General features: G+C 35.9%; 5 protein-coding genes across 6 annotated transcripts; all 5 read left to right on the top strand.

Annotated features, from left to right (window-relative positions):
* Positions 1-9,993: 9,993 nt before the first annotated feature.
* Positions 9,994-24,569, top strand: LOC130216155 (uncharacterized). The gene is made up of 5 exons (XM_056448042.1): positions 9,994-10,393; positions 15,197-15,532; positions 15,980-16,066; positions 18,068-18,205; positions 23,790-24,569. The coding sequence occupies exons 1-5, from the start codon at positions 10,351-10,353 to the stop codon at positions 23,951-23,953; spliced, it is 768 nt and encodes a 255-aa protein (XP_056304017.1). The 5' UTR covers positions 9,994-10,350; the 3' UTR covers positions 23,954-24,569.
* Positions 24,570-35,666: 11,097 nt separating this feature from the next.
* wdr47b (WD repeat domain 47b) lies at positions 35,667-60,555 on the top strand. Its single transcript, XM_056448582.1, has 14 exons — positions 35,667-35,807; positions 38,764-38,933; positions 41,976-42,059; positions 42,149-42,233; positions 44,907-45,688; positions 48,552-48,663; positions 51,853-52,022; positions 53,588-53,815; positions 53,892-54,059; positions 54,298-54,467; positions 54,595-54,765; positions 56,837-56,968; positions 57,434-57,652; positions 59,716-60,555. The coding sequence occupies exons 2-14, from the start codon at positions 38,776-38,778 to the stop codon at positions 59,856-59,858; spliced, it is 2,622 nt and encodes an 873-aa protein (XP_056304557.1). The 5' UTR covers positions 35,667-35,807; positions 38,764-38,775; the 3' UTR covers positions 59,859-60,555.
* A 3,299-nt stretch (positions 60,556-63,854) lies between these two features.
* On the top strand, positions 63,855-78,297 carry clcc1 (chloride channel CLIC-like 1). The gene is made up of 10 exons (XM_056448200.1): positions 63,855-64,345; positions 68,704-68,823; positions 70,211-70,321; positions 70,401-70,625; positions 70,703-70,843; positions 71,957-72,056; positions 72,917-73,014; positions 73,895-74,041; positions 74,233-74,793; positions 77,404-78,297. The coding sequence occupies exons 1-10, from the start codon at positions 64,169-64,171 to the stop codon at positions 77,476-77,478; spliced, it is 1,755 nt and encodes a 584-aa protein (XP_056304175.1). The 5' UTR covers positions 63,855-64,168; the 3' UTR covers positions 77,479-78,297.
* A 2,516-nt stretch (positions 78,298-80,813) lies between these two features.
* mcoln2 (mucolipin TRP cation channel 2) lies at positions 80,814-99,540 on the top strand. Its single transcript, XM_056448597.1, has 14 exons — positions 80,814-80,907; positions 82,549-82,708; positions 83,074-83,247; positions 84,781-84,934; positions 85,015-85,093; positions 85,172-85,268; positions 86,491-86,590; positions 86,667-86,779; positions 87,136-87,285; positions 87,845-87,946; positions 88,088-88,210; positions 91,342-91,548; positions 96,658-96,797; positions 99,171-99,540. Exons 1-14 carry the CDS (start codon positions 80,858-80,860, stop codon positions 99,205-99,207), a joined length of 1,686 nt encoding a protein of 561 aa, XP_056304572.1. The 5' UTR covers positions 80,814-80,857; the 3' UTR covers positions 99,208-99,540.
* An 8,723-nt stretch (positions 99,541-108,263) lies between these two features.
* lpar3 (lysophosphatidic acid receptor 3) lies at positions 108,264-138,772 on the top strand. 2 transcript variants are annotated; one of them, XM_056447818.1, is made up of 3 exons: positions 108,264-108,403; positions 109,837-110,600; positions 128,738-129,212. In XM_056447818.1, the coding sequence occupies exons 2-3, from the start codon at positions 109,859-109,861 to the stop codon at positions 128,920-128,922; spliced, it is 927 nt and encodes a 308-aa protein (XP_056303793.1). In that variant the 5' UTR covers positions 108,264-108,403; positions 109,837-109,858; the 3' UTR covers positions 128,923-129,212. The 2 variants fall into 2 exon arrangements, with proteins under 2 accessions (XP_056303793.1, XP_056303792.1); XM_056447817.1 differs by lacking the exon at positions 128,738-129,212 and adding an exon at positions 135,425-138,772 and having other exon boundaries at positions 108,266-108,403.
* The last annotated feature ends 5,407 nt before the right edge of the window (positions 138,773-144,179 follow it).

Raw genomic sequence — 144,179 nt, 5'->3', positions numbered from 1 at the left:
ACCCGATAGAGGACTCGAGATGAACACGGCTGTGTCGACAGTGGAGTCAGAGAACATAAACCACTCGGTCTTAATGTCTCCAACCTCCCTCGGGATCTGATCAAAGCTCTTCCAGAGGTGAAAGTTGAAAATCCCTTTGACTTGAAGTTCAGCCAGTCATTCCCATAGGACCCTTGTTTGGGCCTGCCAGGTCTGGCAAGCTTTCCCCCCTAACAGCGAATCCAACTCACCACCAGCTTGTGATCAGTTGACAGCTCTGCTCCTCTCTTTACCCGAGTGTCCTAGACATACAGTACGGTCGGAGATCAGATGATACAACCACAAAGTCTATCACTGACCTCCGTCCTAGGGTGTCCTGGTGCCATGTGCACTTATGGACAAACTGTGATTAGCACAGAAGTCTTAAAACAGAACACCACTCGCATTCAGATCAGGGAGGCCGTTCCTCCCAATTACGCCTCTCCAGTTATCACTGTATTTACCCATGTGGGCATTAAAGTCCCCCACTAGAACAACAATGTTCTTTATTAGAATTTTTTAAAGAATGCATTTAAGCCTGGAGACAAACTTCTCTTGTGCCGCTCAGCCAGCTTTTGCGACTGGTAGTGCTGATAGGAGGCCATTGCATGCAAGGTGGATGTGGCCTGGTCCACAGCAGTGTAGGCTCTAGCAGTGAGAGAATCAGATAACCTACATGCCTTGGATGGGAGTCTAGGTTGACCCCAGGTAACATCCCCTAGGCTGTCTGGTGGTGAAACTGGGGGACAAGCCATGTCCAGTCCCACCACTGAAGCAGCCCAGGATAGCAGGGCTAACATGCTCGATTCCGGGCTGAGACCTCATTCACAACCCTGGAGGGCAGGAGCAGGTCTGGACTGTGATCAAAGCATGTTAGAACAACCTCAGCTATGGATATCTGGTTCCCAGGGTCATCAAGTGAGAGCACGGCCATTCTGGGGTATGCCACACTCCCTTGTATGTGCTGTATGCTTTGTCGCCTGTACAGGATGGAATACTGTTTTCATGTATGAAGACAGCTCAGCAGAGGGTTCTCTTCAGTCTCGTGTTATCAGAGGGATTGGTTGTGAACACCCAAAGTTTCAGTAGACACACGTCATATAGTCCTCACTGAATAGGAACCCTGATTTTCAACCACAGCAAGTGAAAACATCTGTTATTGTGGAATTTGTGTTATTGTCATTTTCTGGACAAAAATACAACACAATGCACATGTACAAAATACAGTTGAGAAATAGTTAAAATAAATAAATAAATAAATACAGTATTTGGTGGAATGACCCTGATTTTCAACCACAGCAAGTGAAAACATCTGTTATTGTGGTAAACTGTCATTTTCTGGACATAAATACTCTGAATGACAGCATCTTTATTTGAAAAATGAAAGACATGTTACAGAATAAAACAAATATTATCATTTTGCACAACCCCAAACCTCATAAATTCAGTAAATTATATATTTTGGTCATATATCAGACAAGTAATTGTTCATATTTTCTTCTTTTTCTGAACGCAACAGCAGATTTGTTCAGTGATACTTTTCAAGAACTGATCATCCATGTAGACCCCAAACATATTGAGGTTTGTGAAGGAGCGTCAGTCAATATCAACTGCAATTTTGAGATGCGCAAAAACTACGAAGTGAGCTGGCATTACAGCAAGACACCAACTTCAGACTGTAGCTCTCTTACTGACAGGATAAATGAAGACCAGAATAAAGAAAACATGTACACTTGGCCAATACTCAAGATTAATTCTACAAAGACCAATGACAGTGGATGGTACTACTGCAAGATTACACAAGATATTCCTGTTCTAAAACAAAAATGCAGTGATGGAGCAGAAGTATTTGTCGGTAAGTCGAGAGACGATTCATGCTATCATGTAAATTTAGGTGACTAGATATGAAGAAGTATTTTTGACACAGATCATGTGAACACATACATAAAATATTGAGATGAGTGGTCTCAAACCATCAAACCATTTTATCAGGGAATTATAAAGTTGCTGAATATACAAATTTACTATAATAACTATAGTTTGTAATATTCAGTAACTTTCTTTTGTCGTAAGCCATTAAGAGTTCAAAATATTTCATCTTCTCAAATTCAAAAAGGGATTAAATATAATGAAAGAAGATTCACCATTTTAACAGCTTTCACTGCATTATTTTCTCTACAGAAGCCAACAGTATCAGAACACCAGGAACAATTAATGAGACGCTGAATCAGACACAAAGTCCAACTACAGTCAATTCCTTTACAGCTTGCACACGTGGTGAATATTTAATACTTTCCTTTCTCATTTAAACTTTGAAATGCTCTTTATTACAAATTTTTAAAAGTTTAATTTATTTGTTAGACATGTGACTGTCTTAAGTAGTCTCAAAATAATAGATTTACTGCATAACAACTGCTTTTGCTACATCTATTTGTCTACCAGAAAAAAAATGAAATCTAACTGTGACTGTCCTGAAGTGTTGGTGTCATTTCATTTGATTTTTATTTTTAATTTCTTTTAATTCTAAATCTTTCGATACAATTCTAAAAGAAGTCAAAGAAGTCTTTAAATCTTATATTTTCAGTGTTCTGTTTGACCAGATTGGATGTGACTATATGTACTGTACGACACTACCATGTTGGAGTTTTGTCATTTAAATTGAAGCAAAAAATAAATAGTAATAACATGTTCAGGCATTTTAAGGTGGTCAATTTTGCATTCCTTTCAGCTTTCAAACATTTATATATCAATAACATTTGATTCAATATTACCACTGTAACAATAAGACCATGATCAATCCATCAGAACAATCTTTATGTGTTGTTTGTGTTTGTAAATAGAATATACATTTATACATTTCTTCATGTGATAACACGTAAGTTGTTTGATTGTGTGTGTTACAGTTCCAGCAACATCTACAACACCAGCACTGGAATCCTTCATCTTTCATCAGTGGTGGATCTGGTTTGCATTAGCCGTTGGAATGGGCTCTATGCATAGCTAGAGTTTTAAAGCCAACGATAAACTTCCGATGAAAGCTTAATGCGACAATATTCAATTTCACAAGGTTGTTTTTACAGCATTTAAGTTGTATTGAAATTACAATAAATTCAGTTAAATAGATTCAAACAAAACAAGTTAAATAGATTGTTTCAGTTAAATAGATTTTTTTTTTTTAATAAATTTACAAGTTGTTCAAACGTAAAACGAGATGAAAGACTGTTGTAAACACTGGCGCTGTCAGTAGCAACAGGCTAGCGCAGAAATTCCATTGAAAATAGTGGGGTAAAATAAACTGTCATATATTAATGGCAGGGGGAAATGGATATTAATACAGTGCTTCCTATCCGCTCTGAGACCCACTTCATATAATATATCTAACAGGCAGTGAAGATCTTGTGACAATTTTGTAATGGAAAAACAGCTCACCGGAAGCCTATGGGCTGCCTGACTGAAAATAAAAGTCTGTGTGCATATAGCCTATAGCAGTCGTTGTGTCAATTGAAGCCATGTGCATCTTAACTCACAATACTAAAGGTACATCCAATAACTCGTTTAAAAGGGTATTTTGGCTTTTTGGAAATTTTCATTTGAGCTTTTCAAATCAAAAAGAAGCCCAAAACTAGACCGGTTATGAAAAACACAGATTAGATAGATTTCATAACCCAGCAGGTACGTAGATGTGAAATTGATGTTGTTTTGACATCAAACATTGGTGTTAGGGCTGGAAAAATATGCAATATTGTTGTCAAGTATTGCGATAATGATATTTCTTATGATTTCCTAAGTAGACAAAATGCTATTTTTATTAACTATGTTTTAGATCATTTATTTATTTAATCACATTAAAATAAATAGATAAAATATATTTTTCAGATCTAATTCATTCTAATTTACATCAATTTACAATCATACAGTACACCCGGCACAATAAGGCCCAAGATGTGCCCAAGATGATTTATTGCTATTTTCAGAACAGCACAACTGGAATTTTTAAGTTTTGCGCACATTGTCTAAGCAGCAAATTCATTTGTGCCACTTTATGGACTCATAGGTGAAAAAGGAGGTGTGGTAAGGCGCATTGTTGATGCGTTGCTATTTTGATCAACTGAAATAGACTGTGCCATTGATCAACTAAAAGCTGGTCTAAAGTCCAGCACAGTGCACGTTAGTCCATCTTTTTAATAAAAGCTGATATTTGTTTCTGTTTCAAGGAATTTGAAATGTGGCTTATATGAATTGTCATTTCCTTTCAAATTCATTGACTCGTGTGTTACGTATCTCTCTGGTTGCCTCAGATCCTGTTGAATTTGAACAAGAGGCATGACGGCCACTTTTATTCACTGATGTCTTAGCAAATGAGTATTTAAGTCTGATTTTACTGTCTGTAATGCACATGATGATTGTGATGTGTATTTGAAATTAAAAACTGATCTGTCCTTAATTGCTTTCATGGGGTTCTTAATTTATTTTGGTAATGTTTTAATACTTTGCTTTTAAACTAGATAAAAAAAAAAGGTTAAATATAAATGGAATTAAATTTTATTGGTCATGAGTTTCAGTAGAACTTCAACCTTGTGACATTTTAGCAGAGCTTAGTAGTTGTTGTTTTTTTCATTATTATCACCAAACTAATTTCACACAAGGATTAGTTATTCTACATGGTTTCAATGTTTGTCCAGACGAAAGCACAGTGTCAGGTGACGGAAAGCGAAACATTCTGAAAACTCCGGCCAAGGTTAAGATTTTCTAAAACTCGAGATGCAGTGTGGTCGGGTGGACGATACAACTGGAGTTTTTGCCACATGACTTCAGAGTGCACGCTGTACATACATAAGAAAGAAAAAAGATTACTACAACAATGACTGCTACTACAACATCTACTACTTCTGATATTACTACACCAATGATGACTATTACTACCACTACTGCTACAACTACTACTACAATCACTACTACTATACAACAACAACAACAGCAACCTGAATAGTAACAATGGTAGAAATACTTATAGTAATATTAAGAAGAGGATAATACGAGTCTAAACATTAATAATAATAATAATAATCTTAACAAAAGTAGAAGTAATAATATGATAATAGTGAGGAGGTGAGGGGAGGTTGGAAAATCAGGAAGAGGACAAATAATGATGATAATAATAATAATAGTAATTAATAATAATAGTAATAATAATAATAAGTAGGAGAAGAGGAAAGAGAAGAAATAGAAAAAGAAAAGAAAAAGAAAAAAATAGAAAAGGAAAGGAATAGAAGTAGAAGAAGAAAAGTAAAAAAATATTGTGCAGCAGACAAAACAATACGAATAATAAGAAAACTAAGAAAAAAAACATGACATTAATAATGATAATATACAAATAATAAGCACATAAGGGTTTTCTGCTTTCTGATTGGCCAACACGGCTGGGTTTACACCAAACATGGAAGAGGCAAATGCGGCAAACTTCCACACATTAACGTCAAACACAACGCAAATGACTTTGTGTCATTCACCTGTGGAATGATATTCAGCGTCTGTTCTTACAGTTGCACTGATGTGTATAAAATTTACTTGTGCAAATACTTAGGCTGCGTCCAAAACCGCATACCTCCATACTACATAGTATGCTAAAATCAGTATACGAGCCAAGTAGTAGATCCAAATTCATATTTGGAAATCAGTATGTGAGAAGTACCCGGATGACCTACTACTTTCGGTGAGATTCTGAAGTGCGCATCCCATGCATGCTGCACTATCCCATGATGCCCCGCGAAAGAATTCATGATGGAAGTGAAGCAACGCAACTGATGCAGGTAGGTCACGTGACCATGACAAAATGGCGGATGTTGTATGTCTGAATTCCATTAATATTTCTCTCGTTCATACTGTATAAAATGTACTTTTCTAATAGCCGAGTAGTAGATTTACATTCAAATGCAGTACCTACTGAGCAGTAGGTGGTTTCGGACGCAGCCTTAATTACCTGTTTGGTGTAAACCCAATATAAAAACGTCATTATCGCCGCCAGTTGGTTCGGGTGTGCGCTTAACATGCAACAGAGTCCATTTTTGCATTTTCATGTGGACTGAGATTTTGAAAAATGAAAGCGGGGAAAAGCCTGTTTATAAAAATACCCATGTATGTGTGGAAGTCATAGAACAGCACTGCTGCGTTGAAAATATAGTGGTATAGTGGATTTTGAGGATTACAATTACTGAGTTCACATCAATGTGTTCAACTCTGCATGAAATGGAAGTTGCTGAGATTTTTATTGTTGCAGCAAGCTGATTTATTCCAACTGAAACAGAATATTGAGCAGGAGCAGGGCTTTCTTATTGCACATCATCGCCTTGTATCAAACTAATGATAAACTTAAGAATATTGTAGCTAAAGCCATCAGATTACTAAAACAAACTTTCTTCCCCCAGTGGATTAACTTGCTCTGATTATTTGTTCAACTAAAGAATACCAGAAAAGTGCAACAGAAAAGTAAACATTGTAAATTTTAATTTCACAGTAACTTTGAAAAAAAAACAAGATTCTCATCGTGTTCAGCAAGAAAACCAGCTAAGAAAATCAACAGGAAGCTTGCATTAGAAACTATTAATATAACACACCTATTCGTGACCACACAGACATCTTTTTATACATCTCTGCTAGAGTTCAAAATCTTTAACCACCATGAGTAAAAAAGAAATCACTCCCCTGGTGCTGTTTTAATTTGATTAAAAAAAAAAAAAAAAAAAATATATATATATATATATATATAATAAAATAAAAGAAGATCTTGTCTGCTGTATTATTCAGTCTCAGGGTGATTATTATTTTGAACCGGCTTGTCAAAACATAGGCATGGATTGGCTGTTCAGTACAATCTGTCTCATACTAGGAGGTAAATAAGATTCATGACATTTTTCTAAAAATGTTATTCAATCTAATAATGAATTTTAAAATGATGCATAAATTGGGTCTAGTTGTCACAGAGGAAGCAAAGATGTAGTTTTATATGTTTTTTAAAAAGCTCTCAAATTACAACTCAGTGAATTCTGCCATTTCAAACCACCACTATGGCCATTCCTCAGCGATACTTACATTTTGCATTTATTTCTGCTTTTACAGAATGATGTTTGTGATATGGGGGCACGGTGGCTCAGTGGTTAGCACTGTGGCCTCACAGCAAGAAGGTCGCTGGTTCGAGTCCCAGCTAGCATTTCTGTTTGGAGTTTGCATGTTTGTGTGGGTTTCCCCCACAGTATAGGTGAATTAAATAAACTAAATTGGCCAGAGTGTATGAGTGTGTGTGTGTGAAGTGTGTATGGGTGTTTCCCAGTACTGGGTTGCAGCTAGAAAAGCATCCGCTGCGTAAAACATATGCCAGAATTGTAGGCCGTTCATTCCGCCTGATAAAAAAGGGACTATGCTTCTTTCAGCTAAAGAGTGAGGTATACTTTTCAGTGCTTCTTTGTGACTCACAGTATACACACTACTAACATACAAAACAAAACCGCTAATATTACCTACACTGTTTCACTTTGATATTCATACACTTTGACTTGTTTGGACTTAGGTTTAATATCGAAACCACAACCAACCCGTGTCAGAGTTCTCAGCAAATTGCGTGCCACTTAAAGTATGTGATGTCAAAACAAAACTCCTTCAATGCCTCAAAAGCTAGAGTGAGAAAAATAAGTATTGACCAGGTCATGTTTTTTCCTGGGAATAATATTTCTAAAGGAGCTGTTGACATGGAATTGAAACAGAATTTTAGCTCAAACAATACAAACATCAAAACAAAACAAAAAATGACTTATGTGCAGGGCAGAAGTGGGACTCCTTTTCATCCCTGGAGTTTCAAGCCTTACACCGGCCCACTTCAGTTCATGACTGACTAAATTAAAATAACATCCTTTCCAATTCAATACTTCACAGTGAAGATTTATTTGAACAGTTAACACAAAGTAATGTTTAACAGTATCAGAATCTATTTTCTGTAAGATATAGTGCTCATAAATATCCAAACCTTGAAATGAAAAAATATCAAATAATACAAATATATATTAAGCTATTTATAAAAAATAAAGATTCAAATGAAATGTATTGAATTTTCTAATGACACTATAATGTCTATTTCAAGGAAACAGCTGCTTTATAACTTCAAATATTTTTTATAAATATGAGAACATTAAAGGGTAGCTAAGTCTCCAACACTATTCTTTAAAGCATCACAATGTCCTTTTCTGCAATATCTGAATATATATTCTGCGCAAAATTGTCTACAGATTTCCAGTCCTTTTTCTGCATTTTAACCACAGTATTACTTTCTAATGATGGCTTCATGTTTTTTTCCCTTTTTTAGCTTTCTGATCAGACTTATTAAAGTAGTGAATCATCTGATTTGATTGATTGTCTCGGGGCATTTTTCATTGAGCAGGTGTGATATTCATTTATATTAATTATTCAAATTCTTATATTCACTCAGTGACAATCCTACCTGCCCATTCTAGTGTGTTGGGCTCATGACTGGTGCTTGGCAATGTTACAGGGCCTCGCTCTTCACTGTTAACAACAAACTGGACAAGAGGCTGCTGCTGCTGAAGAGCTACAGTACACGTTCAGTACATAAACCGTTGTTTGCAGACATCGTTGTTTTGCACTGCTCCTTACTAGCTTAATGTTAACTTACCGGCCATTTCATCGTCTTCACGTTGTACTTACGCTGCCGCTGGTTTTAATGAAAAATGTACTCAGCTTTTTTAAAATTCTGGCCTTTTCAGTGCCACCTTTGCGCTTTTTATTATCTAATTTCATCTCTTAATAAATGATTTTGCTGATGAGCAGGGTGCCGCTGTTGGGGAGTCCAATGAATTTTGTCATCATTAACCTGCAGGCTGCATTCTGCTTATGGGGCTGTGACAAAATAAATACAAAGAGTGGAGCAGCGGTAAAATAATGGATAAAAAGAGTGAGGTAATGGTCAAATAAATTAACAAATAAATGAATGAAAAAAGGGAAACTGTTGAGAGTGCAGACAGCTAGGGACACAGGCCCTCATGGCCAAAAAATGGACCGACCTACCAGGAAAACTCCCGGTCATCCCAATACGGGTCTGCGTAAGTGTAATAACAATGAAATAACACAAGGAGAAATACTGAACTACTGAAATGTATTTATTTATGTTTGGGGATTGTAGATGTAGGACTGAAGCAGTTAATATTAATAATATTAATAATATTTTACAATGGTGAAGGGCAGAGGGTTGCTGAATAACTACTGAAAGATTTCAGCTGCTGTCTGGGCGTTCACTGCCTTTCTACACCTCCCTTTCTTCATGTGTTCAATACTTTTCTCATAACTTAATTTGTAAACTAATTAAATTCGTTTTCTTTGCATATATGGATTTCTTTGGTTGTTACCAACATCTGGGGAACATTTCAAGTCAACAGCACCTTTAGAAATATGTTTTTGGATGGAAGTATTAAATAAAACATACAGTTTCAAGACAAAATGTCAACGATTTTTATATCATATACTTTTCAGGTAACAATAGATTTGTTAGACTTGAAAAAAACAACAACTTTATATTCATAAGTATCTGCTAATTAAAAGTCATTGCAACAAATGACTCGAAAAGTGAAACAAATTTTAAGATATAACTCTAACTAAATAAATATAACCATATAAAGCACTGATAGTGTTAAAAACTATTCTAAAGCCATGATCTTCTGAGCGATGCTGCTTTTGCGTGTGAACAGAAACTGATTCTGATTACTTGATGTCATTTGTGTGTGTGTGTGTGTGTGTGTGTGTGTGTGTGTGTGTGTGTGTGTGTGTGTGTGTGTGTGTGTGTGTGTGTGTGTGTGTGTGTGTGTGTGTGTGTGTGTTGTGCTGTGTCTCATTTCTTGTTCTTGTGGCTGACCTGCTTTCAGGCTTCATGTTACATCTCTCATTTGTTTCCCACATTATAAGCGGTAAGCGTGCTGTTTAAATGGCTGCTATTTTCCAGTTGTAGATCTTGTTTGTCACATAATGCGTTTGATGTAAGCCATTTATAAAATCATTCGGTTTGCTTGAATAAGGTACAGAAAACATTAGCTTTTACAGGAAGACAACGGCAAATTTATTTTTTAAAGCTATTAAGAAATATCTATTCAAAAGCAAACGTGTGACCACACAGGAACCTGTCTAGATATCAGTACTATCAGCGCTTCAAGAGTTGCACTCGAAGACCCCAGCTGCAGTTTCGGTTGATTTTATCATTTAATACTTTTTTTCCTAGTTTAACAATTACTCTGAGTGGGTTTATTGTTTAATGCCCTCTTTAAACACGACTTAGGCATGGATCAATTGTTCGCTAGAATCCTTCTCCTTTTTGTCACAGGTAAGTGATATATGAAAGTCTTGTTTGTTAGGAAGTGTTTTTGATTTAATCTTTTGCTTAAAATTGGCGAGCTATTTGTTTTGTAAGTGAGTTTTGTTTGTGTTCAGATCTTTTTATTAACATTTTACTCAATAAAACAACAATTTCAAAAAGATTTGAATAACAGAGATAAATTATTTTGCTCCAACAAACAAAAAAACATGTTAAATGAGAATCTGAAATATTTTTTTGGCATACTTCAATAAATAAAGGTGATCTAGTATTCAAAAATGATTTATTTTGAATATTTTTTAAATAAATTGGTCTTACACTTCAAATTTAAGATTTTTTATAGTATATGTATTAATTCCGGTACTTTTACCATAAACTGACAATTCTACCATTTAGAATTTATGGGATGTGTTGAAAAAAAAATGCATTAAATGTGTAAACTAGCGACATCAGGAGTTAAAAAATGCTACTCAAAGTTTTTGTTTTTTTTTTGGTGGGGTATTTAAAGTGATATATATATATATATATATATATATATATATATATATATATATATATATATATATATATATATATATATATATATATATATATATACACACACAATGAATCACAGTAGGCTTAGCAAATACAAAATAAAGAAATAAAATAATCTAGATATGAAATAAAATAAATTAAAATATAGGGAAGAAAAAGATGCGAGAAACAAATAAACAACGGTCAAACTACAAATATTTTACTACAAAAGTTTGGATTCATTTGTTCTATATATGTTAGCACTGGCTGTCAAATAGGATCTAATTTTTGACTGCATGCTTTGGTGGAGTACTGAATCTTCTCCATTGTAAGATGGTACATAAGATCCCTTTTCCAGTAATTAAAAGTTTCATTCTTCCATTTAAGCAGTATAAGACATCTAGCAATGTTGAAAAATAAATCATACTTTTGGTATTACTGTCTAGACTGGGATCTTTAATTAAACCAAATATTCCTACAATAGGCCAAGGCTCAATTGATACATGCAAAATATTTAAGTAATTAAGTAATAATTGCCAGAACTTGATAAGTTTAGAACATGTCCAAGTAATTTATATTTGGTGAAAACTTTGCTAATCTGTCAAATGTAAGATTTTTTTAATAGTATATGTATTAATTCCGGTACTTTTACCATAAACCGACATATCTACCATTTGGTAGAGGTTGATAATTTAGAAAAAAATGCATTGAGTGTGTAAACTAGCGACATTTGGAGTTAAGAAATGCTACTCAAAGTTTTAGTTTTTTTTTGGGTGGGGTATTTAAAGGGATATATATATATACACAATGAATCACAGTAGGCTTTGCAAATACAAAATAAAAAAAAATAAAATAATCTAGATATAAAATAAATTAAAATATAGGGAAGAAAAAGATGCGAGAAACAAATAAACAACGGTCAAACTACAAATATTTTACTACAAAAGTTTGGATTCATTTGTTCTATATATGTTAGCACTGGCTGCCAAATAGGATCTAATTTTTGACTGCATCCTTTGGTGGAGTACTGAATCTTCTCTATTGTAAGATGGTACATAAGATCCCTTTTCCAGTAATTAAAAGTTTAATTCCTCCATTTAAGCAGTAAAAGACATCTAGCAATGTTGAAAAAGAAATCATACTTTTGGTATTACTGTCTAGACTGGGATCTTTAATTAAACCAAATATTCCTACAATAGGCCAAGGCTCAATTGATACATGCAAAATATTTAAGTAATTAAGTAATAATTGCCAGAACTTGATAAGTTTAGAACATGTCCAAGTAATTTATATTTGGTGAAAACTTTGCTAATCTGTCAAATGTAAGATTTTTTTAATAGTATATGTATTAATTCCGGTACTTTTACCATAAACCGACATATCTACCATTTGGTAGAGGTTGATAATTTAGAAAAAAATGCATTGAGTGTGTAAACTAGCGACATTTGGAGTTAAGAAATGCTACTCAAAGTTTTAGTTTTTTTTTGGGTGGGGTATTTAAAGGGATATATATATATACACAATGAATCACAGTAGGCTTTGCAAATACAAAATAAAAAAAAATAAAATAATCTAGATATAAAATAAATTAAAATATAGGGAAGAAAAAGATGCGAGAAACAAATAAACAACGGTCAAACTACAAATATTTTACTACAAAAGTTTGGATTCATTTGTTCTATATATGTTAGCACTGGCTGCCAAATAGGATCTAATTTTTGACTGCATCCTTTGGTGGAGTACTGAATCTTCTCTATTGTAAGATGGTACATAAGATCCCTTTTCCAGTAATTAAAAGTTTAATTCCTCCATTTAAGCAGTAAAAGACATCTAGCAATGTTGAAAAAGAAATCATACTTTTGGTATTACTGTCTAGACTGGGATCTTTAATTAAACCAAATATTCCTACAATAGGCCAAGGCTCAATTGATACATGCAAAATATTTAAGTAATTAAGTAATAATTGCCAGAACTTGATAAGTTTAGAACATGTCCAAGTAATTTATATTTGGTGAAAACTTTGCTAATCTGTCAAATGTAAGATTTTTTTAATAGTATATGTATTAATTCCGGTACTTTTACCATAAACCGACATATCTACCATTTGGTAGAGGTTGATAATTTAGAAAAAAATGCATTGAGTGTGTAAACTAGCGACATTTGGAGTTAAGAAATGCTACTCAAAGTTTTAGTTTTTTTTTGGGTGGGGTATTTAAAGGGATATATATATATACACAATGAATCACAGTAGGCTTTGCAAATACAAAATAAAAAAAAATAAAATAATCTAGATATAAAATAAATTAAAATATAGGGAAGAAAAAGATGCGAGAAACAAATAAACAACGGTCAAACTACAAATATTTTACTACAAAAGTTTGGATTCATTTGTTCTATATATGTTAGCACTGGCTGCCAAATAGGATCTAATTTTTGACTGCATCCTTTGGTGGAGTACTGAATCTTCTCTATTGTAAGATGGTACATAAGATCCCTTTTCCAGTAATTAAAAGTTTAATTCCTCCATTTAAGCAGTAAAAGACATCTAGCAATGTTGAAAAAGAAATCATACTTTTGGTATTACTGTCTAGACTGGGATCTTTAATTAAACCAAATATTCCTACAATAGGCCAAGGCTCAATTGATACATGCAAAATATTTAAGTAATTAAGTAATAATTGCCAGAACTTGATAAGTTTAGAACATGTCCAAGTAATTTATATTTGGTTAAAACTTTGCTAATCTGTCAAATGTAAGCGATGAGCCACTTTAAACTGAATAATTGTATGTCGCAGACAAAAGGAAGTTGAGTGAATCTTGTTTATAATGTCTTGCCAAATTTCCTCTGAGAAAATGAACTCAAGTTCACTTTCCCCTTGTTGTTTTGACTTTGTGAATGGCGTTAGATTGTGTGAGGAGAATAAAGAGTAAATCACACCTTTGTTACTTTTGAGAACTGGGTTGATTTTTTAAAATGGTGTCAAGTAATGTTTCTGTAGGTAGAGTTGGAAAGTCTACTGTGTTAGAAATCATAAAACTGCGGATCTGTAAATATCTTAACTGAGATTTTTTTTGACACTTTTTGGCCAAAATCTAACAGAACTCTAAACTTTTAATGTTTAATAATATGTAAATGAATAAATAATCAGCTTACAGTAATTTCTTATGTTAGTTTCAAGCCTGTTGTTCTTAAAACATCATAACTTGCTCAAGTCTTTCAACTTAAGTTTTGCCAACTGTTACAAATTTACGCTTTCTATTTTCTCTATTTATTTAATGAATCATTTTGTACTTCATAACAGTTCATACAAGTTGTACTAAAGTAATTTAAGAGTAAATTTTGACATGTCTTGTTTTAATTTTTTAATAAATGTTCGTTATGTTCTAATAAGTGGCTTTGAAGTTATTCCTTTTTTCAAAGTCAATATTTCACCAAGAAACTTCTAAAATACAAAGACCTATAATAGTACCTTTTAATATTGTATGCTAAAAGGTTTTGCTGATTATGATTTGGATGATTAAAGTCTTCTTGTGAATAAATAGACAAATTATGAGTAAAACATACAAGTAAACTAAATTGTTGATAACTTACAGAGTTGCTTGTTAGATCTTTTGCCTTTAGTTACTAATGGAAATTCTCAGTTTTACTTGATTTATAATAGTTATACACTAAAAAAATGACTTGCGGCTTGTTCAAACTACTTATTTAAAAAGAAGGTTTTTTTTTGGGGGGGGGGGGGACAACTTAATTGTTTCATGTTCAATCCACTTCAATTTGTAATAATGTAATAACGATTCATTTAGGACAACATGAAGAATGTGTGCAACCCAACATTGTTTACAGTATAGTTAAGAGTAAAACATAATCTTTGTTTTATAAGCTTCTAATTACATCACTTCCAAATTTAAAATAAATAAATGTTGTCATTTTGAGCTCTTTTTCTGCATAAAGTAACAAGTGCCATGTTTCCAGACCATATGATATTACTTTTTAGACAACACGATACAAATGTGCAAAATACAGAGAAGTTAAGGACTCAATTCTTGGTGGAATGACTCTGATTTTCAATCACAGCAAATGAAAACATCTGTTATGGTGGTAAACTGTCATTTTCTGGACATATTCATTCTGAAATAGAAGCATTTTTAATTAAAAAAATGAAAGAAATGTTACAGAATAAAACAAATATTAACATTTACACAACCCCAAAGCTCATAAATTCAGTAAATTATATATTCTGGTCGTTTATCACATGATTTATTGTTCTTATTTTCTTCTTTTTCTGAATGCAACAGGAGATTTGTTCAGTGATACTTTTCAAGAACTGATCATCCATGTAAACCCCAAACAAATTAAGCTTTGTGAAGGAGCGTCAGTCAATATCAACTGCAATTTTGAGCTGCGTGAAAACTACAAAGTGAGCTGGCATTACAGCAAGACACCAACTTCAGACTGTAGCTCTCTTACTGACAAGATACATGAAGACCAGAATAAAGAAAAAGTGTACACTTGGCCAATACTCAAGATTAATTCTATAAAGACCAATGACAGTGGATGGTACTACTGCAAGATTACACAAGATATTCCTGTTCTTAAAGAAGAATGCAGTGATGGAGCAGAAGTAATAGTCGGTAAGTAGAGATGCTATCATGTAAATTTAGATGACCAGATATGAATAAGTATTTTTGACATTGATCATGAACTCCCTTGTTCAGGCAATCTGGTTTTATTGCTTCCGTTGATGCACAAGATACTCTTTTAGATCACGATGGAGGAAAAAAAAGATCATCAGGTCATATATAAATACTTAAGAAAATAAACAATAAAGCATATAAATTACATTTATTTAGATGAGTGGATCCAAACAACCTAACCTTAATCTACAAATACAAATGGTTACAATAATAGCTTTAATCTGATCACATTTGATCAGGAAATGATAAAGCTTCTATATATACTTCTGTCGTAAGCCATTAAGAGTTCAAAATATTTCATCTTCTCAAATTCAAAAAGGGAATAAATATAATGAAAGAAGATTCACCATTTTAACAGCTTTCACTGCATTATTTTCTCTACAGAAGCCAACAGTATCAGAACACCAGGAACAAGTAATGAGACACTGAATCAGACACAAAATCCAACGACAGTCCCTCCTTGCACACGTGGTGAATATTTAATACTTTGCTTTCTCATTTAAACTTTGAAATGCTCTTTATTCAAAATAATTTTAGAAGTTTACATTATTTGTCTCAAGTAGTCGTAAAATAATAGATTTACTCCATAATAACTCCTTCTCCTACATCTATTTGTCTTGTCTCAAATATCAGGGAACTTGCTCTCAAACTAGCTTTTAGAAAATTAAGCATACTAGAAAAAAAATTTAATCTGTGTCAGTGGTGTCCAGAGGTTTCAATGTCATTTTATTTGATTTCATAACATTTTTCATTTTAGATTTCTTTTAATTCTAAATTCTAAAACAAAAAGTGCCATGTTTCCAGACCATATGATAATACGTTTTAGGCAACACAATCCAAATATGAAAATACAGAGAAGTTAAGAAATCAATATTTGGTGGAATAACTCTGATTTTAATTACAGCAAATGAAAATATCTGTTAGCATCTGTCAGCAATAGCATCAGCTGCGGCAGATTGATTTTATAGCACCAGGTTTAACTTTCTGACACCTTTATGGCAATCAAATACACTACCGGTTAAAAGTTTGGGGTCGGTTTTTTTTTTCAAGTTTTTTTTAATAAAATTTTTCTGTTCATCTAAGTGACATTTATTAAATGTTAAACGGTTAAATACTTATTTATTAAATATTTGTTTATTACTTATTGTATAGTTTCAAATGTAATTATTACTTCGGTCATTATTGCTTTTAATACTATTACAATTAATAATAATAATAATAATAATAATAATAATAAAACTAATAATAATAACAATAGTAATAATAATAATAATAAAACTAATAATAATAATAATAATAAAAAACTAATAATAATAATAATAATAATAATAATAATAGAAATAAAACTAATAATAATAATAATAAAAAAAACTAATAATAATAATAATAATAATAATAATAATAATAATAATAATAAAACTAATAATAATAATAACAATAATAATAATAACAATAATAATAATAATAATAATAATAATAACAATAATAATAACAACTAATATTAGAGTGATTTCTGAAGGATCATGTGACTGAAGACTGGAGTAATTAAGCTGGAAATTTATCTTTAAAATCACTGGAATAAATTATTAAATTAAATGATGAACTACATTTAAACTGTTATTTTATAGTGCAAAAACATTTCACAATTTAACTATTTGTACTGTATTATTGATGAAATAAATGCAGCTTTGGTCAGCAGGAGAAGCTTATTTTAAAACATTTAAAAATTGCACTGACCCCAAACCTTTGACCAGTAGTGTATGTTTAAAACAAATACAGGCCACAACTGAACATTGAGAATGATTCTGCGAGTGGAGGCCTCCAAAATTAAATCAAGAATAGACTTGTGCTGAAAACATTGTGTCCAGCAGTCTCTTTAGTTGAGGTTAATATTAAATTAAACAAATTAATAAATGACTATTAAAATGATATGATTTTTAGACTGTTGCACATTTGTGTGTTGTCAATATGCTCGTGTTTATTCAGGCCTATTGTTGTGTGCGCAACATTTGTATATTTATAACCGCCAAGAAATGTGCGGGTCACGAGTCACCGGCAATGTTATTGTCGGGGTCGCGGGCTGAAAAGTTTGGGAAGCCCTGCTCTATATGACGCTACCATTTTGGAGTTTTGTCATTTAAATAAAAGCAAAACAGAAAATAAATAAAAATACCTAATAAAAATAACTAAGTGATAAAATGTTCAGAAAGGCATTTCAATGATTTGCATTACTTTCAACTTTCAAGAATATTATGAATCAGTGATATTTGATTCAATATTCATTCAATATTTGATTCAATCTCCAAAAGCAAATTTGCCAATGCATTCTTTATAATTTTACATCTAACACTAAAGCTGTAACATGCATCTGAATGACCTTTGTGTTATCTATGTATGTAGTATACACACTCACATTTCTTTATGCGATAATCCAAATGCTATTTTTAAGGGGTTTTTTTGTGTGTGTTACAGCTCCAGCAATCTCCACAACACCACCACTGGAATCCTTCATCTTTCATGAGTGGTGGATCTGGTTTGCGGTAGCCGTTGGAATTGCAGTAGTAGTCGTGTCAATTGTTGCCATATACATCTTAACTCACGATAGTAAAGGTACATCTAATAACTCACTTAAAAAAAATTTGTTTGATCTTAAACATTTTTAAATCAAAAAGAAACACAAAACTAGACCACTTATTAAATAAACAGATGAGACAGACGTAAGTACGTTTACATGGACACCAATAATTAGATTTTAATACGATTAAGACAATACTCTGACCAAGAGTCTACCATGTAAACAGCAATTTTTGATTACCTTAATCTGACTAAAGTCATAATCGAACTAAACAGAAATCGAATTGGAGTATGCCGATTTTAGTGGCATTATTGAAGTGCAGTACAGACATTTTAATCTTAATCAAACTATCACTTTCATGTAGGATTTTGGATGCATCTTGGGACAGGATAGTCCATACACACGGCTGAGTGACACTATTCTCTGCACCTACCGAGGCAGTGAAGGACCACAGACACCTGCATCGTAAAATGCAGAGCTTTTTTTCCCATACGGAGTGCAGTATCAAATTCCATTAAAACTACACCCTTCTAGCGGGTCATACTCGCATCCAATTGCTCGTTTGTCACGGGGGCATGCATGAAATGTTCCTTAATGAAAGTGAAAGTGCCAAACTGCAGTTAAAGTTGACAAATTAAAAGTGAAACACTTGAAATTACATGAAACTCTGGAGGAAATGTGGATAGCGTGGTGACACAATGACGTTAATTGGGATCAAGAAAGGAACGTTCAAAAAGTAACTCATGTAAACACCTTAATCATATTATTGTCTTACTCAGATTAAGGCAAATAATTTGAGTACTGATGTCCATGTAAACGTAATCAGTGATGTCAAAACAACATCAATTTGACATTAAACATTGGTGTTAGGGCTACACGATACTGGATAAGTGTGCAACATTGCTGTTGAGCCTTGCGATAACAATATTTCTTACAATTTGTTAGCTATGTTTTAGATCATTTATTTATTTAATCATTTTAAAATAATCAGGAAAAATATGTTTTTCAGATCTAATTAATTAATTCGAATTTAGACTAAAAACATTTATCATTATGCAAAAATCATTGAAGTACATCATTGGATTTGTTTGATTCGTAGGCTATTTCATAAATGGATATTTAATAATAACTGTAATTCTCCAAATGAAAATAGGTTGGTTTGTTGGTTGTTCTCTAAATCAGTGGTTTCCAAAGTGGTGGTTGGGAGGCAGTGGGGGGGGGGGGGGGGGGGGGGGGGTTGTTGGGATTGCTTAGTGATTTTCAAAAATACCATATACAGTTGAAGTCAGAATTATTAGCCCCCTTGAATTATTAGCCCCCCTGTTCATTTTTTTCCCAATTTCTGTTTAACGGAGAGATTTATTTATAATTAATAATTTATTTTTTCTTTGCCATGATGACAGTAAATAATATTTGACTAGATATTTTTCAAGACACTCCTATACAGCTTAAAGTGACATTTAAAGGCTAAACTAGGTTAAATAGGCAGGTTAGGGCAATTGGGCAAGTTATTGTATAACGATGGTTTGTTCTGTAGACTCGGGAAAAAATATGCTTAAAGGGGCTAATAATTTTGTCCTTAAAATGGTGTTTAAAAAATGTATAACTTCTTTTATTCTAGCCGAAATAAATCAAATAAGACTTTCTCCAGAAGAAAAAATATTATCAGACATACTGTATTGCTCTGTTAAACATCATTTGGGAAATATTTAAAAAGCTGAAAATAAAATTCAAAGGGGGGCTAATAATTCTGACTTCAATTGTATGTTAATAAACTATTAGAATTACAATCTTTTATCCATAACCTACAGAAAATCTAAATACTATTTAATGGTTACATTAAAAAAAACATCCAAATAAACAGCCATCAGACTTTCAATTCTTTTTCCATTGGATTGCAACCCCTGGGGTTGTTAGAGACTCCCCGAACAAAGAGCTGTTAAAAGAGCATATAAGCTAAAACTAGAAGTAAGGAGACATCCTGGTAGGCCACGGAAAAGGTGGTTAGATGACGTAGAAGATGATCCACGTACTGTCAGAGTGCATGCTTGGAGAAAGCAGGCTTTAGATAGGGAAGACTGGAGAGAAGTGGTGGAAGAAGCCAGGGCTCTACACGGGCCGAAACGCCACCAGAAGAAGAAGAAGAAGAAGGGGTTGTTACTCTAGATCAGGGGTGCCCAAACTCAGTCCTGGGGGGCCAGTGTCCTGCATATTTTAGTTCCAACCCCAAACACACCTAAACCAGCTAATCAAGCTCTTTCAAGGTATTCAAAAACTTCCAGGCAGGTGTGTTGAAGGAAGTTGGAGCTAAACTATGCAGGACACCGGCCCTCCAGGACCGAGTTTGGGAGTTTGGTCTAGATTAACAACACAGCAATAGTATTAGTTGCAGCAGATTAATTTTACGGCACAATGTTAAACTTTGAAACCTTTACGGCACTCACATACATTAATAATAAAGGCCACGACTGAACATAGAGGCTCCAAGAGGCGATCTCCAAAATTAAACCAAGAATAGTCTTGTGCTGTAAACATTGTGCCCACCATTCTCATTAAGTGAGGTTAATATTAAATGAAACAAATAATAATGATTTAAAAATTATATGGTAGTTTAATCTTGGGTGTCACGGTGGCTCAGTGGTTAGCACATTCTCCTCACAGCAAGAATGTCACTAATTCACGCCCCGGCTGGTTCAGTTGGCATTTCTGTGTGGAGTTTGCATGTTCTCCCCGTGTTCGCATGAATTTTCTCCGGGTGCTCGGGTTTCCCCCACAGTCCAAAGACATGCGGTACAGGTGAATAGAATTAGCTAAATTGGTCAAAGTGCATGTGTGTGTGAAAGAGATACCCACTCTTTCACACACACATGCACTTTGACCAATTTAGTGTTTCCCAGTGTTGGGTTGTGGCTGGAAGGGCATCCGCTGCATAAAACCAAGGCACTAAGCTGAAAAGAAAATAAATGAATGAATGTTTAAGCTTGTTTATAAGGTTCCTCTTGGTGTGTGTGCACTGTTGTGTGTAATGGTTGTTTGTTTATAACCTCCTCTGAGGATAGTGGGGGTCCCGAGTCAAAGGAATCGTTTTTTTAGGGGTCATGAGCTAAAAATTATTAGAACCCCCGCTCTAAATCATCAAAACTATAGGCTATCTGTCGTGTTTAGGATGAGCGGTGCCAGAGCGCGCTTGGAGCGATAGAAAACCCAATGCTCCGACTTGTGGCCATTTCAGAATGTTTTGGTTTTGCGGCCTCTTCCTCCACTTGTCCAAAATATGTCAGGGATGTCTGGTTGCACATGTTAACGTCCCGTGAGTTAACACATGCTATGTGCTGCATATATATGCAGAAAAACTTTTAAAAAGTACAAAACAATATAATAATAATTTTAACCATTCAACTGTTACCATTGATAAGTAAAAAATGCACAGTTAACGGTCAACATAAGCATCCTTATTTTAACATCAAAATGATTTGTAGTCTTAACGTGTTTTTCAATGTCGTTTTGACATCAAGGTGCCTGCTGGATATTTTCCGTATTCGAATTTAACTGACACCCCAAATCTACTCTGGTTTTAGCCAAGACATCAGTTTAGACATCTATTAAACACAACCTTGCTTGTTGGTAACGGTAAAAGGTTATGTAACTTTTGCTGACTTGTCCATGATTACCATAACATCACAAAGATGTTTCAAGCGGGCAATTATGTACTTTCATAGTAACTCTATCAACATTTAAATAAATCTGTGCCGCCGGTCACATGGAACAAGTCGAAGCTTTTTTTCACATTTTCTTCATAACTTGTTATAATTACAAGTTCTACAAGAACACAAATTACATGGTGTAAGTATTCATTCTGACTTAACATATACTAACGCATTGTGGTTACAGTTTATAACCATAATTAATGAACAAACTGAGGCAAGATAACTCAAATTATCTCTAGCTGTAATCTAAATAACGCTTATATAAGACATCAGCGCATCTTCAAGAGTCTTTAAGGTCAGACTTTAGCTGGCTCTCTGACTGAGTGTGGGTGGAATGCGGTTTAGCGCTGTGAGACTTGAGTTTCAGTTGATGACGATTAAAATGCATCTTCTGTGGTTAAACAGTGCAGCGTGAGCGTGCACAGCAAGAACGCTTTTCTTCCAGACCCTCAGTGTAGCCTGTGTTGTGCACTGTTAACCATTTGATGAACTCTACTGTACAGTGCATCCGGAAAGTATTCATAGTATTTTTCAGTTTTTATATTTAGAGCCTTATTTCTATTTTTTTTTTTTTTTTTTTTAATTTATTAAAAAGAAAAAAGCTGAAAAATCACATGCATTCATTGCTCAACACTTTATTGATGCACCTTTGGCAGCAATTACAGCCTTTCTTTTTGAATATGATGCCACAAGCTTGGCACACCTGTCTTTGGGAAATTTTGCCCATTCCTCTTTGCAGTACCGCTCAAGCTCTATCAGGTTAGATGGGAAGCGACTGTGTACAGCCATCTTCAGATCACTCCAGAGATGTTTAATAGGATTTAGGTCTGGGCTCTGGCTGGGCCACTCAAGGACATTCACCGAACCATCATCCCAGTCTGAGGTCAAGAGCACTCTGAAGCAGGTTTTCATTCAGGATGTCTCTGTACATTGCTGCACTTATCTTTCCCTCAATCCTGACTAGTCTTCCAGTTCCTGCTGCTGAAAAACATCCCCACAGCATGTGCTGCCACCACCATGCTTCACTGTAGGGATGGTATTATCCTGGTGATGAGCGGTGCCTGGTTTTCTCCAAACGTAACGCCTGGCATTCACTCCAAAGAATTGAATTTTAGTCTCATTAGACCAGAGAATTTTATTTCTTATGGTCTGAGAGTCCTTCAGATGCCTTTTAGCAAATTCCAGGCAGGGAGTGGCTTCTATCTGGCCACTCTACCATACAGGCCTGATTGGTGGATTGCTGCACAAATGGTTGTCCTTCTGTAAGGTTCTCCTTTCTGCACAGAAGAACGCTGGAGCTCAGGCAGAGTGACCATCGGGTTATTGATCACCTTTCTGTCTAAGGCCCTCCTCCCCAGATCACTCAGTTTAGATGGCCAGCCAGCTCTTAAAAGAGTCCTGGTGTTTCCAAACATCTTCCACTTACTGATGACGGAGGCCAATGTGCTCATTGAAACTTTCAGAACAGCAGTATTTTTTTCTGTAACATTCCCCAGCCTTGTTCCTCAAGACAATCCTGTCTCGGAGGTCTACAGACAATTCCTTTGTCTTCATGCTTGGTTTGTGCTTAGACATGCACTGTCAACCTCAAGCTGCTAAAACATCTCAAGAATGATCAGTGGAAACAGAATGTACCTGAGCTCAATTTAGAGCTTCATGGTAAAGGCTGTGAATACTTTTGTACACGTGATTTTTCAGGTTTTTTTATTTTTAATAAATTTGCAACAATTTCAAAAAATCTTTTTTCACATTGTCATTATGGGGTATTGTGTGCAGCATTTTGAGAAAAATAAATGAATTTAATCCATTTTGGAGTAAAGCTGTAACAAAAAAAAGTGGAAAAAGTGAAGCGCTATGAATACTTTTCCGGATGCACTGTATGCTAACTCTACTGTATGGTACTTTTTTTTAGAGATCATCTATGAAAACACCCAACCAGCATCAGAGTCGGGCCGCTGGACGAAGAAGAAGACAAAGATGGACATCTGCAACATGCCACCATCCAAAAAGTTTGATACCATTAAACCACTGAGGAAGTATGATACTTATTCAAACAACAGAACCCAAAAGCTATAAAGATTAAACATGAAGAAATGTCCTCTTAAAGCCAATTCACGCTGCATCCTCATGGATTATCCTCAGATTGCAGTATGACACCTGACTAGCGCCTATTAAACATGTTCAGTCAGCAAAAACTACTGTTGGTCAACACATTCAACTGACAAAACATGTTTCTTGTTATTCGTCAGCTTCTGCTAATGCTTGTGAACTGGACTTTTCAACACAAATGTAATATTAAAGACTGTAGACATATATTAAATTATATAATGTAGCACTGTAGCTAATGTTGAGCTGTAAATATTAAGTGTTTCTTGTTTGACAAATGTCATTATGAACTGCAGAATACACAAATATTATAATATTTTTAGTTTACTTTTAGTTGTACCATAGTAAAACATTCTGTGGTTATAAATAAATGTAAGAATCTAGCATATTTAGCCTACACTGTACAATCTAATGGACTCACTATCATGTTTTTAGCTGGCTTTATTGTACAACAATTTGAAGATTCAACCCTAGTCAAACCCTAGTAATGTGTACTGTTTGTGTAAATTGTGTTACTTAAGGGCTGTGGTGTGCACATCGAGATGATTGTCACTCATGTTTAAGAGAGCTAATGTGAGTGTGCACACCAATGCTCAAAATCCTAATTAAAAAAAATTTGATCTTGTTTTTTTGTTTGACACTCCTGGTTGGCCAATGAAATCGGTGCTTTTGTTCACATGCCTTGAACTGCTAAGTTTAGAGTAAACTCCACCAAATGCTCTAGCTAGCCAAATGCACAGAAATTGCATATCAAATAGGACTTAATGGTGAGTTTCATTTCACATCTTTTTCTTTCATGGCTTGTAACATTTCTTATTACCTCTTACAAGGTAATTGTGTGCTAAAGTAAAGGAGGTTGGCTTATGCAAGGCAAGGCAAGTTTATTTATAAAGCACATTTCATACACAGTGGCAATTCAAAGTGCTTTACATAAACAGGAATAAAAGAAACAAGTATAAGAGAAATAAAAACAAATACTAAAAATGCTAAAAAAATAAAAACAAAATAAAATAAATAAGCATAAAAGCAGATAAAATGTGTTATAAAAGAATTAAAAAGAAGAGAAAACATAGTAGTTCGATCTGTCGGACGTAGCACAGTGCTCATTCAGTAAAGGCACAGCTAAACAGATGTGTTTTCAGTCTTGATTTGAATGTGCCTAATGTTGGAGCACATCTGATTATTTCTGGAAGCTGATTCCAGCAGCGAGGGGCATAGTAGCTGAAAGCCGATTCACCCTGCTTTGACTGAACTCTTGAAATTTCTAATTTACTTGATCCTAAAGATCTGAGTGATCTGTTAGGTTTGTATTCAGTGAGCATATCTATAATGTATTGAGGTCCTAGGCCATTTAGTGATTTATAGAGCAGTAATAATACTTTCAAATCTATTCTGAATGTAACTGGGAGCTAGTGTAAAGACCTGAGGACAGGTGTGATGTGCTCTGATTTCCTGGTTCTGGTCAGAATTCTGGCCGCAGCGTTCTGGATGAGCTGCAATTGTCTGACTGTCTTTTTGGGAAGGCCAGTGAGGAGGCCGTTACAGTAATCCACCCTGCTGCTGATAAAAGCATGAACAAGTTTCTCTAAGTCTTCACTGGAAACAAAGCATCTAATTCTTGCAATGTTTTTGAGATGATAGTATGCTGATTTGCTAACTGCTTTGACATGACTATTGAAACTCAGATCTGACTCCAGAGTCACACCAAGATTCTTGACCTTATTTTTTGTTGTTTGACCCTTAGAGCCAAGGTACGCATTCACCATCTCTGTTCCCAAACGCAATCACTTCAGTTTTCTCTTTGTTTAACTGGAGAAAATTTTGGCACATCCAATTGTTAATTTCATCAATGCATTGGCAGAGGGTGTCAATGGGGCTGTACTCATTAGGCAGTAAGGCTAGGTAGATCTGAGTGTCATCAGCATAGCTGTGGTAGGAGATTTGGTTTTTTCTCATTATTTGGCTCAGAGGGAGCATATAAAGGTTGAACAGGAGAGGTGCCAGAATCGAGCCTTGTGGGACTCCACATGTCATGTGATGAATACACAAGAGCTGTGTCCAAAATAACACACTTCCCTACTACATAGTATGTGAAAAACAGTTTTCGAAAAAACAGTAGGCGAGAAGTATCCGGATGACGTACATCTCAATTCCATTCATAATGCTGATTTTCATACTATATAGAATGTACTTTTCTAAAGTTTTTGTGAATTCAAATTCAAATGGAGCACATACGAGAGTATAGAAATTTTGGACGCAGCCATAGAAAAAGCATGAGGGTGACGACTACTAAGCAACAAGCCAGTGTCAGAAGTGTAATGTTGAGCAACACCACCTTGTATAACAGTGTATTTCTGTTTTTCATTAAGTGTCGTCAGGGAGTGATTTTGCTCTTGTAGGGCTCTATTTTAACGATCTAGGCGCAGAGTCTAAAGCATATGGTGCAAAATCCAATGTGTCTAAATCCAGTTTTGCTATTTTAAAGATGGAAAAATACAGTTTGCGCCTTGACAGATGGTCTTACAGGGTCGTGCTTATTCTCTTAATGAGTTATGCATGTGTTTTGAGCATAACATGCATTAAACCAATCAGAGTCTGATCTCACATTCCCTTTAAAGGGCACCTATGATGAAAGTCATCTTTTGCAAGCTGTTTGGACAGAACTGTGTGTAGGTATAGTGTGTCCATAGTCATATTGGGGAGATATAAAGACAGTAACCTTTTTTTTTTTATTTCCTGACGGTAAAATAGGATCCATATCCCTCTCATTTTGAGACTGACCACAACTTGACGTAGGAGTGCTGTTTCCCCAACCACCGTATTTATTGACAGCCGCATATTAACATGTCTCCGTAGTAACACGTATCATCATATCAACAAGACAGGACATGGGCAAAGCAAGCGTGATTAAAAGATCAGTTAGCTCGCTTTGCTCGCTGCGCCATTAAATGTGATCAAGAATGAGTTTTACAACTTTAAAACGTTTTTAAAACACTGCATGTTTGAAATAAAGACAGTGAAATTGCTACATAATTCATCACCACAGCCACATAGCGTCAATATAATTATGAAAGAAGATGCTTCAATAACGAATCAGGTTTATTTTGTACATGAATATAACGATATCCATACAGCAGTGGATATTTACATGTATCCTGTTACATTTACTGTGCAAAAACAGTACAAAGCTAACTGTGTGTGTGTGTGTGTGTGTAGTTTACAGTTCCTTGGATGCTTTGCTACTTGATCTGGAAATTAATATTGAAAATTTATATTGTTGATTTTGCACAAAATTATAAGGAGAGATCTCTCAGTGTCTATTCTTCCATATATCCTAAAATGATGTGTGTGCTTGTTTAAACTACTTAGTGAAGTTTATTTATAAACTAAGTTCGAGAGGATCATGTGCTTATGATTGCTTGCAGCCGGCCCTGCATTATTCAATTTATGATTCACCAATCAGACGATTCCTGAACTATTATAAATACCCTAAGTTCCAAATAACAGCCATTTTCGTTTTGAAGAATCCCCCCTTCCACCACTACTCCTCCTCCTTTTCTAGATGGGTGACACGGTGGCCCAGTGGTTAGCACTTTTGCCTCACAGCAAGAATGTCACTTATTCTAAGCCTTACCAAGCCAGCTAATTTTTCTGTTCGGAGTTTACAGGTTCTCCCCGTGCTCACGTGGGTTTCCCCCGGGTTCCCTGGTTTCCTCTCACCGTCCCAAAACATGCAACCTAAGTTAATTGAACCAATCCAAATCAGCACCATAGACATGCTCCTATAGTAAGTAGTTATCTTTTAAGAGCAATCGCTATCTGTTTATTTCTTACTACAGCAGGGGAGTTCTCAAGATCTAGCTGAGCTCAAACTCCCCTCTTGCCTTTCGAACGAGATGGAGACCTGGGCTCGAGGATCTTATGAGCTCAGGGCTCTCTCCCGGGACAGCATGCCAAACAAGCTTTATAATCAATCATCAAGCGTTAACTCTTGAATTTAAAAAAAAAAAAAACTTAAACAACACATTTCTTAAGGGTTGTTTGGGGGACAACTTAGTTGTTTTATGTTCAATTCACTTAAATTTGTAAAAACTAATAAGTTAACTTAAGTCCTTCATGTTGTCCCAACACAAGTCGATTGTGTGAAAGCATTTTTTACAGTGTATGATTAGTCTTAAAGGAGTTTCTGCATTTTTGTGGGGGGTTACTCTAGTGCTGAAGACTAATGTGTGTGCTTAAGCTGAGGATTGGTCTACAAATATCAAGATTATACTCTAAAAAAATACTGGGTTACGGACAATTCCTACATGTTGTCCCAACACGAATCGATCAAGTTTACTTAAGTAATTTAAATTGAAGTGTATTGAACATAAAACAATTCATTTGTCCACCCCAAAAACTTAAGAATTGTGTCGTTTCAACTTATATTAAATAAGTAGTTTGAACAAGCAGCAAAAGTGCTTTGTTGAGTAGTCTTTCTTTGTTGGTTATGTCAAAATGTGCATGTTTTAAAGTAGGTTACCTATTTAGATTGAAGATAGATGAAGATGATGGGCTATTTTGAAAGCACAGCAATGATCTTTTATTTCAAACCTTACATAACTAACCATGATTAGATAACAAACCACATTCTGTGATGGTTGTCAAACGAGGTACAAAAATGAGGATTTGAGCTGTTTCATGAGAATCATTCATTTACACACTTTATTCACCAAAAGGAACTGAAAACTTCCTTCTAATATAAACTGTCCATAACCTAATCAATTATAGCATACAACACTGTTTTCTCTTATTAGCTAAAAATGTGTGTTTTATTTATTCTTTTGCATAAAAGAAGCATGGTTTGCAAATATTTTTTGTAGAAATGAGGTTCATAGAGGAAGTTTTGAAAATGATACTGTTATCATTCCGGTACATTAAAAAAAAAAAAAAAAAACTGGAGTTTGTAAAACATTTCAAAGTAAAAGCTTTTTCTGTTTTTATGCACACAGGTGCCGGAATGATTTTTTCCCTAAGAGTTTCACTATTGAATGACTCAGTAGTTGTAAACAGCAGAATACATGAGAAAAAAAAAATTTCTTACTTTTGTAAGTTATATCATATAGTGAAACATTTTGTGGTAACAACTGAATGTGAAAAACCTCCGCGACAATTTAGTAAAACATCCAATCACCTACTTTGACAACACTTCATGTTGCTGTTCAGTCTGTGATTACAAATAAATGTGAAAAAACTCAACTTTTTTCTCTCACTTTTGACATTGTATATAATAAGCAGCACCAGTGTACATTATTTCAGACCCCACAGAACTATGGTTAGATTATCAACCGTGCAATTACTTAATTAGCATAATTGACAACATAATTTAGCAATTGAGGGTCTAAAATGAGGACCATTTCCTACAAATTAATAGTCACTAAATGAACCAACCCTTCTTTTGAGCATCTATTTTTTTGTGATTTTACATAGGTGCAATGAACTTTTCTCAGATATTAAAAGTGAGTTTCAGATAACATTACTGTAAACATGTGGTTTCAAATAAATGTAAAAACTACCAACTTGACGGCGGAAATAACCTAGTGGTCAAGTGCACCAACATATAGCGCCTTGGTGCTCACGACGACCAGAGCTTCATTCTCGGCTTGAGGTCCTATGCGGATCCTTACCCTCTCTCTGCTCCCAACGCTTTCCTGTCTGTCCTCCACTGTACTATCCCAATACAAGTTGAAAATCCCCTAAAAAATAATTATATAAAAAAATCTACTTAAAAAAATTCTATTTACATTAATATATATAGTCAACTATTTTGACAGTATAATAATGGTCAAACCCATACAATATGAGATTATGATAACATAACAAACATAATAGTGGACAATTTAATGATATGAATCATTATTCTTAATCTCTGAAAAATGTTTCTATTGTCATGATCTATAACCAAATTATGAAATTAGCCGAAATTATTGTCAAATTATGCCAAAATCTATAATAATAATAATAATAATAATAATAATAATAATAATAATAATTAAAAGTCCCCATGAACCAGAAGCTGCGACCGTAATTTTTTTCCGTATTGTGACACAATTCCGAGAGAAACGGAATATTAAATGAAAAGAGGTTTAGAAGAGTTATCACAAACTAACAGACTCCTCCTGCTCACCATTTCTGTTTGTTGTCAAAACTGACAGTTGAAGCAGGTGGATAAATATGTTGCATATACTCAATTTCTGAAATTTAACTGAAAAAAAAACAGGAAGAGCATTTTCAGATTTCAATTAAAGATCAGAAACTAGCAAAATTTAGTTAACAAAATCATATGACTAGTTCTGATTTCTTGGGTACTTTAAATGAGAACTCTATGAATCATATAAATTCCATATTCCAAAATCATGAAACTTCCCAAACAATGGGAAACTGGAAATAGAGATTTTTATTTTTTTATTTTTTTATTTTTGAATAGCTAACTAAAGTCATTGTAAACTGTAGAATACATTAGGGGAAATATATTGTTTGGATGATGAAATTTTTTTAAAAAACTCACATTTTCCTCCTCACAATCAGTAAGAATTAGGAGTATGTAACGTTACATTTTGTACTATTTCCAAAGCATCCATTGATCATCACAATATGACAATAAACCACATAATATAACATCAGGAAATGAGTGTCGAAATTGAGGAATCGAGCTGTTTCCAATTAGTGACTATTAATTCAATTGTAGTCATTAAAGGAACTGAAAACCTATGTTCAGCTTCTGTCTTAAACCACTCACAGCAGAGATAAGTTTACTAGCCGCAGAGGGCGATCATTTTACTTCAGATGTTGATATGCATTTAAGTAAACAAAGAACATGCACAAGTGTGACCTCCCTCCAAACAAACACGAGTTATCCTTAACAGATCGATAAGTTTATACAAATAATGATATATTTGTTGTTTTTGTTAAATAATTTGATAATATAGCCTATAAGTACCTCGTTCAGTGTTGCTAGACATGCGTTACTGAAAGTAAGCCCCGCCCACACGATTCTCTGATTGGCTGTAATTTCTGATTTATTGTGGGGCGTTACTACTTTTAAACAACAATTATTTGTACAACTATTCAACAATGATGCTGTAAATGTATTGAAAGGGACCAAATATTTTCACATTTTTACCAAATCTGGTATCTGGATTGTTTGTAAAGAATGATATGATCAGCGATGGCTGTTAAAGTTTCTTCTTTGACAAAAATTATCATTTAAATACATTAAAACAGTTATTTTAATTTAAAATAAGTTATAATATTGCTGTTTCTATTGTGTTTTGATCATAAAAAAATGCCCTTTTGGAGAACATACGAGATTTCTTCAGGCAACCAGTCCCAAACCTTATGCAAATGAAAGGTCATATGGTCATAAGCTACTTTTTATAAATGCAGACGTATAAAGTTAGTACCTCAATATGTGAACTCTCAAAGCAGTTTCAGACTTGTGAAAGGAAGTGGAGCACAGTCCTCAAGTGAACAAGTTGCAGGTGCATTTAAAAAAGAACGAAAGCCTTTGCCTAACAGGGTCACATATAGACTACTGACAGCATTCAGCGGACATTTGGATGCTACAAAAGTGCAGCTTCAGAACGAATCAGTTCATGCAGCTCTACTGTGACCTAGATTCAACAAAAACTGAACAGAGGAAGATCTACAAAGCTAGCCTAGAACACATTTTAGATGCTAATGAATTCAATAAGCCCATTCTACCAATAGTCTACATTATTTTTTATTCAACAAATGTTTAGTGAAGGAGGTGCTTCACTTTCGGAAAATGAAGAAGTCAATCTCATAAGGACAAACAAGCCTGTTTTTTAAAATAAACTTTTAGACTGGTAAAACGCCTACAATATATTAATTTACATTTAGTCATTTAGCAGATGCTTTTGTCCAAATCGACTACAATTGAGGAGGCATTCAGTGATTCCACAAAAAGAGACAATACCAACACAATCTCACGGCAATTCGTAACTTTTTTTTGTGGCTAATTCGTACGAATTCGTATGATCTAATTCGTACAATTTAGTAAGATTTGCTCATCCTCCAATGATGGTTGGGTTTAGGGGCGGGGTTAGGTGCCACGCCTCCTTTTTAAAATCGTACCATTTCATACAACTGAACTCGTACGAATTCGTACGAATTAGCCACTAAACTGTCAAAACGTAAAATACTTACGTTTTCTCGTGAGATCAGGCTGACAATACATACAAGAAGTGCTAGTTATTCAAAGTAACTTTGTTCTGCTCAGAGAATTTTATACTAGAGTAGGAGTGTTTTTTGTTTTTAGAGAGAGAATGGGAGAGAGAAAGTGCTTCAGGTGGTCTTGTTTTTATACATCGGGGTTCAGGTGCTCACTGAAGAGATGGGATTTTAGTTGTCATTTGAAGGATACAAGTGTATCTGCAGTGCATGTGGGAATGGGAAGATCCTTCCACCAGCTTGGAACATTGAATGTAAAGGTTTTGGAAAGGGCCTTCTGGACTCTCTGCGAGGGCACCACAAGGCGATGTTCACTTCCCGACCGGAGGTTCCTGGAGGGTATGTAGACCTTCAGGAACAGCTGGACATAAGAGGGAGCAGTCTCAATGGCTGTCCTGTATCAGTGATCAGTTATTTAAACTAGATCCGAGTAACCAATGTGTAACCAACTATTACCGGTAACCAATGCAGAGAGATAAAGAGAGCTGTTACACCAACACAATCTCACGGCATTTTGTAACTTTTTGATTTAGTGACTAATTCGTATGAATTTGTACGATCTAATTCGTACAATTCAGTACGATTTGCTCATCCCCCAATGACGGTTGGGTTTAGGGGTGGGGTTGGGTGCCACGCCTCCTTTTTAAAATCATACAATTTCGTACGACTGAACTCATACGAATTCGTGCGAATTAGTCACTAAACTGACAAAAGGTAAAATACTTACGTTTTCTCCTGAGATCAGGCTGGTTACACTGGCTCTCTTTGACTCATTGAAGACTAGATGAGCTGCAGCATACTGGATCATCTGTAGAGGCTTAAGGCTGCAATATGAGAGACCAGCTAGAAAAATGTTGCAGTAGTCCAGCCTTGAAATGACAAAAGCTTGGACTAAAAATTTGGAAACATCATCTGTAAACAAGGGTCTAATTTTTTGGATGTTGAAGTATTCACTGATATATTTGGTTTCATAAACATCAGGTTAATTAAAGTAGGCTAAATGTTTAATATTAAAAAATATCAGGTATTAGTGTATCAATTAGGCTTATTTATTAAGATAAACCCAATATTTCGGATTGTTTATAGCCTTTGATGTGTCAGCTTGGCTCAACAATATTGTCATATGTTTTCCCTGCCGCTGAACTAAAAACAGCCCGAATTGTTTTTGGAGTGTGGCTAATAATGCTGATTAATTCAATTAAACTAAATTCATGTATTTATATAGCAAAAGCAGCTTAGCATAGAAGTTCTAGTAAATTGAAACTGCATCAGTCCAGTTTTCAGAGTTGAAGTTCAGTTCAGTTTAGTTCAGTGTGGTTTCATTTTCACTGCTGAAAGTCTAAACACTGAAGAGCAAATCCATCAATGCGCAGCTCCACATGTCCCAAACCAAACAAGCCAGTGGTAACAGTGGCGAGGAACAAAACTTCACCGATTGACAAAAGTGAAAGCAAAACCCTTGAGAGAAACCAGGCACAGTTGGGCACGACCATTTCTCCTCTGGCCAAGCTTCTTGTGCTGGGAGTTCTGCTGGTAAGTTTGTATTCCTGAAATAACAAGTATATGATGGGCTGTATGATGTTACAGTAGGTGCAGCATTTGTCCGATCAACAAAGTGCTGCATTTTTCCTTAATTCTAACAATCAATAATCTACAGATGTGGCATTCACTGTGTCATTTCAGTCCCTCACAATTAATGAACTCAATTAAATGAACTCATAAGTACTCATAAATACTCATCTTTCTGATGTGACTTGACTTTACCATTACTACATTCACACTCATTCATGCTTCATTTTTTTAGCATTTGCAATTGCAATAACAGTTGGATTTAAGTTAAAACTATTTTTTTTTTTTCTAGAGGCTGATTTTTTTAGCTGAGGTTTTTAACTAACTGTATTTTCTGCAGCCATTTGTTGGCTTTATATATTTTTTAAAAGAGTTTAATACCTACTAATAGTAAAAATAATAAAACAGTTTAATTAATTTAAGTTTAATACCATATCATAAAGGATGCAATATGGGATAGCCCTCAACCACTGCTTTTAATGGCATAGTGCCATCGAGTGGTCACACAGCGAAACACCAGGTCTTTTCCCTTTCTGGGGAAATGAATAGAAAAATGTATTCATTTGAACCAAAACTGAATTTATATGAATAGATACACTAAAAAAAATGATTCATTGGATTTACAGTTTTTAAGGTAAGTGGTTGCAAACAGTTTCTATGTGGTTGAATTTAACCAAACAAATTAAGTTGAACATTACTAAATTATTTGTTTGTTTACAGTTTTTCTCAGTAGCTTTGGTGCATTTCTCACAACACTATTATAAAATTGCAAAAGCTTTCGGACATGCATTAATTGCTTTCATACAACTCCCTGCTGTTTTATAACATTATCATTTGCTTATGTCATGTCAGTCAAAATTAGCTAAACTTGTGAATGCTGAATAGTCATTCCATATAAAACTTTTTTAAAATTACTTGAGTCATTACATACAAAAATGTTGAGCTAGTTGTCAAAATCTGTCCTGCAAATTTTATAAAACATTTAAAATCTTTTTTTCCTCTGAAAATGTCGTCTAAATTTATCAATTTCACGAATGATTTGCAGGTCTGTGTATGTTGTAGGCCCAGTTTCAACATGTACTGAAAAATTGTATACAGTTGTGCACAGTTCTACCCAAAGGAAGTTTATGTTTGTTGTAAATAAGGGTGTGTTTATTCTTTTGCTTAATGCAGTGAATAAATAAGAATTGCAAAGAGCATCTGAAGTTAAAATATGAAACACACATATCCAGTGTCTTGTACTCAGATACCTCACTAAATGCAGTGATGTCTAACTTTACTGTAGTTTTCACAGATTTTGTTTGTACCAGTACAGACAGACAGACAGACAGACAGACAGACAGACAGACAGACAGACAGACAGACAGACAGACAGACAGACAGACAGACAGACAGACAGATAGATAGATAGATAGATAGATAGATAGATAGATAGATAGATAGATAGATAGATAGATAGATAGATAGATAGATAGATAGATAGATAGATAGATAGATAGTCTAATTTTCATGGACAACCCCGACTGTTGGTTTAAAATTGTATGACATTTTCAGCAAAGTGGGTTATTTGTCTATACTTCACCCAAAATGGGTTAAATCAAATATAACCCAGCATTTAACCCAAATCAACCCAGCATTTAAGCCTTAGAGACAAATTAATAAATAAATATTATGCAAAACATCTGTAATAAGGAAAAAACATATTTATCCTTTGTAATATAATAACTTCCAGAAGTCACCATTAATCTTGAATTGAGCAGTGCAGCGGAGCTCGTTATGGGTGTGACCGGAGCAGCACGTCTGTCCGCCGGTAACGGGCGCTGCCGCCGCCGCTGGTGATGGAGAGAGAAAGAGAGAGAGAGAAAGAGAGACGGAAGGAGGGTGGAGACGTCGAGCCATTGACGGGATAAACGCACCTCACGCTCGGCCGCAGGAACGCTGAGCTCGCGCTAATCCGCGTTGGAAGAGACGCGCTGGGGAAGATTGAGTAAACAATTGGGGTTTGGCCGGAGCTGTATTTCAGGTGAGGTTTTGCAGATGATACACGCGAGCATCTTTTAATGGTGTCCTGCAAACACGTCTCTGAGTTCAGCTTCACTGCCTGCGTTGCTTCGGGGGGCCAGACATGCTGCTTTTAGCTATAGGTGAATGAGCGAATTGGCAGATTTGAGGTTGCATGCAATTTAATGGGTCAGTAAATGAAAATGGGGATATCAGGAGGTGTAGCCTAATATCTAGCGTTGTTCCTATTGTACGCTGAAATGCCACGGTCTGACAGCACTGCATGGCACAAGTTGTCGCAGTACTTGTATGCAACTGTTTGCATGCAGAATAAATCAGGATTTTAAAAGGTTTCATTTTCTGTGGGTCACATGGTTTATTTATTGGATGGTGGATGGTTGGTGAGGGATTAATTGTGGTGTGCTGTGCAGCCTGTATTTAATGCTTATGCAGGTGTGGGTGTGTAAATTGTCATTCACTCTTCATGTTTACCTTCTGATTTTAATCATAGTTTAGAAGTAATGCAAGCTGAGCAGCTGACTCCTAAATCAAAACGTTTAATTATGCATTTATTTTGATTAAGTGTGTGTGTGTGTGTGTGTCATATTTACCTCAGATATTTATAGCCTAGTTTATTTGTTTCCTTTACAGCACTGAGCTAATGATAACTTCCTGGAACCGTCTACACTCAAACTTAGTTTTAACTAGGATAAATTTTTAAGACATGGATGTAAATTTACTTCCAGATTATTTGTTTTGTTTAATATTCTGAGCTAATGATAATGTTGTTTAGTTATTGATTTTGTAGTTAGTGTAATACTAGCAAATAATGTGTCTTTATAGCTTAAACAAGATTCAGACTAAGCGTAACTATATTTATTTGTTTGATTGTAAATTCCACATTTATTATTTATTTGCTTCAATACATAAATATATATTTAAAAAAGCGTTCGTTTTACTTTAAATTTGATTTATTTGTGTGTGATTAAATTATTAAATATAATAATTAAATATAATAATAATAATAATAATAATAATAATAATAACTATAATAATAATAATTAAAGATAATTATTTATTTAGCATTAAATCACATTTTGTCTTTATATATATATATATATATATATATATATATATATATATATATATAGCATATTTGCTTTAATGTACTTGTATACTTAAACATTTAATAACATTGAATTATTTGTTAGTTTGGCTTATTTTTTGTTTGCTTGTTTTAGCAGGGTGTCTGCGGGGTCTTAAAAAGTCTTAAAATGACTTAAATTTCAAAAACTAAATTTTAGACCTTTAAAATTCTTAAATTCACTGAAAAATTGTTTAATTGTTTTGTAGGTCTTAAATCATTTTAAACAGGTCTTCATTTTCCCTTGTAAAGTAAAGTAAAGCTACCCAATCGGGCCGACATCAATCCAATCACCAACAATTTTCTTAATAAACCCTTCTTTCAAATATAATTAAGTTTATATTTAGGTTTTTTTATATTGCAAAGAGATACAATTCACAATAGCTGTCAGACATTTTTACAGCAATTTCTCCAAGTAAAATTCCTTAATCAGGGAAAGAAACTAAAATTACACAGTTTCTCATGGTAATAACAGAGCAATAGATCTCTTTACATTGTCTTCCATTCATAGAAAAACTCCTTACAGACATAGGGGGAGTAGACATAATATTTATAAATATGCAAGAAACTTAAGGATTTATAACAGATATGCATGTTGAACGGAAGTTATACTCCAAAAGACAACAAATATATATGTTTTTGATTATTTTTGTACTTTTAACAATGTTAAACTTGTCATTTAAAAAGAAATATCATGTTAAAAAAGTGTAAACAACTAGAGTTTCCTTTTGACACGTAAAAGTATGTCGCTAAGAAATAATAACTTTTTTTTTTCAAACATTAGAAATATTCATTAGTGTTTGCCCTGTATAAATCTAAAATTTCACTCATAATGGTCTTAAAAGGGTCTTAAAAAGTCTTAAATTTGACTTGATAAAACCTGCAAAAACCCTGTTTATACACTGATATAGTTTTCTATTTTCTTAAACCTTATTTTGTCATTTATTTATTTAGGAATGCAGTATAAAATATAAAAGCAAATACATTGAGTTATTTATTTTTGATTGTTGAAATAAATGTATTTAAAAAATATATATATTTATAGTAATTGGTGAACTGTAAAACCCAAAAAGTTAAGGTAACTCGAGCCGTTTGAGGAAACCGATTGCAACAAACCATTTAAGTTTAAAAAACTAATCTATATGAGTACTGTGAACTTACTCCCTTTAGGTAAATAAAGCAATTTGAGCACAGTAAAACCCGATAAATGAAGAAAACTCAAACCAACTGGGTTCTGTAAAACTCAATAAGTTAAGGCAACTCAAACCGTTTGGGGAAACCGATTGCTACAAACCATTTGAGTTAAAAAAAAACTAATCTATATGAGTACTGTGAACTTAATCCATTTAGGTTAAAGTAATGAGGTATTTAATTAACCTATTGCCTTTAACAAGGAGTTCAAAACTCTTTTCAAATCAGTAGAATTAACTTTCAGTCCATTTTGAGTTAACTACACTCATTTCATTTGATAAAGTTGACTGCTGGGTTTTACAGTGTGTACTGAGAAACTATTTACCCAATCACTTTATTATTTATGTATTCATATATTTATTTAGTCAGGGAGATTGTTAATAAGTACATCCTGAGCTGTTCCCTTCAATTTAACCACCACAAAATGACATACAACTATTAGTTTGGGTTTTATTTAGTCACTTTATATATTTATGAAGAGCTCTGTCTGGTCCCATGGTGTAGAAGATTTATTAGTGTGGGGATATTTTGTTCCCACACTGCAGGCAAAAGCTTACACACACACACACACACACACACACACACACACATGCAGCTCTGGCTGTCCTTGCTTACAGATCACCTTCTCTCTGTGTCGCGTCAGGAATCTGACACCATGACTGCAGAGGAGATTATAAACATTAAAGAAGCTGAGATAATCAAGCTGATCCTGGACTTCCTCAACTCCAGAAAGCTGCACATCAGTATGCTGGCATTAGAGAAGGAGAGCGGCATCATTAATGGACTTTATTCAGATGACATGCTTTTCCTGAGGTGAGGACTGAACTGAAAACCCCAAACAACAAATGCTTTCATAATGAATCTGTGCATTTTAATGTCAAATCAAATTAAAAATAGATATTCATTTGCTGCTTTTCAATCAGAATGTTTAAGTTATACAGTGAACAAAAGCTTAATGAGATTTGATCTTCATTCAATTTCTTTAGCTTTAGCTTTTAATTTTATTAGATTTAACTGTTTGCTAATGTATTTGCAGCTTTTTAAAAAGTATACTACATTATCCTGAACATAAAACATATTACTGACTTGGGGGGTGTATTATCACATCCTAATGTTGGCAGGTATGGTTTTGGTCTTCCGTCTACACTGAGGCAGCATTTTTAGGCAGCGATAATGTATCTTTTTGAAAACGCTCTCCTAAGTAGATACATGCTGTTTTCATGTCACAGTGTGGAAAAGGAATGGCGAAAACGATGATACATTTTTAGTCATGTGACTTGTACAGCTAAAATGGTAGATAAAATTGTATAAGTTGTTTTGAATGCTCTCCGTTTTGACAACATTGATTTGAAGATTAATGTTGCTTTTCTACAAATGACCCAAATGTTTAATCTAAGCTGTTTAGTGGCAGAATTGGATGGCAGTTGTGTTTTAGCAGGATATTGTTCTTCAAAGCCAATATTTTAGCTCAATTGTGTTGATACGTTACGCACTCTGTATTCTTGCTCACTTTGGTAACTTTGTACTCCTGTGTTAAGGCTGATTTATATTTCTGACGCGCACCTTTTAAAAAAATGTAACGTGTACGCGTAGCGCAAGCTCTGTGATTGGTCAACTTGGTAGCACTGACGAGTGTGGGTGGAAGTGAGAGCCACGCAAGAGTGATGCAGCGGGTGTTTACAAGTGTGGAGTCCCGTAAAGGAGCTCCGGATGGAGACTGCAGTTTTGTGTTTACCTTATGATTAAAGTTGTTGCGCGTTCGCCGATTCCCACTTGTACTTTAAGGAAGCATTCAGAAAAAACAAAACGCCAGCGAAGGAACTCGACACAGAGAAACATAGACACCTACTGCCAGCTAGCGTTTCGTTAGTGTATTGCAGAGCAACAGAAACAGTGCGCAGAAGTATAAATGCACAGCTATGCGCAGGGCTTGCGCCGTAGGTCACACCGATCACTTGACGCAGAAGTATAAACCAGGCTTTACTCGCAACAACAACTATAAGCTTATTCATACTTCTGCGTCAAGCGCACGCAATGGCGTGGCCTACGCGTGGACGCATACCCCCCGCCGTGGCCGTCGCTGACACGCACCTCTCAAAAAATGTAACTACACGTCGCAACGACGCGTAGCGCAAGCTCAGTGATTGGTCGGCTTGGTAGTACTGATGAGTGTGGGCGGGACCGAGAGCCAGATGGAGCGATTGTTTAGAAGTGTGGAGTGCTGTAAAGGAGCTCCGGTTGGAAAATTTTGTTTTGTATTTACCTTATAGTTAAAGTTGTTGCACGTCCGCCGGTTCCTGCCTTAAAATGAGCGAGTTTGAGCCACTTGTACATTAAGGAAGCGTTCAGAAAAAACAAAACACCAGCGAAGAAACTCGACACGGGAACATAAACACCTCACTGCCAACTAGCGTTTTGGAAGTGTTGTTGCAGAACAAATGAAACAGCGCGCAGAAGTATAAATGCACAGCTACACGCGTTGCATGCGCCGTGGGTCACGCCGATCTCTTGACGCAGAAGTATAAACCAGGCTTTAATCTTACTATCAGTACTTAAATAAACAAGAAAAAAAACTGTACTTTGTTTCAACATATTGCTGTGATGTTTCAAAGAGCTGGAAAGTAAATAAACTCATTGACACATTCACAGTACAGGGGCGAATGCATTTTCAATCATTTCAATGTGGATGAACAACTTTTTGGGAAATGATTAAAAAAGGATAGTGTGGACATGGAGCATTTTTTTTAGATGAACACTGTTTAATTTTTTTAACCATAACCCTTTTTGGATTAGTGTAGACCAGGGGTGTCAAATACAATTCCTGGAGGGCCACAACCCTGCAGAGTTTAGTTCCAGCCCTGCTTTAACACACCTATCTGTAGGTATCAAACAAATCTAAAGCTCTCAATTAGTTTGATCAGGTGTGTTGCATTAGGGTTAAAGCTAAACCGTGCAGAGCTGCGGCCCTCCAGGAACTGAGTTTGACACGTGGTATAGACATTTTTGGTTCTACGAAGAGTTTTAGGTCACATGAAGTAAATTAATTGGCCTGTGCAAGAAGAAATTAAACATTATTTATAACATTATTACCTTTAATACACAGCCAGTCTGTACAGGAGCCACAGATATTAATTTTGTGATGCCTTTATTTAATTTTTTTTTACTCAAAGTCAGCTTGAACCAGAAGTTGCTGAGACTTTTATTTCAGTATATTGATGTACATCCAACTGAAACGGAATATTGAGTAGGGGCAGGGCTTTCTTTTGCGCATCATTCACTCATAGCAAACTAACGGTAAAAGAGGCTATTAATATACAGTTGCTATGGAAGCCCTCAGGTGGACGTCAACAGAAGAACCGCCACTCCAGACGCAGAAGCAGATGGTCAGACTTTAAGTAAAGATTACCAAAACAAACATTTTTTTTTTTGTCAGTGGATTAACTAGCATGGATTAATAATTCACTTTAAGAATAACAATGTGAGCTAGCAAAACAAACATTGTAAATTTGGATTTCAAGCAGACTTTAAATTCGCAGTAGCTGTTTACTTGCATTGTATGGCTCAGCAAACACCAGTTTCAGCTAAAAGTCTTCCGTTAAAAACAGTCGAGGGTGAGCAAATTAACAGCAAACATAAATATATTTTTTGTTGAACTATTCCTTTAAGAAACCACTGTGTCTTCCTAAAGTAATTGTTGTTCTGGTTAATGAGGTGTGGAAATGGCAAAACACTGTATTTTTCAGTTAACGAAGTACTGAGTAGACTTGCAATTCTTGCACTTCTTCCATCTTTAACTTAATGTCAATGTTTTGGGGTGAGGTGAACTGATTTCAGTTCTTTTTCTGTTGTTCTAAGGCAACTTGTGTTGGACGGGCAGTGGGAGGAAGTTTTGCAGTTCATCCAGCCTTTGGAGGGTCTGGATAAATTTGACAGAAAGAGGTGAGCAATGTGAATTTTTAGTGCCTTTTCTCAGTGTTCAGTGGTATATTGCGTGTTTCGTACTAGTAACACGCTTCATTTTTTTTTAGGTTTCGATATATCATCCTAAAACAGAAATTTTTGGAAGCTCTGTGTGTTAACAATGCCATATCTGCGTCAGATGACCCTGAAAATGTGAGTGTGTTTACAAAATTATTTCATTGGTTATTCTTAAAAAAAAGACCAATTTTGCTTGTCTATCGTAAAACAGAATTGTTTATTTCTATATTGTTATAGTTAAACATATATAAAATATATTTCAAAAAGAAAATGTTTTATTTATGCATAATCATTGGCACCCCAGCACTTACCAGCAATATTTCGACCAGTTTCTCCTGTGAGGTTGCTGGCTCTCACATTAAAACATCTACTTCTGTCAAAAATGTAGGTGTAACCTTCGACTCCTCACTCTCCTTTCAGTCTCACATTAAATCTGTTATTAAATCTGCATTCCTTCATTATGTCATAATGCCCAACTGCGTCCTTTCATCAGTAGCAAGGATGCTGAAACTGTCGTCCATGCGTTTGTCTCATCACACATTGACTACTGTAATGCTCTTTTCATTGGTCTGTATGCCAGACTCATCTCCAGATTACAATATATTCAAAACTCTGTGGCTAGAATACTCACTCATACCAAACGTTCTGCTCATACAACCCCAATCTTCATTGGCTCCCAGTTGCGTACTGCATTAAATTCAAAATTCTCCTCCTTGCATTTAGATCCTTAAATGGCCTAGCTCTCTCTTTGCAACATGCTTGTCCCCTACACCCCTACTCGCTCATTACGTTCCTCTGACTCTGGCCTTCTTGCTGTCCCTCAGTTCAATGGGGGGCAGATCATTTAGTGTTATTGCACCCAAACTTTGGAACTCTCTACCACATTCACTCCGTTCTGTTAATAATATCTCAGAATTTAAAACTTTACTTGAATTTAAAACTCACTTGTTTTCTGAATGTTACATTTTTTTTTATTTGATTAACTGACCACTTTGTTTGATGCACCTGTACTCTGCATATTTGTCTTCTAGGTCTTGTTTTGCATTTCCAGTTTGTTATATTTGACTTCCTGTATGTTTGTGAACCTACCCTGCTGAAAATTCCATCTTAAACCAGCCTAGGCTGATTGGCTGGTTGTAGCTGGTTGACCAGCCTGGTTTTTGAGGAGTTTTGGCCATTTCCAGGCTGTTTCCAACTATTTCCAGCCTGGTCTTAGCTCGTCAGGCTGGAAAATGACCAGCTAAAGCCACCTTGACCAGCCTGGTTTAAGCTGGACATAGCTGGTTTTGGCTGGGTTCCCAGCCTGGCTAGGCTGGTCAAACTGGTTTTAGCTGGTCATCTCCCAGCCTGACCAACTAAGACCAGGGTGGAAATGGCTGGAAACCAGTCTGGAAATGGCCAAAACCCCTCTAAAACCAGCCTGGTTGACCAGCTAAAACCAGCCAACCAGCCTAGACTGGTTTAAACAGTTTTTTTCAGTAGGGTAATGTTGTCTCTACTTGATTACTGTTTCTTTCAATGTCTGTTCGTACTATCTCTTTTTGTTACATTCTTTGTAAAGGGTCCTTAAGCTCTGGAAAGCCGGTAAATAAATAAACAGTTATTATTATTATTATTATTATTATTATTATTATTATTATTATTATTATTATTATATAATCAACAATTCTGATAAATTAAGGTAGAAATAAATTATATATAATTTTTTTATATAAATTATATAAAAATGTAGGTGTTTACCTGTACATTGCTATTATTATTATTATTATTACTATTATTAATATATATTCTAAAATACTGGTAAATTAAGGTAGAAATAAATTATATTAATTTGAATTTGGCCTATGAACCATAAATTAATGAATTATTCACACAATCAACCAATAAGATGTATGGGGATAATGATTATTAAAAGTTTATTTGCATATATTACTCCATATTGCTAAGATGTGTACCAAAAAATACAAATAAAAAAGTAAATAAACAACTGAAGGTGATGCTTGTATTAAAGATTTTTAAGACATTTATTTATTATTACTGTTATTACCATTATGAAATAGTTTTCAGTGCTTGAAAATAGCATTCAGTGAAAAATTCTCTAGATAAAACATAAAAATACCCCCACACACTAGGCATGGGATGATGACCACTTTCGAGGTTTACAGCAGTTTGGAAAAGTCAAGGTTTTAAAACTGCTAAACTGTTTTCTTAGACTACTGTATATGCAATTTATTTAATGTATTTTTTAAAGACTATTTTGTTTAGGTTTTTTTAGATCAACAGTATCTTCAGTAGAAAATGAGCATTCACATCAATGTCTGCTGGTCAGCCCACGAATTAGGACACATCTGAAATCAAATAGCTGATACACAAACATCCAGAATGAACAGTTCAGTTTACTTTACAGTATATCCAAAGAAAAGAAAGATATCCAAAGATGCCTTTTCAAGTTGTAAAGAAACTTGTTTTTGAAACTAATGAAGATAGCAGAAGTCCGGGATTTACTTTATTTATTTAGCCTGATATGTTTACTGTTCAAAAATAATATATATTTTCCTTCAAATAAAATATATTGTGTTAAATAGGGAACAAAGTTGTTGTTTTTTTACCCAGACATTTCAAAAAAGAACATATTTTAGAGCAGTGATCAAAATACACGTACCATGATATTTTTATTCAAGGTTTTCATACCGTCATGATCTTAACCCGGACCATGCCAACCACACACTCTTCAGACTCCAAATGTACCAAAACGACTGCTGTGTTCAGAAAGCCTTCAATGATGCTCTGTCTGTTTGTGGTCTGCAGCTGGAGCTCACCATGCAGGATGCAGTGAAGTCTCTCCATTCTCTGGAAGAGTTCTGTCCCAGCAAAGAAGACTACAGTAAACTCTGCCTGCTCCTCACGCTCCCTCGCCTCACCAACCATGCAGAATTCAAGGACTGGAACCCCAGCACGGCCCGCGTCCACTGCTTCGAGGAGGCCTGCACCATGGTGGCCGAATTCATCCCTGCTGACCGCAAACTGAGCGAAGCTGGGTTCAAAGCCAGTGGAGACCGACTCTTCCAGCTGCTAATCAAGGGAATTCTGTACGAATGCTGCGTGGAGTTCTGCCAGAGCAAAGCCACCGGAGAGGAGATTAGCGAAGAGGAGGTTTTACTAGCTGTTGATGTTTTGTGCGGAAATGGTTGTGAGGAATTGGACTTGAGTTTACTTTCTTGGTTGCAAAACCTGTCGTCGTCGGTTTTCGCTTGTGCGTTTGAGCAGAAAACTCTTAACATTCACGTAGACCGGCTTGTGAAGCCGGCCCGAACAGGTCATGCGGATTTACTCACACCTCTTTTGACTAAACTTTCACCTTGTCCTGCTTCGCCACTTCGACGACCCCATTCGGCGGATACCTACATGTCACGGTCCCTAAATCCTGTCCTGGACGGCTTGTCGCATGGGCTTGTGGGAAGAGAAAAGAAAAACACTGAGGGTGATGGAAAGGCGACAGCCATGTCGCAGTCCTTTGCCAATTTTGGATATCCTTCTGGGGGAAATGGGAGCAAAAATGGAAGCACAGTCTGTACAGATTCGCCAGAAAGGTGGGACAAAAATAGCAAACTTGTTTACTTGTTGTTATGGATGTAATGATTCACCTGACTCACGATTCGATATGATTCACGATACTAATCTCACGATAGGATTTAGTCATGATTTTTTAAACAAAATTATTCAATATTTTTGAGGTGAAGAGAAGGCATGTAACGATTCACCTGACTCACAATTCGATACGATTCACGATACGATTTAGTCACGATTTTTAAACAAAATTATTCAGTATATTTAAGGAGAAGAGTAGGGATGTAACGATTCACCTGACTCACGATTCGATACGATTCACGATACTAATCTCACAATACGATTTAGTCATGATTTTATTAACAATATTATTCAGTATATTTAAGGTGAAGAGAAGGCATGTAACGATTCACCTGACTCGCCATTCCATACAATTCTTGATACTAATCATGATACGATTTAGTCACGATTTTTAAATAAAATTATTCTAAACAAATTTAACGTGAAGAGTAGGGATGTAACGATTCACCTGACTCACGATTCGATACGATTCACGATACTAATGTCACGATACGATTTAGTCATGATTTTTTAACAAAATTATTAGAAAAAAATTTAAGGTAACGAGTAGGGATGTCATGATTCACCTGACTCCCGATTTGATACAATTCACGATATTAATCCCACGATACGATTGTCACGATTTGTAAACAGAATTATTTTAAACAAATTCAGGTGGAGAGTAGGGATGTTACAATTCATCTGACTCACGATTCGATACGATTCACGATACTAATCTCACAATACGATTTAGTCACAATTTTGAAATAAAATTATTCGAAACAAATTTAAGGTGAAGAGTAGGGATGTAACGATTCACCTGACTCACGATTCAATACGATTCATGATACCAATCTCACGATATGATTTAGTCGCATATTTTTTTATTATTATTATATATATATATTTTCTATGAAATGATTTGTAACAAATTTAAGTTGAAGACCCCTTTCATTTTTTTCTTAAATGCTGGACTTGTTTTTTTTGCAAAATAAAATCTTTTCTGCCGTAACCAAATTGCAATTTAAAAAAAAAAATTCCAAAAAAACACCAATAATAATAGAAACTGAAGAAGACTCATTAATATAAACAAATTAAAACTGTGACTGTGCTGGGATTTTACATTTTAAAAAAGAAATATCAGAATATCTATGTTTTCTGGTATAAGCTGAGGTCTTTGCACATTTAAAATGTCCCCTGCTGATGAAAAAACTCTTTCACTGGGGACTGAGATGGCTGGTGTGAAGAGGAAAGCCTAACCTAAACCAAAGAGAAGTGTGTACAAAGGTAGTCGTTAGGCCCTCTGCTCTAGGCGACTCGCCACTGGCATAAAAAATTTGACTCCACTAACTTTTTATTAAATAAAAAATAATCTTTCCAAACTTTAATGGCTTTCTGTGTAGTGTAAAAAATGGCTTTAATGGCTTTCTCTCCCTGTGTCTTTAAAAAAAATGGACAGTTTAAGCAATCCTAAATGTTGACCTCATTTATTTTTATTGTACAGACAGAAACTGTTCTTCAAAATGTTGTCTTTTGTGTTTCCCGGTTGTAAGAGACTGATAAACATAAGCGCTGCTTCTCTAGTCAGAAGTGTTTCTGTGAAGCAGTGAAATTCAGCATATGGTGATTTAAGCTTAACACTTCTAATCCTGTTAGATACACAGAAATAAACCACGATGGACTAGTCAAGTCCAAAAACAACTTCATTGTCAGTAACTAAAACCTTGGAGATTTACCACTTATTTTGTTAAATTGTAGATTAAAAGTGGCATAAGAAAGTCCCTATATTGGTGATTTTTTTGGTAAATAAATGTACACTAAACTTCAGAAAGTTTTAGGTTGCAAAAATTGGATCAAAAATTGCAGTAAAGACTTCTGTTGTGTTAAAAAAAGCTTGGCAAATCCAGGGTCCCTGCGGAGTATTAAAAAGTCTTAAAATGTCTTAAATTTCATAAACAAAATTTTAGTTCTTAAAAGGTCTTAAATTCACAGAAATATTGTCTTGTAGGTCTTAAATCATTTTAAACAGGTCTTCATTTTCCTCTGTCCAAGTAAAGCTACCCAATCGGGCCAATTTACAATATCTGTTTGACTTTCCTAATCAGGGAAAGAAAACTAAAAACAATAACATAATTCATCATGATAATAACTGAGCAACATATCACTTTACATGATATATTATACTCAACCAATTTGGACCAAAATTCAACAAATGTATATTTTTGATTAATTATGTTATTGTCTCCATAATAAATAATGTTTTAACAATGTTAAACTTGTCATATACAAAAAGAAAAAAACAAAAGAAATATCATGTTGAGAAAAAAGTGTATACAGCTGTAGTTTACTTGTTTTAACACGGTAAAATATGTCTCTAAGAAATAATTACATTAGATTTTAATTAAAACAATTTTTTGTTTTTTTTGTGGCAACTGACCGGGCCATTTGAAATAATCATTAGTGTTTAGCTCTGTACAAGTCTAAAATTAAATTCATAATCGTCTTAAAAGGGTCTTAAAAAGTCTTAAATTTGATTTAATTAAACCTGCAGAAACACTGAAATCTTAATAAAAATAATAATAACATGTATTATTATTAATACATGTTATTATTATTTTTATTAAGATTTTCTTCAGTTTTTAGCCAAAATTATAATTAATTTAAATACTTGCTTAGTCCTTGTAGTTACTTTCGAAGTGCATTTTCTGTTACCATTCAATACAGTTAATTACCAGCTCATCAGAATACATTTAATATGTGCATTAATACTGTATAAATATGTTACCAAGGTCATTAGTTTTCTCTGCCACTGTCTTCTATCTCCAGAGCACAAGCACAGGCCGAGACGATCAACAGCCCCGGAGGAACAAACTCGATACGTCCTCCACTCACTCCTGGCAAAGATGGAGGAGCCGTGGCTACAGCTGACAAATCTGAGGTAACATAATTAGTTCCTTTTTGAACCAGAAACATTTAGGCCATATTTACACGTGATATTAAATGGGATAGTTCACCCAAAGATTTACTTTTCTTCTCCATTTACTTGCACACAAGCTGTTCTGAATATTTCTGAATTCATTTTTTCTGTTGGGAAATAAACAACATATTCTGGAATATGTTGGCAAAAGCAGCCATTAAAATCTATAGTAGAATCCATACCTAAAAATGAGAATTTACACACTCTTTACTTTACCTTTCAAACGTTTAAGAGTTTCTTTCTTTTGTTAAACACAAAATAATATTTTGAGAAAAGCTAAACATTCTGTAACCAATGACCTCCATAGTAGGAAAAACTAATTCTAAGGAAGTCAATGGTTGCAGTTAAGCTCTTGTGTTCAACAATCTGGACGAGTAAATAGAGAGTAAATGATGATAGGATGAATTTTCAGTTTTGGGTGAACTGTCCCGTTAAAATCCCTTTTCTAGAGTACAAATCTCAAGCTACTTTAATTCTGATAGCCACTACAGACTATTAGCTATGTATTTCTGTTATTTAAACATTGGTTACCCAAAAATAGTCTGTGGTTGAAAAATATCTGAATTATGGGAGAATTTTAATATTCATTTAAAATAAAAATAAAAAGAAGAATAAACACTTTCAGATAAAAACGTACAAAAGCTGAAAAGTACAAAGTTGTAAACCTGGATTAATCAAAGCCGATATTCATGTGCATTTTATCAGTAAAGCCGATTCTAGTAACCCAGCTTGTGTTTTCAGATGGAGCAGCATTTACTACACAGTCACTGTCGACTGACAAGCTATACAAAAATTTAAAGCGATTTAATTGGACCAGTTAATCGTTCTGTGATAATGAAAGCTGTTTGCTTAGCAAAATGAGCTCATTATTAAAGTGGTGGTCCACTATTTTAAACTTTAGTTCTTGTGTAAGGTAGCTGTGTGAACATAAACAACATCTCTGAATGCAAGACATTGGCTTTTACAGAGTTAGCTTAGCAAAGCCTACAGCGGAAGAAGTTTAGGGACTACAAAAAAATACATACGGGCTAGTGAGATCACAAACACTTCAGGTTACATGCATGCACCACTTACAGCGAAGGGGCGTGGCCAGAGGCGCTGTTATGTTATAGCTGAGAAAGCTAAAATGCTGTCCAAGCGCTGCTATTTCCACAGAGCTCGTTCTGTTTCTGTGTTCGGGCTTTCAAAGGACACGACACAAAGAAAGAAGTGCTTACAATTTAATTTAAAATTTTGAAATGTATAAAAATATAGCTAGCATTTGACAAAGGAGAGCTTCCAGAATCTCTCCCAGTTCAGTGCTGGATTCGGTTAAAATCTCCTCCAACTGACAAAGCTGTGGATTGTGAGCCACAACCTGTAAATAGTTTTATTTGTTAAAATTAATCTATTACATGCATAGTTTCTAGTGTTAACAGTATGTTGTAGCGAGGACGTAAACAAGGATGTAAACAATAGGAAATGCTGTTTGACACCCCTAACGATTTAGCTACAAGTTCATATTTATCAGTCAAACTGCTGTAAACACCCACAATCTTCAGCAGCGCTGCAGTGTCTCTCTATGCGGAGACTTTCCCTGCATTCTGCATCTCAAATAACAAACTCGCAAAAGATATGTGAACGTTTCCTATTACTTACATATGCTTATTCTGAATATATGCGAAAGACACTTGTCAGATTTTATTTTAGAGAGCAGGCGTGAGGTTTAAGGCTGATTTGTACTTCTGCGTTAAGCACACGCGTATGCTACGGCGCAGCCTCTCAAAGCACCTCTCAAAAAATCTAATGCGTACGCGTAGCGCAAGCTCTGTGATTGGTCGGCTTGGTAGCGCTGACGAGTGTGGGCGGAGGTGAGAGCCATGTTAGCGTGATGCAGCAGGTGTTTACAAGTGTGGAGTCCCGTGAAGGAGCTCCGGACGGAGACTGCTGTGTGTACCTTATGATTAAAGTTGTTGTGCGTCCACCAGTTCCCACCTCAAAATGAGCGAATTGGAGCCACTTTAAAGAAGCGTTCAGAAAAAACAAAACACCAGCGAAGGAACTTGACACAGAGAAACATAAACACCTTACTGCCAACTAGCGTTTCGGAAGTGTATTGCAGAGCAACAGAAAAAGCACGCAGAAGTATAAATGCATGGCTACGCGCAAGGCTTGCGCCGTGGGTTATGCCGATCACTTGATGCAGAAGTATAAACCCATGCTCTTCATTTTTCTGTCTGATCTAACAGCTACTCTGACTGACTGTTTACACAGCTCAACAGCGTGTGGTTGAAGGCCCGTGACGCTTCCTGGTGATGTGGAGCTGATCTGCGAATCACTGCATATTATGATAGCTGACCAATCAGAGCCTTTTGAGTGCGGGCCTTTCAGAGAAACTAGGAAATATGACAGTCGTTTTCATGTTAGCTGAGTAGCTATATATATATATATATATCAAAGTAAGATTTATGAAAAAAAAATAGATTTTCTACAAATGAAGTATGAGCACACATTGCTTTGCATCTTATAAACACAACCAAGTCTTAAAAATACACTGTGGACCACATCTTTAAGAAAACCTCAGATTTGAACAAGTTTGATGTTTCCAAAATTGAAGTGCACATTTGAATTTAATTTCCAGTAGTCATATTCTCAGACAACGATTTTTACCTGGTGAGACTTTAAAGGGAGTAAATGTGAGTCCTTCTAAAACAGTAGAATTTTTATTAAAAGTAAATCATAAGAAACTGTCTTAAATGTTATCTTTATGTATTATTGTTGATGTTTTTTTTTGTTATAAAGCTTTTATTATTATAGAAAAGTGATACTTTAATACATTCTCTCTCTTTCTCTGGTACTTGTATGTACTGTGCAAATGGTTGTTAAAATGACCTGTATTCAGGTTTACAAGGACCAGATCTTTGTATATTTATTAGTAAAAATAGCCTTGTTGTCGGCATCAGTAGCTTAGTTGTACTGTGCGCTGACAAATAGCACCGGCGTGTTCACGGAGACCCAAGTTCGATTCCCGGCTTGAGGTCCTTTGCCGATCCTTCCCCTCTCTCTGCTCCCAACGCTTTCCTGTCTGAAATCTCTACTGTCTTGTCATAATAAAGGTGAAAAAATAAATAAATAAATAGCCTTGTTTATTGTGGTGGTGTTGGGGTTTAGGAGCAGCTGCAGGAGTTCCAGCGTCAGCGGCTGCGGGTTCAGCAGCATCTGGAGCAGAAGCAGCAGCAAAGGCAGCTTTATCATCAGATGCTGCTGGAGGGAGGAGTTCATCCTCCAGACCAGCCCACAGACACAGCGCAGCACAACCTCACGCAGAAGTTCCTCAACAGGTCAGGCCCTTGTTGATTTTATCTCTGGCTTCTGAAGTTCAGTTATGGTGAGGTTGTACTGTAGGTTAATGGAACTAGCTTACTGGAGACAAGTTACACTTGTGTTTTGATGTGCCATTATTTTCATGGAATGATGTGTCTGGACACAATGTGGTTGTGTTGTTGCACTATGAACATTTCCTGCTAGTTATCAAACTTTTTCGTAACTGTAACAAGAGGTAATTCAATCTTAACTTAATTTTAAACCAGCTGTCATGCCATTATTTATCAGTATGTGACTCTTTTTGGATTCTTAGAAGCTATAGAATTTAAAAATGTAAGACAGGAAATACGTTGGGATGACTGTTTTTGTTTACATCCCTCAAAATGGTCTATTTGTATATACTTCGTATATATAATTTTGTGTTGCATTTCAGCTATATATATATATATATATATATATATATATATATATATATATATATATATATATATATATATATATATATATATATATATATATATATATATATATATATATATATATATATATATATAAACAGAATATGTTTATAAGTTTAACAGAGCAAGGAAATTTTACACATGCACAGTGCTCAGCAATAAATGAGGACACTCCATTTTGAAAATTAATATTTGTATCTATTTCTCAGTTAATATATAGTAATATATTTTGGTGCATTTGAACAAAACAGATTTATTAAATGGATATGTTTATTAAAATAATATGTTAGTCACCAAGTATCTTTAGAAATCTAAATGTTTAAGTCCATGCAAAATATTGCAAAAAAAATTAAATTTAACTATAAATTTGTATATATATATATTTTTATTCTCTTTAATATTTTTCCCTAACATATAAATTTGGATACAAATTTTTGGATTATTATCATAATAAGATTATCATAGATTAGCTTCAGATTTTGCTTCAGTACTGACTAATCTATACAATTAATATTATTAATATATAATAATATTGCAAAGCATCGTTTATGAAATATTAATCAAAATTATAGATTTGTAAGGGGTGTAATATATTTTTGTTATATATACATATAATGTATATTTTGGTATTATTATTTTAAATAATAAAATAATTATATTTATTGTTACATACTATAAGCATTTGTTTATTTGTTGCTTTTGTTTGACATATTAATCAGATTTTTACAAAATTGTGATTTACCAGAAAAACATGTATATTTTTATGTTTATTGCTTTTAATTATTAAATGTATTATTGATGTAATAATTCATATTTTTTCACCTTATTATATTATAATATATTATATTATATATCCTTTTTCCTTTTTTTTTTCTTTTTTCCCTGAAGCTTAGTATGCCAGTTAATTACATCCAAATTTCCATTACCATTCTTAGCCATCATCATATTCATTTGTTTTGGGTGAATTTTGAATTTCCACGACCAGCGCAGAGCCTTGGGGGTCAAGAGAGGCTGGTTCGGCCTCTCCCAGATCCACTATTTCATGCTTTATGTCCTATATCTTCCACTGCACTGTTCTCCAGATGTCCACACGCCTTTTTGTGTTTTCTCCATCATTTTTGTAGGTCCATTCAGAAACTGGAGGAGCTGAATGTGGGAATGGAGGATCTGGGTGAAGACGTTCAGGCTTTGGCTCAGCAGTGTAACGGCACGTCAGCGACTGGAAGCAGTAAACAGACCCCAGAGACTGGTCCGGGACGAATAAAGACGGCGGTGATCAGCAGCACCCCTCATAAGGGAGGAGGACGAGGGATCCCGTCTCTGGACGAGTCCCCAGTGCTGGTCAACCAGAGGTTTCCAAACATTTCAACACCTCTGATTTAAAATAACTGCAGCTCATGGCCTTGTTTAAATGATATTTCATGACAGTGTGTTTCAGGATGAGAAACCCAAATCCCCATTCGTGGCAGTGCAGACTCTGGAGGACACACAGGCAGTGCGTGCTGTCGCCTTCCACCCGTCCGGGATGCTCTACGCCATCGGCTCCAACTCCAAAACACTACGCGTCTGCACTTACCCACAATCCCTCAAAATCAGGTTGGTTCTTAGAAGGGATGAGCTGAAATTAAAACTGAGAACACATAGAACCTGTATGGTAAAACGATGTAAAATTTAATACCCCAACTATTTTTTGGAGCAGTTTTACAGATATTAATTTGTAATTTTTTTAGGTCTGAAAAAACCTAAAACATTTAAATTTGTCTTTTAAGAAAGGAAGGAAACAGGACACAAAAAGTCACAAAACGTTCTGCCTCTGTATGCTCATCCTATATAGCCCGCAAGCTCCAGTAAAACAGCCTGACATCTGCTTCAAGCGTATCAAACACCATAAGGGCTCTATATATTGTGTGGCCTGGAGCCCCTGTGGTCAACTGCTGGCCACAGGCTCCAATGACAAGTATGTCAAAGTTCTCCCTTTCAACGCCGACACCTGCAATGCCACAGGTAATCTGTGTGTGTGTGTGTGTTTATCTAATCTTATTTGAAATATATCCTTTAATCTGTTTATTTATGGTTGTTCAAGGTTTAATCTGGTTGTGTGTGCATGTATGTGTGTGTGTTTGGACTGCAGGACCAGATCTAGAGTTCAGTATGCATGACGGCACTATTAGAGACCTGGCGTTCATGGAGGGTCCCGAGAGCGGAGGTGCCATTCTGATTAGCGCTGGAGCTGGAGACTGCAACATCTACACCACTGACTGCCAGAGAGGACAGGGACTGCATGCGCTGAGTGGACACACAGGTGAACCCATGCAAACTGACCTCTTGTGTATTTGACTTGGCAGTAGATACACAGACACACTGCTGTGTGTAAAAATATATAGAGTGCTCAGCATATATAAGTGCAACCCTCATAAGTCTCCCATTTAAATAAATTTTTTCTATAGGATGCTTTACAATATTATATTTGTGCATTTACATTAGATTATTCAGTACTGAAGCCAAATCTGGAGCTAATCTAACAAAAAACGATAGCAGTCCAAAAAGTAGAAGATTTTATATGTTAGGGAAAATTATTACATTTAAAATTTTAAAAAGAGCAAAAATAAAGAGAAACAAAATAGATTTTACATTGAATTTTGTTGACCAGTCAGAAGAGTTATCTTACCAATCATTGAAGAGTAGAGTCATCTGACCAATCAGAGCAGAGTCATCTGACCAATCAGAGAATAGTAGAGTCATCTGACATATCATAGAAAACATCTGACCAATCAGAGAAGAATTATTTTACCAATTAGTGAAGAGTAGAGTAATCTGACCAATCAGAGCAGAGTGTAGTCATCTGACCAATCAATGTAGAGTCATCTGACCAATCAGAGAATAATAGAGCCATCTGACCACTCAGAGAAGAGTTATCTCACCAATCAGTGAAGAGTAGAGCCATCTGACCAATCAGAGCAGAGTGTAGTCATCTGACCAATCAGAGTAGAGTCATCTGACCAATCAGAGCATAGTCATCTGACCAATCAGAGAATAATAGAGCCATCTGACCAATCAGAGAAGAGTTATCTTACCAATCAGTGAAGAGTAGAGCCATCTGACCAATCAGAGCAGAGTGTAGTCATCTGACCAATCAAGAGTAAAGTCATCTGACCAATCAGAGCATAGTCATCTGACCAATCAGAGAATAATGGAGCCATCTGACCAATCAGAGAAGAGTTATCTTACCAATCAGTGAAGAGTAGAGCCATCTGTCCAATCAGAGCAGAGTGTAGTCATCTGACCAATCAAGAGTAGAGTCATCTGACCAATCAGAGCATAGTCATCTGACCAATCAGAGAATAATAGAGCCATCTGACCAATCAGAGAAGAGTTATCTTACCAATCAGTGAAGAGTAGAGCCATCTGTCCAATCAGAGCAGAGTGTAGTCATCTGACCAATCAAGAGTAGAGTCATCTGACCAATCAGAGCATAGTCATCTGACCAATCAGAGAATAATGGAGCCATCTGACCAATCAGAGAAGAGTTATCTTACCAATCAGTGAAGAGTAGAGCCATCTGACCAATCAGAGCAGAGTGTAGTCATCTGACCAATCAGAGCATAGTCATCTGACTAATCAGAGAATAATAAAGCCATCTGACCAATCAGAGAAGAGTTATCTTACCAATGAGTGAAGAGTAGAGCCATCTGACCAATCAGAACAGAGTGTAGTCATCTGACCAAATCAGAGCAAAGTATAGTCATCTGACCAAACAAAGCAGAGTTATCTGACCAATCAGAGCAGTCTCACTTGGCCAATCAGAGAAGAGTCATCAGACCAATCAGAGCAGAGTCATCTGACCAATCAGTGAAGAGTAGAGTCATCTGACCAATCAAGTCATCTGACCAATCAGTGAAGAGTAGAGTCATCTGACCAATTAGAACAGAGTATAGTTATCTGACCAATCAGAGCAGAGCAGTCTTACCTGGCCAGTTAGAGCAGAGTATAGTCATCTGACCAATCAGAGCAGTCACTTGGCCAATCAGAGAAGAGAAAAGTCATCAGTCCAATCAGAGCAGAATAGAGTCAATCAAAGGAATAGTAGAGCCATCTGACCTATCATAGAAGACATCTGGCCAATCAGAGAATGGAAGAGTCACCTGGCCAATTAGAGAAAATAAGAATCATCAGACCAATCATAGCAGAATAGTCATCAAACCAATCAGAGAAGAGTAGTTTTCTTTTTAAAGGAAGAGTTTATAGTGACTGAATGCTTGGAAAAGCAGAAATGCCAGAGGGCAAAAATGTACCTCGAAGTAAAGATGTTATTGCTTGCAGAACCCTCCGTGTGCCTATCAGGATGTCATATTGTGCTTTGTGAACTATTTAAGGGCACATTTTGTCTCTGTACACGTGGGGCGGTTGGATGATTGCCTCCGGCTCTCAGGATAAGACGGTGAGATTCTGGGATCTGCGTGTGCCCAGCTGTGTGAAGGTGGTTGGGACGACTCTGCATGGGACAGGTTGGTGTGTTTTTGCTCAGTTCCTTTTCAAGCGTTTGTTAGGACATCAGGGTTCCTTTCCTTTAAGATTGATGTTTTAATCATTAGCTTTCCAGCAGTTTGTGTTCTATGGGAGAAACTCCACTGGAAATGATTCAAACCAAACTCAGTGATTTTGCATATGATTCATTAAGAGCTCTGTTTAATCAATTCAACCACGTAATTTAAAAGAACTGATGAAACTAAAAGAGCAGTAATAATAAATCAGTTCCATTGAATTGGTTTTGAAATTCAGTATTCTGTTTAATAACAATAATAAATATAAAAAAAGTAATTAACACTATTAATAATAATAGTATACATTTAGTTTGTATAAATAAAATATTAAGATTCAAAACCAATTTAGTGGAAACAACCAAAACAGTAAAATAATTATGGGTTAAGTAAACATAACATTAAAAATTATTTCATGCTGTGTGTTTTTAGGCAGTGCGGTGGCATCAGTGGCTGTGGACCCAAGCGGGCGGCTCATGGCCACCGGACTGGAGGACTGTCGCTGTATGCTGTATGACATCAGAGGAGGCCGGAGTGTCCAGGCGTATCGTCCTCACAGCAGTGACGTTCGATCGGTTCGCTTCTCTCCTGGAGCGCATTATTTGCTTACCGGCTCCTACGACAGCAGAGTCATGATCTCTGACCTGCAGGGTAAATCAACACGCAATCGATACTGAAATATTTCAAATGACACAATATTATTTACAGTGCCTGGCCAGTTGAAGCTTTTATGTTATGGTTTTACGCAGAACTGTGGTAAAAATGGTTCGAGAAATGTATTCTGCATCAATTCTGAAATTATTATTATTATTTTTCTTTTTTAAAATGATTATTATTGGTAGAAGTATTATCATTATTATTATTTCAATTATTTAGCTTTAGGCTAGTTTTTAACAGCAGATGGCACTCTAGACTAGTTTGAAAACAGCAGACGATTCTCTGGGCTAGAGCGCCATCTGCTGTTAAAAACTAGCCTAGAGCACTGTCTGCTGTTAAAAAAGTAGTCTAGAGCGCCGTCTGCTGTTTAAAACTAGCCTAGAGGGCCGCCTGCTGGTAAAAACTAGCCTGTAGCGCCATCTGTTGTTAGTTACTATCCTAGAGCACCATTTGCTGTTAAAAACTGGCCTAGAGCCCCATCTACTGTTAAAAACCAGCCTAGAGCGCCATCTGCTGTTAAAAACTAGCCTAGAGCACCATCTACTGTTAAAAACTAGTGCCATCTGCTGTTAAAAATTAGCCTAGAGCACCATCTGCTGTTAAAAACTAGCCTAGAGCGCCATCTGCTGTTAAAAACTAGCCTAGAGAGTCATCTCCTGTTAAAAACTAGCCTAGAGCATCATCTGCTGTTAAAAGCTAGCTGTGGTAAAAATGGTTCGAGAAATGTATTCTGCATCAATTCTGAAATTATTATTATTATTTTTCTTTTTTTTAATGATTATTATTATTAGTATTATCATTGTTATTATTTCCATTATTTAGCTTTAGGCTAGTTTTTAACAGCAGATGGCACTCTAGACTAGTTTTAAAACAGCAGATGATTCTCTGGGCTAGAGCGCCATCTGCTGTTAAAAACTAGCATAGAGCACTGTCTGCTGTTAAAAGTAGTCTAGAGCACCATCTGCTGTTAAAAACTAGCCTAGAGCATCATCTGTTGTTAAAAACTAGCCTAGAGCGCCATCTGTTATTAGTTACTATCCTAGAGCGCCATTTGCTGTTAAAAACTGGCCTAGAGCGCCATCTGCTGTTAAAAAACTAGCCTAGAGCACCATCTGCTGTTCAAAACTAGCCTAGAGCGCCATCTGCTGGTAAAAACTAGCCTAGAGAGTCATCTCCTGTTAAAAACTAGCCTAGAGCAACGTCTGCTGTTAAAAACTAGACTAGAGCACCATCTACTGTTAAAAACTAGTGCCATCTGCTGTTAAAAATTTGCCTAGAGCACCATCTGCTGTTTAAAAACTAGCTGTGGTAAAAATGGTTCGAGAAATGTATTCTGCATCAATTCTGAAATTATTATTATTATTTTTCTTTTTTAAAATGATTATTATTAGTAGTATTATCATTGTTATTATTTCCATTATTTAGCTTTAGGCTAGTTTTTAACAGCAGATGGGACTCTAGACTAGTTTTAAAACAGCAGACGATTCTCTGGGCTAGAGCGCCATCTGCTGTTAAAAACTAGCCTAGAGCATCATCTGTTGTTAAAAACTAGCCTAGAGCGCCGTCTGCTGTTTAAAACTAGCCTAGAGGGCCGCCTGCTGTTAAAAACTAGCCTGTAGCGCCATCTGTTATTAGTTACTATCCTAGAGCGCCATTTGCTGTTAAAAACTGGCTTAGAGCCCCATCTACTGTTAAAAACTATCCTAGAGCGCCATCTGCTGTTAAAAAATAGCCTACAGAGTCATCTCCTGTTAAAAACTAGCCTAGAGCAACGTCTGCTGTTAAAAGCTACCCTGTAACGCCATCTACTGTACTAAAACTAGCATTTTATATACCTTAAACAATGTATTTCATTTTTTATATTTAAAAAAGTATAAATCATAGCTATATTATATATATTTTAAATTTACATTCTAATAATAATATTCATTATTCAATAACTGTATTATTAATATTATTATTGTTGTATTCCTAAATGAACTCCACTGGTCTTTTTATGCATCATTATGGATTTAATAGATGTTTTTTTCTTCCCACTGTTGTTCTCACTGCTGTAGGAGATCTAACCAAGACTCTGCCAGTGACTGTTGTGGCTGAACATGCGGATAAAGTCATCCAGTGCCGCTGGCATACGAGAGACCTGTCATTTCTGTCCTCCTCAGCTGACAAAACGGTCACACTGTGGGCCCATCAGACCTGATACAACACGCACTGTCTGTCACATCCACATCTAAAGACTGCATGAGGGACAAACTGCTTCTGTATGGAGAAAAAAAAATGAACAAACCCATGACGCTTTCTCACTCACAAACACAAACAAAGTCACACGTAGCAGCGCTGCTTCTGTATTTTGCATATATTGCAATTTTGAGTGAACGAAACCGTCCTGAAAATGTGAGCTGGATTGTGCCTTGAGTTCATATTTTCTTCATTTGAATGAATGTTTTATAAAACATGAGCTTTTGTATAGGCTTCAGTGCTAATGCTAATTGTAGCATAACAGACATTGTGTAGCACATTGCACTATGGATATCATACAACTCTGTTTATGCGGCATGAATATTTATCTATTTAAATAGATGTAAATAAACACTCATCATGTAAATGCTGACGACCAGTGTTTTGTGAAGGTCGTCCTCAGTGTTGTTGGGGCGTTTCATGCATTTATCCGAATGCTTCAACTGTATTTTGGATGGCCATTTTGTTAATATACATAATATGCATCACTTTTGCACATGAATTTAGCACCTTTATTTTGTATTGATGATTGACAATTATAAGACACTCTCTCTCTCTCTCTCTCTCTCTCTCTCTCTCTCTCTCTTTAAATCACCAGTTGTATAAAGTATGTATTAGTAATTTATTTGAAAATGGAAATAAACAGAGTTTTCAAACTACTCTCTGATTTTTCTTTCTGCAATGAATAATTAACAAAAGCAACATGTTTTATCCTGAAATTAATATGAGATGCTCTCTATTGCGGTCTGTACAGTTACAAAATCAATATTAATCCCAATAATTTAAATTGTCTGTATTTATACATTTTGAATATGATAATGTAATTATACTGTGTGGGTATATGTTTTTTATTTTCTTTTGATTTTACTGAAGGAAATAATATAACAAACACCAATGAAAACAATTATATTTTTAAAAGTATTAGAAATTTAACAAATACATTTAGAATGTGTGTGTGTGTGTGTGTGTATATATATATATATATATATATATATATATATATATATATATATATATAATCATTTAATTTTGAAAAAACAAATATGTATGTAAAAATCTGAAGCCTGTGAACCATTGACATCCAGTGTTGGGGACTTTTGAAAGTAGTGCTTTATTATATTGAGTTACTCCCCAAAAAATAACTAATGTTACTTGGTTTTTATGGCAAGTAATGCGTTACGTTACTTTTGCGTTTACTCTGCAATTAACAATGTGTAACCTACACCTTAATTTACCTTAAAAAAAACACAAAAATTATATTTTACGATAATTTTATCCGAGAACTTCCTGACCTCAGAGATCTACATGACGTATTTACAGATTATTGAAAGTTTAAAGCAATGCGTTTGCTACTTTTGTTCTATTTGTTCAAGTAAAATCACTGTACATTGACACAATACTCGTTTACTTTTCTTCAATGCGTTCAATGATAAACACATTCTCTCGTTAACCGCGTGATCCACCGTGACTAATTTTACTCCAGCAATTTATTTCGTAAAAGATAATTAAACTAAAAAGTAACTCAAATATTATTACTTATTTCTGAAAAGTAATGCGTTACTTTACTCGTTTCTTAGATAAGTAATATTACTACATCGCGTTACTTGTAATGCATTACCCCCAACACTGTTGACATCCATAGGAAGAAAAATACTAAGAAAGTCAGTGGTTACAGATTTCTAGTTTTCTTTAAAATATCTTCCTTTGTGTTCAACAGAATAAGGAAACTCGGGTTTGGATGGAATCACAGCGAGGTTAAGGTAAGTAAATTTGGAGTAAATTTAGTTGTAGAAAAAAGGCTGACCGCTAGGGGGCAATGACAGCACGTGGACTCATTTCATCACACCAAAAAAATTTTACGTCAAACACTAGTGATTCATGATGTCATGTTGAAGAATCGGTATATCACTTACATCACTGTCAATAATACATTACAAAAAGAGAAATAAACATTAGAAACAGAAAAGCTGAAAAGAAACTTGATGCATTATGTAAATTTATTCATCCATTCTCTTTTCGGCTTAGTCCCTCTATTAATCTGGGGTCGCCACAGCGGAATGAATCGCCAACTTATCCAGCATTTGTTTTATGCAGCGGATGCCCTTCCAGCTGCAACCCATTACTGGGAAACACATACACACTTATTCACACAAACATACACTACAGACAATTTAGCCTACCCAGTTCACCTGTACCGCATGTCTTTAGACTGTGGGGGTAACCAGAGCACCCGGAGGAAACCCACGCAAATGCAGGGAAAACATGCAAACTCCACACAGAAATGCCAACTGACCCAGCCGAGGCTCGAACCAGCAACCTGCTTGCTGTGAGGCGACAGCACTACCTACTGCGCCACTGCGTCACCATCAATTCATTCAATCATTTATTTTCCTTTGGCTTAGTCTCTTGATTTATCAAGGGTCTCCACAGCGGAATGAACCACCAACTTATCAAGCATATGTTTTACACAGCGTATGCCCTTCCAGCAGGAAACCCATACTGGGAACACTCATTCACACATATTCACTGCGGCCAATTTAGTTTACTCAATTCACCTATAGCGCATGTCTTTGGACTGTGAGGGAAACCAGAGCACCCAGAGGAAACCCACGCGAACACGGGGAGAACATGCAAACTCCATACAAAAATGTCAACTGACCCAGCTGGGACTCGAGCCAGCGACCTTCTTGCTGTGAGGCGACAGTGCTGAGTCACCTTGTCGCTCGCATTATGTAAATTCAATTTGGTTAATTAACTTTTTTTTAACTATCTTACATATTGATTTATTTTTACCCCTGGTAACTGTTTACACTTGGATTTTATACTGTAAATAACTTCTCTCATTTTTATTTTGCTTTATATTATAATAATTGGGGCAGCACGGTGGCGAAGTGGATAGCACGATCGCCTCACAGCAAGAAGGTTGCTGGTTCGAGCCTCAACTGAGTCAGTAGGCATTTCTTTGTGGAGTTTGAATGTTCTCCCCGTGTTCGTGTGGGTTTCCTCCGGGTGGTCTGGGCATGTGGTACAGGTGAATTGGGTAAGCTAAATTGTCTGTAATGTATGTGTGTGAATGAGTGTGTATGTATGGGTGTTTCCCAGTGATAGGTTGCAGCTGGAAGGCTATCCACTGCGTAAAACATATGCTGAATAAGTTGGCGGTTCCTTCCGCTGTGGTGACCCCAGTTTAATAAAGGGACTAAGCTGAAAAGAAAATGAATGAATGTTCATAATTGTTGTGAGATGTATATGTTTGTTCAAAGTTTATACCAAAGACACATACATGTTTACACATATCTACACATATTTACATATTTAGGCTACAATAAAAAATAGAAATATTAAAGACATTTAGCAAACAGTCAATGGAAGTTGAAATTAAAGAAACACTGATGGTAATATTAAATTACTTGAGGGAAACTCATTTATTTAACAATGTTCTTTATTTATATTCAATTTTGATGTAAGCTAGTTGACTCAGGATGAAACAGTGGCTCAGTGGTGAGCACTGTCGCCTCACAGCAAGTGGTTCGAGTCCCAGCTGGGTCAGTTGGCATTTCTGTGTGGAGTTTGCATGTTCTCCCCACACCTGCTCCGGTTTCCCCCCACAGTAGACATGTGGTATAGGTGAATTGGGTAAACTAAATTGGCCATAGTGTATGAGTGTGTATATGGATGTTTCTCAGTACTGTGTTGCAACTGGAAGTGTGTAAAAAAACATGCTGGATAAGTTGGCGGTTCATTCCACTGTGGCGACCCCTGATAAATAAAGGAACTAAACGGAAGGAAAATGAATGAGGTAGTTGACTCAGACCCACGCTCCAGTACAGCAGGAGGCGATAAAACCTTTTTGTTGGATGCAGACCTACATTAACAAAAAGAAGAAGACTTCGCATCTCACTGCACATAGATAAGAGCACTTAGAGGCCGTATTTGAAGGTTTGAATAAAAGCGGATGTTAATCTAGCTGTGTGTATCTATGTGCCAATGAATGACAGCTCTAACGCTTTCAACATCTAAGGAAATGTTTGGCTAGTGCAGTTTATAAATATAATTACAGCATCTGCAGACTTTTTAGCAAAATAATATGCTCTTTTTTTGTGTTCGGTTGAGAGTGTAATTTTGGTAGTCGTTATTTGCATGCGATACAATTTAGGTTAATGTAGACTAACCGAGTCGCAAAACTAGCTGCATTTGAACCTGAGATACCTTTTTATGACAGTCGAAAGTGAAACAGCCAGTCAAGAGTTTTATTAACTTCCTGTTGGGATTATGAATCTGCCAAGCTCTTCATCGTTTGGACTCTGTAGTTTCATCGTTTTTTTCAGTTTTGTTGTTACCGAAAGTGCAAAACTCCGCTTGAACTATGATAATGATAATGATTGGATTGATCCATATGACATGCTGAACTACGACCCGACGACAAAGCGAATGAGAAAATCCACAGAGGTAAAACCGCTTTTATTTCATGTAACTCGTGTATTTCAGTACTTGTAGAACATTTAAAACCTTTAATGTTGGCATTTGTTTGTGAAATTAGACTCTACTTTGCCTTGTTTACTCTTGCACAGACTCCATATGTGTAAAGTCCGCCCAGCATTATTGAAAATTCATTAATTATTTAGTCATTCTGGTGTTGTAAAATACTGTGTTTTGTATGGAATTTGTGTTTACAAACGCAAAAGGAAAATAACTACAAATAAGTTCTTGCATATTGCTCCATATAATGACAGGACTGCGACCATCCTCCTAAAGAGAAAGTTCTCCCAAATGTGGAAAAAAAATATTGTTTTCTCACCCTCAGGTGGTTCCCATGCTTTGTTTCTTTCTTCTGTTGAACGCTAACAAAGATATTTTGAAGAAAGATTAAAATATATAACAATTGGCTTCCGTGGTAGGAGAAACAAGCACTACATAAGTCGATAATTACATGTTTCCAGGTTTCTTTTTCAAAATATATAATTTTTTCTTCAACCTTGAGAACAAACACACAAACAGATAGGCATGGGACGATAACCGTTTTTAAGGTATACCGCGGTTTGGAAAAGTCTTTCTGTAAAAAACAAATCTGTAATACTGTTCCTAAGGTATGTTCACAATTTTTTATTTACTTTTTTGTCTTTTAGGACAACAGTATCTCCAGCAAAAAAAATATCCAAAGATTCCTTTTTAAATTGTAAAGAAATCTGTGTTTTTGAAGCTAATGAAGACAGCAGAAGTCAATGATTCAATGATTCATATAGCCTGACGTGTTTACTGCTCCAAAATATCATAAATCATTCAAAAAAATAGTATATATTGTTTTCAAAGGGGAAAAAACATTTTTGTTTTTTACCCAGACATACTTAAAAAGAATATCATCAGGTTATCATACCGTCAGACTCTTATACCGGCACATGCCTACAAACAGAATAATCCCATACTACTTGTGTGTTACTTTCCTATTGTTCATATAGGCGCTTCAACAGTGTCTGTGAAAAAAAAATCTAAATTCTTCAAAGTATTTAGTCAAAATCCTGACCTTGGCCTTTGGCTTGCTGTGCGCGACTGCACAATTATGAGACTATTGCATTAACTCAGTATTTCTCAACCACACACCTGGAGGACCACCAGCTCTGCACATTTCCTTGTCTCCTTAAGCAAACACACCCAATTCAGATCATCAGCTCATTAGCAAAGACCTGTAATGGGTGTGAGAAACAAAGGAGACATCCGTGCAGTGTTGGTGGTGCTCCAGGAACGTGGTTGAGAAACACTGCATTAACTGAATGACGTCAGTGGTTAAAGGGACAAATTCAAATTTACAAACCTTCATGTGCTTTTTATTCTGTTGAACACAAAGTACGCTATTCTGAAAAAAAGCTAAAAACCTGTAACCATTGACATTCATAGTAGGAAACACAAATACCACAAAAGTCAGTGATTACAGGTTTTAAGCATTCTTCAAAATATCTTTTTTGTGTTTAATAGTTAAAGTAAAACTGGATTGTAACAAGAGAAAGGTGAGTAAATGATGACAGAAATTTTTAGTTTTGGGTGAACTTAAAAATACAGAATGATCCCTTCTGTTTTGTTTTCCAAATGTTCATATAGTGGTTTAAGGGATAGTTTATCCAAAAGTTAAAATGTACTCACTATTTACTCACTCTCAATTGGTTCCAAACTTTTATAAGTTTCTTTATTCTGTTGAACATAGAGGAAGGTATTATGAAGAAAGATAAAAACCTGTAACCATTGACATTCATAGTAGGAAAAAAACAATATTACTGAAGTCGATGATTACACGTTTTAAGCGTTCTTCAAAATGTCTTCCTTTGTGTTCAATAGATAAAAGAAAGTGAAACTGGAGTGTAACAAGTGAAGGGTGAGTAAATGGTGACAGGAATTTCAACCCCGTGTTCACGTGGGTTTCCTCAGGGTGCTCCGGTTTCCCCCACAAGTCCAAAGACATGTGGTACAGGTGAATTGAGTATGCTAAAATTGTCCGTAATGTATGAGTATGTGTGTACATGAGTGTGTATGGATGATTACCAGTTATGGGTTGTGGCTGGAAGGGTATCCGCTGCGTAAAAATATGCTAAATAAGTTGGCGGTTCATTCCGCTGTGGCGACCCCAGATTAATAAAGGGACTAACTGAAAATAAAATGAATGAATGAATATTGATTGGGATTATTTTGTAGAGAAGTATCTGCATAAAATACAACATAATTGAACAGATGCCAATGAATTATGGTTTTCTGTGTGGAACACAACAGTATTGAGGTACAGAAATTCAATATTAATATAAATAATTAAATACACTTTATTTTGGTTTATACACTATTATAAACTTTCGATTGAAGTGTGCATAAATCTTACACAGTCACAGGTCTCAAAAACATATTCAAGTGAAAAACTTTCACTTTATTTTGAGGTTAAACTTTGATTTGACCCCTAAAATCAAATTTGATGCTGATCAACTATAATCCCAATTTGACATTGCTGTTCCTGCAATGTGATTATTGCATGTTCACACATTGCGATATCGACGCTGAAACGATATACACGTATTGTGCAGCCCTACGAAAAACTATAGGCAGGAACTAACAGTAGGCAACCTACTATTTCTGCCAAGATTCTCAAGATTTGTTGGACATTTTACAATCCTGTTGGGCCAAGGGAGATTATTTTTGAATGGAAGTGAAGGGACAAAACTGATGGCAGGTGTGATGGGTAGAATTATTATCTTGTTAATCCTGGAACATCATTCCAGTTTATAAATAATCCATACCGAATTCCTAGCCCTTAACCTAAACCTAACTGTAAATTATTCCCAAAATCAGAGGACATTAATAGTTGGAGATCAATGGTGTAGAAGTGCTTAATCCTGTAGGCTGAAACATGCATAAACTTTGAATCTAATTGACTGATTGAAAAGTGGATGATATGGTGGCTTAGTGGGTAGCACCGTCGCCTCACAGCAAGAAGGTCGCTGGTTCGAGTCTAGGCTGGGTCAGTTGGCATTTCTGTATGGAGTTTGCATGTTCTCCCCGTGTTTGCATGAGTTTCCTCCGGGTGCTCCGGTTTCCCCCACAGGTCCAAAGACTAGCGCTATAGGTGAATTGAATAAACTAAATTGGCCGTAGTGCATGTGTGTGAATGAGAGTGTATGGATGTTTCCCAGTAATAGGTTGCAGCTGGAATGGCATCCGCTGTGTAAAACATATGCTGGATAAGTTGGTGGTTCATTCCGCTGTGGCGACCCCTGATTAATAAAGAGACTAAGTCGAAGGAAAATGAAATGATTGGAAAGTTCATCATGATCCAGGAACATGTCCTACTTGGTAAAATCACACTAGACCACAACTGACAGTAGCAGGTCATGTGCTAATGATAATGTAGTACATCTGCATTCTATTGATGCTACTCATACTAGCAAGTTCTGCAGTTGGCTCAACACAAGAAATTCCAGTACAATTTTGGAAACATTTTGGAATCTATTTGTTAATGAAAGAAATAATTATCATTTTGAAAATAGACATGACCGGGTAGTACATACGAGATGTAGATTTGGACACTCAAGACTCGCACGTGCATATTTATTGAAAGGGAAAGAAAAACTGATTCGTGACTACTGTAAGAATATTTTGACGATAAAGCATATTTTAATAGAATGTGCAGTTTTAAATGATATTAGAGAGCGTTTTTATTCGGGAAATATTTTAAGTGAAATGTTTGAAAAGGTGTCTTCTGGTGCAATTTTAGAATATTTATCTTTAATCAAACTAAAAGATTTTATATGACTATATTTTCAGTGTTGTTGCTACTTGTATGTTTTTTTGTTTTTTTACAATGTATGTTTGTTAAGAAACTGATATGATTATATTTAGTATATGTTTTTGCCATGAATATAGCTAATGCTGCTGATATGGCATTAAAACCTAAATAAATAAATAAACTGTGAACATTTTGCAAAAGTGTAGAAATTTTGGAAAAACAACTCAAACGTAATTCACTTTCAAAACAAACAGCTTTCTGTTGGTCATTGTGGCAAATCTGTGTGACCAATTTTGTCCTTAAATATGTGTGTGGAAATCTTTCACCACTTCATAAAATTTCCGTTTAAACGACAGAGTTTTGGCTACGAAATTTACCAGATGGTGGTCATTTCGATTAGAAGTCATCAGCTCTGCAGGTCACAGAACGAACACAATTTACATGTCAACAATGTGCCATTGGTCTTTTCTGATTTGCCTTGCAAGTATTGACATATTGCAGAGGAAATGCAAATGTACATTTTAATCATAAACTCTTTTTGCGTTTACAGTCTGAAAGTTACCAAAATGTGCCAACCAAGAGGAGGGAATTCAACTCCGAATCCTGTGATGTGCCAAAGTGTCCTGATGAACATGAATGCATCAAAAAACTACACATTTTGCAGAAAGAGGTGCAAAATAATAGGCCTACATGTTTAATAGGCCTCATTAGTAAAGGGGCTTACCATGTTTTTGGAATGGTAGTGTCATGGCCCATTTCCACTGAGAGGTACAGTACGGCACGGTACGGGTCACCTTTATCAAGCTTGCGTTTCCACTGCCAAAAGTGTACTCTTTTGGTGGTCGTGGTGTACGACAGAGTTTCAGACGACGTCATTTTTACTCGAGGAAATGTCACAGTAAAGCCGTACAGGTCGTTTACATATCATATGAGGAGCACTTCTCACAAAACAGATGCTTTATATACATATATACTTGTGTATAAATGTTCATTACTAACCTTTCTATGAACATGATTTAATTATAACTGCAGATCTATGATAGCCTACTGTAACGTTTGCAATTATATGAAATAAATAAATAAATGCAACATATATGAACACTTACAGACCCTTACAGTCTCCGATATGTAACCAATTACAGAAAAACCACACACAGCAGACATTTAGTCCTTATATGGGTTCAAAAGCAACACGCAACATATAGCCCACAGTCAGTGCAAACCTCTCATCTATGTCTTTAATCTTCAGCAGCACGTGTAGCCTCTGTTAGTAAGTAATTCCGTCATTCCGAGTTCATAATAGTCCAAAAGGTAATGATAATAGTTAAACATGTTTGTTTGTTTGTAGTTTGTTCATGTTTTAGGTTGCAGAAGCATCATTTGCTGCTGTTTTTTTTTCAACTTCTCCTTTGTTTTTTCGCGCTTCACTCTCGCTTTTGTCCCTTTCTGAAAGGATCGGATATCAGAGCACATTATTAAAATTAGCTTAAAGTTTGCTTTTTCAAATATAGACGCGATCGCGAGCTCTCTAGAAAACGTGAAACCACTCAAACTTTTAGACGTCTCCTAAAACAACAACAGGAGAGAGCAGATTTTGTTCTTATTGGCTTTGTGGCTGTACATCAAGACGGCGACAAGGTTTGTTTGAGTTTGGGTTGATTATGGCTCGTTATTAAATAAATATTTTATTAAGGTGGTATGTCTCTGCTGTGTTTTGAAAAATGGCGCTTCCTTTGTTTTCGTTCTCCTTCTTCCGCAAGTGACATATCTCTGTAAACCAATAGCGTTCAGCTGCGCGTCTAGCTCCGCTTTATGATAACCTTTGGGCCTTTTGGTACCCTTTGCAAAGGGTGACCAAAAAGTGATACGGTATGGTTTGCTTTTAGGTACCCTTTGACAGTGGAAACGGCCATAAAAGCGTACCGAACCGAACTGTACCACTCAGTGGAAACAGGCCATTATAGTATTACAAAGTGCTATAGTATTTCCAAGATATTTATGACTGCTATTGTATTGTCTTTTTGGCATTAACATTTTTTCTCTTACCTCTGTTTTAGTTTGATGAACAGAAAAGTAAGAGCACTGCCACCCTCTCAAAACCAGTATGTCTTCCAGTATTCAAGCGATTCCTTTCCAAGCTGCTGAAGGAAACGTCAAAGCTTGGTCTGGTACGTGAACATGTTTTCACCCAATTGAATGGACAGTGCTGTTTAGGGATTTGCAACTGATCCTTTTTCTTGTTTTTAGCCTGATGATGGAATAACAGCAATGCACTATGACGCTGAGGTGAAGCTTTCCAAGCAGTCGCTGGCAGAGATCCAGAAGCTTCTGAATGATGAAGACGGCTGGACCACCGGAGCCATGGATGAGGCTCTCAGTCAAATTCTGGTCAAATTCAAACTCCACGACTACGAAGCCTGGAAGTGGCGATTCGAGGACACATTTCATGTGGATGCTGATACTGTGCTGAAGGTGAGTTCTTCTGAAAGCCTTTCAAAGATGAACAATAAGTTCAAAAATCAGTAATATTTGCTGTATTTTTCCTGCAGGTTTCTTTGATTGTTCTGATCATCGTAGCCGTTATCTGCACTCAGCTCTGGTCTGTGGTCTCCTGGTTTGTCCAGTTCAGGAGAATGTTTGCCATTTGCTTTTTTATTAGCTTGATCTGGAACTGGTTTCATCTCTATATGGTAATCATTTTTGCATTGTTGACTGTGATAAATAGTAGTGTAACGGATCACAAATCTCACGGTTCGGATCACGTTTTTCATGGATCGGACCATTTTTCGGACAATTGTAATTTGCTTTCCGTTTATTACAAAAACAGTACTGCATAACACTTTTGGTTTCAATGAACATAACTTAGAACCTGTAATTTAATTAAAAATAAAATAAAGAAATAATCAGCTGAATAAAAATAAACTATAAAATATTCAGTACAGTGAAACATTCACTGTTACTACTACTATTGCTCGTAATGATAAATATAGAAATCTAACATTATAATTTGTACAACCCATATTTATTTTTAGTCTCATTCTTAATAAATGATTCAGTTATTCACCCATAAAACTTCATGTTTCATTACTAAATGGATCATTTTTGAAGAATCATTAAGTGACATATTTTTGATGGCTGGTTGTCGCTACCGATTGGTTAAATAAAATAATTAATGCCTACAACTTTCAGTTTTGATCAAATGATGGTAATTTTAATCTTTACTATAAACATCAGTGGTTTTATCTAAACTATAAACTGTTGTCCTAGTACTTCTGTGTTATTTGACTGTGTGTTACTTCATAACTAACTCAAAAGACTAATAACTGTATCTTTTTCTTGATTTTTGGGTTTTTCAAACACAGATTTGAATGCAGCGATTGGAATGATTAATAAACATATGCAAATCAGCATCATTTATTATTTATGTTGTGTGGGCGTTGAGATCCCAAACTTTTAATGATTAATTGTGCAGTGACAGAAATAGTGACACCTTTAACATAAGAAACCCACCAAATCCCGATTAACCCACCGCTTATTCTGTCATCATTATATTTTACAGGAAAGCCTAAATGCTTTCATACATGTGATTTGAATGGCGCGAGAGGCGATCTCTCTGTGATCTTTACAAATTTGGGATTAATCTACTTGTAAAAAAACGTGTTAATCCGCGGGTCATGTGTGTTCCGAACCGTGGATTGTGATCTGTACGAATCACGGATTAACCATGATCTGTTACACCCCTAGCGAGAAACATTTCTGAACCGATAAAGAATTAAATTTGTTTAACATTGTTGCTTGATCAGCTTGCCTTTGCGGAACACAAGAAGAACATTGTGCAGGTGGAGAGTTTCAATGCCAAATGTACTGGCCTAAAACAACTCAACTGGCAGGACAGTTTATCAGGTGAGGCGATTTGTCTTGAGCTCTTTATTTGAGGGAGTTTTCCCTAGTTCGTTTACCAATTTCAAACGCTCTGAGGCGGTTCAGCGGGTATATGCAAACAAACCAAGTGATCTCAGACACCCCTGAATGGACCCAAAAGCAAACCAAATAAAACCACCTCTAAAAAGTGTTTTGAATACAGCCACCTCTGTGTAAACTCTGGCCACCCCAATATGACTTGATTTTATTAATTTAAATGTACTTGCCTTAAGTCACAATATTTCAATAAATAAATAAAATGCAGCCACTAAATTATTGTGGTTTGATTGGTGCCACTGACATAGCTGATTCACTGCCCCTCCCCCCTCCCCGGTTGTCGTTAACAGCACGCACACACCTTCAATATACAGTAATGTGTAACATTTTGATATTTACCTTAAGGTACATCAATAGAAGAAGCTGTATTAATAATATTGTGACTCAAAAAGGAATAAATTATATAATTAGGGTCTGTACAGTGAGTGTGTATATAGGATATAGGAATGCGTCTTGTACAATTTGTTCATTTGTCTGTTTTAATAATTAAATAATTAATCTTCATTCATTTTAGACATGGCATGTGCTGTATGCTGAAAAGTTATTTATATATATATATACACACACACAGTATATTAAAAGTGTTTTTAAACTAAATATCTATTTTTATTTGGTTTGCATATGTACTTGCTGTATTATTTCAAAATGTTCTGGGGGCGCCACTGTTTCAGTCCCCAAAAATGACAAAAGTAGATTAAAACTGAAAAACCTACAGATTTTAAAAGACATGAAGATGAGTAAATAATGGTTTCGGGATTTAATGATGTAACTCTTTATCGATTCAGAGTGGTACAGACGGACATGGACACTTCAAGATGATCCTTGCAAGAAGTATTACGAGGTCCTGGTTGTGAACCCTATTTTGCTTGTACCTCCAACAAAGGTTTGTCTTTTTTTAGTTTTTAATGGGTTAATTTTCACAAGAGACTACATAGTAGGTGTAAAATTGATATAATTGATGCTGATTTTATGTTGTTTAATGTGTTGTGTGTTCAGAAAAGCTTTTCTACAGACATTGGCTGTAATAAGTGGTTATTTGAGTCACTGCCCATCTGGTTATTTTCCTCTGACATCAGCAGGGCATTGTTGTCTGTAAATTCTAGAGATGGTTGTGCATGAAAGTCCCAGTCCGTCTTTACCATGCCTGCATTCCTAAATGCACTCAATTTGTACAGTGTTGGTACCATATTTGTATTAATAAGACATGTTTCTAATAAAGTGGCCAATGACTAGCAAATTTAACAATTCACATTATTTCACAATTACATACTCTGAAATTCTGCATTTCTATAGCAACACTTTTTTATTTTTAAAGGGGTGGTCAAACCGCTACATAGGGTGCACTATTATGTGTTCATGCTTCGTTTTAATGTATTAAAATCACATTATTTATTACATATTGTACCTATTTTTGATACTGGTGTCTGGTCTCATGGCCTCCAGATTCAATGAAGTACATTAGTTGCAAGTTGTCAAAAAAGTCACAGGTTTATGTAAACATGGGGTTCATGATGTCAAAAGCCCATGAAGAATCGTGTTGTAGTCCCTACCAGCCATTTGTTGTAGGCCTTAAAAAGCTAATTATATCAAATATGGTTTTTTCCCCCTATTGCATTGCACTTTAAGAGTAGATTTCATTTATGCTCAAACAGCAATATTACACACTAACTTGAGTTTAAAATCTAAAATCATAATCAAGGCCCCTTAAATACAAATCTTAGTCATATTTGATGGGGACTTAATTTGTGGAGTCTCTATTTCAGGCTATCACGATCACCATAACCAACTTCATAACAGATCCCTTGAAGCACATTGGTGAGGGCATCAGTGAGTTCCTGAGAGCCTTGCTGAAGGATCTACCCATCACTCTCCAGATCCCTGTGCTGATTATCATCATATTGGCAATCTTGGTAAGATCTCCGAAGAGCAAATATATTATGCACCTTTTTCCACAAGCTGCATGACTTTACCATGTTTTTAAAGATAGTATAAATCCAGCTTAACCCAAGTTAACCCTATAATTCATGCAAGGCATCATTGGCTGTAAAAATAAATTCGGTATAATCTTGTTAACATACTAAAGCGTCTTTATTCTCCTCAGATATTTGCGTATGGAAGTGCTCAAGCAGCAATACATCAAGCAGCACGTTTTCCTCGGCTCGGCTGGCGGCAAGACCCACCACCTCCTGCAGTCGGACAGCGCCAAAATCCTCAGCTTAGGGAGCATGAGGAACCTTGGGAAGGGGGCGACGCTCAACAGCCACCACCAATGCGGCAAGAAAACAGGGGGAATCATGTGGGAAACCGAGGGGATCAGGGGTTCAGAGACGCCAACGCTCCGGAAAATAGAGGGGAGGACAGAAGCATGGAGATCCATCGGGACTTTTCCGCCATTCCCAAAAGGACCCCTGTAGAGACTGTTCAAGCTGCAGGTAACACATTTTCAGATGATGAAACTGATTCTCAGCAACAGACTCAAGAGGTGGACTCTGGCGCAAAGGTTGACGAGGAAGTGAAAGTTGAGGAAAAGGAGAAAAAGGAGTCTTCTGTGGACAAAAAGGAGCAAAAAGAGACAAAAAGTCCAGACAGAAGTGAACCTGTAACCAGTGTGCCACCATCTCCAATAGACGTGAAAACAGTTGGAGCTGATCAACGGAATGAGGTGGGTATTGATTCATTCATTTTATTTTATATATTTTTTTGAGTCATTTAGATGGTTTGTTAATTAATAAAACAAATAAGTGAATAACACTATCGTTCAAATGTTTGGAAACAGTCTCTTATGCTCAGCAAAGCTGCAGTTATTTGACAAAAGAAAATTATTTTGTGAAAGATTGTGATTGTAGTACAATAAAAAAAAAAACTGTTTAATTAAATTTAAAACATTTAATTTATTCCTGTGATGCAGGTCTGATTTTTGAGCCTTGAATTTTTTTTGTCTTATTCTAACATTATAACATGTCTTGTTCTCAGCAATGTTGAAAACAGATGTGCTGGTTAATATTTGCAGGAAAGTTCCAAGAGAACATGAAATTGAAATCATTTGTAACTTTTTTATCCTTGTTAAATTATATATATATATATATATATACATACATACAGTTGAAGTCAGAATTATTAGCCTACCTTTAAATTTTTTTCCTTTTTCAAATATTTCCTAAATGATGTTTAACAGAGCAAGGACATTTTAACAATATGTCTGATAATATTTTTTTCTTCTGGAGAAAATCTTTTTTATTTTATTATTTCAGCTAGAATAAAAGCAGTTTTTAATTTTTAAAAAACATTTTAGGTCAAATTTATTATTTTGTCTACAGAACAAAACATCGTTATACAATAACTTGCCTAAATACCCTAACCTGCCTAGTTAACCTAATTAACCTATTTGAGCCTTTAAATGTCACTTTAATCTGTACAGAAGTGTCCTGAAAAATATTTAGTCAAACATTATTTACTGTCATCATGACAAAGATAAAATAAATCAGTTATTAGAAATGAGTAATTAAAACTATTATGTTTAAAAATGTGTTGAAAAATCTTCTCTCCGTCAAACAGAAATTGGGGGAAAAAATAAACGGGGTTAATAATTCACGGGGGCTAATAATTCTGACTTCAACTGTGTGTGTATGTGTGTGTATATATATATATATATATATATATATATATATATATATATATATATATATATATATATATATATATATATATATATATATATCTTTTTATTACTATTTATTTATTTATTTTTTGAACAAATTAAATGTATATATCTATAAAATTCTTATTTGTTGTTTCCTTTAATTCAATCAATGCAGCACTTGATGTGCACGAAAAGGAAATGGGCTGCTCAAAATGGCCTCAAGCTGCAGGTTATGTTTCGCAAGATTAACACCGTATGTTTATCATTACAGCTAAATGATGATGATTCTTTGATTTATATGATAGAAATCAATGTTGCATTTATCAGTTATTTTATGTTTAGTGAGTAGAGCATGTACATATGTAATATTAATTCCATTGTGTGTGTATATCCCATCAATCCTCACTCAAAAATACAGCATAATATGCCATATCTCAATATTAAACAGTGTGTTTGCACCTTTAACTGTTATATACATTAAAGTATCACAAGGAAAATGTAGGGATATTTCACCAAAAAATGAAAATGGGCTCACACTCAAGTCATTGGAAATCAATGAGTATGTTTATATGGACACCAGTAATCAGATTTTAATACGATTAAGACAGTACTCTGATTAAAAGTCTACCATGTAAACAGAGTTTTTTTTAAATTATTTTTATAATTTGATAATTTTTTTTTATCAATTTAATTTGATTCAGGTCATAATCGAACTAAACAGAAATTGGATTAAGACAGGCATGGGCAAACTTGATCCTGGAGGGCGGGTGTCCCTGCAGAGTTTTGCTCCAACACTAATCAAACACACCTGAACACCCTAATTAGTGTCTTTAAGATCACTAGAAAGCTACAAGCAGGTGTGTTTGATTAGGGTTGGAGCAAAACTATGCAGGGACAACCGCCCTCCAGGATCAAGTGTGCCCATCCCTGGATTAAGACATGTGGAGTATGTCGATTTTAGTTGCATTATCGAAGTGCAGTACAGGCATGTAAACACCTTAATCAAACTATTACCATCGTGTAGGATTTTCACGACATCTTGCGACAGGATAGTCCATATACACTTGGCTGTTTGACATTATTCTCTGCACCTTACGAGTCAGTGAACAACCACAGACACTTGCATCCTGAAATGCGGAGGTTTTTTCCCCATACGGCGTGCAGTTTCAAATTCCATTAAAGCTACACTCTTCCAGCAGTTCATACTCTCATCCAATATCTCGTTAGTCACAGGGGCATGCATGAAATGTTCCTGAATGAAAGTGAAAATGCCAAACTGCAGTTAAAGTCAACAAATTAAAAATGAAACACCTGAAATTACATGAAACTCCGGAGGAAACGTGGGTAGCCTAGTGACGCGATGACGTTAATCGCATTGTTACCCTTAATCGTGTTATTGTCTTCTTCAGATTAAGGCAAATAATCCGATTACTGATGTCCATGTAAACATTTCATAGGTGCTGCTGTCCATCATTTTTCAAAATATCTTCTTTTGTGTTATTTATTGTTTTGTTTTGTTTTTTTTACTGATGCCAAGATCCCATTCCATGTGGTTTGTGTTGTTCACACTGTAAATAAAAGATGAATAATAATTTAGACCAGTAATTATTTTCTTTTCTTTCATCCCTATAGGAGGCATCAGCAGATCTTCCTGACGAAGAAGAATGCTACAGCTTTAAACATCCAGTTCAAGAAACACAGAGTTAACATGGTCTCAGAAGTGTTTTTGAATGAACAGGTTTTCTATTTTAGATTATTTGTGGCACATATTTTTAATTCAATGTTGGAAAAACAGATTATCCCCCTTAAAATTAAATATGTATTTTTGCTACTTTTGCCTTGCGTTTGGTTTCATTTCCACACGTAAATATCCTGAACCACCCAAAAGATGATATAAAGCTGGGGTGCTCAACCATGTAACTGGAGATCTATCTTCCTGCAAAGTGTAGCCGATCAAACGCAACTAAACCGACTAAGGAGGATCTGAAGGAGCACTTGGTATTTAAAGACAGGTGTGTTTGATCAAGGTTGCAGCTGAACTCTGCAGGAAGGTAGATCTCCAGTAAAGGGTTGAACACCCTTGATATGAAGAGAACATACAAGTATCTTATTTGACAGAACAGTGTCATTGGTTTAAAAGCCTATACTGACACCTACTGGCCTGGAAATATAAAACCATTTCATTGCTGCTCCCTCTATCACAACACACAGAAATAATGGACGTTGCTGGGTTAAATCTCAAGGTTTTATTTGTTTATTTTTTAATTTAATATTCTTAATTTCATAAGCCCCGGCGAGAGAATTCGATTTTTCGGGTAGTCTGTTTTCATTTATGCTCATACCTTGTCAGTGAGTTGACTGATAATGGTTCCACACTGTATGATATTATGTTGTGCTAGTCATTTATAATGCATGGTTTGTTTTGTTTACATTTATTTTAATGAATATGCTTACTTTGTAAAGTCCCTAGCTGAAAACACTATATGAAATTATTTTATTTTATTAATATTAGTAAGACTTCTGTCAATTTATTTGACATTCCTTGTAAAATAAAACATCTTTTTCTTGAATACAAGTAAGTCGTGAGTCTTCTTTGGCTGTAAGTGTGATGATGTTTGTCAAAAGTGTTCACTTCCTACCTTCATTACGCTGACCTCAGAAACAATAATTAAAGAGCACCTATATGTCTCCAGATTGTGTCTGTACAGTTTCAGCTCAAAATACTCATCAGAATTTGCCCATTTTGGTGTCTTGAGTACAGTGTAGCTGTTTTATAGCCTGTGGCTTTAAATGCAAATGAGCTGCTTCTCCCCACCCACAGTTCCCCCGTTCATGTCTGCTTCTCATCATGCATTACCTCAGATAAACAGCACAGTGACAGAGCATACCTGTCAACATTGGGATGTGAAAATAAGGGATACGCCCACCATAATAAAAATGGATACCCCAAATTACTAAATATGTTAATCTGGAGCTGTTTCGTTGTAATTAAACAGTTAAACGGTCAGTTATATGTTTTATTATTTTTTTTACAAAATAAATAGTACACATTAGCAGCAAATAAATTAGCAAACAGCTTATTAAAATTAATAGCTACTATAAAGAAACTGAATCGAGTTATTAAATCTCAATCTTTTCTTCACTGTATAACTTACACATTCTCATTAAAGAGAAACGAATGAATCTCTTATTTATTTAGATTTTTCGTTTGATTACATTAAACAACAGAAGCGTCACTTTAAAAATGCACACGTCTAACGTTATAATGAAAGCATTCGATTGCTTTCCTAACTTTTTATGCTCATTTAGGACTAAATTTGTCGTGTTTGAAAAAAACAAACAAAAAAAAAAAACACCAAAATTGACATCTTTAGATGTTATTATTATTAATTGTGTGTATATGTCAGTCTGTTCAAACACGCACTCAAAACCCAGACTTTCGCTCTGCTTCAAATCGCGTGTTCAGAATCCGTTTGGGAAACAGCATCTATTTATCACTATGGAGCATGTCAACTGGCAGTCACGCACCACTATATGGCTGTTTTGAGGATTGCATATGCGACGGCACCTGTAATGAAAAGGAAAGGAATCGCGCCATTTTTCTATTTATTTCAAAGTGTTTTCATGCCTGAATAAACCGAAGGCACAGAACAGACTCCCATTTAAGAGCGGGGGTTTGCCCCTGTTGGTTCGGCGGTATGGGTTGCGTATAGGGAATATCGGCTCTTTAATGTTTATTGCCATACAAAGATTGAAAATACGTGAGAAATATGGGAAAATACCATTACTGGATGATAGCGGGATAGCACTAAAATACGGGAAAATCTCGTGAAAAAACGTGAGGGTTGTCAGGTATGTGACAGAGACAGAATCAGATGAAGCGGGAACAGCTCATTAGTCAAAAATACCAACTAAGTTTATTTCATGTATTTGTGATGGAGTTTATTCAGGCCTTTCTGATATGAGTCACACACATTTTTACATTTACTGACACCATGTGGTTGTGGTGATTTTAGCAGTTAAGAATTACAGCGATTTTACTGTCTTTATCACAAATATACTTTTTAAAACGTTTTAAACTTATAAAAATCACAAAGAGTTGTAACTATTTTAATCGCAGTTTATTTGCAACAAAATGTTCTGTGGACATGTGTATATTTGTTATTAGAAACATGGCTCCTGTCAATCAATTTGATGGGCGGGGAAAACTGCACTCCTATATCATGTTGTGGTGGGACTCAAAATCACTGGGATTTGGGTCCTATTTTAGCGTCAGGAAATAAAAAAAAAAAACAGACTTGTTGGGTTTATATCAATCCAATATGACAGTGGACACACTATGTCTTCACACAGTTCTGTCCAAACAGCTTACAAAAGTTGATTTTCATCATAGGTGCCCTTTAAAGAAATAGTTTGCTCAAAAATGAAAATACTGTTTGTATTACTCTCCCTTCATTTGTTCCTAACCTGTTTGAATGTCTTTCGTCTGTTGAATGTAAAAGAAGATATTTTAAGGAAAACTTGAAGCCCCATTGACTTCCACAGTATTAGTTTTTCCTACTATGGAAGTCTATGTTTGCAGGTTTTCAGCTTTCTTTAAAATATCTTCCTCTAGATACTCTATAATTTCATAGTATCTATAATACAAATATAAATTTGAACCCACTTGAGGGTACGTAAATAGTGAGTACATTTCCATTTTTGGGTGAACTATCCCTTTAAGTTTGATGAAGCGTCACTGTAAAGGAAACGTTCTTACCTTACCTTGTCTACTTACACTCATTAAAAATAGCATGTGGTCTGTGTCTTCAAACCGAAACTCTTTAGTTCCTCAATCGAGCTTTTGTACGAGGTGCAGCCACAGATAAACTGTTAAAAAAAAAAGTGCAGCTGCAGGGAGGGACGTTACACTTCGTACAGTTTGCTCGGCCACGCCAACCTCGAAACTTCCTCGCTCCTGATTGGTGGATGTGCGGCGATGAACGTGTTTCAGCTGTGACGTCAGACGCGAGGTTATTTAGTAATTTAATGGTCAAGGAGCACTTGTAGTTTTGGGAAACGCGTTTTATCGTGGTCAGCAGGCGACATGGAAATGACTGAAAGGTTCTGCCAAGGTGTCAGAGTTGACATGCCAAAGTAAGTTAAACAAACGTATTTCTGAAATGCTTGAATTATTTAGCATTTTGTTTAGTAAACAACTATAAATACAAACTTTCTAATTTTGGAGAGATCAGATATTGTTTGATTTCAATGCCCTCACCGTAATGTGTGCAGAAGAGTCTTTTAAAAGTTATAATTGTTTGTTTCATTCATAAAGTCAAATAAAGTAGAACGTGTCAGGAACTGTCAGTGCTGTTGAACATACAAACACAAACACGCTCACGCAGCCTTGGACTTGTACCCTTGGTGGTGTACAAAAGGACAAGTGGTGCTTTTGCAGTTATTTATCAATGCTCAGTTAAAGTTTAAGAAGCGCATATTCAGCTCTTTTTTTCTTTCCTTTTTTTGGTCAATGACCCCTCCATCTTCCTCATCCGAAACAGAACTCTGTCACATGGTTAATGTGTCACTCAAAGTTAATTTATCATCTCTATTTGCTCTCAAAATATTTTTTCTGCCATAATACAAATCACACAAGAGCATGAGTGAGGGGAAAGTTTTATGTTCACACATTTAGACTTTCTCCCTGATAATATAATTTCAGAAAAGTATTCTTTGCAAATTTCTTAAAGTGAAATCATATTAGCAATTAACAGCTATCAAAGTACATTGTTCACAGTCAATTAAATAGTGCTTTGTGCTTTGTTTTGAAGTCATATTTACATGTGATTTCAGTTCAAATATTCAAACTACCATGGTAAGCAATATAAAGAGCAGTTGTCATTGAACAAATGTGCGAATTTTTACCTCAATAAGCACGTTATATTTATCTCATGTAAACATCAATTCTGATGATAAATTAAAATCTGTTTGCAAGATTGTTAAACTTTACGTTGCAACAATAATGATAAGTTGATACCGTTAGTAAAGATGAATTGTTTTCAATAATATCTGACAAATGTATTATTATTATTATTATTATTATTATTATTATTATTAATGAGTATTATAACATTTCTATCTCAGTGTTTAAACTAACTCAGAAAGCTGAATAATTGTTCAAAGCCTATTGATATAATCTGTGAAGCCTGTTGAAATAATTAATGATTAGGCATTCATTACATTAATAATAATAATCATTAGATTATTCATTCATTCATTCATTTTCTTTTCAGCTTAGTCCCTTTATTAATCTGGGGTCACCACAGCGGAATGAACCACCAACTTTTCCAGCATATGTTTTTTTTATGCAGCAGATGCCCTTCCAGCTACAACCCATTACTGGGAAACATCCATACACACTAATTCACGCACATACATTATGGACAATTCAGCTTACCCAATTCACCTATACCACATGTTTTGGACTTGAAAACGGAGCACCCGGAGGAAACCCACGGATCATTAGATTAAATGATTATAATCCAATTAATGTGTGTTAATTAAATACATAATGGTAAAAACATAATAATAATAATCATAATTATTATTATTAATGCTTTTATTTAATATTTTTTTAACATATCCACTTTTTAATAAATATATATATAAATCAAAACTATGAAATAGCACAAATTACCTAATGTAAAAAGAATTGCTAAATGTTCTTAACAATCTATTTCATGAAGTGAAATTGTAAATGTTCATAGTCTTGTATTTGTATATATTTTACCATAGTGGCTCCACCTCCATGGCCACTGATCCAATGACAGAGGAGAAACTGAGAGACGACTTGAGGTTTTACTTCATGAGCCCTTGTGAGAAGTACAGAACCCGACGACAGCTGCCATGGAAATTAGCAGTGCAAATTTTTAAAATATTCATGATTACACTCCAGGTATTTATGAGAATACTTTCTTGCTGAAATCTGTTATTTATTTATTTATTTTTTAACACTGTAAGTCCACTATAAGTAAACCTTGATTCTACAACAGCACCTCAAGTGGGACTAACATTTTTTTTTAACCAATGTCAACTAGAGTGGCTAGGAAACCTGTTTGAACACAGTCAGTATTGCTCATGCTAATAGTGCAGAGATTGCACATTTTAGCTTTAAGTCTTTTTGAAGGATTTCTTATTATTTGACTGAATAAAGTAGTTTTGTCTTTGTAAATGATAATTTAACACTTAGCTACATATAAGGCTATAATGTTCCTTCAGCCAGACTGAAAACTTCTCCTCTTATGTTCATTCTTTCCAAAGCTCATACTTTTTGGACTGAATAACCAGCTTGTGGTGTCCTATAAAGAAGAGAACCTGATGGCCTTTAAGAATTTGTTTCTGAAGGGCTACAGTGGTGTGGATGAGGATGAATACAGTATTTCCATCTACACCAAAGAGAGAGTATTTGATAGTTTACACTATGTCTTAGATCAGGTTTGTATTTTTATTTCATCTGTCCTATTTGTTTTCTTACCATAATTTTGTTAGCATTAATTATGTAAATTGTTGCTTGTTGTCATCTTTTGTTCTATTGCACTTTATACAATTTCGATTTATCAATGCTGCTTTACATAGATTGACAGAAAGTGATAAAAAGCCATAACAGTATTTTAGTTTGTGGGACGCATTCAGCATATACAGTAAGACAGGTGTCAGCGCAGTAATAGAAAGCTACAGTAGTTCTAATTAGATTAAATCAGATTCAGTTCGGTTCATAGGTGCTGCATGTTAGTTTATTTAAAAAAACGTGCTAAGCAAACCTACTTGTTCATCTGACAAACAATGCTACAGTCAGTTATTCTGCTTTGAAAATGTTCATTCTGAAATGTTCATTCGGAGATCTGTTTAACTCCGCCCACTTCCAGTTTATCCAATTATATTTCGGCACCCAGGGTTGCCTTGGCATAAAACAGCATATTTCAGTCTTGGAGGCTGCTTCAATATATGCGGATTCAACTGAAAAAGTATTCCTGTCACTTCCAAAATTAATATTGAGCCACATGGATTGATTTAATAATGTTTTCACTACCTTTCTGGACCTTTGGGATAACACCTCAGATTTTAATGAAAGTATCTTCAGTTGTGTCTCAGGTGTAAGCTATGAAAAGAGGGTGAGTAATTTAGTAATGTGGATAAAGCATCATGTAAAATCAGATCAGGTGACCATGCTTATTTCTGCCTCAATTTCACTGTGTTCCACTCACAAGGCTGATCCATATGCCCTAATCCCTTGTAAGGGTTTACCCTCTAGAGCAGGCATGGGCAAACTTGATCCTCGAGGGCCGGTGTCCCTGCAGAGTTTTGCTCCAACACTAATCAAACACACCTGAACACCCTAATTAGTGTCTTTAAGATCACTAGAAAGCTACAAGCAGGTGTGTTTGATTAGGGTTGGAGCAAAACTATGCAGGGACACCGGCCCTCCAGGGTCGAGTTTGCCCATGCCTGCTCTAGAGTGACAGCTTCGAAAGGATTATTGGAGCATAGGGATGAGCCCTTCTGAATGGAATGCAGTGTGCAACATCATTCAACTGCCTAGTGTCCATCAGTTGCACCCTTCAAAATGCTTCATTAAAAAGGTGGCCAGTTTTGAGCACTTGAGTACTTGGAACGACACTTCAGTATGACGGCCATGATTGTTTTCTCTCCAATGTGCCATTTAAAGGGTGAAATATCCCATTTGAAATGCACCACTAATTGGCAATAATTATAGTAACATCCATTTTGTTTGTTGCACTGCTTGGTTTTCCTAGACATATACTGACATCTAGTGGTAAGGATGAATCATTATGTGAAAGAAGTGAATACCCTGATAAAGCAAAGAGTATGCAGCTAGACAACCAATTTCAAAATATCTGGTTACCCTGTCCTTTAGGCTTATGTAATGTATTTATCAAACCTATATTTCTTGATGTAAATTTATTGTTGAAACATGCACAGAATACAGTTTGTCTATTTCTTCGACAGTATGCACAGTTGCGAAACCTGTCTGTGGGTCCCATTAGTTACGCCGAAGAGAATGGAGAGTTTTCTCCCATGATCATCTGTAAGAAGAGCTACAAAAGAGGCGACGTCCAACCATCTGAGGATGTCTATGACATTGAGGCCCAGCTTGAAATAGGTTACACATTTTTAGAAAATGCTCAAATCTAGCATGAATCATAAATGTAGTGACTAAACTGGACGTTTTTGTCTTTTCAGTTTGCTTGACTCTTGATCCAAAGTCCATCACAACATGGAGAATGCACAATGCTTCGTTTTTTGAGTTGGACTTTTATAGGTTTGTAAACCTAAACTTTGTATCTTAAAATGTAAAATGTATCATGTTGTGATTTCAGTTATTTTGGTTGAAATGCAGGCTTGTTGAAATTGAGATCACGTTTGCACTCGAGGGAATTAATTTGCAGACAGTTCGTTCACACGAGCTGCCTGATTGTTGCACATTTTTTGTGAAGGTAAGACCCCTTTTAGAACACATACAATTTTGCGGAAAAATGCACACAAATTCATTTTAAAAAGCTTTTGTTATTTTTTTAAATAAGGGATCCAAACTTAAAAATATTTTGCACATTGTTTTTCTTTTTACTGTTATTTTGTAAGAAATAACTATGTTAAAAGGTAAGTTTTGTTTTCTGAAAATTTTTCATTCTTTTTTAGTATGAAGGACATTTAGTTGTCAAAAAATGTCTTTAAAAGCTAATCGTATCAATGATAAATCATAAAATATGTTTGACTTGCTTTTTCACATATATTGCACTGGTGTTTACGTTGCATCAAGTTAATTTTAAAACACTGATAACTTTTTCAGTAAAATGTACATTGTTTTATTTTTGTTATATTGTATTATATTAAATTTTATATGTGTAAGTTTGATGAATTTGGACTGTTGAGCAAATTTATAGTTTTGCGAATTTAATAAAAGTCCATTCATCCAAAAGCAAAAGAAAAATTGAAAATGTAAAATGTTTTTTTTTTTTTTTACATTCATTTGTTAATGAATAGTTTTAGTTTGCAAACATAGTAAGTTATGTCTACTTTATAAATGCAAATAATAGCAAAAATCATGTACGGATTCAATTTTATTTTTGTGAAAAGAAACACTATTGCAATACAAACTGTTACATATTGTTATGTTTGTTGTTGTTTTTTTTACTAAAGAGAAGTAAACATAATAAAAAAGGAATAACTAAAAAATAATAATAATAAGGGGAAAGAAACTGGGAAATGAGTAATAAAAGTTTACAAGAAATTATAACCGACTGAATGCAGTCATTCAACAATCAAACGTTCAGGTTGTCAATGATGAAAGTAACTATTTACAATTAAACCATATAAGATAATAATTGTTAAAGCAAACAAAAATTAAATTACTCTGAAATAAAAAAGCTAAAAGGATGGAGAGTGCATCTATTAAATGGAAGACAAGATGTTAAGTTATAAAACATTGCCACTTTTTAAAGAAATTAGTTTGCCCATCTAACCTTTTCCAACTTCAGAAAATACATATTCGTTTAGGTATCCATGAGCCATTGGGATGTAGTTGGAGGCTTATTTTATTTCCAGTGAAGTAAAATGCAGCACCTCATATACAGAGTTTTAAAAGAATCAATAAGAACAATCAAATGATCCTGATCCTGATTTAGCTTGCATTCATAATATTTATTTATTTCTTTTCAGATTGACTTTGATAACAGTTGTCATAGTGGGAAGATGAAACTGAGTCTTGATTTTGATGCTGTTAGTAGCTTGTGCAAAAACTGGAGGATTTCAGGAACTGGTGAGTAAAATGTTTAATTGCCATATAGTTTTTGATGTAATGAGAGACACGCATAAGGAACGCCTGTGTTTTACAGCTCAGAAAAATACTCTGTACCTCCTGATTTTCGATGGATTTGTTATTCTGGTGTGCCTTATTTCTGCCGTTCTCTGCACTCGCTCCATTATACTTGCTGTGAGGTTACTTCAGGTAACTGCATTAAACATTGCACATACAGTACACTCAAAAATTACTTTACTGCTTGTTCAAGCTACTTATTTAAAATGAGTTGGAATGACGCGATTCTTAAGGTTTTTGAGACAACTTAATCGTTTTTTAAAAAATTGAAGTGGATTGAACATAAAATAATTAAGTTAACTTAATCAATTTCTGTTGGAACAACATAAAGGAAATCTGTAAAACCCTGCATTTGTTACAGTGAATGTAAGGTTTTTAGTTATTTTAAAGTTATTTTTTAAAGTTTTTCAGTAGTTCTGTTATGAATCAGCGTGTTATTTCTGTGCGCTGTCAGTAATTTCTTGATGTGTCACTTCCTCTGTCCGCAGCGATTCTCCAGCTTCTGTCTTGACAATTATAATCATAAAGTGTGTGAAGAGGATCAGAGGGAGTTTTTGAATGGCTGGTATGTTTTGGTGATCATCAGCGACGTGATGGCCATCATCGGATCCATACTGAAGATGGAAATACAAGCTAAGGTGAAGACATTTTTGCATATTCAAATATGCTGAAAAAGACATTGTTGTCGTCGGATCGTAATTATTTACAAGATACTGTTTTTAGAATGTATCATTGAAATATTTGAATGTATTGTATTGGTATCTAATTAGTTTTTTATATATTGCTTTGAGTGTTTATTGTAAAGTATTTATTTAAATAAATATTTGAATGCAATTTTCACTTTTTGAAAGTTTATTTAAATTTGACAAAATATGACAAGTATTAAGTTAATTTACGCTTAATTTACCACATTTGTTTATTATGTAATTTAAATTTACAGAGAACATTTGCTTAATTTGTGTACATAGTTTAATTTTTAAAGTGAGTGTCAAGCAAATAATTAATATAGAAATGTCATTGTTTTTGTTAGTGTTATTTTTAATGCTTTTTACTAAGGAAGGTATTGTTTAAACTTGGGAGTAAATAATTATTCAAATTAATATTTCGACAGAACATTTACCTAATTTTTTTAAATCAAAATTACTGGCAAGAATATATATGTATATAAACTATGAACTCCTCTCCATCTTCATCCAGAGTCTGACCAACTATGACGTCTGCAGTATCTTACTGGGAACGTCTACTCTCATGGTTTGGGTTGGCGTTATTCGATACCTGGGATACTTCGAAAAATATAATGTAAGTCAAAATAAACAAGATCACAAGTGCATCTGTTTTTTTTTTTTTGATTATTATTATTGAGCACAGGCTGTAAAACAATTGTGATTGTATTAGACTGATCAATTAATACAACATTAAATGGCTTGTCGTGTGAGACAGGTGCTCATCCTCACCATGAGAGCTGCTTTACCGAAAGTGCTGCGCTTCTGTTGCTGTGCCGGGATGATCTATCTGGGCTACACCTTCTGTGGCTGGATCGTCCTCGGACCCTACCATGAGAAGGTACCCGCGGCTGGTCAACAGACTTATCAGTCATTTAGTTGGCCTGTTTAAAAGCGAAGATTATAGAATACGCAAGACATGTCACTCATATAGTTTTGAATAAGGAAAAGTGTAACAGTCAATATAGGAATGGAGCCCCGCCTTCTAGTAAAGGAGCCAATCAGCCATTGCTTTAGACTGAATATTCTCCAGGTGAGGGGCTCTGAATCTGTTTGTCAGTCAATCATTCAGTTAGACTGTCAGTTAGTCTTTCAATCTATCAGTAAATAAGTCAGTCCGTCTGTTTCAGTCAGTTGGTCAGTCAATCGTTCTATTGGCCAGTCAGACTGTCAATTATACAATCTATAAGTAAATAAGTCTGTTGGTCAATCAGTTGTTCTATCGATCAGTCAAACAGTCAGTTAGACAGTCTATCAGTAAATAAGTCCGTCTGTTGCTCAGTCAGTCAGTCAGTCAGTCAGTCAATAAGGTCTATCAATAAATTGATCAACTGGTCATTTTGTCAGTCAGACATTTTGTCTGTCTTTCTATCAGTCGGTCAGTCAGTTGGTCTATGAGTAGTAAGTCAGTCGATTGGTCAATCTGTCATTCAATCAGACTGTCAATTAGACAGTCTATCAGTAAATAAATCAGTCAGTTGCTCTGTCAGTAGTTTATACTTTCAGTTTGTCAGTCAGTCTATACATCAATTGGTCAGTCTGTCAATCAGTCTTTCTGTTTGGCAGTCAGACTGTCACTTAATCAGTTGGTCTGTCATAGGGCTGTTCACTTTGACAATACATTTTAAATCATTGAAATATGGACGTATTGAGGCAGACTTCACTGATTTGAGGTCTGTAATATGCATTATGAACAGCAGGTGGCAGCATACACTGACTTATACATTTAAAGAGACCTCTACACAGTATTTATCAAGTATAAATGGAAAATTAAACGGAAAAACAAACAAAATATCAACAATAACTGTAATGTTATAATGCCATGTATATGATTTTTATAATCTAAAAATGTTTAAAAAGCTAGTAGATATTGTATATTTCAATTTAGGCAGTGTGTGTCCAACATGCTTATACATATAATGGATATGTATGTATGTGTATATATATATATATATATATATATATATATATATATATATATATATATATATATATATATATATATATATATATATATATATATGTGTGTGTGTGTGTGTATATGTATATGCTTTTAATCTAGTTTTTCTTTGGTTTTGTTGCTTGATTTGGTTATTTTGCATTTTTGTTTTGTTTTGTTTGGTTGTTTTCTGTGTGGTTTGTGTTGATTATAATCTCCTTTAAATCGTTTTGTTTTGTTCTGTTTTGTATTTTGTTTGTTCTGTTTTATTCTGTTACTTGTTTAGTTTTGATTGTTCTATTTATTTAGGTTTGTTTTGTTTTTCTGTGGTTTTGGTTTGTTTCTGGGGTGGCACGGTGGCTCAGTGGTTAGCACTGTCGCCTCACAGCAAGAAGGTCGCTGGTTCAAATCTTGGCTGGGCCAGTTGTCATTTCTGTGTGGAATTTGCATGTTCTCACTGTGTTCGCGTGGCTTTCCTCCAGTTTCCCTCACAGTCCAAAGTCATGTGCTATAGATGAATTGGGTAAAAACAAAAATTGGCCAACAAATTAGTGTATGAGTGCATGTGTGGATAGATAGATAGACAGACAGACAGACAGACAGACAGACAGACAGACAGACAGACAGACAGACAGATGGATGGATGGATGGATGGATGGATGGATGGATGGATGGATGGATGGTTATATACAGTTGAAATCAGAAGTTTACATACACTGTATAAAAATGCACATAACCATAAAAAAGTCAGATGTTAATGTGACTAAACTTTTTCTCTTTTAGATAAGGATTATCAAATTCATTTCTGTTATGCTTAATAGCAGAATAATGAGAGAGGTGTTTTTTGAGAAGTTGTTATAACTTCCTGAAAGTCAAAAGTTTGCATACAATAAGATTATTATGCCTCTGAAAATGCTCAGATGATGGTGTCAAGGTTTTGGAAGTTTCAGATTGGCTAATTGACAACATTTGAGGTAATTGGAGGCACAGCTGTAGAATAGTATTTAAGGAAAACCTCAAACACACTGCTACCTTGTGTGTCAACATGGGAAAATCAACAAGCCAGAATCTACAAAATAAAGCCAGATTACAATTTTCTAAATTTCACTGGGAAAAAAGACAAATTTTTGGAGACATGTCCTGTGGTCTGCTGGAACTGAGATTGAACTGTTTGGCCATAATGACCAGTGTTACATTTTGGAGGACAAAGGGGAAGCTTACAAGCCTAAGAACACCATCCCAACTGTGAAGTATGAGGGCGGCCGCATCATGTTGTGGGGCTGCAGGAGGGACTGGTCCACTTCACAGCATTGATGGCATCATGAAGAACATTATGTAGAAATACTGAAGAAACATCTCAAGACATCAGCCAGGACATTAAAACTTGGGTCTTCCAAACAGACCATGACCCTAAGCATACTGTCATATTAGTTAAAATGTGCTTTAAGGACAACAGAGTGAATGTTTTGGAGTGGCCATCACAAAGCCCTGATCTCAATCCTATAGAAAATTTGTGGGCAGAGTGGAAAAAGCTTGTGCGAGGAAGACCGCCTACAAATCTGACTCAGTTACACCAATTCTGTCAGGAGGAATGGGCCAAAATTTCTTCAAACTATTGTGAGAAGCTTGTGGAAGGATACCCAAAACATTTAACCAAAGTTATACAGTTTAAAAGCAAAGCTAAAAAATACCAAGGAAATGTATGTAAACTTTTCACTGTCTAGAAATTTATAAAAAAATAATCTTAAAAATTCTCTCATTATTCTGGCATTTAGCAAATGTAAATCATTTAGGTAATCCTAACGGACCTAAAATAGTAAACGTTTAGTATGATTTAACACCAGACATTTAAAAAAAAAATGGTTATGTTCTTTTTTTAGAGTGTATGTAAACTTCTGGTTTCAACTGTAGATAGGTAGGTAGATAGATTTAATGTTTAATGTTATATGTAGAATTAATCGGCAACTGATTTAATGTAATGTCAGTATTTGTCTCCGATCTTTGCTTTTCTCTCACCTGTGACGTCTGTTCAGTTTGAGGATCTGAGTCGAGTGGCCGAGTGCCTCTTCTCTCTGGTCAATGGAGACGACATGTTTGCCACATTTGCCCAGTTTGAGCAGAAGAACACGATGGTGTGGCTGTTCAGCAGAGTGTATCTGTACTCCTTCATCTCGCTCTTCATCTACATGGTGCTCAGTCTCTTCATCGCTCTCATCACTGATGCATACGAGACCATCAAGGTACACTTTTAATAATTCAACAGTGGCTAAGTGAGTCTTACTGCACATATGGTTGAGTTTGAATTCAGCTGGTGTACGGTGTACATTTTAGGACAGTGGTGTCAAACTCCGTTCCTGGAGGGCCGCAGCTCTGCACAGTTTAGTTCTAACCCCGCTTCAACACACTTACCTGTAGGTTTCAAAACAAGCCTGAAGGACTTAATTAGTTTGATCAGGTGTGTTTAATGGGGCATATGCACACAGACTTTTCATTTCAGTCAGCCAGCCCCATGGCTTCCGGTTAAAAGTCATCCCATACAAAATAGTCGCGGTTAAGATCTAATTTCTTTAAAAAAACAGTGATCTTCACTGCCTGACTGATACGATATAAAGTGAGTATCAGACCAAACAAGAAGAACTGCATTAAATTATATTTTTCCATGCCATGTGTTTAAAATATGGAAATTAATTTTACCTCAGTATTTTCAGTGGAGTTTCTGCGCTAGCCTGCTGCTAATGACGGCGCCTGCATTTAAACAGTCTTTCGTTTCTTTGTATGCTTTAACAACTAAATGGATGCTTAAGTTAATTTAACTGATTGTATTTTAATTACATTAAAACATCGATGCTGTAAAAGGAACCTTATGAAGCTGAAAATAGTCACATAAAGCTTTCACCGGAAGTTCATCATTGGCTGAAAAACGCTGGCTGTGCATATAGTCCATTAGGGTTGGAACTAAACTGTGCAGAGCTGCGGCTCTCTAGGAACTGAGTTTGACACCTGGGTTTTAGGACATCCTCAGACCTCAGTCATACAATGACATCAATCAATCAATCATTTCAGACATCGTTCCTCAGACTGAAAGCCTTCAGGTCTCAGGAAAAACAATGTCAGGTATCATGTCTCGTACAATTAGGCGTCAAGAATCGAATGAAAAAATGTCTTTTTGTCTGATACCTTTTTATCCGACTCCGTCTTGCCTGACATCTTTTTTAGTCTGAGTCTGATTTGCCCGATGCCTAATTGTATGAGACTTGATACCTGATGTTGTTTTTCCTGAGACCAGAAGCCTTTCAGTCTAAGGAACTATACCTGAAATGATGAGGCATGACACCTTGTCATTGTATAACTGGGGATCCCAGGACATGCTAGACTATTTGTAAATGAGCTAACAAAGCCGCCAAAACAGCCCTAACAGGAAAGACAAAGGAGTGCAAAATCCCACCTTCGGATTTAAAAAGACTAATAAAAGGCTATATTCTTAACAAATGTCAAGCATAATGGGATCAGTGCTAAGAAAATAAACTTTTTAAAATTTAGCCAGAAATAGGAAGAAAATGCTATTTATTTGTTAACTCAAGTCATGATGAGATTGTTTACAGAAGATGGCATATTAGACACACGAGAGTCACACATGAACATTTACTCAACAGAGAAGATCCCCCAAAATGTCAATATTGCAACAGAAACCAAACTGTTAAACATATACTCGTGGAATGCCCTATTTTTAATGTTATCAGACAACAATTTTTATCTGGAGAGACTTTAAATGAAATATTTTTAAATTCAATTCAATTCACCTTTATTTGTATAGCACTTTTACAAGTTCACTTCAGTTTAGCTCAGTTCAGTGTGGTTTAATAATCACTACTGAGAGTCCAAACACTGAAGAGCAATCCATCGATGCGCAGCTCTACAGATCAAGCCAGTGGCGACAGTGTTGAGGAAAAAACTTCATTAATTGGCGAAAGTGAAGAACAAAAAACTCGAGAGAAAAAACTCGAGAGAAACCAGGCTCAGTTGGGCACGACCATTTCTCCACTGGCCAAACGTCTTGTGCAGAGCTGCAGTCTAGGCACTGGAGGCTGGAAGCTGAATCTCAGCAAAGACTAGTATGTCCCTGGAGCGTCCCAGGAATCAGTCTCACTTCTCCACTCCTCCATGACCACTACAGCAGCTGCTCAGGACACGGCCTGGTCCAGGATATGGAAACCTTGGGAAAATCTCATCGCTGGTCTTGGATCGATAAGTGACTCTGCATAGTCTGAGGGCCTCAGGATGAGTATCCCCAGGTGAAAATAGAGAATAAAGAGAATAATTAGCGTAGCTGCTGTTCATAGTGTATATAAACGAGATGCAGTGTGGAGCACATTCATGTATCATAGCGCTAAGTGATGCACTGAGTGTATGCTTTACTGAACAGATAGGTCTTTAATCTAGTTTTGAATTGGGAGAGTGTGTCTGAGCCTCGGATGTTATCAGGAAGGCTATTCCAGAGTTTAGGAGCCATAAATGAGAAGGCTCAACCTCCTTTACTCGACTTTGCTATTCTATGTTCTACCAGAAGCCCTGAGTTTTGAGATCTTAATAATACTTAATACTTAATCCAATAATGGCTTAATCCTAAATGTCAATATTTCTAAAATTGTTAAATTTTTAACAAAAGTAAACTGTTTTAGATTTGCTTTATCTTATTTATTATCATCATTATTATTAATATTTATGTATTTTATCTTGTGTGTTAATTATTGCTGTTGATGACTTTTAATTGTTAGAATATTTTTTATAATTATAGAAAAGTGGTATTTATAAAGTGTGGTAAACTTGATCTGTTTTTTGCCATGACATAGCCAGAGAAGCTGAAATGGCAATAAACTCAAAATTTTCTCTTGTATGACTGAGATCTGAGGATGTCCTAAAATGTACAAAGTGCTGGTGACATTTCCCGGACTTGTTCCTATTATTTCATAAGCTTTATCCATTATTGGATTAAGTATGAAGTATTATGAAATAATAATCGTAATAATAATACTGTTTTGAGTTGTTTTTTTAATCAAAGGGTTTCAGCCATTATTAGGGATATAATAATATGGCAAAATATAACAAAAATAGGTTAGTTAGTTCACAGATAATTAAAAACTCATTCATTTTCCTTCAGCTTAGTCCCTTTATTCATCAGGGGTCACCACAGTGCAATGAACCGCCAACATATCCAGCATATGTTTTATGCAACAGATGCCCTTCCAGCTGCAGTACTGGAAAACATCCATACACACTAATTCTCACACACACACATACACTACGGCCAATTTTGTTTATTCTATTCACCTATAGCATGTGTTTGGACTGTGGGGAGAAACCGGAGCACCCGAAGGAAACCCACACCAACATGGGCAAAACATGCACAGAAATGGTTTAATAGGTTCTTTTAATTGAATTAATTAAATCAACAGCTTCTATTATTATATTCGCACATTTGTAACCTCGTGTTTTTTTTAATAATAATGTTTATTGGATTTTCACAATACAGACAAAACAAAACATCTTCAAAAGACACTCAAAGAAAAATATCAACACAAAACGAAAAATATAGTTTAATGCAGAAAAATACATCTCAGATTAAATTTAAAGCAGGACCACCTCAAATAAAAAAGCGCTTTTGGAGATAATAATACAGTCACAATATTCATTTTAGCATGATAGAGCAAAGACTAGGTTCCAAATAATCCAAATATGGAGTCCAAACTTTGACAAAATGTTTTGTTTTTTGTGTAAAACACGGGTAAGATGTTCAAGGGGAATTAACTAAAACTTAATTTATCTTGTGTTTATTTAAATTTTTATTTAATTTTTTAATTCTTAATTTATCTATAAAGTAAAACTTCTCTTAATATTTTTTCAACCCAAAGTTATTTCTTTCGTTTTCTCCATGTTAACAATCCAAATGTCTATGATATTTTTAAGAAATGTTTTTGTTTTATTTGTTTTAATGTTTTTTTATGTGTCTGCTTTGTTTTTTGTTTTATTTAGTTTTTGTCTTTTGTTTTTTTGTGTGGCTCAAAATGCTTTGTTTTTGTGTTTATTTATTTATATATATATATATATATATATATATATATATATATATATATATATATATATATATATATATATATATATAACAGAACAAACAAAATACAAAACAGAACAAAACTATTTAAAGGAGATTATAAACAACACAAACCACACAGAAAACAACAAAACAAAATGCAAAATAACCAAATAAAGCAACAAAATTAAAGAAAAACTAGATTAAAAGCAAAAAACTGCAAAAAACTAATTTTAAAAAAAGTATATATAATTTTGTTGCTTTATTTGGTTATTTTGCATTTTGTTTGGTTGTTTTCTGTGTGGTTTGTGTTGTTTATAATCTCCTTTAAATAGTTTTGTTCTGTTTTGTATTTTGTTTGTTCTGTTTTATTCTGTTACTTGTTTGGTTTTTATTGTTCTATTTATTTTAGTTTGTTTTGTTTTTCTGTGGTTTTGGTTTGTTTCTGGGGTGGCACGGTGGCTCAGTGGTTAGCACTGTCACCTCACAGCAAGAAGGTCGCTGGTTCAAATCTTGGCTGGGCCAGTTGTCATTTCTGTGTGGAGTTTGCATGTTCTCCCTGTGTTCGCGTGGCTTTCCTCCAGATGCTCCGGTTTCCCCAACAGTGAAAAGTCATGCGCTATAGGTGAATTGGGTAAAAACAAAAATTGGCCAACAAATTAGTATATGAGTGTGTGTGTGTGTGTGTGTGTGTGTGTGTGTGTGTGTGACGTCATGGATTAGATAGATAGATAGATAGATAGATAGATAGATAGATAGATAGATAGATAGATAGATAGATAGATCAATTCATCCAGTCACCCAGTCTGTCCAGAGTGTATGGGTATTTCCCAATACTGGGTTGCAGCTGGAAGGGCATCCGCTGCATAAAACATATGCTGGAATAGTTGGTGGTTCATTCCGCTGTGGCGACCCCTGATAATCAAGGATTAAGCCAGAGGAAAATGAATGAATGAATGCATGTTTTTTTCCTAGTTATTGTTTTGTTTGACATTTCTTGATTTTTATTTGATATTTCCTTTTTTAAAATGTTTTTTTTATTGTTGTTGTTGTTGTTTTATGTTTTTTATTTAACTGCTGTAGTTTAGGGTAATAAAGGGTCGGCAGAACATAAAAACATTAAAAAAATTGTAAACTATGACATCATTATTTACAATATATTCTCTTTGCTGCTTCACATAACAAATAAATCAGCCAAACCAAACCAAGCCACACTAAACTTATTTGCAGCTCTTTACATCAACTTCTTCATTTTGCCCAGGGTTACCAGACAACAGGCTTCCCCATGACAGAACTGCATTGGTTTCTGAAAGGCCAGAAGGAGCGTTTCCCCCTTCAGGGCCAGGAGGAGATGGAGCCAGAGATGGTCCAGCCTTCGGGCCTGCTGTGCTGCTGCCAAAGGTACAGTACAGTACAGTACATGAGAAGCTCAGCCACTGTGGCATGAGAAAGGGAATTAGTGGTGGGAGAGAAAGACAGACACACCCTGCAAAGTGCTGATTACAGAGAAACGCTCTCTGTGGAGGGGGAAAAAAAATGAGGAGGCTTCCCTTGCCTTGCAGAAACGATAAACAAACCAGAGTTTAGAGGAGAAAGCGCTGCCCATTATTGTCCTGCGCCTCTTCCAGCTTTTTGGCGTGTAAGTCTCTAAGCTGTTTGGGGGGAAAACATGAAATTCGACTCCACATTGTTTGTGCGAGTGTTAAATGTGAGGAAAGGCTTGGGTAAAATTTGATGCTGCGTATAAATCTCAGGTTTAAAACAGGCCTGTGGCCAGCTATGATGTCACTGAGGTCCAGACCTCCATATGTTTGTCATGGTCGAAAATATTCAGTTGAAGACTAACTTATTAGCCCTACTGTGAAATGTAAAATTCTTGAGATGTTTAACAGAACGAGGAAATCGTTCCAGTATATCTAATTAGATTTTTCTTCTGGAAAAAATGGGTTTCTTTTCATTTGGTTGGAATAATTTAGTGTTTTTAATAAAATATTTTTAGCAACTTTTGGTTTCAGCTGTATATGATATAAATAATTGTAAAATAATATTGAAGAATCGCAAATTTCTGATATTATTTACATGTCTGGTATTATGTTTTATCATATATAATGTTATTATGTTATACTATGTTATTATTTAAATGATCATAATTCATTTATTCAGTTTAAAAGGGTGATCCATTACTATATCATATTTTAAACTTTAGAGTATGTGTAATATAGCTGTGTGAACATAAACAACATCTCTGAATGTAATATGCTCAAAGTTCAATGCAAAGGGAGACATTGGCTTTTACAGAGTTAGCTTGGCAAAGCCTACAGCGAACAAAGTTTGGGGTCTACAAAAAATACATCTGGGCTAGTGAGATTACAAACACTTCAGGTTACATGCATACACCCCGCACACACACCCTGCGCAGCGAAGGGGCGTGGCCAGTGATGTTATAGCAGAGACAGCTAAAATGCCGTCCAAACGCATTTCCACAGTGCTGCTTCAGTTTCTGTTTTGGGGCTTCCAAAGGACATGACACAAAAAGAGAAGTGCTTACAATTTAATTTGAATTATATTCCAGAGAATTATTAAAAAATATATATGGCTAGCATTTGACAAAGGAGAGCTTCCAGAATCTCTCCCAGTTCAGTGCTGGATTTGGTTAAAAACTCCTCCAACCGACGAAGCTGTGGATTGTGAGCCACAATCTGTATGTATTTTTATTTGTTAAAATTGACCAAATACATGCACAGTGTCTAGCGTTAACGGTGTGTTGTAGTGAGGACGTAAACAAGGATGTAAACAATGGGAAATGCTATTTGGCACCGCTAACGATTTAGCTACAAATTCTTATTTATCACTCAAACCGCTGTAAACACCCACAATCTTCAGCAGCGCTGCAGTGTCTCTCTATGTGGAGACTTTCCCTGCGTTCTACAGCTCAAATAACGTTATACATCTCAATAACTCGCGAAAGATATGTGAACGTTTCATATTACTAACACATGCTTATTCCGAATAAATGCGAAAGACACTTGTCAGATTTTATTTTAGAGAGCAGGCTGAGGTTCAGCTCTGTGCTCTTCATTTTTCTGTCTGATCTAATAGCTTCTCTGACTGACTGTTTACACAGCGCAAAAAAATTGTGTGCTTGAAGGCGCTTGACACTTTGAATTAAAGTAAAAGAAAAAGTAAACTCTGTTCTTAAAGTCAAATTTGTAAAAAGGTTCAAATGTAATTTACTCCTGTGATGCAATGTTGAATTTTCAGAATCATTACTCCAGGCGCTAGAGTGATACATTTCTTTAGAACTCATCTAAATATGCTGATTCGATGATCAGGAAACATTTCTGATCAGTATCAGTGCTGAAACCAATAATAGCTGGGTTACATTGCTGAATATCTGATGATCTGAGTTCAAGAGAGCAGCATTTATTTAATTTAGAAACCTTATTTTATTAAATGTAATTTTTGGTAAATTTAATGCATAATTTGGTGAATTAAATGAATAATTTCTTATTTTTTAATAAAAAAAACCTTACTGACCCCAAACAACTGAACGATATAATGACATCCAGGGCTTTACCTACAGAATTACCCAACACGAAACCATAAATCTACCCTGTTAAGTTCTCTTTTAGGATTCAAGAATCAATTCTAGAAATCTTTAGTTTTGCTTCCTCTGGAAACACCCTGAGAGCTCAAAATTATACTTTTAATTTGGTTCAAAATTTGACAGAACCCATTTAAATACATATACCTAATTTGTGTACTTTTTTACAGGATTTCCAAAGACGACACCATTGTCCTCATCAGCTGACCGCTGCCACTGATTAAGCATTAAATCTACTGAAAACTGCTGTGGATTTGCAGCTTAATAATGGAAAGATTGTGTGTAACATGTTTACTGCTCCATGCAAAGTACTTGGTTCATGCGCTACACAGGAAGCAAGAGCTCAGTGAACATGCCAATTTCATTAGAAACCGGTAAAACCTGCATTAGCAAGCAGATAAATGCCAAACATCTTTTAAAGTGCACTGCAATCCAATTACAAGAAACAAATGAAGCGCTTTGTGGGTCAAATGCCACGTGCATATGAAGTCTGATGTCCAATCTGTAAAATGATGCCTGTTAAATGTCCTAAACTGGAGGAAATATTATGCATGTGTCATCATTAGAGTTTTACATTAGAGAATGAGTTCAGATTACGCGTTTGTTGATTTTTATCAGCCCTTTGACGTGTTTCAGTACCTCAAAGGCATTTATAACTCAATATTTAGAAGATCTCTTAATATTACACTTTAGATATGCAAGGTGTTTGAGGAATGTTTGTAATGTTCAACACACTGGAAGTGCTCAGCATGCATTGTTCACTCATAGCCGAGCTAATGCCTTTGTGGAGATGATCATTCTGTATGAGTGAATGGTGGATTATGCTTTATCAGTAAGGCAGTTCCTATGTGAATTGCTTGGTAAGCACTTAGTCACTGGGAGAAAGATATTTGGTGAAGGAAGTAAAGATGATGATGATAATAATAATAATAATAATAATAAACATTTATTAGATGCCTTTGCCTGTGCTATTTCTCATTTTGTTTTGGGTTTTATTGTTTGCTTGTCTATAGCTTTATTTAAATAGTACAATTATATATTCTAAAATGTTTAGATCTTTTTTTTTTACTTTTCTGATCGTATGACCTCAAAAACTATTAAATCTGAAGCACTTAGTGTCTAGAATGATCGCTTCACTTCTTGTTTCAATAGGAAATGAAACTTAATACCAAACTAGACAATGCAACCCGATTTACCTGCCCTGTTATTGATTTATTTTACATATTTTAATATTATACTGTTCAACAAAACAGTTTTAGCCCCCTTATACAGTAAGATAATTACAGATTGTTGACAGACAATGGGTCATCAGCATCTTAAATCCTCCATCCATCCATCCATTAAATGTTATGTACATTTATAAAGCTGCACTTTGTATTATACACACCTGCCAACACTGCCGTTTTTCCCGGGAGTCTCTCGTATTTCAGACCCACCTCCTGCCACCCTCCCGTTTTGTTATTTCTCTCTCCTGGAAAACTCCCGTAATTTCACAACCTACTCCCTCCCAGTCCTTAATTTTTTGGTACAGTCTGTAACACCCTCGGGTCGCCAACTTTGGTATAGTATCTGATCGCAGCGGCCGCCCGAAACCCACTCCATAGTACAGTTACTAACACCACAGCAGGTCTATAGTTATTAACCCAGTTCTCAACAGTGTTATTCAGACAACTCACCCCCAAACAAACCTCCACCCTGGGCTCCCGGATTTTCAGAGACAAAAGTTGACATGTATGGTATTATATCGTCTTTGCATCAAATTCCAAAAAACTAATGATCGCTTATGTGAAGAGTTTGTAATTCACAGTCAATGCGCGGAACAGTAAATTTGAGATCTTCTATCGTCTGGCTGCTTATATCACTCACAATTTTTTTCATTTTTGTGAAAGTCTTGATAACATTATTATTGAGGTTTTCTATTATTATGTCAGCAAATAGGAATGTTAAAAATGTATTTGTGGTACTCTCCCATTCTCTGCGCTCTAACTTTAACCAACTATGATGGTGACATCCGCTGCTCGCAAATCCGGAAATGTGAAATTGGTGCATACAGTCATGTGCTGCCTTCCAATTCACATACTTACACTACGCCCTAAAAGTATGTACTTTTTTAAAAATTATTTGTAATGAAAACTATATACTATTAAGTTTGTATTAGGTGCGTCCCAAATTGCATACTAATGCTCTATTCTTCACCATTTTGTAGTATAGTGTATATAGTGTAAGTAGTGTGTTTACACTGAAACTCTAAAAATAACAAGTGCACCTTTATTACCCGGATGATACACTTATTCAACCGGTAAAAAAAAAAAGAAGTGTGTAATGTTGGACACTTCACGATCTCAACGGCCCCAGCTTTGTTCAGGTAGAGCAAGTGGCAGAGCTTTCAGGCACTGATGTTAGATAACTTTATTTATTTTGGAATGTGAAAGCAGAATTCTGTGAGAGTGATTATACCGCTTCCCGATGGTAAACATGATTATTCTCATGGCAGGTATTATTTGTTACTTTAGTCATTTATTTCACTAATTTAGCAATCGTCAAACGTCATCAGTGAAATGGTTTGAATTTCCACTTAGTAAAAAACCCATTAGTGTTCCATTTGGGACGCCACTACATTCATATACTATGCTGTTGAGTGTGGAAGTGTATAAGTACATAGTGCATAAGTGCCATTTGGGATGCAGCTTATGCAAGCGGACATGCTACTTCCTCCTTAACAGATCATTATGTTGCTTGGTTATGTCCCCTGTCAATCATTTCGACACATCATCCACATTTCTTTCATATTTAATAACCTTCCTTCCTTAGAGAAGCATCAGCAGGATAATCTGCCATTCGCAAGTCTTTCATGCAGAGAAATCTCCCCAGGTCTTTGGGTATGCATTTAGTTAAGTTAAGGTCCATTTAAGTTAAGGTCCAAACAAATCTTGATATAAGTTCACATTGTTATTGCAGATGAAATATAACACTGAAAACGTGGTTTAAATGTTGTTAAAATAAGATTAATAAGTTGGCTAGATATTAAGTAATCATTCAAACTATTTTACCGAAGCCTCTCTACTTGATGATTGGTCTTATGTGTCCACCATGTTTGTAGTTTATTTACCCTGTTTACCCGAGTTTGTAGTTCTAATCGAATTCACGTCTAATGCGAAATGTATTGTGGGTTAGGATTGCATGATTTACCGGTACTTTGGTAGTATCGTGATACTATGGCGGTGCTACTGTAGTTTGTAAACAGTAGTATCGTCATAAACCGTCTATCTGCAATACATAATGCTGCACGTGGAAAAGTCGCTAAAATGCTCACACATTTGTGCAACGATAGACCATTTTATTTGAGTAGTCTGTGGAGCCCTTTAAGGTTGCAAACTGTAGAATTCACGCCTTTTATGGTAGCCTATTGCACGTTTTCTGACGCTACGGTTTGAATCCGAGTCAGTTTATTTCTGCTCCTGTCAATATGATTTAGTAGCTAAAACAACCGCGCCAATCTCGATTCTTACCCGATAAGAAAGAAAAAAATTGATACAGGAAACATTGAAACAGTTTTTGACCACTTCATAAAGCCTAATTTGGATGGAAAAATGCCAAAAAAAAGCTCTTTTTGTAACAATTTCGTTTGGTATAATTTGTATCTTTATTTTTATGTATTTTTTAGTTGGTTAGTTATCTACAAAATAAACCAAAAGAACGAATACATTTCAGGTGAAGTGATGTGCAAATACTTTTTTTCAATAATAAGCGAATCATTAATTTAATTCAGGTAGGCCTATTATAACAAATAAAATATAGTATTTTTGACGATTTGAGTTATGAATTACAGTATCGCAATACTACTTAGTATCATGATACTTCATCTGTTATAGTATTGTAACAAGAATTAATGGTATCGCGACAACCCTATTGTGGGTAATATTAGCACTTAGAGTATGAACGCTTCTACATTTTGAATATTAACCGGAAATAGTAAACAATCCGGTAAACTTTGGCGTACTCTTCTCAACATACTATAGTTTGGGACATACTAATTCTATTTTCAAACACTATTTAGGATGGATAGTATGCAAATTCGGCCGCAGCGAAATACTTTGTGGCCACTTTATTAGTTACACCTGTTTGGCTGCTCATTAAGGCAGATATGTAACCAGCCAATCACGAGGCAGCAGCTCAATGCATTTAGGCTGCGTCCAAAACCACCTACTACCCAGTAGGAATAGCATTTGAGTTAAAATGTAGTACTTGGCCGTTAGAAAAGTATGTCCTATACAGTATGAATGTGTAGTGTGATTGGAGCTTGTACATACTGCATCTGCCATTTTGTCACGATCACATAACCTACTTACGTGAGTTGCGTCGCTTTACTCCCATTCATGAATTATCTTGCGGGGCATCATGGGATAGCGCAGCATGCATCGGATATACACTCCAGAACCTCGCCAGAAAATCTGTGATTTCAAGTTCTATGAATTCGGATATACTACTTGGCTCGCATGCTGTTTTAGAATACTATATAGTATGGAAGTATGCGATTTCGGATGCAGCCTTAGTCTCTTCTAAAATCGCACCGCCTATACCTGCATCCCCTATTTCCTACCATTATTAGTCCACTTAAAGGAGTGAATGAAAATGAGTGAGTGGATTGTGATGCCGTTTTGTTTATGCTTTAATTGTGATTGATAGATCTCTGACGGATTCAAATTTCATCTTCTTGACCAGACCTTGTGATATTTATTAAATACTTCGTGAGCTGTCTGTTAGTATTGAAGTGTTTTGGTTTCTGTCATGCATACACACATTAAAATAAATATGTTATTTTGAAACTTACATGGATAGGATAATGCTTTGAATGCCATCTTGTGGTCAGATGTGGAAATTCCATTGAAGCATGAACTTTTTGTGTATTTTCTAGCTGTTGAGTGTACATTAGTTATACACTCATCATTGTGGTGCATTGTGGGATAGATTGAATGACCTTCAGAATGCCCACTATGGTTTTGGACGCTACTAGAGAGGGCTGCTCTCTCAAATAGCGCATTATTTAAAGGTATAGGGGCGATTACAGATTCAGCCAAACACATGGTGGCCACTTTATTAGTTACACATGTTTGGCTGCTCGTTACTGCAAATATTTGACCAGTCAATGAGCTCAATGTATTTAAGCACATAAACATGGTCAGGGGCGCCTGCAGGATTTTATTCCAAGGTATGCACAAATCCAGCACCGCCCCCTTCTGCCAATCATGTCAAGAAACATTGATGCGCACTGTTAAAGGCTACATTATTTAAGCGCATTCGTTGCATTATAATTTGTTTCCTTTTTAATTGTAATATTCCGCTAATATCTAAATGTAATGAAAACACATCAGCATCAAGGAAAATCAGACGCTCATGACGTAGTTTTTAAAATTATGACATATTAAAAAAATTGGAAATATATGACAAAAGATTGTGATACAATACAATAAGTGAAACATTAATTAAATCCTTACTTTCCACTGACTGAAAATCATCCACCTGCACAGTTGAGTTGTGGATGGGCTCAAACAAAAATACAATTTGTATATCTTTCTTGGAAAAAATATCTTTTTTTTTTAAACTAATTTCATATATTGTTAATCTCTTTGTTTAAATATTTTTCTTGGTCAGTTATCTTCTAGATAAAATAGAAAAACGAATAACATTTGAGGTGAAGTACTTCAAAACAAATCCGCTATGCTTCAACAATGCCAAATCACGAACTGGATTGTCAAATAAAACCATAATCTAGACTAAATAAAATTGAAAGTGAAATATTCAGTTTCAGAGACGCCTATATTAAACTGTTTTCCATGTTGTGCCGGTTAATTACAATTTAATTATTCAAATAATTTGAAAGAGCAGGACAGGCTTTTACAAATTCGCATATTGCATAGGGCCTATATTCGCAACAGCACTGAACATGTTCCCACATTACCTCAGTGGAACAAACTCTGTTGAAGGGTGAGACAACTCAGAAACTCATTTTGAGAATGGAGATGTCTGCTTATTCATGCCAGATAAAATTGTTTAAAACACCTTGAATGGTAGCCGTTCCATGCGAGGAGGCTGTGCAGCAGCTGGATCTGATCTGTCTGATGAAAGAGACTCAGATAATACTGCAGTCTACACCCCGTGTGGGGGATGAGTATTTGTTTCATTAGTTGTAGGCCTTTTGGCAAATGTCTCAATTAAGTTTATCTGTTTTAATAAGCGTTTACTCATTTTGAACCTATCTGAATAGCTATCTGAATTGTCATTTTTAGTGTGCAGAAAAACCGCCAGCAAAACTAAAGCCAATAGATTTCTTCACCCATCTCCCACAATGCAAGTACATACACACTTTAAAACACACAAACGCACACCTTTTATTTGTGGTCATTCTTTTTTGCTTTGTCAATATATCGTAGTGTATACGGTTTTATAATCAATTTTAATTAAGTAATAAATAAATTAAAAAGCAGCATTAATTCACGCCCTATCATGGTAGGTACACTGAATAAAATTGTTGCATGCAAAACTGTTGCAAACAATTTATTTGTGTTGAATTTAAACAAACAAATTAAATTTAACAATGTTCAACTTAATTTGTTTGTTTAAATTCAACACAAATAAATTGTTTACAACCACTTAACGTAAAAAAAATTGAGTAAATCCAAGGAATCATACAGTACAGCTGCAGGTGCCACTGGGCATGGTCAAAGTGATCTGAAGTTCAAACCCAGCATTAGAATGGAGGAGAAGAAAGTGATTTTGAAAGTGGCATGATTGTTGTTGCCAGGCAGTCTTTTTGGAGTATTTGAGAAACTGCTAATCTACTGGGATTTTCTCTCACCAGCTGTAGAGTTTGCAGAGCCTGAAATGAGAACATATCCAGTCAGGACTGTAGCACCGAGGCCAAAAATGCCTTGTTGATGTCAGAGGAGAATAACCAGACTGCTCTGAGCTGGTCAATAGGAACTCAAATAAACACTTGCTACAATCAAAGTCTGCATCAGATGATCTCTGGAAACATTTCACTCACGTCAGCTCTTGAAGCAGAAGACGAAGAGCAGACTGGTGATGCTCCTGTCAGTGAAGAACCTGCAAACTGAAGCCACCAAAACTGGACAATACGAGATTGAAAGGGGTTAAAAAAAAAAGCAATCTAGGCTAATAGAGTCTGCAACTATATATTTTTATGGCAGGATCAGAGTTTGTTGCATGGAATTGAACATTTGCTTAATGAATGTGCAGATGACAAATGCATGAGTCAAATCTCTGAGAAATATTTGTAGCACCTAGTTGAGCCCATGTGCCATGAAGAACTAAAGGGATTGTTCAACCTAAAAGAAAAACATAGGCTACTCACCATTTCTCCAAACCTTTATTAGTTTCTTTCTGTTGTTTAGCATAAAGATATTTTGAAGAATGTTGAAAACTGATAACCATTGTATCCAAAGGAAAAAACAAATACGATGGATGTCAATGATTACTGGTTTTGGACCTTTTCAAATCATCCTACTTTGTGTTTAAAAGAAGACAGAAACCAGGTTTGTGACGAGTGATGGGTCAGTAAATGATTATTTTCAGTTTTGTTAGCAACCTAATACTGTGTGTACCTAATAACATGGCCAGTAAGCGGTGTTGGGGAAAGTTACTTTAGAAAGTAATGCGTTACAATATTGAGTTACTCTTTAAAAAAGTAACTAGTTGCGTTACTTAGCTACTTTTTATGGTAAGCAATGCGCTACGTTACTTTTGAGTAGGCCCACATGGAATCTGTGCGCACAGAATTGTGCAGATTTTTAGCCCATCATTAGTTCTGTTTATTCACTTGTGTAAATGTGTGTAAATTTATATTTATTTAGTTTTTAAATGAATTTCAGTAATATTATTGTCTAATATGAAAATGTTGATATGATTTATTTACAACACAGTTTGTAAAGTAATATTTTCTGTCTTTTAGTAGAGATATTATATGAGAGACTTGCTTTTTTTTTACCAAATAAAGTGGATCTTATTGGATTTGCATTGTAAACATTAAATAAAAGTTAAAAAGGCATTACTTTTTATTTCATATATTAAGGTTTTAGTTATGATACTCCTAAAATCATTCAGCATAAATCCGCAGATTTTTAACAAAATTCTGCGCAGAAAAAGCAAAAAATGTCAGCAGATTCCGTCTGGCCCTACTTTTGATTTACTTTTGCATTACTTTTTCTGACCTGGCTGAGGCTTGATCTCTTTCAGAACTTGCATTTTTTTATTCTTTTTTTTTTTAAATACCTCTGCAATTAACAACACATTGTATAACCTTCATTTACCTTTTAAAAAACAAATAAACAAACACATAAATTAATGTAAGATAATGTTATTATCAAAAAACTTCCTGACCCCACTATGCATGCAGTATATACAGATTAGTAAAAATTTAAAGCAATGCGTTTGCCATTTTTGTTCTTAAATTGTGTCTTAAAATAAGTAAAATCTCTGTTCATTCAGATAATCCTCTTTTCCTTTTCTTCCATATCTTCACAATAATGAGAATATTTCCATCACAGAAATCTAAGGCTCTGCCGTCTTTTCTGTCTGTTCCTGCATTCTCTCGTTGTGTGCAGGATTCAACGTGGCCATCATAAGTTAATTCAGCTATTTATTTAAAGAAAATGAACTAAATTAAAAAAGTGACCCAAATATTTTATAACTTTTTAAAATAATGCGTTACTCGTTACTTAGAAAAAATAGTATTACGTAACTCACGTTACTCGCAATGCCAACACTACAGTGAGTATACAAAATTGCTGAACAATATGACAAAATTTAAAACCGAACTCATTAGAAATACTAATAAAATAATACTTTAATCAGCTTTTACCCTCATAAAAAGATTACCCCATATTTCTTGTTTTTATTGTGACTTAAAATGTTGACAAGTACAATTCACTGTCTTCTGATTTAAATCTCTACACTTATGGCATTTTCCTCACACACCTGAGTAAAATTGCATAATGTTACGCAATAGACGGTGAAACAAAATAAGCCACTCATAAACGCGTTATTCATCTACTGGTGATGACACAACCTGCCTTATATTGAACTTTATAAATCTGATTAAACTATCTATCCAAACACTAACAGTGAGAGTACATACTTCTTCATTGAATATGTAAATTTCGCGGTGTTTCGCTTTCGAAAAAAATCTATTCGGTTTTAAGCCACGCCCAGAGGGACAGTCTGACACTCCAGCTCAGCTAAAACGGCCCAGATCAAACTTCATACTGCACTGAGGGAGAGAGGCGTATGTGTGTGTGTGTATGTGTGTGAGGAGTCGCGCTGTGTATGAGTGAAACTTCAGACTACTAATGGGGAGTGAACCGAGAACCTGACCAGTCTGTCACTGGTAAGTGAGCTTCATTTCTGTCGCTGCACATTTTTATACATTCTTTCAATGAAATACCAATACACTTGTCTTCACGAGCAGTTTTGGTTTGTTTTGATGTTTAAAATTCAAGTAAAACAGGATATATTATATGGCTTTAAATACTAAAAGTGTGCTAAATAAAGGTTTTTGGCACATTGATTATCGTTTTTGTGATCACAGTTTTACTACAAATATCTTTGTTGAGCAGTTTTGGTTTGGTTTGATGTTTAAAATTCAAGTAAAACATGATATATGGCTTTAAGTATACTAAATATGTGCTAAATAAAGGTTTTTGGCACATTCATAATTGTTTTTGTAACCTCAGTTTTACTAAAAATATCTTTGTTGAGCTGTTTTGGTTTGTTTTGATGATTAACATTCAAGTAAAAGAGGATATGTTATATGGCTTTAAATAGTAAAGGTGTGCTAAATAAAGGTTTTTAGCACACTGATTTTGTAACCACAGTTTTACTTCAGATATCTATGTTTAGTTTGCTTAAATGGTTAGTGTCGCAAAACTCGAGGTTTATTTGTGTTTTCCAAGGATTAATACATTTTTTATATTAGCATTTTTTTAATTTGTAAGTTCTAGTTTTTTAAACTAGCTAATGAAGACAAAATATAATTAAAAAAAAAGATGATTAATGAAATATAGGATCTGAGAAGCTATATGTGAAGAGTTCAGATGCAAAAACCTCTAAATGTCATGTGAAGTTTTCTCCTAAAATGAGCATTTTGCTCAGCCTCCTTTGTTTATGTTGAAGTATTTCACTTTAAAGGCAATGAAAAGAACTTTATTTGTGCATATAAAAGTAAAATTTCTGAGACTACACACAAGAGTCTGAGAAAAATGCTAATTTTAGAAGAAAATATCAAACAGCATTTAGAGGGTTTTTGCATCTTAACTCTTCGTGTGTTATTTTGAAATCTACTTACTGTTTTATTGCCTTTTAAACGTATAATAATGTAAAGCATATATCTATCATTTTAAATGTATATTTACTTGCATCATAGTATTTTGTGAGAGAAATCATCATCACATTATTATTATTATTATTATTATTATTATTATTATTATTATTATTATTATTATTAATGTTTTATTAGAAAAGCTAGTCAAACTAACTAAAAAAATGACAACCTGTAAATAAACATACATTCTATTTGTAAGAAAACTGAATTTTATTTTGTATTTTAAAAGCAAATTGTGTCTGTGCTAAGGCACAAATGCGTATTTTACTGTATTTGTTTTTATTTAGTCTACTTAATTTCTGTCTGTCGCATTATGTTTGTTATCTTCATCTCTGAATCATGGGTTTCCATCTAAATGGCTCTCATGAAAAACAAACTGAAGTACTGTAACTGAAACCCTTTAGTCCCATACAATGCACTTATTTTGTTATCTTTTCCAGTCCTAGTGTGTTTTGTCCAAAGATGGCCAGGCACAACATCTGCTACCATGACCAGCCCATGGCCTTTTTCTACAACAACAGCAACATCACCTCGGACGAATGGGACCGCACGCAGCTCATCCTGGTTCAGTGTGTTGGCTCAATCTGCTGTTGTTTCATCCTGGTAGCCAATGCCATGATCATAGCAGCGGTGGTGACAAACAAGAGGTTTCACTACCCTTTCTACTATCTCCTCGCCAACCTCGCCGCCTCAGACTTTCTCGCCGGAATCGCTTACATCTATCTCATGTTCAACACAGGGAAAATATCTCGTGATCTAACTGTTCAAGGCTACTTTTTTCGTCAGGGTTTGCTGGACGCAAGTCTCTCCGCGTCTCTGACAAACCTCCTGGTGATCGCCCTGGAGCGCTACATCTCCATCATGAACTTTAAGGTTCACAGTAACCTCACCAAACGCAGAGTGACTCTGTTGATTGCCCTAGTATGGGGTATCTCCATATTCATGGGTGCCGTTCCTAGTTTGGGCTGGAACTGTATCTGCAGTCTGGATCTGTGCTCTAAATTGGCCCCCATCTTTAGCCGTAGCTACCTGATCTTCTGGTCTGTGTCCAACCTGGTGCTCTTCCTCATCATGGTGGGCGTCTATTTGAGGATTTACGTCTATGTGATGAAAAAGACTGTTGTCTTGAAGGCGCACACTTCTGGATCTATGAATCGCAAAAGGACGCCAATCAAGCTCATCAAAACTGTGATGACCGTGCTAGGTGAGTTCTACAGATTACTCCCTTAGGTTTTCAATTTGGGGAAAGGGATTGTTCAGCAAGAAGTGAAAGTTGTACCTAAACTAAGTGACACAAAATGCCAAAGTTATTTATTTTTAAAGTAAGTGGCAGATGTATACCTATTTGTGATGATGCACCAATATAGTCATCACCTAATACAATGATCAGAAATGGCCAAAAAATAATAATTATTGTCATAATTTTACAATTATATTACACTTGGGTTTTGATTCTACACTGTAAAAAATATATGATCAATTAAACCTGACAACATATGTTTTTAGGTCGTTGTAACTTATTAAACTAAGTTAATTATGTTTTAACTCAATTTTAAAAGTTACGCAAGCTGTTTTAAGTCAGTTCAACATAATATAAGTTCGATGGACTCATAAGATTAATTGAATCAGCCTAAAAATGTAAAGCAACCAGGATTTTTTTTACAGTGTATGGACACAAACAGTCAAAACATTCACAAAGGAACAAAATACTTGGGGAAAAATTCATATTAATTGAATTTCCAGTTGTGGATTTTGATGCACCAAAATTGTCAACTGAAAATATTCAGCAGTCACACTAGGGCTGCTGAATCAAAATCTTAATTAAATGAACATTTTAACTCTATTTTGATTAATGAATGATTATTTTATTTATTGATTTATTTATTTTTTGTCCTCATGGTTTACTGAACGGTTTTGTACAGTAAATATGCTCACATATTACAAGTGAGAGATTTTTGAATGAAGGGTGCATTACTTGATTTTAAAGTAATGAAAGGAAACACACTATCTACCATCTATGATTATTTATTGAACATTAGGCCTGTCACAATATCTATTTTTTGGTGTACGATACATAGAAACAAAATTTACTGCGATAAACAATATTATTGTCATTTTAAGGCCATTTTGACAGTAAAATAGCATCATAACGCAAGTACACTCTTCCAGTGAGCATAAATTCTAATTGTTGAAATGTTTCATTTCTTAATAGACATTATAACAAGATAATAATTAGGTATTGGAGTCATAATGTGAAAAGCTTCCAATCATTGTCAATGTAGTGCAAAGTAAGGCTCAAAGATGGGTCCATCGTCCTACTTGACCAGAGATCATGGCTCAGAGATGTGGCTGCAAAGTGGCAAAAGTGGTCACATGATAGAGAAAGCAATTGAAAGAATCAAACTGTGAAAATTTGATCAATTATAGGTTTTGAATGTCGATTACTTTTGGATTAAATACCTAGCCCTAAGTCACACACACATACAATTTAAATAATAAATAACTGGACCTCACTGACTTTTATTGTATAGATGGATGGATGGATGAATGGAAGGACCTACTGTAGGGCTGGGCGATAAAATCGGTATTGATGTTTATTGACGGAACACCATTGTCAATATCGATTAAAAAAAAAAAAGATTCAGTATAAAGTTTCGTTATGAATGCTGTAGTTTTATTAAAATGTGGCTGCTGAGCGTGCGCCTTGGAAGCAATGCTAATAAGCTTAGGGTGTAAGATGTCACATGGTGTGCAAGCGGCGCACATGTGACGCACGCGCATTTTCCAGGTACACCTAGATAAAAAACATCTGAACATTTTTGAATGAAGTAGAACTAACCAATCTACTTCACAATTTGTATGGAATATACACATTTCAGTTACAGCAGACTAATTACCTAAAGACTAGACTAATTAAAAAATAATGTAAGATTGTCGCCAGAGTGGCTTTTTGGTTTCTTTTCTTGTGCACCCCAGCTCCCCATTTGAAAGAATTGTTAACATAAGGGGTATTTTAGTCATCCAACTTCACAATTTGTAATGTTCAGTATGTATTTGAATAATGATGGTTAGTTCCTTTACTTGAAAGCTAATATTTGTTAATCATAATTGTGTTGTTGACAGAGTTTGAGGTTTACTGTATCATTATTGTTGACATTTAACAGATGTTGATCTACCTTTACCATTGCACACACTTTGTAACTTTTTATTTATCAAGTTTAAGAGTCTCGTAAACACTTTATTAAGCTGTTTATTTCAATATAAAGAGATCAGATATTTTGTTTAAATATTTTAGTTTTTGACTATTAAAACTATTTGCCTTAGTAATTAAAATAAAGTGGTTAAATAACATGAATCTTCATATTCCTGAATGAATTGTTAAGAAATATTCAATAATTATCGATATCGAGTGATCTGAAACATGATATTGTGATATTTTTTTGCAATATGGCGCAGCCCTAGAAGGACCCCAGTGACTTTAATTGTAGGGATGGACAAACGTACAAATAAATAAATTGGTCACAATGACTTTTGTTGTATAGGGCGTTCAAACATTAACCTAAATATCATTTGTGTTTCATAGAGAGTTTAATTATCCACCAAAATTGTGTTGACCAAAAATATTCTGCCAGAACTGAAAAAATAAAACGAAAACAAACAAAACAATATTTTCATTTTCAGTCACGGACACTATTTGGACACTATTGGCTTTCATTATATGAACAAAGCATTTGTAAGAAACATTTATTAAAACGCTTTTTGGTATCCACAGAGGAACAAAATGCATTGTAGTTCGTCAGCAGGAACTAAAAAAGATGCAATAATAATACAGTTGAAGTCATAATTCAAATTTTTTTTAAATGAATTTTTTTTTATATTTCCCAAATTATGTTTAACAGAGCAATGACATGTTCACAGTATGTCTGAGAATATTTTGCATCTTCTGGAGAATGTTTAATTGCTTTTATTTCGGCTAGAATAAAAGCATTTTTTTATTTTTTAAAAACCATTTTAAGGTCAAAAGTATTAGCCCCTTTAAGCTATATTTTTTCCCATAGTCTGCAGAACACACCATCATTATACAATAACTTGCCTAATTACCCTAACCTGCCTAGTTACCCTAATAAATCTAGTTAAGCCTTTAAATGTCACTTTAAGCTGTATAGAAGTGTCTTGAAAAATATCTAGTACAATATTATTTACTGTCATCATGGCAAACATAAAATAAATCAGTTATTAGAGATGAGTTGTTAAAACTATTATGTTTAGAAATGTGTTAGAAAAAAATCTCTCTGTTAAGTGAAGTTTCATAAACTAATTTCGAGAGGAGCATGTGATATGATTGAGCACGACTGGCCGCTCATCTGTATTCAGTAATAATCCAATCAGAGTGATCCTAGTTTACTATAAATGGATTATTCTCTTCCTACTGCTCTATCTTCGTTTGGAGAATCCCCCCTTCCACCCCATCTCCTCCTTTTCCTCCCTTTTCTTAAGGGGGAGCTCTCGAGACCTACCTGATCTCGGATCTCCTGATATACTTATTGACTGGGCGGGAGCCCTGGTCTGGCTCAAATATCTCCAAGCTCAGGGTTCTCTCCCGGGACAGCATGCCAAACCTGCCTTAAATCCTAAGCATATCTAAGTGGGAACTCTTGAAACAGAAATTGGGGAAAAAATGAACAGAGGGGCCAATAATTCAGAGGGGCTAATAATTCTGAATTCAACTGTACATACACTATTCAACTGTACATACACAACGGCTTATTATAAAAGAACTTTACAAGTATTTTAATTTCTTACCTGTAACAACACATTTAACACATTTTACATTTACTTATTTCCTTTAGGCTAAACAGAAACTTTACTTTCATGGTTAAAAGTGAATTTGGTGCATTATCGCTTGTTCAGATCGACATGATATTGCTGAGTAAATGATTTTGTTTGGGTAAAACCATTTAGTAGAGCGTACTAGATAACTACAGGCGTCCTGACAGAATGGGGAGTGGATTCATTGCACAAACGCAGCACGCTGAACCACCGCATGCATTCCAGACTGTGATATGTATCAGTCAGAATGTATCATCGCTTCTCAGTCACTCAAAGTTCAATGGCAATTACAGGATCTGTTGGTTTATAGTTTTCCCACAAGCCTTCATGTGCTGTCCAAAGTCCACGCCTTTAGTCTGAAAGCATGATAAATTCTCCCAGACTGCTGGATATTTGAATTTAGCACACAACGGAGGCTTGCGGGGTCTCTAAAACATTGCTTGCCAAACTCGTAACCCACCCGAGACTGGGTGATGTGGGACAGGGCGGGTAAATGTTTTCACGGATTTATTACAGACATGGCAAATATTTAGATTGAAAGGATGTGACATCATATCCTGTTAACCTCAGGCAGACAACTAGGACATAGTAGATATGTGTAGATGATGCTTTTTTAGATGTTATGCTTGTTCGAGCAGTTGGAGACGAGAAAGCAAAGAGTTCAGAGTGAGACGCAAGAGTGAACAATGAGACAAAACACGAAACCTCCACCCTCGCATTAGCTGATTGCTATCAGAGGTTCAAAGGTTGGGTTTCTTTCGCCTTTAGATTGTCTTTGTCTTCTTTTATGATTCATACAATCAGACAGATGATTTGTCTGCAAAGAGGCCAATGAAAAATGAAGGGTTTTTAAAATGTGAACACTTCATAAAAATGGTATTTATATACATATAGATTAAAAACAGATTTTTAAACATTTAGAGGAGACTGCATATAGAAACTAAGAGAAAATGACAAGTGGAGAATCTCAAAATGACAACAAATTGAGTCAAACTACTTAAAGGGACAGTTCACCCAAAATTAGATTCACTAGTAACCTACCCTCAAGAGGTTCCAAACCTGTTCAGTACTAAATGAAATATTTAGTATAATATATAGTAGGAAAAGCATATAGTCAATAGTAGAAAAACAAACAGCAATGACTGCCAGTTTCCAACATTTTTCAAAACATTTTCTGCTTTGGAGGATGAATAAATAATGACAAAAAGTTCAGTTTTGGGTGAACTAGTGATGGCCGATAAAATCAGTATAGGTGTTTATTGACCAAACACCATTGTCAATATCGATAAAAACTGTTCTGTATGAAGGCTATTGTTTAATTAAAATGTGGCTGCTCAGCACGCCTTGGAAGCAATGCCAATAAGCTTGGAGTGTACAGTAAGTTTGTCATTTTCAAATAGAGGCTCACGACTTGCACGACGCGCACATGGTGTGCAAGCGGCGCACACGTGACGCATTTTCGTCCGCGACACCCCCTCCCGCTCTTCACTTTCCTCCCCGTGGACCATCGCTATCCCCCCTGCTCATCACCTTCATCTGCTACACACACCCCTACTGCCAAACTCCACAACAACCCCCCCCCCCCCACCCCCACCCCCTTTTTAATTTCACTTTCATCCGAGACACTCCTGCTATACAGTTTCGTCCGCGACCACAATCCCCACACCCCCCACGCTCTACACTTTTACGACACCTTCGGAATGTTTTCATAGGGCCCGTACCAACCAGTGGCACCACTGGAAATAAGATATTTTTGTTTTTGACTGTTACAACTGTTTGCCTTAGTACTGTTGATAAATTAAGGTAAAGTGGTTAAATAAAATCTTATTATTCCTAAATGGATTGTTACAAATATTTTATTATAATTTTTTTTAATAATTATTTTTTTCGGCATTTTCACCTTTAATGGACAGGACAGTAGAGAGTATTGACAGGAAAGCATGGGGAGCAGAGAGAGGGGAAGGGTCGGCATAGGACAGCGAGGCGGGAATTGAACTCGGGACGCCTTGAGCACCGGAGTGCATGTGTTGACGCACTAACCACTGCACCTCTGGCGCTGACATATTTTATTGTAATTAATAATAAATAATTATCGATACCAAACGATATGAAACATGATATCGTGATAATTTATTTTGCAATATCTCCCAGCCCCAGGGTGAACTATGCCTTTAAAATAAGTTTACAAAAGTCCTATTCATAGAAGCATATGCAAGTCACTGTAGTATATCAATAACCCAACCCAAACACACTTATTAGTAAGCAAAGATTTTGTTCTCTTTGACTCACTGGATGGAAATGGTGCTTCATTTGCAAAAGCTTTGTGATTGTTTTTCTTTTCTTTTTTTTCTTTTTTACAGTTTAGCACACAAGTTTAATTTGCATCTTTGGATAGAAACATAACCAAAGTCCTTTTAAGGCAAGTAAGTACGGCAATGATTGGCTGCTGTATTAGAAGACGGGGCTTCATTCGCCATGTTGACCATTACATATTTCCCCATTCAGTACTATACGAGTGATATGTCTTGTGTATTCTATAGTCTTTGTAAATCATGGATCACTTTTAAAAACTTTAAAAAAAATTTCCAAATATTATTGGAAAAAATGGTTATTAAACAGTTATAGAATGTAGTGTAGGGTGGGAATCGTAAATATTACTTAACGTCCATCATAAAAGCTGGTTTGTACCAATGAGTGTTTACAGGGACACCAATACTCCAATTTTAATACGACTAAGACAATACTCTGATTAAGAGTCTACCATGTAAACAGATCTTTGATGACCTTAATCTGACTAAAGTCTTAATCAAACTAAACAGAAATTGGATTAAGACATGTGGAGTATGCCGGTTTTAGTCGCATAATTGCAATACAGACCACCTATAATCAAACTATTAGCTTTTTGTAGTCCTTTTCGCTAATGCATTTAAGCAGTAGAGCACATTTTGGTGCGAGCGGTAAAGGATAACTACGCTGAGAATTCTCCCACCAGTCCTTACTGCATACTCTCATCCAGTACCTCCAAGTTTGTCACGGGGCCATGAATGAAAAGTTAGTGAATGAAATGGCAGACGTGGCCTGTTGCTTGAGAATTTGTATCTACTGTCATTTGTTTGCACACATAGTGAAGGAAATTACTGCAGTTGAACTTGTTCGAAAAGTAAAAAACGAAACCCACAAAATCACATATGGTGCCATGATGAACAAGAACTGTTGGAAACTAGCATTGAATGGTGACGTAATGAATCATAATAATCATATTATTGTCTTATTCAGATTAAGGCAAATAATTAGATCACTGATGTCCATGTAAACGTAGTCAGTGTCAGCATAAATTCAGAAATGATTGCAGAGAATAAAAGCAGATTTGAGAACAGCTTTCAGGAGTATTTTTTGCTGCAGATAGGGCCAGAGTGGAGGAGTCATCTCTTCCCTGCACATCGGGCTTCCTCCAGGCCTGTATAATTATCTTGCACAAGGTCGCTCTTTACACTGCCTGGCATCTGAACCAAACCACCAGCACAAGTGGCCTGTGGCCTTGGAGAGAAAGAGCATGAACCTCATACTCCATGCGTGTCTCTCTTTCAAGCCAATCGCTCACATGTGTGGGAAATCCGTTTTTTTGGCAAGGCGCGATGGCTTTGTTTTCACAAGAGTTCGTTTCTGAAGATGTGGAGAAAACGTGTCTGGGGGATTTGGTATAATGAAGATGCGTGAAGGTTCACAGGCCAGCACTCATCAGTTATTTCTCAAACGAACGGGAGATAAAAGCAGACGCCTATGTGTTCAGAGCCTCGCTACATTCTTTCGTTGCTGTTTTGTGGCGTGTAAAGGTTACATTAATCTGTTACACGACTCCACTTTCAAGAAACTCTTTGTTTAAAAAGAACACGTCAGTGAAACAATACCTCCTCTCTTTTTAGTAAATATTAACTCGCAGTTCATTATTGCAATATGAACTGTTTTCTGTGTAAACACAAAGGTGTTTTAACATCACATGCTACTTTAATGGGAAAACAACCAATTTTCAGTGTGCATAACAAATAATGTGCTGTATTTCCAATGTGCATTTCAAATGGCTAGCAGTTTGTTCAAACGTAATACGCAACAGTGCGACGTGAGACATTGGGTATTTTTACATTTGATTACTTTAATCTGACTAAAGACATAATCGAACAAAACAGAAATCGAATTAAGACGCGTGAAGTATGCCGATTTAGTCACATTACTGAAGTGCAGTAGAGACATGTGAACACCTTAATCAAACTATTACCATCGTGTAGGATTTTAGCCACATTTCTTTTGTGTCTGTTTGACACTATTCTATGCACCTATTGAGTTAGTGAATGCAGAAATGCAGAGATTTTTCTCCCCACACGGCATCAAATTTCATTAAAACAACACTCTTCCAGCAGTTCATACTCTCATCCAGTATCTCGTTTTTCACTGGGGGGCATGCATGCATGAAATGTAGCAATGTTTTCACCATGAGTCGGTTGAAAATTGATTCAAATATGTGACGATTCAAACCGGTTGAAATGTTTAATCCCTCACAATACATGTTTTGAACAGAGGGGGCGCTGTGTATACAGGCGTAATCATACTTTACCTGCAGAAGAACGAATATGATGCACATAAATTGTCAGCATGGTGGAAAACTACTGTCACAGACGTCTATACGCAAAAAAAAAAAACTATTAATAAGCCAAACCACACGAACTGGATAATTTGCAGCTCTGCTTGCTCCGAGTGCTACGGAGATGCATCGCACTGCTCTCTGGTCTAGGAAAGGCTTTCCTCTCCACACCAGCCATCTTAGTACCCAGTGAAAGAGTTTTCTCATCAGCAGGGGACATTTTAACTGTGCAAAGACCTTTGCTTATGCCAGAAAACAGAGATATTCTGATATTTCTTTTTAAAATTGTAAAATCCCACACTGTAAAAATGATTGTGATTTGAACGGTAAAAAACTGTAAAAATGCAACAGTAAAAATCTGTAACTTGGTTAGTAGTATGTTTCCTTAATTTATACGGCGAATAACCGTAAATTGACTTTCTCAGAATTCCCTGCATGGCACATCACTTTTTATGCTTTTTGTTGACATTATTATGGATCTTTTTAGTTGTTTCCCCATTAGTTATGTACATTAGAGATTTATGTTACATCTAATGTTGCTAAACAATGTTTATTTCCTAACTTTAATTTTATGTGTTACCATACTAGTGTTTAGTAGCTGTGTGAATGACATTAAGCATCTTCTATACACTGATCCACTGTTCTACTTGTGGGTAAAGTTGATTGTGATGAGCATTGGTTCATTATGTAACTTACTCATCACCACGACCAGCATATGGCTGTGTTAACCTATCTAACTGTGTAACAAAAGATGTGTAGATGTTAGTAATTCAAAATACAGACATATTACAGCTGTAAATTATTGAAATACAGCAGTTTACTGTAAAATGAAAAAATAACTTTTACAGTTTGTACCGTATTTTTAACGGTAAAATACTGGCAACCACAGCTGTTTTTTACTGTAAATTTTACGGATTTTTTTACAGTGCAGCACAGTCACAGTTTTAGTTTGTTTTTATTAATGAGTCTTCTTTAGTTTCTATTATAAATTTTTTTTTATTTGTTTTTAAAATAGTACGGCAGAAAATATATTATTTTGCAAAAATGTGCAGCATTTAAGAAAAAAGGAGAGGGCTCTTCACTTTAAATTGGTTTTAAATAATTTTGTTAAACAATTGTGACTAAATCGTGAGATTAGTATCGCGAATCGTATTGAATCGTGAGTCAGGTGAATCGTTACATCCCTAATGAAATGTTCCTGAATGAAAGTTAAAATGCCAAACTGCAGTTAAAGTCGACAAATTAAAAATGAAACACCCGAAATTACATGACACTCTGTAGGAAATGTGGATATTGTGGTGATGCATTGATGTTGATCGAATTATGTGCTATAACATGTAATACAGGATCATGAAAGAAACATTCAAGAAGCAATTCATGCAAACACCTTAATCATGTTATTGTCGTAATTAGATTAAGGCAAATAAGTCGATTACTGATGTCCATATAAACGTAGTTGTTATGAAGCGGACAGGAGACAGAGGTAAGGAAACGTTAGGGTGTTTATTAAATGACAACAAGGAGCACATGAAGGATAGCCAGGAGGATCAGGAATGATGTTGGGGTCTTTTCCTCCGTGGCTGGGTAACAGGAATACACGAGGATGGACAGCACACACCAGATACAGCTGACAGAGGATGACACAGACTTGGAAGGACTGGAAGACAGGACGATTCGGGTGGACCAGGAAGACTAGGAGGAATACAAAGAGAACAGGTAAGTAAAGCGTTTGTTTTAGCTGAGGATGACTACGCTGAGTGGTCGCTCAGTTGTCCGCTTTCGTCGAGACGAGCCCGGACAATGAGCGACTGGAGTGCTGTGCTTTTATCTGGTGCTCGTGAATGTGATGCAGCTGTGTGCTCATTAGAAGTCAGGTGATGGTGATCTTCGTGAGTGGGGATCGTGAGAGCCTGACCAATCCGTGACAGTACCCCCCTCCCCAGGGCCCGCTCCTGAGGGCCGACACCTCCGACGCCGTGGTGGTCTCCCTCTGCCTCTAGGCGCTGGGAACTCAGGGTGGCTCTCATGAAACTCCACCATGAGACTAGGATCGAGAATATCAGCTCTGGGAACCCATGTCCTTTCTTCGGGGCCGTACCCTTCCCAGTCCACCAGGTACTCCAACTGGCCACCACGACGTCGGGATCGCAAGATCTCCTTCACTGCGTAGACGGCTCCTTCTTCTAGGAGCAGTGGAGGAGGGGGTTCCTCTTCGTGGTCAGGCTCTGTGGAGGGAAGAACAGGATCGTGATAGGGTTTCAGGAGTGATACGTGGAATGTAGGGTGAATACGGTAGTGAGAGGGTAATTGTAGTTTGTAGGTGACGGGGTTAACCTGTTCCACGATGGTGAAGGGACCAACAAATCGGGGACTTAATTTGCGAGAGGGCAGTCGCATGCGTATGTCCCGGGTGGATAGCCACACCTTTTGTCCGGGTGTGTATCTGGGTTCTTCAGACCTTCTTCTATCGGCGGTTACCTTGCTTCGACGGACTGCCCTCTGCAGATGTTGATGAGCCTCGTCCCAGACTCTCTCGCTCTCCCGGAACCAGTGATCCACTGCGGGGACATCAGATGGTTCGCCATCCCAGGGAAAGAGCGGTGGTTGGAAGCCCAGGACGCACTGGAATGGCGTGAGTCCGGTGGAGGGTTGCCGCAGTGAATTTTGGGCATATTCTGCCCAGCCCAAATACTGGCTCCAGGAGCTCTGGTGACCACTGCAGAAGGTCCTCAGGAACCGTCCCACCTCCTGAATCTTCCTCTCTGTCTGCCCGTTGGTTTGGGGATGATATCCAGAAGAGAGGCTGACGGCCACACCTAGGAGCTTGAAGAAGGCTTTCCATAGACGTGAGATGAACTGTGGACCTCTGTCCGACACAATATCTTCTGGAATACCAAATGACCTGAAGACTTGATTAAAGATATTGTCGGCTGTTTCAAAGGCTGTGGGAAGACCTTTCAGAGGGATTAGTTTGACAAACTTTGAGAATCTATCTACGATGACTAGAATACAGGTATTACCTTCTGACGAGGGGAGGTCAGTGATAAAGTCCACTCCTAGGTGTGACCAGGGACGGTTCGGAATCGGCAAGGGATGGAGCTTTCCAGCGGGTAGATGACGTGGGCTCTTGGATTGGGCACAGTCCTTACAGCCCTGAACATATTGCCTCACATCCCTTGCCATGTTTGGCCACCAGAATCGTTGGGATACTAGCGAGAGAGTATTGTTGATCCCTGGATGTCCAGTGCCTAGCGAGGTATGTAAGGAGTGGATCAGATCTACCCGGTGTTCAGGTGGTATGAACTGCCGATGAGGAGGGCATCCCGGCGGAGCAGGGGCTTCCGGAGTGGCAACGACTGGAGGAGCGTTCCAGGTGATCGGACAAATGGAGATGTGTTCGGGAAGAATCTTCGTTGGGAGTTCTTCATGATCGTGATGCTCGTGTAAACGAGAGAGAGCGTCTGCTCTTAGATTCTTGGGTCCTGGACGATAGGAAATGGAGAAATCAAAACGTGAGAAGAAAAGTGACCATCTGGCTTGACGTGGACATAGTCTCTTGGCCTCTTTGATATATTGGAGGTTTTTGTGATCTGTGATCACCTGGAACGGATGTTTGGCTCCCTCCAACCAGTGACGCCACTCCTCCAAGGCTAGCTTGATTGCTAGAAGCTCCCTGTCTCCTATGCTGTAATTCTGCTCCGCCGGGCTCAACTTCCGAGAGAAATAGGCACAGGGATGCAGTCGGGGCGGTGTATCATGATGTTGGGATAATACTGCCCCGACGCCGGTGGTGGATGCGTCCACTTCCACCACGAAAGGAAGATTTGGGTCAGGATGAGTCAGGAGTGGGGCCCTTGTGAACTCCTTCTTAAGAAGGCGGAAGGCTGCGGCTGCTTCTTTGGTCCACTCCAGTCCTTTGGGTTTACCCTTGAGGAGATTAGTGAGAGGTGATGTAATCCTGCTGTAGTCCTTGATAAACCGTCTATAAAAGTTAGCAAACCCAAGAAACCTCTGGAGCTCCTTAATGGAAGTGGGTTCTGACCAGGATAGAACAGCCTCAATTTTCTTCCCATCCATACGTATACCGGTTTGGTCAATGATGTATCCCAAGAAATGAATCGACTTCTGGTGGAATGAGCATTTCTCCGCTTTGAGGTAGAGGTGATGTTCTCTCAATGTGTGTAGGACCTCCGCAACGTGTTGGCGATGTTCGGCCTCACTCCGGGAGTAAATGAGGATGTCATCTATGTACACTATTACAAAGTGGTGAAGAAACTCCCGGAGGACTTCATGAATGAAGTTTTGGAATACGGAGGGGGCGTTGACCAGACCGTAAGGCATGACCTCATATTCATAGTGGCCAGTAGGGGTCACGAATGCTGTCTTCCATTGGTCCCCCTCACGTATTCTTATCAGATTATACGCGCTGCGGAGGTCCAATTTAGTGAAGACTTTAGCTTCTCGGAGCTGTTCCAAAGCGGCTGGTACCAGAGGAAGGGGATATCGGTATTTTACTGTACCGTTATTTAGGACCCTGTAGTCGATGCATGGACGCAGCCCTCCGTCCTTCTTGGCCACAAAGAAGAAGCTTGAGGCGGCTGGTGATTTTGAGTGACGTATGTACCCCTGACTCAGAGCCTCCCTTATGTAATCTTCCATTGCCTGATTCTCTGGAAGCGAGAGCGGGTAGATCCTACCTCTTGGCAACTGGGCATCTGGAACTAGGTCGATCGCGCAGTCCCATGGCCGATGCGGCGGTAGCTGGGAAGCTCTCTTGGGGCAGAAGACATCATGAAAGGAGCTGTACTCCTTAGGAATGTGGATAGACTGCTTCTCAGGAGGACTCTCGACCGATGTTGTAAACAAAGAAATGGGGTTCCGACCTTGAAGAGGGAGATTTGGAAAACAGGTAGGTGTACATCCAGATCCCCATTTCTTTATCTCTCCTGTGCCCCAAGAGATGATGGGATCGTGCTTCACCAGCCACGGGCGCCCTAGAATGATGTCCATATTTGCACCCTCCAGAACCAGAAATTGAATCCTCTCTTGATGTAACAACCCCACTTGAAGAAGGATGTCTTCGCATTGTCGATGGATACGGGTCGAAGATCGAGTGCACTGGGTTATCGGTTGTATCTGGTATATATGCGAGGACGCCTCAGTACGTAGGTGGAGTTGACGACAGAGGGATTGGGAGATGAAGTTCCCTGCTGACCCGGAGTCGATGAGGGCTGTGACAAGGAGAGAAATAGAGGCAGTAGTTATTTGTACGGTGGTAGTAAGTGGTTTACATTGTTCAATATTCGTACTGAATACACTCACTGAAGTCCGAATGGGACGAAGGGGACACTCCATACGGGTGTGTCCACTGACACCGCAGTATAGACACAGACCCCGGGTCAGCCTCCTCTGTCGTTCCGCTGATGTCAGTCTTCCAGACTCTATTATCATGGGTTCTGGTTCTGGAGAGGCTGTTGACTCAGGCGATTGGAGGAGTGCAGACGAGGGGGTGATGGTGTCCTGTTGATAGGAACGGAGACGATCGGAACATCGGAGAGAATGTTGGATGAATCTCTCCAGACCCATAGTATCATCTAATGTGGCCAGCTGGATTCGGAGAGTGGGTTCCAAGCCGAGCCGGTACGTGGTCAACAACGATCTCTCATTCCATCCACTTGCAGCTGCTAGAGTGCGAAACCGGAGAGCATATTCCTGTGTAGATAGAGTACCTTGCTTTAGATGATACAGCTGCTCTCCAGCGGCTACTTCCCCATCAGAACGTCCAAACACCTCTTTGAAATACTCCGTGAAGGTAGTGATGGAATTCATGACCGGCCCGGCTTGGTTCCAGATCGTCTCAGCCCATTTAAGTGCAGGCCCAGAGAGTAGTGATACGATGTAGGCGATCTTTGACTTATCTGTGGGATATAGAGAAGGTTGCATTTCGAATATGAGGGAACATTGTAACAGAAAACCATTGCACTCCCCCGCTCCGCCTGAGTAGGGCGCTGGTCGGGCCATGGGACTGGAAGGAAGGGCCGAAGAAGAAACTGTGGAGGCGGAAGTGCTCGGTGCTGGTGGTGCGTTGGAAAGTGGAGCTGGTGGCTGTAGAATCCGCTTCAACTGGTCCACCAGCTCTTGAAAGTGATCGGGGGTGCTCATGTTGTCGTCGTTAGTGGTCCGGGCTTCTGTTATGAAGCGGACAGGAGACAGAGGTAAGGAAACGTTAGGGTGTTTATTAAATGACAACAAGGAGCACATGAAGGATAGCCAGGAGGATCAGGAATGATGTTGGGGTCTTTTCCTCCGTGGCTGGGTAACAGGAATACACGAGGATGGACAGCACACACCAGATACAGCTGACAGAGGATGACACAGACTTGGAAGGACTGGAAGACAGGACGATTCGGGTGGACCAGGAAGACTAGGAGGAATACAAAGAGAACAGGTAAGTAAAGCGTTTGTTTTAGCTGAGGATGACTACGCTGAGTGGTCGCTCAGTTGTCCGCTTTCGTCGAGACGAGCCCGGACAATGAGCGACTGGAGTGCTGTGCTTTTATCTGGTGCTCGTGAATGTGATGCAGCTGTGTGCTCATTAGAAGTCAGGTGATGGTGATCTTCGTGAGTGGGGATCGTGAGAGCCTGACCAATCCGTGACAGTAGTCAATGTTGTCTTAATATTTTTGATATTTTGATGTACAGTTATTGTCAGTTGTAGGGCTGGGTGATATGGCTAAAATTCCCTAAAGTTTCACATATTCCCATTTTTCGATTTTTCATTTATTTTCTTTTTCATGTGTAACTCGTCAATCTCTTTATTACGACAACATGGCTGAACATTCTCTTTATTATTAGCTTGACAATAGTAGTGGGCATGCTAAACATAAACCGGGTTCAAATGTTACTTTTTTACTTGGCACTGTTGCTCCAAACCTTAAACATTTTGAAGAACCCACCAAAAAATGGACGAGCACCACTACTACAATTTGTATTTAAATGGATTTATTAGATTTGAAAACAACACCAATTAGTACTAACAAAAACCATCAACAACATTCTAGCTAATGTTGAAATGGCATGTTGTTATCATTCATTCATTTATTTTCCTTTGGCTTAGTCCCGTTAATAATCAGAGGTCACCACAGTGGAATGAACCGCCAATTATTCCAGCATATGTTTTACCTAGCGGATGCCCTTCCAGCCGCAACCCAGTACTGGAAAAACACTCAAACACACACACATTCACACACACTCATACGCTATGGCCAATTTTGTTTACTCAGTTCACCTATAGCACATATAGAACACAAGGAGAACATGCAAACTCCACACAGAAATGCCAACTGACCCAGCTGGAATTCGAACCTTGCCGTCAGGCAACAGTGCTAACCACGTGTTGTTATTAGCGCAATAAATCCTAAATGAATGTCCAATAATAGATGAGGATGATAATAAAATAAAGTAATAATGTAAATAAACAATTGAACGTTCTGCCCATCATTCTGCCTTGAGTGTGCTGCCACAAAAATAAAAAAAAAACTTTTTTCTGCAACAAAGAGTCCAACTCTTACATTATGAAAAATAAAATGACGTTTGCTTTTAAACAAAATTAAGTATTTCGGTATACAACATACTTTTTATATTCTCTTGTAAGATTATAATAAATCACATTCAAAACTGATGGCGGCAAAGAACTTGCCATATTCAAATAAGGCTTTAAAAGTAAATATGTGGCCACATTCAAATTCACATTCAGATTTTAAAATGCAGGCTAAGTAAAGTCTAAAAAGTATGTTCCTCGCGTAAAATGTTAATGATGTTAAAGATTCTTCTTATAATGTTACAAGTTAATGTATTGTTCTAATACATTGTTAATTTTTATTTAATTTTATAAAAGTTAAATGCATTTACTGTAGAAAAAGCCATATTTGGATTCATACACTACCTGATGAAAGTCTTGTCATCAATCCCAGTTGTTAGAGCGAATAATAATAACTTGACTTCTAGTTGATCCTTTGGAAGTGGCAGAGGGTAGATTTTTCTGATGAATCATCTGTTGAACTGCATCTTAATCATCACAAATACTGAAGAAGATCTATTAGAACTTACATGAACCCAAGAATTATGCAGAAATCAAGTTTGGTGAAGGAAAAAATCATCGTTTGGGGTTACATTTAGTATGGGGGCGTGCGAGAGATCTGCAGAGTGGATGGCAGCATCAACAGCCTGAGGTATCAAGACATTTGTGCTGCCCATTACATTACAAACCACAGGAGAGGGCAAATTCTTCAGCAGGATAGCGCTCCTTCTCATACTTCAACTTCCACATCAAAGTACCTGAGAGCAAAGAAGGTGACGGTGCTCAAGGATTGGCCAGCCCAGTCACCAGACATAAACATTATTGAGCATGTCTGAGATAAGATGGAGGCATTGAAGATGAATCAAAAGAATCTTGATAAACTCTGGGAGTCCTGTAAGAACGCTTTCTTTGTCATTCCAGAAGTTATTTGAGTCATTGCAGAGATGTATGAATGCAGTCCTCCAAGCTCATGGGAGTCATACACAATATTCATTCTTTCTCCACTGCACCATGACTTTATATTCTATACTGTATATTATTTCTGTTAAGTGACATGGCTTTTGTCTAAGCAAAGTCAGAGCTTACTGTCCTAATTTAGTAATTAAAAATCAAGTCATGCTCATGTTTTATTTTGGTAAAATAAGCGTAGTCTTGAGGCCTTTGCCTGTCATATTAGCCACTTCTGATTTAAAATGATCATCTAGAAGTCAAGTTATTATTTGTTGTTCCTAAAACTTGGATAGACAACAAGTCTTTTGTCAGGTAGTGTGTACTTGCATAAATATATTCTTGAAAATATATATATTTTTAGTCTATTATACTTAGAATCATTTTAAACTGCTCAATCGGCCAAAATCCATCCAATCACCAACAGTCCATTTCAATAAAACCTTAACAAAACTCTAATTAAAACTCTACTCCCCAATATAGTTTAACTTTTCTTTAAAAATTATTTGTGTATTTATGGACCATAAATGCAGAGGACACTGACCTAAACAGACTTTTGTAGATTTAGTTTATCATAATTTTTAAAGCTTTAAATCTTTTTTTTAAGAAAGGTTGCTGTTTGTTTAAAAGTTTTGACACTTTATTTAAAATATGTAGTTAAGATATTACTAATTTAAAAAAATTTTTATGGGGCAAGTAAAAATATTTTTCCGCTGGCCCAACTGGGCTATTTTTAGGCTATTGTTTATTATAGTGGTTTGTTTTTTTAATTTATGTAAAATAAAAGTCCTCTTTACTACTCTTAGCATTTCACTGATTTAGGAGCTCGTTTTAGTGCTAAAACACTTTGTGAAGGAGCAAAAATGTAGGAGTGATGACATATCCATTATTTTTATTTATTTATTTATTTATTTTTTCCAAAATTTTCAAGATCACAGCTACTTTTACCTTCTTGGACGAATGCACACATTTTGGGGAAATAAGAGATCTTGTCAGAAGACATGCACAAATCAAGAATTCAGACTTTCCGACCATCATCTCTTAGTAGTATTTAAAGACTGTTTCACAAGTATGATCTGCACACTCTGAATGTTTTTGTAGACGTAAATTCATCATGCTGTCACCGTCACGTCTGCATCACTTCCCTGCTATTGGCAAATCCTCCCAAATGGCCCACATGTAGCCAGAATAAAAACATGCATGAATATTTTCTTATTTAAAAATAAATAATATTTAATTTGTAATCATTTATACCTGAGTTGTGTGTAATCTGTAGCTGTGATTCAATTATAGCGTGCCTCACATAATATAAAAATCTTTTCAGTCTCTTTCTTTTTGTTTTAAATAGTTGTGGGCCCTTTGAGATTCTGTGGACCTGCGGTACCAAACCCATTCACCGCCGCTGTTCGTTATGCTTGGAAAACACGCCATGCAATAAATGGATATATACTGTATGCACAGAGCTTTTATAACACTGCGCACATCTGCAGCAAACATGGCCTGCCGTCCTCCTCCAGATGCTGGTTAATATGATTAAAGAGAAAGACTGTTCACTTAAATGGGGAACTTACTCCAAACCACTGAGGAACCCCCATTTGATGAGGTTTTGTCATAACTTCTCTACCGCCTTCTCTAGAAAGCATTTCTGGAGACAAACAGCACATTTAGCGCTCTTATGAAATAACCTTTCAAAACGTTTAATCTGTTTTTGTCTTTCTTTTTTTTTAGTTAAAGGAGATGTTTTCATAGAAACTTTGCCGTATTTGAGCAATTCCATGCAAATGTCAACCTTGCCATGAAAAAAAAAAAGCTTTTTGCCAAAATATTGAAACCGTTTCTGCGTTTTTTGTGTAAGCATTTTGCAGTACTTTAAAACAGTGTTTCCCAACCCTGATCCTGGAGGCACACCAACAGTACATATTTTGGATGTCTCCCTTTTCCGACCCATTAACTTCAGGTGTTGGAGTCTCTTCTGATTTTATGATAAGTTGATTCAGGTGTGTTTGATTAGGGAGACATTGAAAATGTGTACTGTTGGTGTGCCTTCAGGAACAGGGTTGGGAAACACTGCTTTAAAAAACACTTAAAAATGTCTCTGTTAATGTTTTTAAACTATTATATTTGATTTACCAAAATCCCACAAGTGTCAGTTTCACATCTGTCACATCCACATCGGAGAGATGTCACATCCATAATGACACTGTTTCCTCATAAATGCAAAAAATATCAAGTAAAATAAAATCAATTCTTTTGTTCTATAGTAAACCGACTCTTATTCTTTTGATTATCATTATTTCTTTTGGGTTGTGCAGTTTAATTCACAGAATTTCTTCAAAGTATGTGGTAGACTGTAAACTCACTTACTTTTTTTGGTCACATCCATAATGCGTGTTAATTCCCTCCCAAACTATAAAAAATGTTTACAGAATGATTTTTTTCTGATCCTTTAACTCTGTGGTTAGTTGTTTTGTACAATATAAAAAGATGTTTCAATATAATGTTAACATACACTTTCTCTGTGAATTTGAGATTTTACTGCAATTGTCACACCCATAACACTGGAATTGCATAAGAAATTACATTTAAAAAATGTTAAATGTATTTAAAATAAAAATAGACCATTTAAATTGTCAAATTCTTCTGATTTAAAGTAGTGTGTTTGAGTAAGTTTAAAATAAAAATGTCATTTAGAGCAATTTTGTGCATAATATTCGTTCCTTTTTTTCCGGCTTAGTCCCTTTTAGGGCTGTGCGATTTGGGATAAACATCTAATTGCAATATATTTTTGTTTATTTTTTATTTTTATTCTTTGACAGATATTGTGAGTCGATTTGCAAAAGCAGTCAAGCTTCAGCTCAATAATCTGTAAGTCATAGCAACAATTCTGCGACAGCTTTTAAAAAAGACCTGTTTTTGTTCGGGGTCTGTAACTTTAAACCAAAATATTCCCAAATTACCAATGCTGTCCCTTTATTCATCAGGGGTCGCCACAGAGGAATGAACCGCCAACTTATCAAGCGCATATTTTACACAGCGGACGCCCTTCCAGCTGCAATCCAGTACTGGAAAAGCATAATAATATAACAAATAATAACATTTTGCATAATAACAAAATAGGTGATGTTTTCAATTCAATTCAATTCACCTTTATTTGTATAGCGCTTATACAATGTAGATTGTGTCAAAGCAGCTTCACATAAAAGGTCACAGTAAATAGGAACAGTGTAGTTCAGTTTGTAGTGTTTAAGTTCAGTTCAGTTTAGCTCAGTTCAGTGTGGTTTAATAATCACTACTGAGAGTCCAAATATTGAAGGACAAATCCAACGATGCGCAGCTCTACAGATCCCGAACCATGCAAGCCAGTGGCGACAGCGGAGAGGGAAAAAAAACTTCACTAATGGCGGAAGTGAAGAAAAAAAAAACCTTGAGAGAAACCAGGCTCAGTTGGGCACGATCATTTTAATTTCTCCGCTGGCCAAACGTCTTGTGCAGAGCTGCAGTCTCAGTGGTTTTCAAAAGTTTATATTCATTAACACTACTAATGTTTTCAACTTTTCAAAGAATTAAGACATCAATAATTAGTGAATCAATCGTATTTTGTGTAAAAGCCCTAAATTATTATTAACATTTGGGACTTTCTACTAGAAACGTACTGTACATTGTCTGTCCTTGAAATAAAAAAATAAATACAGTGCATAAAAAGTATTTCATCCCAAAAATTATTAAAATGGACTGTGGTTGATTTCTGTGATTTTGTTCTGTAAAGGAATATGTTCTTCATTTGGTTCTCAGATTGTTTTTCTTTATTAAAAACACAACTTTACAAACCCTGTCATTGACCTTGTCTTCAGCCCCATTGAACCTACAGCTTTAATAGTTTCGTTATGCTAAAAACTGTTATTTTCAGCAATATAAACTTCAGAAATAGCAGGTTTAAGTTATCATTCACATCAATTGATGAAAAACATTATTAATTATAAATAAGTTCTACAAATAAATACTATTTTACAATTGTCCCCATGTTTCTGTGAGTCCTGTCATATTTGCATTAAATGTAACATAAAATGTGTGCAAAACACCTTTAAATGAGATTTTATGCTTGTTTTTGTATGATTTTTTGAGGGGATGACAAGCTTAAAGGTCAGGCAGGCCCTGTCACATTTTTTATAAGTGAAAACATATGTTTCTGGTAGAATGTCTCATTTACAGTTTCGACAATGTTACCAGGCATTTATAGAACAGAATAGAATAAGTATTGTAATTTTACTCATACCTAATAAATCCAGAGAAACTGCTCATTTTCAGGTGGACATTTATTACATGCGTAGCAAAGACAGCAAGATCTGGTCAAATTTATTCTCAATCTCAAAAAATAGAAGAACTACTGGTTAAAGCTAAAACTGAAGGTGCAGGTTCAGCAGAAGCTCAGAACAGCATCTTCTTTGTTCACTTCCAATCTTGAACGACGTGCTTCTACATGTCCTGCACCTGAGAGCCGTCCTGTTTGTCCGAGCTTGTTTTGCGGTGCAGACTGAGTTTCTCGTTCACTTAAAAGAATTAAGGAGAACTGCAACTAAACGCAGCCCTGTTGATGTGAGTCACACTGCCGAGGCTTGGAGAAAAAAAAAGGTTATTGGACGTGTTGGGGCAGAAAGTGCAGTTAAAACTAACAATGAGAAAATCACTGCCGTCTCTGAAGCAGCACAAAAAATGTGTCAAAGGTTAATGTGCAGCAGAGTCATCATACTGTATGTGGAAGCTGCTTGTTAAAGAGAACTTTTGACCACTTTCTCTGTTTTCATTTCCTTTCAAACGAGAAATATCAGACACTTGAAGTTTACATTTACCCAGAGTAACTTACAAATGCAAACAGTAGATGTACAGGTAATCGGACCTACAAAAGTGCAGCAACCTGTGCTATGGAAAGTCACAGATTATATTATTGTTAAGATTTATTTTATAAATAATTTCTAAGATATATAATATTGTTATATTTATATAAATATACTGCTCAAAAAAGAAAGGGAACGCTAAAATAACATATCCTAGATCTAAATGAATGAAATATTCTTAAAAAAATGCTTTGTTCTTTACATAGTTGAATGTGATGACAACAAAGTTACACAAAAAATTATCAACGGAAATCATATTTACAAACTCAAGTCTGGATTTGGAGTCACGTTCGAAATTGAAGTAGAAAAACACACTACAGGCTGATCTAACTTTGATGTAATGTCCTTAAAACTAGTCAAAATGAGGCTCAGTAGTGTGTGTGTCCTCCACGTGCCTGTATTACTTCATTGACAATGCCTGGGCATGCTCCTGATGAGGTGACAGATGGTCTCGGATCTCCTTCCAGACCTGGACTAAAACATCCACCAACTCCTGGACAGTCTGTAGTGCAACGTGACGTTGGTGGATTGAGTAAGACATGATGTCCCAGATGTGCTCAATTGGATTCAGGTCTGGGCAACGGGCGGGCCAGTCCATAGCATCAATGCCTTCGTCTTGCAGGAACTGCTGACACACTCCAGCCACATGAGGTCTCTAGCATTGTCTTGCATTAGGAGGAATCCAGGACCAACTGCATGGGGTCTCACAAGGGATCTGATGGGGTGGCAGATGGTCTCCTGAGGGATCTCCTGCCAGACCTGGACTAAAGTATCCGCCAACTCCTGGATAGTCTCTGGTGCAACGTGGCGCAGGTGGATAGAGAGAGACATGATGTCCCAGATGTGCTCAATTGGATTCAGGTCTGGGCAACGGGCGGGCCAGTCCATAGCATCAATGCCTTCGTCTTGCAGGAACTGCTGACACACTCCAGCCACATGAGGTCTCTAGCATTGTCTTGCATTAGGAGGAATCCAGGACCAACTGCATGGGGTCTCACAAGGGATCTGATGGGGTGGCAGATGGTCTCCTGAGGGATCTCCTGCCAGACCTGGACTAAAGTATCCGCCAACTCCTGGATAGTCTCTGGTGCAACGTGGCGCAGGTGGATAGAGAGAGACATGATGTCCCAGATGTGCTCAATTGGATTCAGGTCTGGGCAACGGGCGGGCCAGTCCATAGCATCAGCACTTTCATCTTGCAGAAACTGCTGACACACTCCAGCCACATGAGGCTTTCTAGCATTGTCTTGCATTAGGAGGAACCCAGGACCAACTGCATGGGGTCTCACAAGGGATCTGATGGGGTGGCAGATGGTCTTCTGTGGGATCTCCTCCCAGACCTGGACTAAAGCATCCGCCAACTCCTGGATAGTCTCTGGTGCAACGTGGCGCAGGTGGATAGAGTGAGACATGATGTCCCAGATGTGCTCAATTGGATTCAGGTCTGGGCAACGGGCGGGCCAGTCCATAGCATCAATGCCTTCAACTTGCAGCAACTGCTGACACACTCCAGCCACATGAGGTCTCTAGCATTGTTTTGCATTTGGAGGACCCCAGGGCCAACCGCATCTGCATATGGTCTCACAAGGGGTCTGAGCTCTGAGGATCTCATCAGAGAAGTGTGATTGACTTGACTGAGTTACATTGTGTTGTTTAAGTGTTCCCTTTATTTTTTGAGCAGTGTGTATACATGTACACACACAGTATGTATGTGTTTATTCCCTAGTATAATAATAATTATTATTATTATTCTATTGTATAATTTCAAAACGCATCATTTTTTTAAAGTATAATAAAACAATTTTGTGGCATATAATATCTTGTTTTTTATGTACATTCTACTAGGGGTGGGCGGTACACCGGTGTCATAGTCATCACCGGTGTGACATTGCGCCACGACATGGATTTTCTAATACCGTCAATACCGTAATAAATCAATTATGCGCCTTGAACGGCTCCATTTACATCAATAATAGCTAATTCTAAATAATAAGGCATTCAATTTTCTTCAAACGTTCAGTTGTGGTCTGAATACATGTCTTTATACTACAGGGCTCGAAATTGCAACCATTTTGGTCGCATGAGCGCCCGAAATTTAATCTATGCGCCCTCATAATATATTTGGGAGCATTTGTGTGTCTGAATATAATGGTTGTAGTGCAATCTGATTTGATTTTCTCTAAAAACTTGCTGAATCGCTCTACCCTGCCGCTGTATTGGTTCATATTAGCTGTCAATCACTCAACGCTTCCCGCTGTCAGATAACAGGGAGCTTTTGTTACTGCAGGAAATGCAAACGGCTGAAGAGTGAAAAGTGCACAGGTTTGCAAACCTCACCTAAAGTTATAATAATAATAATGGCGCAGATGACAGCGATCATGACATGAGGTAAATGTTGATCCGCATGCTGAGATCAATCGAGGGTTTTCGGAGAAGGTGCCTGAATCTCGATGCGTTGCATTCACCGCGTGTTCAGCGCAAATGTCCGCTAAATATAAAATCTAACACTGTACACATCATCGCCAAAGAAACTCACCTTTACTAAGTTTACTCTGAAACTACGGCTCATAACAAAGAGCGGAATTCCGCCGGTGGTCATCATGAGAATCCTGCTCTGTCTGCTTATAAATTGGTGTGGCTGACTCGCCTGCTTTATTCCACCAACACAGAGAAATGAAGATCAGCTCATAACGAGACTGAGCATTTACAATGACCCAAACCAAAACTTTTAAAGAGTGATAGAAGTGAGACTTTCTTTTGTCTGTTCTTCCTTGAGATGTATATTATTTTGCTATTGAAAGTAATACCATGATATTATACCGTCACCGTTCAAAACATGAAAAATACCGTGATATTAATTTTAGGTCATATCGCCCACCCCTACATTCTACTACATTTTATAAAAAACAGATGTATTTCTTTTTTATTTCTATTGTAAAAAAAATCATTCTAAAATCAAGTTAATCAAAATATAAAAAAATGTTGAAAATATGTTAAAAATATGTTAAAAATGTAACAAAATTATAAAATTGTATGTATAAAATGATACGGATGAAATCTGTATACACGCACACACACACATTCACAAACAGGAGTCATTTCATTTAAAAGAAATTCAACTCTCAGCTGTTGTTTGTGTGCAGGAGCGTTTGTGATCTGCTGGACGCCTGGACTCGTGGTTCTCCTCCTGGATGGGCTGAAGTGCGAGCGCTGCGAGGTGCTGAAGTTCAAGCGCTGGCTGCTGCTCCTCGCCGTCCTCAACTCCGTCATGAACCCCATCATCTACTCCTACAGAGACGAGGAGATGTGGAACACCATCAAGAACCTGCTGCGCTGCAGTCGCAGTGGCACGAGGCGACAGCGCTCATCCAAAGCCAACATCCAGAGAGAAACCACCAGCAGCCTCAAAGAAAACACAACCGAGGACAGCAAAGTGTCCACGCAGGAGATGCTCAAATCCTGAACACCGCTTTATTAATCAAACTGATAAGTTAATCAATCCTCCTGCAGGTGAGGACTACTCAGTAGAGACGCCAACGATTAATCGACGATGAGTTCATTGTTGATAATCCTTTAAATCAATACACTTTATTGACGGTCGATTGAAAACGGATGTCATTAATGTGCACAGTTTTGAGGATCTGGGAAAAACACGTATAGCAGATGCGAAGGGAAAACAAAGTGAGTTTATTAAAAACTCAATGGTACTGTTCTTGAAGGAACAGCACAGGACATCCGTTTACCGTCCAAAGATTTTGTATTCTGTGGACAGATAATCGGAAATGGATTAACATCAAGTCTAATTCATCTGGGACGTTTATTTCATGAACATGTAACGTATAAATATTTTTATTTTTATGTGAGGTACATACAGACTGATGAAGTGGACTTCAAAACGAAATGGCCTAAGCCTTCACCACGTCATAGACATTTAAGAGTAAACGTTTTCCATATTTCCCTTAATATGCACAATATCCTTTGCACATTTAGGAAGAAAATAACCCATTTACAGTAACAAAACTAGCTTTCTCACACGAGCCCCTTTCACACTTTTAACATCACTAAATTGCAGTAAAATTATTTGGTCAATTTAAACACGCATTATTCACACCAGCAGCTTTCACATCCTTTCAGCTGTTTTGTCCCGGAGACAAACCAAAATATTGAACTATAAGAGAAAAAAATTTGCTAGCATCCGAAGGCAGAGGCACTACCCGTGGCTAAAAACAAAAGATTTATGCGTCATTCACACTAGCGGCGAAATTTGTAGCTGCCTGTTGCTCAGGGGTGCGTTTCCTAAACAACGACGTACTGTAACTTGTGGCTGAATTATCATAGTACGATGCATCTTTTGGGAAAAGAATGATGTAGTGATGAGTTTCTCCCAAAACCCCTAGTTTCTCTGTCGCAGATCCATCGTTTGACTCACGTTAGTTATAATGTAAAACGCCCATAATGATGCTCTAAACGGGGTGGTAACATCTTCTTTAGAGAAGAACCCTGTAATTTGTGCTAATTATATTGTTTTATATATTGTTTAGGATATTGTTTATTTATTTTTTTATATTTCTAAGTCTACTTTTACAATTTGACACATGTAAACATCTGCAGAAATTTTCTAACCAACAGGCTCATGTCATATGCAGTACAGATACTTAATAAATAACCTACTGTAAATTAAAACCATTAACGTATGCTATATATTTTGGTTTTCACAAGCTTTGAAGACGTAACGTAAATTCTGCTTTTAAATAATAGGTCACCTATAAGCTTTCCTCATGAGCCATGGCTGTGTTCAATATGACATCAATGTTTTCAAAGTAACTGCAAAGGGAGTGCAATTGTAGACATGAAGATCGCTAAAACTGAACTGTAAAAATACTTCGAAAGCAAATTACACCTGAGAGAGATAACTTTGATGCTTTTTTAAAAATAATTCTAAGTTTAAATGTTAGAATGTTCTAACTGAATAGGGCATAAGGGGAGATAACTGAGAATAGATCACAGCCAGGAACTATGTTTCTAACTATAGCTCCAGAGGCGTAGTTGCAAGCATACAAGTTTTCAAATGTTCGTTAAAACGAAGGATTTTGGAAACTCCAAATCAACGAACTCCGTTTGTAACGACCAAACTTGTGACCATAGTTGGCTAGCGATGGTTTTCGGAAACGTACCCCAGGGTGGCAATTGAAACCCTTCACGGTGATATTAACAGAGATCGAACGAGTTTACTTGAAAGTAAACATTGTTCAGAGAAAACACTAAATATAAATGGAATCAGTACATAAAACGCCTATTTACAAAGAAGATCAAGAAAATCAAACTGTTACCGTCGTGTAGGATTTTCGTCACATTTTGCAACAGGATAATATATAAACACACAGCTGTTTGACACTATTCTCTGCACCTACCAAATCAGTAAAGTGAATCACTGAATCCCTATACTGCTTGCGGTATCAAATTACATTAAAACAACTCATCCAGCAGTTCATACTCTCATCCAATATCTCGTTTGTCACGGGGGCATGCATGAAATGTTTCTGAATGAAAGTGAAAGTACCAAACTGCAGTTAAAGTCAACAAATTAAAAATGACATGAAACTCTGGAGGAAATGTGGATAGCGTGATGACTCAATGACGTTAATCGAATTATGTGCGATTACATGTAAAACAGGATCATGAAAGGAACATTCAAAAAGCAACTCACGTAAACACCTTCATCATATTATTGTCCTATTCAGATTAAGGCAAATAATTTAATTAACTTATGTAAACATAGTCAATGATTCAATTTACTATATAACTAGCCTTTTATTTGCAGTAAAAGCATTTTCCTCTGTGAGGATGCTTGATTTTGAGTGTTGATTACACATCTTGTTCACAGTGTGCCACTGAAATAGGCACACCTTTAATATTTAGGGTTAAAGATTAATCGATTAATTGATTGTTCATTTAAATGATGAAAGATCATGGGAATCTGTGGAAATTGACATACCTATTACAAACAAATGCGCTTTTATTTTTCTCCACTTTTTTATTGATCATTTCCCGCATAAGCTCCTCCATGTCCAGACATGTTCCTCTCCGACAGCAGTGCACTTGTAAGGTTTAACTTTACCTTGTCACTCTTCGCCTATTGACAATAGTTTTTTCAACAGATTGAATACAAACACTGTGCTAGCTTGAAATCTGTGTCCATCTGTTGGTTTATTAGTATGTTGTACTGTACTGCATTTTTAGATCTTGAAATAGATGTAGATTTGTAGGTTGTAGATCATCTTGTAGATATTATGTACGCATTCGAGCAATGTCATGTGCATTTCGTAGTCTTCACGTGTGAGAATAATGACTTTATAAAAGTTTGTACTGTATATAGATGATTATTATCGTGATTATATGGTCAGTTGTGTAAATACAAAGAGGTACAGCTAATATCTGTTTGTGTATGATGTTCACTTGATTCAATATGACAAATTCTTTGTGTATAAATGATGTACTTTTAGTTTTTTTAAATAATAAATAAATAAAACAATAAATGATTCTTAAATAAATGCATTTTATTAAATAATAAATAAATAAATAAATATTAAATAATAAATAAATAAATAAATAAATAAATAAATAAATAAATAAATAAATATGAAATAGTAAATAAATAATAAAATATGAAATAGTAAATAAATAAATAAATAAATAAATGCATTTTATTAAATAATAAATAAAATAAATATGAAATAATAAATAAATAAATAAATATGAAATAGTAAATAAATAAATAAATATGAAATAGTAATTAAATAAATAAATGAATAAATATTAAATAATAAATAAATAAATATTAAATAATAAATAAATATTAAATAATAAATAAATATTAAATAATAAATAAATAAAACAATAAAAAATATCTAATAAATGCGTTTTATTAAATAATAAATAAATAAATATTAAATAATAAATAAATAAATATTAAATAATAAATAAATAAATATTAAATAATAAATAAATAAAACAATAAATAATTCTCTAATAAATGCATTTTATTAAATAATAAATAAATAAATAAATATTAAATAATAAATAAATATTAAAAAATAAATAAATATTAAATAGTAAATAAATAAATAAATAAATATTAAATAATAAATAAATAAACATTAAATAATAAATAAATATTAAATAATAAATAATAAAACAATAAATAATTCTCTAATAAATGCATTTTATTAAATAATAAATAAATAAATATTAAATAATTAATAAATATTAAAAAATAAACAAATAAATATTAAATAATAAATAAAACAAATAGTTCTCTAATAAATGCATTTTATTAAATAATAAATAAATATTAAATAATAAATAAATAAATATTAAATAATAAATAAATATTAAATAATAAATAAATAAAACAATAAATAATTGTCTAATAAATGCATTTTATTAAATAATAAATAAATAAATAAATATTAAATAATAAAAAAATAAATATTAAATAATAAATAAATAAAACAATAAATAATTCTCTAATAAATGCATTTTATTAAATAATAAATAAATAAATAAATAAATATTAAATAATAAATAAATAAAACAATAAATGATTCTCTAATAAATGCATTTTATCAAATGCACAAATACTCATTGGGAAACTGGAAAAACTGGACTGACACATTTTTTATTTACTAGAACTTCTATGTTAAGCTGCTTTGACTAGCATTATAGAAATAAAGATGAAGTGAATTAAAACAAAATTATGCTAGTCTTGAATAGAAAACAAAAACATTTGTTTAGATCAGGGGTGCCCAAACCTTTTCGTATAAAGGGCCAAAAGCCAAATATCATTGAGAGCCATGAGCCGAAGGTAAATATACTAAACACTAAACTATATTACACTAATGTTGCCATGGGTATTTTCCGAATTTATTTCATAAGATTATATATAAATAAATAGAAAACCTTACTTTAAATTGTATTAACTAATACAGTATAACTTTATAAATTGTAACTTAATGCAATTAAAACATAAACAATTATAACACAGTGGAGTTCAACACTAATCAGGGTATCTTCTGTTCATTCCATATCCGTTTTAAACAAAAGAAGGAAAACTAAGACAACGACTGTTTTTCGGTTGTACTTTTTTTCACCAAAAACTAAAAAAACACAAGATTTTGGCTGTTTTTTCGATTTTTGGTTTAGTGTAGGAAAATGGATAAACGACTTTAAAATTCCTTATACACATGTAGGCGGTGCTGAAATGCCCCTTTTCCTCTGATTGGTCAACCAAATCTGAGCTTGTGACGTCGCCTTCAAAATAATAGTGCTCTGCGAGACACCAGGCTTTAATTATTATTATTTAATTATATTAGTTTACATATTCTATCATTTAATCAGTTGGCAGGCTTACATTCATTGGGTATGCATAAATTAAATAGAAATGTAAGTTAGTATTATTACACATATTTCATTAAAATAAGGTCATAGTTTGCTGCCAAACGTCTTGTCTTGGCATTTTCGAGCAGAACCTGGTTTGTATGATTGCTTCCGAGCAAGGCCTATATAACAATGATAATGATGATAATAATAATAATAATAATAATAATAATAATAATAATAATAATAATAATAATAACAATAATAATATAAAGGGACTAAGCCGAAAAGACTTCTTGCTGCTGTGCACCTGATGCTGAGCAAAGATAACCATTTCCGAGCAGCATCTGGTTTGCATGATTGTTTCAGAGCTACTGAAGGTCTAAATAATAATAATAATAATATTAATAATAATATTATTAATATTAATAGGCTTATGGTAATAGTAATAATTATTATTTACTTTGTGTTTTTTATTGTTTATATATTGTTTATCTTTAATTATATATATATATATATATATATATATAGGACTATTATTTTGAGGATGATGTCACGAGTTGACCAATCTGAGGAAAAGGGGCATCTCAGCACCGCCTACCTGTGTATAATGAATTTTATCATCCATTTTCCTACCCTAAACCAAAAAATGAACATCGAGCCAAAATCTTGTTTTTTCCATTTTTTTGTGAGACAAAAAAAACATCTGTTTTCTTAGTTTTACTTTTTTTTTTTAACGGTTGAAATGAACGGAAGATACCCTGATTAACGCTGAATACACTAGTCAAGCAGAATCTGCCTTTGACGTGATTTGCTCACCAAAGTCTCTGCACTGTACGACAGTACATTTAAACTAAATCAGATTATTTTATGCCATTTACTTGAAACATTTCATTTCAGTTAGCTTTTAACAATAAAACAAACAAACAAACAAACAAAAGGGTTACTTTAAATTTAAATTGACAATCTCGAAACATCCCTATTATTCTCCCTCTCTTCTTAGATGGGATGGTGGGCCAAATCAAAGGTTACCATGGGCCAACTTTGGCCCGAGGGCCCTAGATTGGGCATCACTGGTTTAGAAAGATGTAATATTACAAAATATTTTAAAAAAATATTGTTACAATTAAAAGGTTTTTTTTAGATTAGTGCATTTTTCTATCCATCAAAACACTTCTGCAGTGTGAAGGAATGAGTAAATCACACACAGCTATCAGTTTATGCACAATTATCATGTTATGAAAATTATTTTGTTAATATTAGAGATATTTTAGCAAATATAAAAACAAATATTCAATTCAAGTTTATTTCTATAGCGCTTTTACAATGTACAGCAGATTGTATCAAAGCAGCTTAACATAGAAGTTCTAGAAAATTGAGACAGTCTCAGTTCAGTTGAGTTCAGTGCAAATTTCACTGCTGAAAGTCCAAACACTGAAGAGCAAATCCATCAATGCGCAGCTCCGCGAGTCCCAAAACCAAGAAAACCAATTGCGAGGAACAAACTTCACCAATTAACGAAAGTGAAAGAAAAAACCTTGAGAGAATCCAGGCTCAGTTAGGTACAACCAATTCTCCTCTGGCCAAACTTCTTGCGCAGAGATGCAATCTAGGCGCTGGAGGCTGGAGAACGCTGGACGTCCATCGTGGAGAAGCTGCAGGTGTGAGTAGATCACCGACGGGTGTTTAGGCTGGCCACGGGATCAATGAGGAGACTCATCTGTCACTGTGGTCTTTCAGGAATCAATCACATGCTCTCCAATCCTCCATGCTACAGCATCTGCTCAGGATACATACTGGTCCAGGAAGATGGATACCTCAAGAAGTCCTCTATGGTTGGCGTCCTCTCTTCACAGGTCTTGGATCAATGGCGCTACACACTCTCTAGAGCAGGGGTGACCAACTCTGTTCCTGGAGGTCGACCTCCCTGCAGATTTCAGTTGCAACTCATATCAAACACACCTGCCTGTAATTATCAAGTGCTGTTCAGGTCCTAATTAATTGGTTCAGGTGTGTTTGATCATGGTTGGAGCTGAACTTTGCAGGAAGGTCGATCTCCAGGAACAGGGTTGAGCACCACTGCTCTAGAGGCCTCGGGATGAGTATCCCCAGTTGGAAATAGAGAACAAAGAAAATAATTAATGTAGCTGCTGTTTATTGTGTATTTAAATAAAATAAATCAAAATGACAAAAGCTTTAACTGCAAACTTAAATAAAAGAGAACTCTATATAAGTGTATAATACCACAACAGTGGCACTGGGTGATGCTTTATACAGTATCTACAAATGGATCTTTTTGTTATCATCATTTTAATATTTGAATGTAGAAACAATCGTTAATAACCCAATATGCACAATTTATAAAATCCTTTCTTTGTATTCCTAACATCGCTGAGTCCTTATTGAAGTTTAAATTATAGAAACCACTCCCAGTGTGCACTGAACTTAGACACTGAAATACAAAGTGCTAGGTCAGGGGCACAGAATAAACCGGTTCCTTTCTTTTTACAATTGAAAATTGCCAAATCTTCCCTTTGTTACGCAACCGCGAAGCCAAAACGAGCTGGTGCAGATCTCCACACCTGAGCTCCAGTCAGGCTCCTGCAATTGCAACACAGTTTAATTACAGCATGATGAGCCTAAACTTCCAGGGGTGCTTCCCGGGAAACCCGCTTTTCCTGTTGATACTTTCGCAAGTATGAGCTCGACGGCCACCTGTAGGTCCTCATGTCGGACGTACTCCTGCATAAACAGGATGATTTATTCTTCCGGTGTGGGCACCGATTACATACTGTATAGAGAAAACACACTTGCATCCTGTCGATTCAATAAGATAAAGAGGACATGTACACCATTAACTTTTTGTTTTAGTCACTCGTACACCATGATGAGATGTAATTAACATTAAAAAAGTCTTCAAACTACTTATTTCAAATAAGCTGAAAAAAGCACAATTCTTAAGTTTTTTGGGGAGAATTTAATTGTTTTATGTTCAATTCACTTAAATGTGTAAAACCAGTACTTTAACTTAATTAGTTTGTGTTGGGAAAACAAGAAGGCATTGTGTAGAGGCTGTAGTGGCAATTTTCTTAAGGAGGCTCTCTCAGTGGTCAGAAAGACAAAATCTTACCCAAAGTGTCCTTTAAAGTTTTATTCTTTGCAAAGAAGTTCACACGATCATACAGTAACGACAGTTTCTGCAGAGAGTGAGACGCAGAAACAGAGTGCGTTCTCTTTTTATCTATCATCAGTGACACATAGGATGAATCACAGTTGCATCAGCGCTCAACTTCATTTTTGACCATCTACTGTACATTTCAGCCTATTTACATTTACCTCCCATCCGAACATGTAGTTTCAAGAGTTCACACTTAGATGATGCTCGACTAAGATAGCAGGTTTGGCATGCTGTCCCGGGAGAGAACCCTGAACTCGCAGATAGATGAGCCCAAGGTTCCCGCCTGGTCAATGAGCATTTGGAGGGATACGAGATCAGGAGTTTCTCGAGTGCCCCCTTTTGCT

Source organism: Danio aesculapii, chromosome 22 (assembly GCF_903798145.1).
Source record: "Danio aesculapii chromosome 22, fDanAes4.1, whole genome shotgun sequence".
In the NCBI taxonomy this organism is placed as follows: Eukaryota; Metazoa; Chordata; class Actinopteri; order Cypriniformes; family Danionidae; genus Danio; species Danio aesculapii.
The sequence above is the reverse complement of the archived record's forward strand: the minus strand, read 5'-3'. Positions and strand labels throughout refer to the sequence as shown.

Coding starts and splice junctions, on each gene's coding strand:
- LOC130216155 (XM_056448042.1), top strand. CDS start 10,351: ATGGATCAATTGTTCGCTAGAATCCTTCTCCTTTTTGTCACAG. Junction 10,394..15,196: donor CCTTCTCCTTTTTGTCACAG/GTAAGTGATATA, acceptor TGAATGCAACAG/GAGATTTGTTCAGTGATACT. Junction 16,067..18,067: donor AGTCCCTCCTTGCACACGTG/GTGAATATTTAA, acceptor TGTGTGTTACAG/CTCCAGCAATCTCCACAACA.
- wdr47b (XM_056448582.1), top strand. CDS start 38,776: ATGACTGCAGAGGAGATTATAAACATTAAAGAAGCTGAGATAATCAAG. Junction 54,060..54,297: donor CCACAATCCCTCAAAATCAG/GTTGGTTCTTAG, acceptor CATCCTATATAG/CCCGCAAGCTCCAGTAAAAC. Junction 56,969..57,433: donor GACGACTCTGCATGGGACAG/GTTGGTGTGTTT, acceptor GTGTGTTTTTAG/GCAGTGCGGTGGCATCAGTG.
- clcc1 (XM_056448200.1), top strand. CDS start 64,169: ATGAATCTGCCAAGCTCTTCATCGTTTGGACTCTGTAGTTTCATCGTT. Junction 70,322..70,400: donor AAACGTCAAAGCTTGGTCTG/GTACGTGAACAT, acceptor TCTTGTTTTTAG/CCTGATGATGGAATAACAGC. Junction 74,794..77,403: donor GAGCTGATCAACGGAATGAG/GTGGGTATTGAT, acceptor TCATCCCTATAG/GAGGCATCAGCAGATCTTCC.
- mcoln2 (XM_056448597.1), top strand. CDS start 80,858: ATGGAAATGACTGAAAGGTTCTGCCAAGGTGTCAGAGTTGACATGCCA. Junction 86,780..87,135: donor TTGCTGTGAGGTTACTTCAG/GTAACTGCATTA, acceptor CTCTGTCCGCAG/CGATTCTCCAGCTTCTGTCT. Junction 91,549..96,657: donor ATGCATACGAGACCATCAAG/GTACACTTTTAA, acceptor CATTTTGCCCAG/GGTTACCAGACAACAGGCTT.
- lpar3 (XM_056447817.1), top strand. CDS start 109,859: ATGGCCAGGCACAACATCTGCTACCATGACCAGCCCATGGCCTTTTTC. Junction 110,601..135,424: donor AACTGTGATGACCGTGCTAG/GTGAGTTCTACA, acceptor GTTTGTGTGCAG/GAGCGTTTGTGATCTGCTGG.